This window comes from Labeo rohita, chromosome 8, assembly GCF_022985175.1.
Source record: "Labeo rohita strain BAU-BD-2019 chromosome 8, IGBB_LRoh.1.0, whole genome shotgun sequence".
Taxonomy (NCBI): domain Eukaryota; kingdom Metazoa; phylum Chordata; class Actinopteri; order Cypriniformes; family Cyprinidae; genus Labeo; species Labeo rohita.
The window spans coordinates 29,872,684-30,016,862 of NC_066876.1; the positions used below are offsets into that span (position 1 = coordinate 29,872,684).

General features: G+C 33.2%; 3 protein-coding genes across 7 annotated transcripts; 1 reads left to right on the forward strand and 2 right to left on the reverse strand.

The window, feature by feature from the left end:
* Positions 1-16,821: 16,821 nt before the first annotated feature.
* On the reverse strand, positions 16,822-83,455 carry gripap1 (GRIP1 associated protein 1). 3 transcript variants are annotated; one of them, XM_051116604.1, is made up of 29 exons: positions 83,219-83,455; positions 82,363-82,429; positions 80,835-80,896; positions 79,776-79,802; positions 79,506-79,613; positions 79,122-79,278; positions 76,739-76,875; positions 75,489-75,537; positions 75,207-75,277; positions 74,785-74,832; positions 74,662-74,693; positions 71,555-71,602; positions 68,706-68,805; positions 68,341-68,418; positions 63,930-64,022; positions 62,030-62,164; positions 61,609-61,704; positions 59,747-59,959; positions 59,481-59,594; positions 58,975-59,052; positions 56,959-57,054; positions 55,694-55,750; positions 52,626-52,725; positions 47,901-47,921; positions 46,794-46,927; positions 44,628-44,744; positions 42,782-42,875; positions 28,067-28,236; positions 16,822-19,757 (listed from the first exon to the last, which is right to left on the reverse strand). In XM_051116604.1, the coding sequence occupies exons 1-29, from the start codon at positions 83,258-83,260 to the stop codon at positions 19,677-19,679; spliced, it is 2,625 nt and encodes an 874-aa protein (XP_050972561.1). In that variant the 5' UTR covers positions 83,261-83,455; the 3' UTR covers positions 16,822-19,676. The 3 variants fall into 3 exon arrangements, with proteins under 3 accessions (XP_050972561.1, XP_050972563.1, XP_050972562.1); XM_051116606.1 differs by lacking the exon at positions 63,930-64,022; XM_051116605.1 differs by lacking the exon at positions 47,901-47,921.
* Positions 83,456-83,823: 368 nt separating this feature from the next.
* Positions 83,824-90,285, reverse strand: mon1ba (MON1 secretory trafficking family member Ba). Its single transcript, XM_051117653.1, has 4 exons — positions 89,804-90,285; positions 87,029-87,815; positions 85,791-85,938; positions 83,824-84,861 (listed from the first exon to the last, which is right to left on the reverse strand). Exons 1-4 carry the CDS (start codon positions 90,153-90,155, stop codon positions 84,643-84,645), a joined length of 1,506 nt encoding a protein of 501 aa, XP_050973610.1. The 5' UTR covers positions 90,156-90,285; the 3' UTR covers positions 83,824-84,642.
* A 2,125-nt stretch (positions 90,286-92,410) lies between these two features.
* ptpn18 (protein tyrosine phosphatase non-receptor type 18) lies at positions 92,411-118,531 on the forward strand. Of its 3 annotated transcripts, XM_051117468.1 has the most exons (17): positions 92,412-92,710; positions 97,022-97,130; positions 99,605-99,681; positions 99,851-99,946; positions 100,064-100,102; positions 100,179-100,247; positions 100,467-100,529; positions 102,556-102,698; positions 103,089-103,155; positions 103,717-103,794; positions 104,014-104,091; positions 106,560-106,651; positions 108,484-108,797; positions 111,871-111,902; positions 112,324-112,357; positions 114,707-114,796; positions 118,158-118,531. In XM_051117468.1, the coding sequence occupies exons 1-17, from the start codon at positions 92,612-92,614 to the stop codon at positions 118,229-118,231; spliced, it is 1,554 nt and encodes a 517-aa protein (XP_050973425.1). In that variant the 5' UTR covers positions 92,412-92,611; the 3' UTR covers positions 118,232-118,531. The 3 variants fall into 3 exon arrangements, with proteins under 3 accessions (XP_050973427.1, XP_050973426.1, XP_050973425.1); XM_051117470.1 differs by lacking the exon at positions 112,324-112,357 and having other exon boundaries at positions 92,411-92,710; XM_051117469.1 differs by lacking the exons at positions 111,871-111,902; positions 112,324-112,357 and having other exon boundaries at positions 92,411-92,710.
* The last annotated feature ends 25,648 nt before the right edge of the window (positions 118,532-144,179 follow it).

Below are 144,179 nucleotides of genomic sequence, written 5' to 3' on the forward strand. Positions count from 1 at the left end.
TTAAAATAAAAAAAAAATCATTAAAGACAAAAATAAAATAGAATAGAAATAATGCAAATTTACATTAGAAAGGCTGAAATTCAAAACAAAAAAATATTTCTATTCAAATAAAAAAAGACAAAAATTCAAGGCTTAGAAATAGAATAGAAATATTATTAATTCAAATTAAAAATACTGAAATTCAAAGCATAAAAAATCATTTCTATTCAAATTAAAAAGACTAAAATTCAAGGCATAAAATAGTACAGAAATCCAAAGCATAAACATACGTCACTTAATTAATTTTTTATTTAAATAAATTATTTTATCCTTTGAATTTTTCATTTTTATTTTAATTGCGTTAGATAATTTAAAAAGACTGAAATCCAAAGCATAATCCTATTCAAATTAAAAAGGCTAAAATTCAAGGCATAAACATAAAATAGAATAAATATTAATTTAAATTAAAAAGACAAATTCAAAGATTAAAACTTCATTTCAATTCAAATTAAAAAGGATAAAATACAAAAATAATATTAAAATTCAAAAGAATAAAAATAATTAAATACTATCTAAAAATAAAAGGAAGGAAATTCATAAAAGAAATTTAAAGCATAAAAATTCTATTCAGTTTAATTCCATTAATTTCTTCTCCAATTAAAAAGGCTAAAATCCTAGGCATAAAATAAAACAGAACAGAAATAAAATTAATTTAAATTAAAAATGAACCTGAAATTCAAAGCATAAAAATAAGGAAATGTAAAAAATTCAAAGCATAAAAAATGCAATTCAATTCAATTACATTAATATATTTATTTATATACATATTTATTGTTTTGCCATGGTCATTTGAATACCACAATACCAGTGAAATGGTAATGGTATGGTGATACCTGACATTTTGGTACTGCGGAACCAATGACGTTTGGTTACTCCACAGCTTTAGAAATAAAATATAGCGTATAACTCATTTTGTTGTTCTTCTGTTGTGGCAAACTTGGTCCTCATTCACTTTAATTATATGGAAAAGAGCACTGCAACATCCAGTCTGACGTCTCTGTGCGTCTCCCACAGAATAAACTAAATCACGAGGAAGAGTAAATGATGACAGAATCTTCATTTTCAGATGAACTATCCCTTCAACGTCCTGTTCGCCACAGCATCACAGAAGGGTTTTTTCAGTACTCGCAGTCTCATTAAAAAATGATGCCGGCGTAATTATGAACCTCTGGCGAACATGTTTAGCTCGACTCCGAGAGGGAAATGAACTACAGTACGATAATGAACGTCTGGAAGGGAGCTGATCTCGGGAAAAGACTAGCATGCGCTGTGTAGTTTAATACTTTAATGGGAGCGCAGAGATGAGAAGCAGACACGGTCCTCTCGTACAGATGTCCCATGTTGTTAGCTTCCTTTGTAAAGCTGAGAGGAGAAGCTATTTATAGAGGGCAGCAAAAAGGAATCCAGAAACTAGTAAATTTTTTAAACTAGTGACTCAAGACTCCAATCTCTCAGGCCTCTCTCACCTTTCCTTGCCTCTGCTCTTCCTCTCCCATCTCTGTTATGTCTGTCCAAAGGAGACTGGAGACGCCGAGAGTCAGACACGTTTTAAAACGGCATCAGGGTTACGTCACGTCCACATGCTGGAGAACATCACCTCCTAAAGATCACGGGGTAAGTGTTTTGAATTTAAACATACAACAGTGTAAATGGTTAGGTCGCAGTTCAAATCATCAATTACTTACCGTTGTGTCGTAAACATGTATGGGGTTATTTTTTCACTGGAACACAAAAGATTTTTTAAGCTTGATAGACATTGTCTATGAATTGCTGAATATTACTTCAAAAATAAACTAAATAAAATTACATTTTAAAAATGTAAAAATAAATATCAAAGCATTTAAATAACCAAGTTATATAAAATTAAATAAAAATGTAATTAAATGACAAATTAGATTTTGAAAAAAAAAAAATGTAAAAATAAATTAATTAAATTAAAATTAAAAAAGCATTCAAATAATTAAATTAAATACAATTAAATAAAAGTAAAAATGAAAGTAAAATAAGATCAATTAAAACGGAAAACTAAACATTCAAATAATCAAATTAAATCAAATTAAATAAAAATTACATTAAACTAGTAAATGCAATTAAAAAGAAAATGTAAATAAAAAAAAAATCAAAGCATTCAAATAAATCAAATTAAATACAATTAAATAAAAGTAAAATGTTAAAATTAAAAATGGAAATCTAAACATTAAAATAATCAAATTAAATAAAATGTAATAAAAATTACATTATATTAAATTATTAAATTCAATTCAACTAATGTAAAAAAAAATCAAAGCATTTAAATAATGAAATTATATACAGTTAATAAAAGTAACAAGTTCAATTAAAACGGAAATGTAAAAAAAAAAAAAGCATTCAAATTTGTTAAATACAAAAATGTAATTTGTCAAAAATGTAATGTTAAATAAAAAGTTAAATAAATTCAATTTAAAAGGAAATGTAAAAAAAGCATTCAAATAATCAAATTAAATAAAAAAATTACATTACATTACATTACATTACATTATTAAATTCAACTAAAAAGAAATGTAAAAAAACCCCTAAGCATTCAAATTATCAAATACAATTCATTTAAACAAAAATTAAATTGAATTTTAAATTAAATTAAAGCTTAAATGAAAAAAAAGCATTCAAATAATCAAATTGAATGCAGTAAAATTCAATTCATTTTAAATGTAAAAAAAAAAAAAAATTAAATTTGAATTTTAAATAAAAATTACAAGTTTTATTAAATGAAATTTAACTAAATAAATGTAAAAAAAACCCTAAGCATTCAAATTCAAATAATTTCAAAAATTAAATTGAATTTTGAATACAGTAAAATAAAAAGTAAAGTAAGTTCAATTTAAATAGAAATGTAAAAAAAAATCTAAGCATTTAAATTCAAATTAAATAAAAATTACATTACATTAGTTTTATTAAATGAAATTTAACTAAAAAGACATGTAAAAAAACCTAAGTATTCAAATAATCAAATTAAATTAAATTGAATTTTAAATTAAGTTAAAACCTAAATGTAAAACATCAAAGCATTCGAATAATCAAATTAAATTGAATTTTACATTAAATGAAAACTTAAATATAAACATAAAAATCAAAGCATTCAAATAATAAAAAAATATATTAAATTACATTTTAAACTAAATTAGAATTTCAAAAATTCAATTCAAAGACCAAAATTCAAAAACACAATTAATTTAATTAAAATAACTTTAAAAAATGACTTAAAGCATGAAAAATTAAGTTCATGGTCTATGAACTGCTGATCTTTAGAACAAAAAAAAACACTTTAAACTTTACAATAAATAAATAATATAATTATTAAATACATTAAAACAGACATAAAAATAAAATAAATATTTAACCTTTATTTTATGCACTAACATTCAAAAGTTTGGGGATAGTAAGTTTTTTTGTTTTGTTTTGTAAGGAATTAAATTGATCAAAAGTGACAAGTGACAGCAAAGAGTTTTAGATAATTATTTTTATATATATAAAAATATATATTTAAAATAACTGTTGCTCTTTTGAACTTTATTTGGCAAAGAATAAAATGTTTCCACAAAAATATTACGCATTACGCATGTAGTTATTTAGTAAATCTAATTAACTACAAGTGTAGGTAGAGTTTTTTCACCAGATAATATAGATTTCAATCAGAAATCATCAGGTTGTATAACATTACACAACACGTAATGAAAGATGACCATGATGAGGAAGATGTCAAAAACAAATGTTGAATCGAGTGACATTTTGTCACATTGGGCCGTCCTGCTGTGACACATTCTCCAGCAACAGCTTGTGACAGATCTGTCCACACACACCAGCAGATCTGAGCTGGCACAACACGCACTCTTATTTTTTGCGCATTCAGTGTGAAAGTCGGGCTCCGTTTCACTCTGATGTCACGTTCAACATTTCTCATCTGTTGACAAGAAATAATCGAGTTATATTTCGTTGTGACAGGCTGAGGACAAGCGAATGATTGCCTCCATTTTTCTTCATCAATCCACTGATACCGTCTGTTTGCGTTGTATTACACATCTGCTCACGGACAATAAGTGCTGAAGACGTCAGACAAGACCTCCGAGACCTTCGGCCGGCGTCTTGAAGATGAAGAATGTCAGTTTTGAGGCACTAGAGCATCATTAAACAATACTACAAATGTAAAATAATGACTGTTTACAGTACTTTTTTTTTTTTCTGAACCGTTCCCTGTCTGGCTTTGGTCAGAGCAAACCATTCAAAACAAAACAAAACAAAACAAAACAAAACAAAACAAAACAAAACAAAACAAAAACACACAAAACAAAACAAAAAAAATACAATAAAATGAAATAAAAAGCAAATGAAAAAATAATAAAACAATGAAATAGGATGATATACAATAAAAATACACTGAAATAAAATAAAATATTAGGAAACAGAATGAAATACTGTTAAAATACAATAAAATGAAATACAATGAAATGAAATAAAAAGCAAATGAAAAAAATAAAACAATGAAATAAAATCATATATAATGAAATAAAATGAAACACAATAAAATGAAATGAAATACAATAAAATAAAATACAGGTAAATGAAAAAAATAAAACAATGAAAAAAGATGAAATACAATGAAATGTAATACAATAAACTAGAATAGAATGAAATACAGTGAAATACTATAAAACACACTACCAAAATACAATAAAATTAAATATAATGAAATATAATAAATTACAATGAAATTAAATAAAATAGAATTAAATAAAATGAAAATAAAATACAAATGAAATACAAATGAAATGAAAAAATACAATAAAATGACAATAGAATGAAAAAAGATAAAATACAATCAATTGCAATAATATATAAAATAAAATATACAATAAAATACAGTGAAATTAAATAAAATACAATAAAATGAAATGCAATAAAATGACAATAGAATGAAAAAAGATAAAATACAATAAATTGCAATAAAATAAAATACAATAAATTAAAATGAAATACAATAAACTACAATGAAATTAAATACAGTACAATTAAATACAGTAAACTACAATTAAAATTAAATAAAATAGAATTAAAATGAAAATAAAAATGAAATGAAATACAATGAAAGGAAAAAATACAATAAAATGACAATAGAATGAAAAAAGATAAAATACAATAAATTGCAATAAAATACAATAAATTAAAATGAAATACAATAAACTACAATGTAATAAAATGAAACTAAATAGAACTGAAATACAATACAATAAAATTAAATTAAATTAAAAAAATAATGAATTATCTAACTAGATTATATGACTATAAAATATATAACTAAAATAAAATTAAATTACAATAAAATAAGCATATCCATTTTTTTCCTAAAGGACTATTTTAAAAAGTTTACTTACTATATTAGCAGCAGCAAATTCATGTACATGTAAATGTACATGCATTTTATATGATTACAATTATTAATGCAGTCCCAGTACAAATTGATTCAGCAAACTTTTTTTTTCAAACGTTTAAAGTATTACATGCAATGCATTATCACATTGTAATAAATTAAACTGATAAAAGCAACAAAAATGCATTTTTGTGACTACCCTGACAATATAGTGCACACAGAACACTGTCCATTCAGGATCCTAACTTTATACGAAACAATAAGCGCTTGATCAAAGCGGTAATCAATGTAGCTAATGCGCTGAAATTTCCTTCTCACAGCAGAACTCTAAAAATAATCTCTCAGTCATGAAGTATTAACCCTCGAGTGGCCACATAGGCAGTGGAACGGCACAGCGTGTGTGAGGGCGAGACGGTCGGGGACATTTGAGCTTATGCAGCACAAACCGAAACACATCAGTCCTGGACGGCACGAGGGGAATCGCATACGCTGCAGGCCATTTCATTCCTTCTCTGAGTTTCCTTTATGGAAACCATCTCCAAACAGCCAACACAACACTACACTACAGTTCTCTGCTGCTGTTTATCATCAAATATGGATGAAAAGACGTTGTGAAGCTCGTGTTGGTCAGACAGTCTTTCCATATGTCAGTCTGCTCTTTTTAAGGCAGGTACACAGTCACAGGTTATTTTAAAGGGCCCTATCATGAAAAAAGGTTTAGCTTTCAAAGTCCATTCAGAACCAAGGATAAAATAAAAAATAAATAAATCCTTGGAGAACGAAAGGGTGATTTTAAGTTCATTTTTCAACAGAAATCTTAAAGATAGTGTTTCAATAACAGCCTGTTTCATTTTAAAAGGGAACATTTTATGAAAAATTACCCATATTTACTTTTTAAACAGTAAAAAAAAACCCTGATGAAAATAGGACAAACGTAAATCAAAACATGAACAATTTGGAAAAAAAATGACAATATATAGTATAATGAAAAAATATTATAACAGGCAACATTTAATTAAAAATTAACCATATTTACTTTTTAAACAGAAATTGTTGTTCTTAATGCAAAAAAATACAATGAAATAACATAAAATAAAAATGAAATCAAATAAAATACAATAACATAAAACAAAAATAACAAAGGAAATAAAATGAAATAAAACTAAATACAACTCAAATAAAATACAGTGACAAAATTAAATCAAATAAGACTAAATACAATTAAATAAAATTGAATACAATAAAAATTCTTGTTCTCAACGCAAAAATACAATGAAAATCAAAATAATGAAATGAAATAAAATACAATTTTAAAAATTAAATATGATAAAATAAAATGAAATAGAACAGAAATAAACAAAGACTTGTCCTTTATGCAAAAAAAAGTTAAAAATACAATGAAATAAAATAAAATACAATAAAATAAAACAAAATAAAAAGGAAATAAAACTAAATACAATTCAAATAAAATACAATGAAATAAAATTACAGTAAATAAAACAAAATACAACGAAATAAAATTAAATACTATAAAAATTCTTGTTCTTAACGCAAAAAATACAATGGAATAAAGTTCAATAAAATACAATAAAATAAAATGAAATAAAAATAAAATACAATTCAAATAAAACAAAAAATGACAAAATAAAAATACAAAAAATACACTGAAATAAATAAATATGGAATACATTAAAATAAAATGAAATAAAATACAATGAAAAAAAAAGCGATAAAATAAAACAATACAATAAAAAAATAAAATCAAATCAACTACAAAATCTTCAACAGAAACCTTAAAGATAGCAATAAAAGCCTGTATAATTTGAATGAAACATTTAATGAAAAATTAACCATATTTACTTTTTAAACAAGAAAAATGAATGAAAAAAAAATGATGAAAATATGACAAACGTTTACAAACGTAAATCAAGACATGCACAAAAACAACTTAAATATATTTATTTATAATATATATCCTGAATCAAAACATGCAGAAAAAACACTTGGACAAGAAAAAAAAAATCTATATAAAATTATATATTTTAATATATTATAAGATATGTTATAACATGTGTGTGAGTGTACGTACTATAATTCATATCTATATTTGTAGCATATATATTATATAATGTTTTTATAATGCTTAAAGAATACAAATATTTTTGCCAAAGGCTTCAGCCTACAAATCGTGTCAAAAATGTGTGAAATGTTGTTTTACCATCACATCAATTCCAGATGGATAAAATCAAGTCCCATCCAACATTCTTGCTTCATTAAATATCCTGTTCAGAAGTACATCACATGATGGAAGTGAAATGTAGTTGTGAATGACTTCAAGGGTCGGAGTGGGTGGAAAACAGTCATGTAAAACAAAATGATGACTGTTTTTGGTGCAAAAACCTTGACTGACATTATAAGTGGCCTTCAGGGAAAAAAATAACTGCTTCAAAGCTAGAAATGTGTAAGACGTTCTTGGCAAGAGTTAGTATATCAGAAGAAGAAATATGAAGAATTACTCACAAGTTCTGAATGAGTGAGGCAGCAGTGAAGGACTGAGCTGCAATGAGAAATGAGATGCAGTTAGTTGATGGTGCATTGAAGGCCGCTATCTAAATCTTACATGGAGACGGTGTCTGCGGCAGTGTAATTATGAAAGTTTAACACCGGGCACCTCAGCATGCTGCCTTTAATTAAAAACAGATTTCAAAGGTTGTTGGAGTGTCAGTTCAATTAGCCTTAACATCTGAATTTGTCGATTTCTTTCACCAGCTGAACTCTGGTGAAACTTGAGTTCACCTTAAGACACTTTCATTCCCGGTGGTGGAAAAAAAAGAAAAGAGAAAAAAATAATACACACCAAAGGATGTGAGAACTTCTCTTCATAAAAGTCCATTCTTCATTAACGGAGTAGTCTCATTAGGATTACTTCATATTCATAACCTTATGTTTAGGCAAAGTAATTTAATGAGTCCGCAAGGGGTGTTTTGACCCCTGGGGAAAACAGATGCGTTATTCCTATCACAACGCAACATCAACTCAAAAACAGCCAAAACAATGAGCATTTGCTTGAGGGACACTCATTTATAAATGATGTTGTTCTTCATTGACAATAGAGCACAAAAATGGACCACGGCACTTTCCATAAACAGACCATAAAACAGGGTCAGGAATGATTAAAAGAAAATGCATCATTTTAACACTGGGTTCATAAAAGGTGGTGCTTAAACTTCAGAAATTTTCATCATCAACAGAAAATGACATTTTGCATAAGAGGTTTTCTTTTCTATTCATTTGCAACATTTTTTGAAAAAAAATGTATATAAAAAAAATAAACATATATATATGTATGTATATGTATATGTATATGTATGTATATATATATATATATATATATATATATATATATATATATATATATATATATATATATATATATATAAATACTGAAAATATAAAAAAATAAACAAAAAAACATACACATATATGGAAAATATTAAAAAATATTAATATACATATATATATATATATATATATATATATATATATATATATATATATATATATATATACATATATATATATATATATATATATACATATATATGTATATATATATATATATATATATGAAAAAGTTTATATAAAGATGAAGAGTCATTTTGTGCCACTATAGTGCCATTAAACAGTATTGCAAATGAAAAATTATGATTGTTTCTGTACATTTTTTTAAACAGTTCCCTGTCTGTCTTTGTTGTGATTAAAAATAAATGAATAAATAAATAATAAAAAAAAGAAAATACAATATAATACAATACAATAAAATGAAACAATAATAAAATACAATGAAATAAAATGAAATACATTAAATCACAATGAGATAAAATACAATAAAAAAATTAAATACTATATATATATATATATATATAGAAACTTAATCGATTAATCGAATAGAAGTATAATCGATTAATTGTTATTAATCACATCCAAAATAAACGTTTGTGTTTAAATAATGTGTGTGTACTGTGTATATAAATACATACACATGTATATATATTTAAGAAAAATATATTGTTTATATATGTTAAATATTTATATACAATATAAATTATATGAATATAAATATATACACATGTAAATGCATGTAAATATTTTCAAAATAAATACTGTATGTGTGTATATGTACATATACATAATAAATATACACATACACTACCGTTCAAAAGTTTGGGGTCAGTAAGACTTGTAATAGTCTTTAAAGAAGTCTCTTATGCTCATCAAGGCTGCATTTATTTGATTAAAAATATAGAAAAAAAACAGTAATATTGCAAAATGTTTTTACAATATAAAATAATGTTTTTTATTTTAACATACTTTAAAATAGAATTTATTCCTGTGATGAAAAGCTGAATTTTTATCAGCTGTTACTCCAGTCTTAAGTGTCACATGATCCTTCAGAAATCATTCTAATATGCGGATTTATTATTAGAATGATCAATGTTGGATAATATCAACAGTTGTGCTGCCAAATATTTTTTGGAACCTGTGATTTTTTTTTTTCAGGATTCTTTTATGAATAACAAGTTTAAAAAGTACAGTGTTTATTCAAAATATAAATATTTTATAACAATGTATATTATTTATTATTAACTTTTAATAAACTTTTAATTATTAACTTAATACATCCTTGGTGAATAAAAGTATTAATTTCTTAAAAAAAAAAAAAAAGAAACAATAAAAATGTACTGACCCCAAACTTTTGAACGGTAGTGTATATTATGTAACAAATTTTTATTTTGGATGCGATTAATCTTGATTAATTGTTTTACAGCACTAGAAAATTTGTATTTTATTTCAGTCGTTGATTTTAATTCAAATAATGAACTTTTTTTTTAATAGATTTAATTTTAGTTTCTGTTTTAGTTAACTATGATAACTCTGGTCTAAATATTTATCTGAACACAAACCATGATTTGTGTGATTTTAAGTTTTGCATTAAACATTTAATAAAGGACAATTTATAAATTAAAAATAATTAATTACACAGCCATTGGCTGATCTCTGGTTAAAATCTTCATTTTAAAGGTGTATAAAGACATTTGATTTGTTTCAAGCTAGCAAATTCTTTAAAAAAAAAAATAATAAGTGTCCTGCATTTCTTGTGTTCTGGTGCAGTTCCGGCCAACCGTTCCCTTACAACACATCAAGGCAACTGGGATCCGCAGCGTTTCGCAATATTTACGTAACCCGTTTAACCAGCCCCTGTTTGCTGCTCATATTTAATATTTAATACGCCTCACCTCAAGTGAATCTTTAATGGCCTGTCCTACTTCAACCCGAGTATTTATTTTTTTTTCTGCGTATCTGTCAAGGATATCAACACAGAGTCCCAATGCGGGGTCAACATCCAGGGTCGAATCATCTGGGCTTTAAATACGTCAGAGCGATACGACACCTGGAACCTTTCTAGAGGACGAAGGCAATGAGATCTGTTTGCTTTCTAACTATGGAAATGCGCAGGCAAAATATTTGGAGAACACTGGAGTACAGTACAACTCTTTCTGGGCAGATTAAATGCTCCGATCGATATCCTCAAACGCAAATATAGAAACAAAAACTTGCAAGGAACGCAAAATGATTTCTGAGAGCCTCGTTTCAAATTCGTCCTTCGTTCTTTGCAGTTTGGACACTCGAAATGGCTTAACCTTGAGTTTGATCTTTATTAACTCCAGGTTACATCCTAAACCAAATTTCAAGCAGAAACAAATGTTTAACCAGTGTTTCAAGCCATTTAAAACCCTCAGTAGGTTGACTGTTGGAAAACTACTTACCAAAAGCATTATGGGAGCATCCGAATGGGTGTTTTCTCCAAAACCCTTGGGAGTAATTCTCCAACCTTTTCCATCTGACAACCCTAGCGTTCAATTTCTACAACTCCGACGTCAATACAAGGCTTCGTGGCTAAATTACTGCAGCAAAACACACAAAAGCAAACAGCAGAGTTACAACAGTGATTTCGATCTTTCTAAGGTTTCGAATTTACGGGTGCCCGACCCTCCATAGACACAAACAATAAGCAAAAGCAAAGACAATTACGTGAAAGCAGTTCCAATCAATGCAGAATATCCCTAGTCTTCAATGATAAACCAGTGAAAATGGAGTCCGACAGAAGAATTTGGAGGCCACAGGAGAGCTTTAACCATGACGTACTGTTATGTTCTGAGGTGTAGGTGTGCTGACTACAAATCGATGCTTTAATCATTTCATTTAAGGCACTGAAGAGCCCCTCGGCCACGTTTAATCTGCAACTTAAACTAATGAGCAAGCATTGAAGTGATTCAGTCCTACTATTTTTCCGTCTTGAATAATTCCTTTCTTTATTAGGTATTGATTTGATATCAGTCAGTCCATTAATGACCTGTTTAGCCCCCGTGAGTGTCAAATGTAAATTCAGTGACCTGGCTTTCATCGCAGTTTATGCTGTTAAATAAAATTAAGCACTTCATAATTAAGTTTAAGATTCCTGTTTTTGGCATAGAAAGAGTTGTATCTCATTTGCATTGATTTCGTAAGGGATAATCCAATGGTAGCTGTACATTAAATAATTTTAATGCACTACATGGAAGCAAATAACTACCCAGCGTGAAGTGGTTTATTTAAACAAACTAGTTAGAATTAGATTCACTAAAGCTCTAGCGCAAGCTTGCTTTTTACATCTTTTTTGTCAGCCACATTTAAAATTAGGTTTATTTAAGGGCTGTCAAGCGATTAATCGCATACAATGTGTTTGAATGTGCCTAATATATACTCCTGAACAAAATCTTAAGACCAGGGGAAACATTACAAATATTAGCATTTTGCGCTGGTGGATCGTAACCAGGTTGTACTGCTTCAAAATGGCAAAAGAAGAAACAGGAGCAAGAGCCAAAAAATAGAGAGCATGCAATTTATAAGCTGAAGAAACTCAAACCGGCTGTATATCAGCTGATCAAAAGTTTAAGACCATTGGCCACAACAGTGCTAAAAGTGTCAAAAAAGAACTCCATAGTGAGTAGCCCCATCATTTTTGTTGATTACTTAAAACATTCATTTTGGCATGCTTGATTCGACTGTTTCCAGGAGGCTGGTGGGAATGTGTGTCCATGTGGTGAAGATGGCCTCACGAAGGGCATCCACAGTCTGGAACTGATGTAATTTTTTAAACTTCCTTTGCCATCCATCCCCAAACATTCTCAATGCAATTTAGATCAGGGAAACACACAGGAAGGTCCAAAAGAGCAATGTTATTCTCCTTCGTCAGGTGGGTGTTGTGAACTGCAGCATTGTCCTGTTGAAAGACCCAATCATTACCGCACAGATGAGGGCCCTCAGTCAAGAAGGATGCCCACTGCAACATGTCCACATAGCCAGCGGCCGTTTGACGCCCCTGCACAACCTGAAGCTCCATTTTCCCATTGAAGGCTAAAGCACCCAGATCACGATGGAGCCTCCTCCACTGTGCTGCGTAGAAAACATCTCTAGTGGGATCTCCAGGTCATGCCAGTAACGTTAGAAGTCATCAGGACCGTCCAGCTTAAAAAAATTTTCGTCAGAGAATAAAACTTTCTTCCATCTTTCAATTACCCATGTTTGGTGGTCCCTTGCAAATTCCAAACGGGCAAGTTTGTGGCGTGGGGGGAGATGTGGCCTTTGAAGACGTTTCTTGTTCTTGAAGCCCTTCTCTTGCAGATGCTGTCTTGTGGTTTTTGGGCTGCACTCAGCATCAGTAAGGGCCTTCTGCCCCCATTTGGGTTGAGGATCAGTCTGTGTCTTCATGGACAGCCCGTCGGATCCTCCGGCTAAATACAGGTGAATTTTCTTTGGGCCTACCACTTGACTCTTTTGTCCCATAACTGTCAGGATCTTTTGAGAAATGTAAAATGGCTGTCTTACTGCGTCCAATCTCAGCAACGATGGCGCGTTGTGCGAGGCGTTGCGCATGCAGCTCAACAATCCTAATTATGATAAATCATTTGACAGCCCTAGTTTATTACAAAAACTTTTATAAATAATGCATTCTAAAAGTATTCTTAATGCATTACGTATACCTTGTAATGCATCTTATAATGCATTACATGATCTGAAATTACTGTTATAATACATTATAGTGTTCATCATTGTTATACCATTAAATATAATGCATTAAAACTAGTGCTGTCAAACAATTAATAGCATCCAAAATAAACGTTTTTGTTTACATAATATATGTGTGTGTGCTGTGTATGTTTTAGGGCTGTCAAACGATTAATCACATCCAAAATAAAAGTTTGAGTTTGCCTAATATATGTGTGTGTACTGTGTGTAATTATTATGTATATATTTAAGAAATGTTAACAAGTATATGTATTTATTATTATTTTTATATTTTATACATATATTATACATTTATATTATACATAAATAAAAATATTTTGTACATATTCAACTATTTTCAGATCATCAAAGCTCAGTAAATATTAGTCGCAGACACACATATTTACTTTAAAATTCACCAAGCTGATTACTCAATTATACTCCCACAGATCATGTTTTCATGCCATTTTAAGTCTTATTTTGATGTAACAAAGTGGTTATATGTAAATGTGAGTTGTTTACTTACTTTTTTTAATTAGTCTTCCCATTAACGCCATTATATTGCTCATTCAGACTAATTCACGAACGAGAAACACATAAACACAAAAGGCGGGATTTATCGCATGAATCAATCATAACCGAACATAACTAGTCATATCCAGTCATATCGCGATGGAGAAACTGCCTCTTCTCATGTGATTTTAACCCCATTCATTCTCAATTACCCCCCACCAAACCCACCGCACACTTTAGGGGGTCTGTTAAAACTCAATATGCTCATAGGAGGCTGTTGGACAATATTTCTTTAGAAAAACGAGTGTTTTACACACTTTTTAATGTTTTATCTTGTAATATTGGCATTGTTTTATATATATATATATATATATATATATATATATATATATATATATATATATATATATATATATATATATATATATATATATGTCACATGGTGTAGCCACTATTAAGAGGAAATGAGTCATATGATAATTATCCTACTCTAATCAGCTTCCATAAAATAGAGTTTCATGACAGATGATGAATTTTTATGGACAGTAAATTCTCTCAATTTACCAACTATTGGCTGGCGTGGTAACGCTGTGACCCCCACCTCTGTGAAATGGAGCATATCATAAACTGAAACCCACTTTAAAATGCCCCTCATGTGTTATCCAATTGTCTTTTTAATGAGGGCCTTTGGTCGTTATAAGGATGAAACCCAATGCAGAGCAGTGAAGCCCTTCAGCATGTAGTGTTGATTAGGGATCACATTCACTGAACAGTGACGAAGACAAAGATGACAGCGGTATTTGAACGGCTCCAATTAAACTCTGCTCAATGATTCGTGTCATTTGTTTACACGGTTCTTACAGGCATCACTGATAGTGCGGTAAACACCGCTTGTGCTCCGAGGAGAGATTAACGAATCTATTAAACTAACACTTTGCTTGTGTGCATGTGTGTTTAGCCCACTGACCTGGGGAGGAACCAGCATTTATCGTTTATAACCTTTGACTATCTTCTGTGGAAACAAAAAAAAAAAAACAGGAGAATAAAAAAAAAAAACAATGATAGTCAATAGAGTCTAAAGTTGTTTTAGATCCTATTGACTCTCATTGAATAAAAGCAGTTCTATATACAGTTGAAGTCAAAAGTTTACATACACCTTGCAGAATCTGCGACATGTTAATTATTTGACCAAAATAAGAGGAATCATACAAAATGCATGTAATTTTTTTATTTAGTACTGACCTATACAAGATATCCCACATAAAGACATTTACATATAGTCCACAAGAGAAAATAATAGTTTATAAAAATGACCCTGTTCAAAAGTTTATATACACTTGGTTCTTAATATTGTGTTGTTACCTGAATGATCCACAGCTGTTCAGAAAAATCCTTCAGGTCCCACAAATTCTTTGGGTTTTCAGCGTTTTTGTGTATTTGATCCCTTTCCAACAATGACTGTATGATTTTGAGATCCATCTTTTCACACTGAGGACAACTGAGGGACTCGTATGCAACTATTACAGAAGGTTCAAACACTCACTGATGCTCCCGAAGGAAAATATTGCATTAAAAAGCCTGGGGGTAAAAACTTTTTGATGTTGAAGATCAGGGTAAATTTCATTCATTTTGTCTTCTGGGGAACATGCAAATATCTTCTGAAGCTTTTGAAGGGCAGTACTAAACGAAAATGCAAAATGTACACATCCTAATTACGTTCAAAAGTTTTCACCCACCGGCTCTTAATTCTTTGCGTTTCCTTCCGAAGCATCAGTGAATGTTTGAACCTTCTGTAATAGTTGCATATGAGTCCCTCAGTTGTCCTCAGTGTGAAAAGACGGATCTCAAAATCATAGAGTCATTATTAGAAAAGGATTAAAATAGACAAAAATGCTGAAAAACCCAAGAATCTGTGGGACTTTTTTTTCGAGGAACAGTGTGCAGTTTAACTGTTCAGGACAAAAAAGGGACTCACGAAAAAATATTACTAAACAAACAGCTGTGAATCATTCAGGTACCAACACTGTATTAAGAATCATGTATGTAAACTTTTGAACAGGGTCATTTTTATAAATTCAACTATTATTTTCTATTGTGGACGTATATGTAAACATCTTTTGTGAGAAATATCTTATTCAGATCAGTACTAAATAGAAAATAGCATGCATTTTGTATAATCCCTCTTATTTTGGTCAAATAATTAACATTTTGCAGATTCTGCAAGGTGTATGTAAACTTTTGACTTCAACTATATCTTTGTTCCACAGAAGAAAATAAGTCATACAGGTTTGAACAAAACATGACAGTTGGAACAAAAGTTGTCTTTAACTACACTCTTACAAATAAAGGTTCTTTAATGGCATTAATGGTTCTATGAAATATCTTTAACATCCATGGAACTTTTTTGATTGTACGAAAGGTCCTTTACAGTGAAAAAAAGGTTCTTTTAAGAATTGGTCACAGAAATATTCTTCTATGGCATCACCAAAACTCCTTTTTGGAACCTTTATTTTTAAGAATGTATCAATCAAATGTAACACTTCCTTTAAATAAAACCACTTCATTTCAAGAAAGGAAAACCTTTGCGATGTATGATTTGTGGTCCCTTTAGCTCTGCTGGTCACAGCAACACCAAGGTCGTTGTTTTAATTCTCAGGTAACACCTGTGCTGAAAAAAAAGTAGCATACAATAAAAAGCATCTGTCAAATGCATAAAATGTACATTGTAAACCAAGCATAGAAAGTCTGACACTCAGATGTTGTTTTTCCAGCCATTCCTTTATTATCACTGCAAGTTATGGAAGTCTGAACATGACAATGAAATGCACATAAATAAATATTAGCTGTCGAGATGTAGTGGGAGATCGGATATTAATAATAGAATCTGCTTACATGTAGTTAGTGATGATTAAAAGATGATCTTAATTAAAGAAGAGCTCGTTTGGCAGATAATAGATAGGTAGAGAAAAAGGCAAAAAAAGATACAATTCTGAGCTTCAAAGGCAGACATCCTTCATTCCTTTTGAGTGAAATCATCCAAGTGAATCGATGTCACTTTCCTCATTTGTGGAAATAAAAGATTGTTTTCCTACGTCGGTATGGAAGAAACAGAAGGAATATGGAAAAGCATTCAGTCAGGATTCCCTTAAGAAGCCAGAGACAGGGATTTGACAGGCATTTAACGCACCATGTACGAACGCCACGCTCATTGAAATGGAAACGAACCGTTGTCGTAATAAAGCTTAAAGCATTGCAAAGATCTGAAATAGTATGCTAATCGTTCACATATCACAAATCATAAAATGTAATTTTGCCAATATATCTCTACAGAACCGTTGACGAATAAGGTGGCCTAAAACATGTTGTGCAATCAGTAGGAACTAAACAGACTGGTCAATATTCATTGCCTCTAAAGTGATCAATAGAGAACAGTTGGAGTCAAAAGTTTACATACACCTTGGAGAATCTGCAAAATGTTAATTATTTGACCAAAATTGGAGGGATCATACAAAATGCATGTTATTTTTTATTTAGTAGTGACCTGAATAAGATATTTACATACAGTAAAAGGCCTTCACATATAGTCCACAAGAGACAATAATAGCTGAATTTATAAAATTACCCCGTTTAAAAGTTTACATACACTTGATTCTTAATGATCCACAGCTGCTATGAGTCCCTTGTTTGTCCTGGATAGTTAAACTGCCCGCTGTTATTGAGAAAAACCCTTCGGGTCTAACAAATTCTTTGGTTTTTCAGCATTTTTGTGTATTTGAAGCCTTTCCAACAATCACTGTATGATTTTGAGATCCATCTTTTCGCACTGAGGACAACTCAGGGACTCATATGCAACTATTACAGAAGGTTCAAACGCTCACTGAAAATGCAGCATTAAGAGCCGGGGGGTGAAAACTTTTGAACAGAATGAAGATGTGTCCATTTTTCTTATTTTGCCTGAATATCATTTTTTCTTCATTCAGTACTGCCCTTCGGAAGCTACAGAAAATGTTTCCCAGAAGACAAAATAAGTTTAATTTACCTTTATCTTTAAATTCCAAAAGTTTTCACCCCCCAGCTCTTAATTCATTGTGCTTCCTTCTGAAGCATCAGTTGCATATGAGTCCCTCAACCAAAGGATCTGTGGGACCTGAAGGATTTTACTGAAGAACAACAGGCAGTTTAACTGTTCAGGACAAACAAGGAACTCGTGAACAACTACACCGCTGTGGATCAAACAGGTAACAATGGGGTTATTTTTATAATTTCAACTATTATTTTCTCTTTTTATTTCATCTTTTATGTGAAACATCTTATTCAGGTCAGTACTAAATAAAAAATTATATGCATTTTGCATGATCCCTCTTATTTTGGTCAAATAATTAACATTTTGCAGAATTTGCAAGGTGTATGTAAACTTACGTTTTCAACTGTATATGCCATTTTAAATTTGACGTGAATGGAAATAAGACTGATATTCCGCCCATTTTCATTTGCGTAAAAGAAATATGGTGTCTTCTCTGATTAAGCTATAGTTCGTTGGTTAAACGACTGGAAAACTCAAGACACAATAGATGGTGCTTGACATCAATGCAAGCAATTGCACAAAAAAAACCCCCAAAAAAACATGAAGTGTCTCACATGACCCAACGATTAAATTAACTTTATGCTCTCCGAATAAAACATTTCTGTGTGCATCAGAATTTAAAAAGTTCACAAAAGCTGAATGCATAAAAGCGTAATCATTCACAAAACGACAGGGCTTCGACGTGCACGAAACAAACTGGGGTTAGACACTAAAACAGGCGGCTAGCCTCTCATTGGAGTCAAGTGCGCACTGTGAGAAACTGGTCCGTTCCCCAACAGCGCCGTCAGTTCTCAGACAGACAGAGAGGTGTCAAATTGAGTCGTTAAGCTGCGGAGAGATTGCTGCTTAACGAGGGGAGTCCAGGGAGCCGCTTTCCTTCACGGGAACATTTTGCGAGCCCCACAAGAAATGCTCCGATAATTATCGCAGCAATTAAATGCACGCTCTTCCCGGAAAAAAACATCCTGAATTTTTTATATAATGAACTGCAGAGCTTAAAATTTTAGTTATTTTCTTTCACGAGCAGCATAGAGATGTAGATATTATATTTGGATTTTCTGGCACGAATAAATACACCCCATTCTACGCCACACATCAAGTGTCTTTAGCGAATCAAATATACAAAACAGGCAATACAACAGTGATAGCAGTTTGAGGACGCCAACGTTAGACACACGCTTTCCTGAACGGGGGAATTAGTGGTAGGTAGAAATGGTCCCGTTTGGACCACGAGGCCATGCCACTGTCCCAAGCACTCGGTTCACGGATGTCAAGCAGCCAGGGTTTGCTCGACGGACCCTACTTTCCCGTCACAGACAAACAAACATATAAAGTGTTACATTACATTCAGTAGTATGTAAATCACAGATGGACTTGATCTGTTTCGACCTTCTGTGCTCCTGGTACATCTGAGATTGCTGGAGGTCTTTGTACGAGATGGATGTAGTTTCCTCCTGGTAGCCGTGAAGAGATGAGAGAAAGAGAAAGAGAAGGGTACTGAATCATCGGGTGGACGGACGGCGTCCAGTTTTACCCTGTGGCTTTGGAGTTTTCAGCAGGGGTGCCGTCTTTACTCAAACGCACGATCTCCTGAGACAAAACTTCTAGATCCTGCAAGACAAAACAAGGATTTAAATTTTAGAGTTTTACTATTGAAAATGTGTGGTTGTTGCATACTGTAAATGTTTATACGGTTCTGCCGACCTCTTAAGCTTTACGCATTAGTTTGAAAGCGACCCAGAATGTGTGGAGAAAGGTACGAAGGACCCATTAGGCAGTCAGGCCTGAGCTCAAATGCAATCTCACATCATATTATACTCTCATGCTCTCACAAACTAACACACTCTCACACACACAACAGCAGAGGCAGCGTTGCATGCACCGTGTGCTCACTCTAAAGCAAAAAAGCCATCAAATATTCAGTGGGCTGTTTGTTTCTGGGCTGGTGGCCCCAACTGCCAGTAAATATTCATGAGGCGTTTGTTCGCTGGATTAGAGAAAGACGTCGAAAGTCCACAACAGTAGATGGTGGCCATATTGGTTTGTAGTTATGGCTTCTCTAAGAGGTATGGCTTTCCCACTGATGGTGAAAAAAGTGTGCCAAAATAAAAATATTAAATGAAAAATATTATATTAAAATGTTTAAGATATATAAAATTAAAAATAATATTCTGATTAAGAAGAAACACAGTTTGAATTATTTTTAAACTATGCTTTTTATTTTTAACTATTTTAATTATGCACAACCTCGCCAATTCTATTTAACAATATGCAAAAGATAAATAAATAAATAAACATTAAAATAGAGAAAATAAAAATAGCAACTGTGAAATAATTTGGACACACTATAGTAGCATTTGCTGCACTGCTTTATATAAATTTAAATAAAAAATTCAGAAATCATTCTAATATGCTGATTTATAATCAATGTTTGGATTTTTGGGACCCGTGATACTTTTTTTCAGGATTCTTTGATAAATAAAAAGTTAAAAAGAATAGTGTCCATTCAAAACAGAAATATTGTGTTACAATATACAGTACTATTCAAAAATTTGGGGTCAGATTTTTTCCCTTTTTTTAATTAAAAAAAAGTAATACTTTTATTCAACAAGGATATGTTAAACGGATAAAAAGTGATAGTAAAGACATATGGTTAGAAACAAAATTCTATTTTGAATAAATGGTTCAAAACCAAGTTAATGATTTTAACTTTGTATTCATCAAAGAATCATGAAAAGTATCACAGGTTTCAAAAAAGCAGCACAACAGTTTTAACATTGATAATAAATGAAGGAACATGACACTGACATTTTTTTTAATTATTAGGTAATTACTAATTGCATAAACTGATTAGTCTTGTTGTGAAGGGAACGCGCCTCCCGATCTACATATATCCGTCTATGTTCGTGCAAATCATTCATGATCCAGCTTCACTTACAGCAGAAGTGAGTAAAAGGTTTTTTTTTTTTTTTTTTTTTTTTCATTAATCTTTGTGATAGCCTTTCCTAATAACGTGCTAGTTAGCAACAGGCTCGTCACTCCACAGAGAGAAGAGAGGGGCGGGGCGAGCAGAGCTCATTTGCATTTAAAGCAGCCTCGACCAAAACAGTATGATTTTTGCAGAGCTGATTTTGGCAAGGTAAAAGAGGTGTTACTTACACTTCCATTGAGAAATTTTAACCAAAGTATGTTATAGACTTTTCATTACCCCCCCCCTAAAGAATCATACCAACTTGTGAAAAAATGGGCATCCGATGACCCCTTTAGGACACAGTCTTAACATGGTAGCTAGGGTTATGCAACTTGACCTAGAGGACATATGAACAGTATCTAGACTTGTAAAGTGGCATCAGTGTCATAAATAAGCACTTTACAAAGGCTTTGACGGCATGATAAGCAGGGTCACATTAAGACCTCACTGGGTCCCGGGGCTATGACTTACTGCAGGACCTTCCAACACAACAATGATATATATATCTTTGCCTTGCTGCTTATTGTCCTTGAACTTTGTTAGCGCTGCTATATATATATATAGCATTTTTATCCTATTTACAGTGATTTATTTCTAATGTTTGACACAAATCGTAACAGCATCTAGGCTGCTTTATAGGAATAGTTCACACTAATTTTATTGTTGTTCTAAACCTGTATGGGCTTCCTTCTGCTGTTGAAAAAATAAATAAAAACTGTTGGAACAATACTGGTAAACGAGCAATTGCTGGACCCCCTTTCACAGTATGAAAAAAAAAAAAAAAAAAAAACACTATTTGAGTCGATGGGGGACCAGAACAAAGAGATTCATACAGGTTTAGAGCAACTTGAGGGTGAGTACATGATGAAAATATTTTTATTAAAGGGGTAAACTGCAGGCTAAAATCGTTTTAACGCGCGCATTTGCCAAAATTTATTTTGCCTTGCTACTTATTGTCCTTGAACAGTTAAATTTGTTAGCGTTGCTTAAACCACAATGCTTAAAATGCATTTAAATGAAAAGTTAGCCCACATCATGATGCGCAAAATTATTTACATATTTCTACCGGACTATCTCTGAAACCCATAAGCGAACATACGTTGTTCAAACACAAAGCAATAGGCTAATACATCCAGCAAGTTTATAATCAAACTAACCTAAAATCTGTGGGAACGATGACGCTGTGTTTTTATCTGCTCCATGTGCCCGGTTCACTTGCTATTCCACAACTTTCACACCATCATCAGTTTTAGTAAGATAAAATAGGGATTTGATTAACTCTCCTCATCCCCTCTCCTCATTTTTTTAGATAGCCCCCTTTGTTTTTAGAAAAGCTGACATCTTTACTTATCGAAGATAAATTCTATTGCATACCATTTCCAGATTATGCCAGAACGAAGTGAAAAGAGGTGAATGCGGGCATTAGGCACAGCGTTCACCTGAGATACGTGCACAGGGCGTTCAAAAGCAAATTAAAACACGACGTTTTAATCTCTAATGGTAATGCATAGAATTTACGGGAAAACTCCTAAAAGCGCTAATATGTAGGGGGAGTGGTGGGGCTTTGGCGATAGGCGCAACCGATGGCCAGTCAATCTCCACAGCCAATCAAGGGCCCCCTCCTTGCTCGGGCCCCAGGGCTTCAGCCCAGCTTAGCCCAATGGTTAATGATAATAAGCACCATGAGAAACAGAGAGACGGACATACAGAGCGAGGAAAATATTATGTTTTCGAGCACGTCTTGAACCGCTGTAGATCAACTCATTGGCTTTTAAGCAGCTCCAGATTTTTCTCATCTCGTCTGCAAGAAAAATGAACACTTAATCGCTTGTTAACGAGCTAAACACATCATGGCCGTCTATGCTGCAGGATTGTTTTCTACTGCGTTTTTGTATCGAACACCATCCACAACAACACAAGCTGCAGCATTCAAACACGTTTAAGTGCATGTAATCCAAAGCATAAAGATGACTAAAAATTCAATTATCATCATGATATATATTGCTAAGGCTTTCAGCTATGAAGCACCACTACAAAATAACTACATTTAGCAATAATAATCAAATAAAACAATTCCTCTTCCAACTACAGCCGAGTCTGAGTGTTTACAGGTGTGTGCATATTACAGCTTCAACCAAACAGATATTAAAGCATCAAACAAGTGCTAAAGTTGACCAGACTTGATTCTTCTTTGTGAATCAATTTAGAAAGGTTTGTGTTGCAGGAAACTTTCTGTTCTTAGTTATGGCCAGGCTTTGCAGAGAGATCGTCACCCCATCTTGGTCTTAGTTTGCATCGTTTGTCTCTGCCAAGGTTACGGCAGGGTGTTTTTGTAACCTACAACTCCCCCTGGGCACCAGCACACACACACACAAGATGCACTCCGCCAACATCCAGACTGTCTCCGGGCCTCACATCGGCTCAAACGCCCCCTCAGTAAGGATTTTATTCACATTCACAAAACAGAGCACCGTGCATCACACATTGGTGCATTAATAAAGAATGTAACGAATGCAAAGTGGCAGGTGTGCATATAACGTCTCCGAACGTGGCTCATCCAATCAAATGCATAATGTATTACTGTTGCAAGTCTTTTGTTTTTAACTCGAGACTTATATAACGTCAAGCTGCTGTTTTTGCACCGATTCCAGACTTATTCATTTGATATGAATAGTCTTCTGGTTTGCATCCATCCAGTTCCATTTAAACAGAGAGGAATGAAATGAAGCACCTTTCATTTGTTATTTATTTAAATCAGTAGATTAGGCAAAAATAGATGTTACTGCATAATTATGTAATCTTTAAGACATTTTTAAGTTTTTAGCCAAATATAAGCGCATTGTGATGTATTTTCAGCATCATTACTCCAGTCTTCATTGTCACATGATCCTTCAGAAATCATATGCCGATTTGTTGCTCAAGAAACATTTTTTATTATAAATGTCTTGGTTTTTGCTTCTTAATATTTTGTGGAAACCATGATGAATTTCAACTGAAAAGTCTAGTTTGAGATTAAAAAAAATAATAATTAATTATATTTTCATTCATCATTCATGCATTGACTTGGTCAAAATAGTCCGTAAAAACATTTCAAATTTTCATAATTTATGATTTAAGTAAATGCTGTTCTTTTGAACTTTCTATATATCAAAAAAACAAAACAAAACAAAAAAAAAAACGTGCCGCAGTTTTCAGGAAAATATTAAGCATTTCTGAAGGATCATGTGTCATGTGAGTAATGATGCTAAAAATTTAGCTTTGAGTTACAGGAATACATTTTATTTAAAAATATATTCTAATAGAAAACAGTTTGTAATAAAAGTAATAATATTTCACAATATTACTGTTTTTACTGTATTTTTTAATCAAATAAATGTGGCTTGGTGAGCATAAAAGTCTAGAATATTATAGCACATATTTACAGTTTTTAAATATAATTCAAACCAACACATGGCTTTTATATATTTCTATTAAAACTTCAACCTTAAATTTCAGAAGGAATATAAAACTCTATAAAATAAAAATATTAAATTAGAAAATATAAAAGAAAATAAAATTATTGAATATTGAAACAATTCATTTAAAATTACCATTTTACTGTATTTTTTTTTATTAAATAAATGAAGCCTTGGTAAGCATAAGAGACTGTTATTATAGTCTCATTTTTATATATTTCTTTTAAACTTTAATCTTAAATTTCAGAATATAAGTATATAAATTAAATATATTAAATGAGAAAACATAAAACAAATAATAAGTCTTAAATATATTTTAAAAACATGATTAAAATAAAACAAAATTTAATTAAAAGAATTAAATTGTAAAATATTGAAACAATTCATTTAAATGGTAATATTTCACAATATTAGCATTTTAATGTATTTTTTTAGTAAATAAATGCATCCTTGGTGAGCATAAGAGACTATATTATTATAATTTCATTTTTATATATTTCTATTAAACTTGTCTGTAAAATAAAAGTCTGTAAAATAAAAATATTAAATTAGAAAATATAAAATATATAATAGAAACAAAATGAAATAAAATAAAACAAAATTAAGATCAAATATAAAACAAAATTAAAAAAAAAGATTAAAATGAGAGGAATTAAATTTTAAAATATTGAAACAATGAATTTAGATTTTACTAATACTTCCCAATATTACACACATAATGATATATAATATGTTATTATATTCTCATTTTTGAATAATTTTATTTCTATTCTTCAGTGTCACATGATCCTTCAGAAATCATATGCTGATTTGTTGCTCAAGAAACATTTCTTCTTATAAATGTTAAAAAAAACGTATTACGCATCACGAAAATAATAAGCAGCAAAATGTTTTAACATTGACAATAACAAGAACCCTTATTAATGAATGGGCACTAATGACTAATAATAACTATGGTCAATAATAATTGAGCAGCAAATCATCATATCTGAACGCTTTCTGAAGGATCATGTAACACTGAAGACTGGAGTAATGATGCTGAAAATTCAGCTTTGCATCACAAGAATAAATTACATTTTAAAATAAATCAAATAGAAAACAGTTCCTTTAAATTGTAATAATATTTCACAATATTGCTGTTTTTACTGAATTTTTTAAATCAAATAAACGCAGCTTGGTGAGCACAGAATAGCACATATTTATAGTTTTTAATACAATTCAAAGCAACACATGGCTTCACTACAGGAACAAAGCCCCCATTAACGATGTGCGGCTCTGGAAATATCAAGAGGGGTGTGAGAGGTTAATTGTCATTAGTCAATCTGTGTGATGCTGTAATCCCATCAAACGCATCACTCTGCAGGCTGCGTGACGTGCACTTTCTATTCCTGCTCCTAGAAGCGTTTTAGCATTAACAACACGCCCACCCTCTGGTTGCTGATGAATAAGACCTCTCAGTGGAGTCTCAAGTCTCAGGACCATATGACAGCAAGCCACCTACACACACACACAAACACACACACTTCACAAACGCACGATCACACAGTCTGTCGATCACGCTGTCACAGCAACTGCAGTCACCTTTTTCTTTAGCAGGTGGAAAACTCATGGTCACTTCACCTCTACTCACCTGAATGAGTCATTGCTCAACACGGTTCAGCTCTTTATTTCCCATGAAGCATCAAATGCAAGTCTCATTTTTTTCCAAATGAAAGGTACGCCAAGGAACTTGGCTATTGCTAATAAGAGTCACTTTAAATCTGCACATTTTTTGCACTAGCACTGATTTTTAGAATTAGTCGATATCTGCAGAATTAATTTAAAAATGTGTAAAATGGAGCATTGCAACAAAATATTTCAATTTGATCTTGTGCTTTAACAGCATTCGCTTTTTTAAAATGGTAGATATGAAATTTATTTTTTTAAACTTTAACCTGACATTTCAAAAGAAATCTTGAGTTTATAAAACAAAAAGCATAACTTAATTTTATAAAATTAATAAAAATAAAATAAAATTGAATATTGAAACAATTCATTTACATTGTAACAGTATATTGCAATATTATCATTTTACTCTATTTGTAATCAAATAAATGTCTTGGTGAGCATAAGAGACTATTATTATATTCTCATTTTTATTAAACTAATTAAACTAATTTCTATTAAACTTAAATTTCAGAATATAAAAGTCTATACAATAAAAACATTAAATTAGAAAATATAAAACATAATAAGAATCTGTATAAAATAAATTAAGATAAAACATATATAAAAAAAATAAACTAATCATTTAAATTGTAATATTATTTCACAATATTAGCATTTTACTGTATTTTTAATCAAATAAATGTCTTGGTGAGCATAACAGACTATATTATTATAGTTTCATTTTTACATATTTCCATTAAACTTTAACCTTAAATTTCAGAAAGAACATACATGTCTACAAAAAAATAAATAAATAAATAAATTAGAAAATCTAAAATATATAATAGAAACAAAATAACAAAATAAACTAAAATAAAACTATTCAATAAAATTAAAACAAAATAAATAAAAATGAAAGGAATTACATTTTTAAATATTGAAACAATTCCTTCAAATTGTAACATTCCACAATATTAGTGTTTTACTGTATTAATGCATTAATAAATGCAGCCTTGCTGAGCACAAGAGACTATATTATTATAGTTTCATTTTTATATTTCTATTCAACTTTAACCTTAAATTTCAGAAGGAATATAAAATTCTATAAAATAAAAATATAAAGTTAGAAAATATAAAATATATAATAGAAACAAAACAAAGCAACATCAATTAAATAAAATAAAACAAAAACATTAGAGGAATTACATTTTTAAATATTGAAACAATTCATTTAAATTGTAATAATATTTAACAACATTACCATTTTACTGATTTTTTTAAATAAATGCAGCCCTGGTGATCATAAGAGACTATTATTATAGCCTCATTTTTATATATGTCTATTAAACTTCAACCTTAAATTTCACAAGAAATATAAAAGTCTGTAAAACAAAAACATTAAATAAGAAAAAATAAAATATATAATAGAAACCAAAAAAAAAAAAAAAAAAAAAAATATTAATATAATATATAAATATATATTATAAATATAAAATAAAACAAAAAAATAAAAATGAGAGGAATTCAATTTTAAAATATTGAAACGATTCATTTAAACTGTAATAATATTTCACATTCAGTTTTACTGAATATTTTATCAAATAAATGCAGCCTTGGTGAGCATAAGAGAGTATATTATTACAGTCTTATTTTTATATATTATATATATATATATATATATTTTATATAGCCAGCCAGCCTCTTTTTTTCCCCTTGTGATGTTCAAATTCAGATTCAGACTCTGTGCGGGACTAAAATAGTCTTTCAAAAGAAGGTTTTATAGCTAACCTTTGATCATAAAAGCTTGTCTTTCCCACCCCAAATGGCTGGCCTTCCCTCTCTTTTACCTTCTGTAGGTGCATGTTCTTTGTCAGTTGCTCTTCCAGCATGTTCTGCAGCTTTTTGTTCATCTCGCGCAGGTTCTCGTCTCCAGGTTTTACCAAGTCCCTCAGCACAGAACTCAAACCTCCACGTTCACCCTGAGCACCATGGGCCACCGCACCTCCTCCGGATACATCTGAGAGGAAAAAAAGAGGGGAAAAGGTGCCGTTTTAGAGATGGCAAACATTCGATCACTCCAGCTTGTGCTTTTTAACCATGTTTACCCCAGTAGTGCCTCAACACCCATGAATAAAGATGATCTCTATCAGGGGGCCATTAGTGTCTGCTGAGTGAATACAGAGTGCTTGCGTTTGGAGGAAAGCATTTCGAACGGCTCTCGCCTCGCACGGCATAACATTTACGAGCACCTCGAGTGCAATCATCTGCAGGTTTGACGAAAAGCCGCGTACGTCTTAGAGATGGCAAATAAACAACGGCGCACGTTCACAAGAGCCGCCGAGAATGACTTCTAGCTTTCAGGAAATTCAAACCCAGGTTAAGGCAGAGAGACTGACGCTGAGGACGGAGTCAAATTAAAGGCAGCACTGACAAGGTCTGTCGACAGGGTTCATGACAGTAACACGCAACCACGGAAGTGACCGTAAGCAGGGGACATCGGTATGGGGTTGTAACTGGACAAGGTGGTGTGTTAAAAAATGAAAGATGTTGCTTAATTGATGATTAATAGAGGCGAGTGAGCGCAAGATACTGGGTTGCGCCTAAAGCCGGCCTACTGAGATGTTGTCCGGTTCCTGGTGAACTGTCAGATAGTTTAGTGGAGTTTTTTCCTCTCAGGGAGGACAGGGAATCGAGCCGGCCAGCCTCTGCGTGTCAAGGGCAAAAGCAATAAGTTCGATCGGGAGGCTTCTTTCTCGGTTTTCACTTCATCTGGGTGAGTGGAGACATTCAAGGTCAGCTCAGCAGCGTGTCCCTAAACGGTGCTGTCAAATAACCTCTTACACCTGTGGTCTGATGATGGAGCACATGGGAAATGTGCCACTTCCTGCGGCTGTTTAAATGCAGTTTGCAATAAAAGTCTGCGTGAAGGGAAATACATGTTTTATGATGTTAAAAAAAAAAAAAAAAAAAAGAACACTGGGTTACAGTAAGTGTTACTAAATGAAAACATTATTGTTAACTGAAATAAAAACTAAAACTAATTTAACAAATTAAATAAATTAAATGAATGAATAAATAAATAAAGGAAAAACTGAAAATGAAATGATATTCATTTATATGCTATCAGATATTATATGATATCAGAACACACTAACTAAAATTAAAACAAATACTAAAATTAAACCCTACATTTCTTAAGAAACAAATATACTTTAATAATAAAATATTAAAAATTAATTGAATAATGAATGAATGAATGAACAAACAAACAAATAAATAAAAGGAAAAACTGACAATAAAATACATTTTATGACTCCAAACGTAACATAGTTAGCGTAACTAAAATTTAAACAAATACTAAAAATGAATAAACCATAAATATCTTAAGAAACAAATATACTTTTAGAATAAAATATTAAAAATTTAATGAATAACTGAATGAATGAACGAATGACTGAATGAACGAATGAATAAATGAAGGAACGAATGAACAAATAAATAAATAAAAAAATAAATAAAAAGGAAAAACTGACAATAAAATACATTATGACTCCAAAACAAACATAAAATGAAAATGTAAAAATGAATAAAATTTTTTGGGGACAGATTATATTGTAAAGAAACTTAACTCAGTTATTTATATGATATCAGTTAACACACTCACTAAAATTAAAACAAACACTAAAACTAAGTAAACTACAAATATCTTAAGAAACAAATAGACTTTTAGAATAAAATATAAAAAAAATTAATGAATAATTGAATGAATGATCGAATGAATGAACAAATGAACAAATGATTGAATAAATGAACGGATAAATAAACGAATAAACAAACAAATAAATAAAAAGGAAAAACTGACAATAAAATACATTTTATGACTCAAAAACTAACATAAAATGAAAATGTAAAAATGAATTTAATTTTTGGGGGACAGATTATATTGTAAAGAAATTTAACTTAGTTATTTATATGATATCAGTTAAAGGGGTCATCGGATGCCCATTTTCCACAAGTTGATATGATTCTTTAGGGTCTAAATGAAAAGTCTATAATATACTTCGATTAAAAATTCTCAATGGTAGTGTAAAACAACACCCTTTTTACCTTGCCAAAATCATCTCTGCAAAAATCATCTTATTCTGGTCGAGGTTGCTTGAAATGTTAATGAGCTCTGCTCACCCCGCCCCTCTCTTCTCTCTGTGGAGTGACGAGCCTGTTTACTTTAGCCGCATTTAGCCGCCAAACTTACTAACTAGCACATGATTAGGAAAGGCGATCGCAAAGATTCATAAAAAACCCTTATACTCACTTCTGCTGTAAGTGAAGCTGGATCACGAATAATTCGCGCGAACATAGACGGATATATGTAGATCGGGAGGTGCATTCCCTTCACAAACAAACGTAATCTACTGCATCTTCAGCAGGTCAGATGTCGGGAGTAAATGACGACCACTACGTTCATTATTACATCCAGCAACACAACACCTCAATCGCTCAATCGGAGATATTCTTGTCTAACTTACATCCCTGCTCTGGCATCGAAACAAAAGAGGGCGGACTGTTACAGCTGATCTGAGGTAAGACGCTCATGTCAATCAACTATTGCGGGAGCGGCCTCTGTGTGTGTGACGCCACAACGACAGGCATCTGAGAATGGCTCGATTTGAAAAAGGGGTTATTATTTTTACAGATTAATTAAAAACCACTGCATGGATTTTTATCATTATAGGGTAGATTTGTACATACACTGCCAACACACATTAATGTTCAAACAACATGTAAATGTGAACTTAGCACCCGATGACCCCTTTAACATACTAACTAAAATTAAAACAAATACTAAAAATAAATAAACTACAAATATCTCAAGAAACAAATAGACTTTTAGAATTTTTTAAATATTAAAAATTAAATGAATACATAAATGAATTAAATCGAATGAATGAACAAATGAATGAACAAACAAACATAAATAAATAAATAAGAAAAACTGAAAATAAAATACATTTTATGACTCCAAATGACTAGCATAATATGAACATGTAAAAATGAATTAAATTTTTTGGGGACAGATTATATTGTAAAAACTTAACGCAGCTATTATTATGATATCAGTTAACACACTAACTTACTAAAATTACAAATACTAAAACTAAAACTATAAATATCTGAAGAATATACTAAAACATAAAAAAGTGAAATTAATTGATTGATTGACTGATTGATTGATTGATTGAAAGACAGACAGACAGCTAAAAATACATGAATACCAAAATACATTTTATGACTCCAAAACATACTAAAACTAAAACTACAAATATCTTAACAAATATGATTTTAGAATAAAATATTAAAATTTGAATGAATACATGAACAAATTAATCTTTTGTGATCTTTAATTTTTTGTGATAAAACATATTGAAAAAAAAAAAAAAAAAAACAGTTATTTATATGATATCAGTTAACATACCAACTTACTAAAATAATTAAAAAAAAAAAAAAAAGAAAAAAAACAAAAACTACTAATATCTGAAGAAACAAACATACTTTTAGAATAAAATATATATATAGAAAATCTTTTCTTAAACAGCATTTACTTTTGTGTTTAAATTAAGCTTCCAATAAAATCTCTGTGAAGGCAAATATATTTTTTTATTATGTAAAAAAAAGACACTGGGCTAAATGAAAACTTCTTTGTTAACTGAAATAAAAATAAAACTAATTTAACCCTAAAAATATTAATTAATTTAAACATTTAAAAAGAAGGAAAAACTGAATAAAATACATTTTATAACTCCAAAAACTAACTTTTTTTAATCATTTGGGGACAGAATATACTGTAAAGAAATGTAACACAGCTATTTATATGATATCAGTTAATACACTTAATGAAATGAAAACAAATACTAAAACTATAAATACCTGAAGAAACAAATATACTTAATAAAATAATAAAAATGTATCTTTTTCTTATAAGCATTTTCTTTTCAACATGGTACAAATACTAAGTAGGTACAAAAATAACTTTTTTTAAAAAGAAATATAAAGTCTATAAAATAAAAAAAATTATAAGAAAATAAGAAATTAAATGTATGCTATATGGTAAGTGGTTCGGACAGGAGCAGAATTTTGTTGAATAAACAAACTGAAACTAAGAAATACAGTAATAATCCAAACTGAAGAAGGAAAAAAAAAACAAAAACAAAAAAAAAACTAAAGATAAAAATCGACAAATACATTTAAAAAAAATTGTTTCATTTCCCTGGCTATAGCTGCCACTTTAGTAGGAAAGAGAACCGTATCCATTTCAGGAACAATATTATGCATATCAAGTGATGCACAGTAACCTGGATTTTTAAAACATTAAGTTACTCAAGCGACTGTGACCTGTTCTCATGACAGGCCATGTCACAGTTAGCTGAGGAGCTTAATGCATTGTTACATCACAGTATATCAAACTAAGCACTAGCAATCTCACGCCTCTTTAACCTTATTAGATTGGCGCAAGAATAGCGTATATGTGTGGCTAAGAGAAGAGCCTCACACGTGTTCGACACTAGTGCCGCACACGAGCATTGCTGGTCGCGGTGAGTGGATGCCATAGCTCACAGCCACGAAAATGAAGTAGAACGTGACACACCGTTGCTAATTGAGATGTTAACTTCACCCCCCAGAGGCCTGTTCAACCTTTGAATGCATGGCTTTAAGCGTTGAAGGCCATGAATGACATTTGCCTCGCCCCTGAAGCCTGACAGTAAACACCACAAGGTGTAAAGCGCACTCTTTGCTCTTTATCTGGACTAGAAGATAATTAACCTTGTCAGCTTAAAACAGACGCATAAATTGAACTCTATGGTGGTGAATATTTGTATCTTTAATACTTCAAATGGATACAGTATTGCTGTGTTTTATGTAGGGCCCTGTGATTTCTGCGATGTGGAAAATGCAGAATTTAATGTAAAAAGTGGAATGTCATGGAATTTGTCAAATTTTGTATGGATAAATCAAAAGTAGCTCAATACACTTAGATCAAAACGCGATATGGAGTAGTATCTGTGGATATTAAGCAACAAAATACTATAAATATGAACCTGCATGTTCTGCATGTCTCTCTCTGACTGAATGAATGGTGCAGATGCAAAGTTTCGTTTACTGCCGCCGCAATATACGAGTACATGAACAATCTCTAGAACTCTAGACACTTCAAGAGCATTTTGCTGTTTCTATTGTCATATATACAAATAGAAACCTAAAGGTAAAATTGATTAAAATTAATAAGAAACAATTAATAAGAGATGCTTTTGATTATTAAAATTGAATGAAACTATTAAAATAAGGGGTCGACCAAATATCGGTGCTGACATTTTATGGTTATCGGTATCGGTCATTTTCAAAAAAGTGTTTTTAAAAGTGTTTGTCAGAGCCCTTGTTATTCTTAATTTTGACATTAATTTTCATTTTTTGCACCAGATGTATATATCAGTTCAAAATATCGGGGCATTGGCCCTGACACATCGGTCGACCCCTAATTAAAATGGAATCCATTAAATGAATGGAATACTAAATTTGATAAAACTGAAATAGAGAAGAAAAATGTAAAGTTTAAAATGTAAATGTAAAAAATGAAAAATGTAATTTTTGTTAAACTTCTAAATAAATTGCTGTTGAATATTGAAAGTTTCATGATTTCAGTTAATTAGACAATCTTTGATTAATGCAATTTTAACCATCAAAACTGAGTCTAGAAAAATTAAAATAGGAGAAAAAAAAAAAAAAAAAAAAAAAAAAAAAACAAAACAACAACGAATACAGAAAAATTGAAATGAAAAAAAAAGCAATTTGTGAAAAGAAATAAAAAGGATTTCATAGAACCCTAGTTACGGTTAACAAAAACGTACAACTTAATAACTAGTTGAAAACATATTAGAATAAAAATAGTAAGATTAATAAAATTTCAATAATGTAAGAGAAACTGCACTTAACTTTAAGATACATATTTTCATGACACCGAACCCAACTAAAATGGTTATTAATTAATACAATTTAATTGAACCAATAAAACAGTTAAGAAAAATTAAAAAGAAAAAAAAAAAGGATTCCAGAAAAATTAAAATGCAAAAACAGAATTTAGGAAAGAATAAAATGGAAATTGGAAAAAAAAAAAAATTCATAGGGCCCTAGTTATTAATAACGAAAACGTATAACTTAAAATGGAATCCATTTGACTGAATTTGATCAATAAAACTGAATTAGAGAAAAATTAAAAGGGCTTAATATATTAAATTTGTGTTACACTGTTAATAAATTGCTGTTAAATATTGAAAGTTTAATGATTTCAAATAATTAGACAAGATTTTTAATTAATAAAATTTAATTTCACCATTAAAACAGAATTTGGAAACAAAAAACGTATACCTTAAAAACTAATTGAAAACTAGAATATAACTTAACATTACTAGGAGAAACTGAAATTAATTATGAAATACATATTTTCATGACTTAGAACCCAACTAAAATAAAGACCACAAATTATTTTTATGATTTTATACATAGTATCTTATAAAACTAGAGTTAGTGCAAAAACTTAACATACTACAACAAAAACTAAATAAACAAATTAGAGAATTCAAAAATTAATAAATGGTAAAAAATAAAAACTAAATTGAAATGACAAATTACCAAAATTAAAAAAATAAATAAATAAATAAAAAACATTAACTATAATAACTTTAATGTGACCATAATGGAAAGGAGTGTGTGTGATTTTTTCAATTCCATGTTGTAGTACTGAACTTTTTTTTCCCCCAAACTTGTATCCTTTTCCAATGTCCACTGATTGACACAGCAGCCAAACATCCCATTACAACCAATGCATTACTTCATTAGAATTCTATTAACATCTACAGAAGGGAAATCACAAGCTTCATCTTGGGATGTTGCCTCGTCTCCTTTCACCACAGCGTAATTCCCTCCCAGTACGAATAACTCACACTGATGTTAATGCATCCGACTCTTTAGGGAACAAGACGAGCGAATCCTTCAATGGCTACATCAATGTTTGTGCTAATGACATTGCAAATGGAAAAACGCACACCTGTCTGTAACCAGTATTTCTTCCATATTGATCAATGTCATTAATTCTAATGTGCTGGAGCGTTGGGGCGAGCACTCTATGGAGACACTTTGATAAATCCACAAAGGAGATTTACAAAGAGGACTCCCTAGGCCTAATGGCTGGAAAATGTTGGGCCGATGACTTTCAAAGGTGTGGAATGGCGCCAGCCGCCCTCGCAGACAGAGCTCCGCTTCAGGACCAGCAGGGCATGTGAACCTAAGAAGCCAAGTCACGGAAGCAAACGAAGATGTTGGATGGAAGGTACACTGAGAGCACGCAGATGTTCCTGACTCACGACTCAGGGGATCCCTGATCACACGCTCGACTGGACTACGTCAGAACAGTGCTGAGGTCACAACCTGCAGAAAATGAAGTGGGACTTGACAGGGTTGTGCAACAGTAAGAACTGAATGAAATCAAGATAAAGAATTGCAATTCTGAATGTAGGAAAGTAGAATTAGAATTACCTGAAATTCAAAGAAAGCTATAGTCAGAATTGAACAGAATTGGATAAGAAATATTTAAAGGCTGAAACCATTTTGGAAAGAGCTTTAAAGGGCACCTTTTATGCCCCTTTTTTACAATATGTAATAAATCTCAGGTGTCCCCAGAAATGTGTCTGAAGTTTCAGCTCAAAATACCCCACAGATCATTTATTATATCATTTTGAAAATGGCCATTTTAGTCGGCGCCGATAGCCTTGTGGGCAGCGCGCCGACATATAGCACTGTTGTGCTCCGGGCGTCCTGTGTTGAAATCCCAACTCGAGGACCTTTCCCGATCCCACCCCCCATCTCTCTCCCATATCACTTCCTGTCCTTTCTGATCTGTCCTGACCATAATAAAGGCAAAATGGCAAAAAAATAAATCTTTAAAATAAAAAAAAAAGAAAATGCCCCTCGTCATCCAAGATGTTCATGTCTGTCTTCAGTTGTGAAGAAATTATGGTTCGTGAGGAAAACATTTCGAGATTTTTCTCCATATAATGGACTTCATTGGTGCCCCGATTTTAAACTTCCAAAATGTAGTTTAAATGCAGCTTCAAAGGGCTCTAAACGATCCCAGCCAAGGAAGAAGGGTCTTATCTAGCGAAACGATCTGTCTTTTTTTTTGGAAAATAAAAATTTGTATACTTTTTAAGCACAAAAGCTTGTGTAGCACAGGCTCTGGGATGCTCGATATAGCATTTCTTTGGTTACCCCTGTAAACAAAGCAGCACTGCACTTAAACACTACTACAATATGCATTATACAGAGGCAAGATGAAAGGAAAACACCATCTAAACTTTTAGACAGTCAGTTCCCAACCCCCACTCCCAATTATATCATGATTCGTTTATCATCTCAACTGACTTGAAGGGTCACATTTTCCTAAATTTTCAACCAGCTCACGGTGCATAGTTACATCCCTACGAAGGATAGACACATAGAGTTAGAGAGACAAATATATAGACTGAACGACACAGAGTGACTGATCAATAGAATATCTTTGAATTGCAACTTCCTGTGGAGTGTTGGCAATTTAATTAAAATTCTAACTCATGAATTCTTCAACTCTGAATTCTAGCATTTATAAGTGGATTAAGAGCAAAAAGTGCTTACTGCATGTGAGAAGAAAAAGATAAGTGAACATTGTGATGTTACAGTGGAATATCACACCAACCAGAGCTTGGCCTTGAAGAATGTCCTCCTCAGGCTTCGAAGCACCAATGCAAGTTTCAAGATAACAGCAAGCACACAATTACCATGTGAATCCCACAGAAGCGCTGGCCACTTCTTACCAAGCCTCATTGGGAATCTCCTCAGGTCGGTGCAGGAGTCAGCACTCCTGAATCAGTCAAACTGGCAGATCCCGCACGGCGGCTGCAACCTCTCGGCCATCTCTCACTGGAGACAAGGCACTTAACTGAAACCTCTGCCAGGGGGTGAACAGACAACTTCATCTCAACAACAAGGATCCTTCTTGTTTGCAGTCATGTGTTATTCCCAGTTACAGATGTGACGTCTTCTTTCAAGGGATCTGTGCGGATATCGATGATATTTGTTCTTGCAACCTCGAAAAGTACAGTGCCCATTAGCACCCACTCCCGGTGGTGTAATTCGTAAAGCGAACCAAATTTGCTTGTAGAGGGAAGAAAAATAATTCTGTTGTGATTCACATTCGCTCCCATTATCTCAGTGGGTTCTGGAGCTATAGGGCACACGATAAGGATAGTTTCTTCCTTAAATGATGCAGCAGGAAAAAGCCGGAGTACACTGAAAGGTTAGCTTACTTCACGCATCAGTAGAGGCCTAAAACAGGGTACAGCAATGGTTTCCAGACTGCTGCGGTGTCTCACCCCAACTGACTTCTTCTAGCAGCACAAGGCTGTGCACACATGACTGCGGCATGTTGCTGAATGACTGATTAGTGGAGGCTGCACAAATACACCATCCTACAGCTGTCTTACATCACACACATGCAGAGCTCCACCGGAAAACATTCATATATAATTGCCTACCGCTGCTTAACGGTTGACATTTTCAGCATTTGTCTTAACGAATACAGGATGATCCTGGAGTTGCATTGCCGGGAGCATGTGCCCTGAAACACCACAGAGACATTTCCACAGTTGTGGGACTGATCTGCACAATGTCAGAGGCTAAACGTTTAGGAAAACTGTTGTGCATTTTACAATCCACAGAATCTTCTATGCAATCCCCACTTTAAAGGGGAGAATGTTGCAGAAAGGTCTGGCAAATGAAGGGTCAACAGTACCCCCAAACTGGCATACATATATCTTTACGTGTTAGGAGTCAACCGATATGTGTTTTTTCAGGGCTGATACCGATTATTACAGACCAAGTAGACAGATAACCGATATTTTGAACCGATATATACGTCTGGTGTAAAAACGAAAATATTAAAATGAAGAATAATAAGGACTCTGACTTTCTTTAAATAGTTTTAAATTATTTTATCAGTTTCGAAAATGACCGATACCGATAACCATAATGCTTATATCAGCACCGATAATCAGTCGACCCCTATTATGCATACTATGTATTTATGTATTTTACGAGCCATTTCCTGACTTGCCATTTCCTCAACAAAGTGGCGACTAGGGGTGGGCAATATGGAAAAAAATTAATATCAGAATTTTTTGACACTACGATATTTCTCCAAAAGCAGATTGTGGAGACATTTTTGTCATCCATGATCAAAAAATGTCATATCGCACACCCCTACTGGCGACTGAAACATTCATGTATATTTGCCCAAAAGTTGCAATTTTCAGGATTTGTCTTAACGAATACAGAATTATCCTGGGGTTGCATGTGCATGAAATACAGCAGAGGCATTTCCATGTTTGCGGAACTGATTTACACAATGTCGCAAGCCAAACATCTGGGAAAAGCACGTTACATACAACCCCCACTTTGAAGTGAGGAATACCGTAGAAACTTCTGGCAAGTGAAGGGTCAACAGTACACCCACGATGGCATACATCTGGCTTATCCGGGTTGCTTCCTGACTTGCCATTTCCTCAACAAATTGGCGACAACGGAAACCGCTACTGACTCAAAAGGCTACGTCTGAGATAAAATGTCGCACCGTTTCATTTGTTATATCACTGGCGTGAATTTACGGCGAGCCGCACTGGGCTAAGTATAAAGTAGGAGGGAGGGGAGAGAGGACGGAGGAGAGGAGACAAGAGGGGTGCTCAGTCTTTCTGCTGCATTATTGAGGATGAGTGTTGGGTTCACTGAGGCATGTCGGCATTCTGAATCATTTACATCCTGCTAATGTCAGCTCTCATCTAGTGCTGCTACGTTCTGCATCCTTTCTTCATTTTTCTACGGAATCTCCACCTCCCTATTTTTACATCTCCCCAGGTCTATCCTCAGTTATTGTAGGAGGTAAAGGATTGTTTCCAATGCTATTCAGAAAGACCCTCCTAGTTAGACTTAAACCAGATGGATACAGACTTGCTGCTACTTTAAAGATCACACTGGACTGCTATAAATAGTATCAACACAAAAAAACAAAAAAAAACATACCAAACATTCTTCTCAATCTTCACCTCTACGGGTATTCTGTAATGGGCACAAAAGTGTCTTTACATGAACATGCCTGTTTTGTAAACTCTCCCGACACCCCAAAGCAGCAGAGATCTTAAACTTTTATAGCACAGTATTTACAATTAGACAACACCAGCCTTAATGGAATCTAGTCTGCCATTAAATGTTAAATCAGTCAGTCATGAAATTAAAACAGGAGAACACATGGGGGGGGACAGGAAGATGCAACATTACCACCTCCACTCTGTTCGCAGGGAAACACAAGAGAAGCCTTGCTTTAAATGAGGCAAAACCAGTTTGAAATGATAATCACTGTCTCTTTATGTTGTTGCAGGATGCAGATAAGCAAACGCTGTTTTTACGTATCAGGGGGTCAACCGACAGGTGTTTTTCAGGGCCGATGCGATACAGTTATTACAGATCAAGTAAACCGGCAACCGATATTTTGAACTAGGGAATCTGCCGATAATGGATTTAAATGTACATATCGCCATTGGCATGGTATGAAAAATTATGCCGATAAGAGGAATAATTCACATGTGCTCAGGGTGTGCTAGCGTTTAGATCATGTCAGTAGTGTGGCTCAATGAAGCAAAGTTTTGCCTGAATGATGATTTGATTCACTGTTTTAGATTGCTTCATTTAATCTGAGAATGCACATACAGAATGACGTGATCGGTGTGTGATAGAGTAAACGGTAATGGCACGTGGAGTGGCCCATTTGGTAAGGAGTTTAAATTCCGTAGAGGGCGCTATTGGCCTACTTGTAATAAAATGAAAGAAAAATACACAAATACCATTTAGACTGTTTCAGATTAAATAAAGCAGTAAATTATGTTATAAAATCGTGAGTATGTGAAGGTCAGAAGCTATAGCTAACATGAAATAAAAATGTAAAGACAAACATGACACTTGTACATTAAATACTTTTATACATACTGACAATGTATAATGTTAAATTTTTTTAAACAAATTGTGAACATTTTTAGAATTTTTGCAACTCTTTTGCGTTAGACCGTCTACTAATGTTTAATCTTAAAATAAAATATTAAGGTTACCACTGCATTTTTCAGAAAAAAAAAAAAAAAAAAAAAACGATTGATATAGTTTATTTATAGTTATTTTCAAAGCTTCAATATACTGTCATTATAAAAGAACTTCATTATGGTTTATTCAATTCTAACAAATAAGTTAAAAACTATCCAAAATTTGCTTATAATTTCCACACATGAGAGACTTGGTGTTGTTTCCAAACAAAACAAAATACTTCGGTATTGGCTATCGGCCAGAATGAGTTGAAAAATATTGGTATGTCGGATATCGGCAATATCGTGCAACCCCATTTTGAACCGATATATGACTGGTGTAAAAATTAAAATTTATGTAAAAATTAAGAATAACAAGGGCTCTGACAAAAACGTCCTTTAAATGCTTTTAAATTGTTTTTTTAATCAGCAAATCAGTTTTGAAAATGACCGACACCGATAACCATAAAAATGCTTATATCGACCAGACCAATAACCCCTATAATGTATGCTATGCATTTATATACGTGTATTTGAGATTGACGAGTAACTCAATTAAGATTCTGCCTATGTAGTTAAGAACTCTTCATAGCTGTGATGTCACAACCTCAAGCTAATTAAGAAATGACCTACCTACATTCATGTTTATTTATTATTTAGCTACTTTGCTCGGGCTGCTGAAAAACAGTATGAACTACTCAGGTTATTCAATCAGACTTCATTTACATATGTAAGTCTTAAAGGTGAAACAACAGCCCATTTAATTGAAAAAGGTCATGGAGAAGGTGGAAATCGGTCATGTGACACTGCAGTACTGCAGTACCTTGACAAACATCATAATGGACTGCAGAAGAGTGGATACTAACAGTTTACAATAAGCTCAATGTTAATTTATAAACATTTTATAATTCATGTTTGTTCACAATACACTGGCTAATGTTAATGTATACAACTTGAAATGTTAAAATGTATTAGTATATATAAAAAACAACATTAAGATACCTCATGATACCTAATGCATTAAGTATTGTTAACAAATAAAAAAAAAAAAAAAACTTTTTACAAGTGTTTACACCTTAAATATACAAATATAAAACTTTATATAAGTCTAACTTCTGCATAAATCTAAAGTTTCTGTTGGTGAACTAAGGATGGGTTTCCAGTTTGAGGCTCTATGGCAGTTGAAAAGCACCAGTGCTATTTTCTCAGGAGACTGCAATGTTTTTTTACAAGATCTTTGTGAGTTTGAGTGCAGAATTCCAGTGCTTTAGACCAAACTTCTGTGAGAGAATCCCTGCCAATATTATTGAGTTTGACTGTTTGCATGCACGCAAGCAAACCAAGCTGTCAAAAGCTGCTCCTGACGCTTCCAAATTCTAAAAACGGGTCATGATGTGTCAGGAGTGTATTCAGACCACTGAAAAATGACTTTTACTGGAATTTCACAAAGACAGAGTGCTAGAGAGAGTTCATAGAAAGAGTTTATAGATGACTTTCTGTGCACTGTGCAATCTATGACAACAAAGACTAATTTAAGGGAACATTCATTCCATTCAGTGAAGTTATTGTCTTAAAATTGTTTAAAAACAGAAAAAAACAACTTAGTACTATCACCTGTTTCAGAAAGAGAAAAACAAACCTTTGCTCTGCCTCAACAGATCTTGTACTAAATCCAGGTATTTGTGTTGAGAAATATACTCCAAGACTGTATTTATGAAAAGATGCTTCCTCATATCTTGCCATTGCATTTAGCACTGTCACATTCAGCTGCCAGAACACAATTAACTATTGATTAATCATGAATACAAAATGAACTCAGTAATGATATTCTCACCAAATGATTTTATAAATCACTAAAGAAAAACTACTGCAACTAGAAAGAGACTCAATCTGTTTTTGGAGTCAATGTGTATGTTCACTTAAAGTATAGACAGACAGATAACAAGGGATTCTTTCATTCTAATCTATCAAAAGCAACACTCAATGTCCCTTACATTATTATTTTCAGCTGCAAAGTGCTTTTTCAAAGAACATCTAAGAACTGTACAGTGGCACCAAAATAGCAGCATTATAAATAGGACTAATAAAACATTTACCGGGTGATTATGCAAGTATGAGTGCATATATAAATATAGAACCAAAAACACACTGTACAATAAAAGAAGAAAATTATAACATTTCTCTGTATCAGTTTAAACAGTCTTCGAATAGTGTAGGGTCTTTTTCCACACAGACAAGCACAGTAAGTATCAGCTATCACCTGATTTCATCTGTAAACCTTCACATCATGTGCTTTCAGAAAACAAGCACGTCTGAGGCCGTGTACAATGACAAAGAGCGAGAGAGAAAGCCGCTTACCTCTTCGGCTGTCCATGACGTACGTCTCAATAATGGCACTCTTTTTACAGATGTCATCAGCCATTGAGGCGCAGCTGACCTCCAAGTGTTTCACCTGAATGGAGAGCACAAAGATACGATCTGCAATAAACTGCCACACACCACAATCACACAAAAGTGTGATAAACCTGATATGGAAACACAAAGGTGTGGACACTATGATCACTGCCACTGTAATTGGCTTTAGCTTTGGAAAATGCTCTTTAAATTCAGTCAATATCACAGGACATTCATTTATCACTGGTCAACCAAACTTTTAAACCAAACATTAAAGACTAACGTTTCAGAAGTTTGGAGTCTTTATTTTTTAATGGTTTTGAAAGAACTCTCTGCTGCTCATCAAAGCTTCATTTACTTGATTAAAAATACAGTAAAAACAGTAAAATTGTGAAATATTATTACAATTTAATATTATTACGATTTTTTTTTTGGGTGGGTGGGGGGGGGGCGTTTTCTGCATTTTTTTTTAGATAGGACAACGAATGGTGCAAACAGTTTGAAAATAAAGACGCTAAATAAAAGATTTACATTGCAGTTGATGAATAAAAGTATTTACTCCTTTAAAATAAAAAAAAGTCAGACTGTGACCAAACTTGAAAATAAATACCAAATAAAATAAATAATAAAAATAAATAAAATAAATGTGACCAAATAAATAAATAAAGTTTAATTTTTTTTATTATAGTGCTTTTTTATTATAGTGTAACAAAATATACAATAAACAATACATCACACCTCGTAGTGCATATAAAAATAAATACATAATTTATTATAAATTATAGAAATATATTATATTAATAACTCATTTAAATTAATTTAATGTTAATTTAACCTTTAACTGTCACTCTCATTTTAGAACACAGACATAAAAATGCACTATCCAGACTTATATTTTTATAATTCATGAACGAAAATATTTTGTAATATGATTTTAATGTACATTTTCTGTGGTAATGCAATGTCAGATTTTAAAATGCCTTTCAAAGGATGAATTTTGAGATTTTAAGTTTTGAACTAATATATAATTTCTTATGATTTCTAAAACGTAATAGGGGAAAAGGCAATGAAGAAAGTCTTTTGTGACAAAAAGTGATTTGTGACCCTGGACCACAAAACCAGACATAAGTAGCACAGGTATATTTGTAGCAATAGCCAAAAATACATTGCATGGGTCAAAATTATTGATTTTTTTTTAGGTCATTAGGATATAAAGTGAAGATCATGTTCCATGAAGATATTTTGTAAATTTCCTACCGTAAATATATCAAAACAGAATTTTTGTTTAATAATATGCATTGCTGAGAACTTCATTTGGACAACTTTAAAGGCGATTTTCTCACTATTTAGATTTTTTGTACACTCAGATTCCAGATTTTCAAATAGTTGTATCCAAATATTGTTCTAACCTAACAAACCATACATCAATGGAAAGCTGGTGTTGTGGTCCAGGGTCACATTTATGAAATAACACGTTTAATGTGACTGGCACTGAAATGTCTGAGCTAACAGTATTACGTCTCTTTGAAGCAGAAAGGGTGATGTAACTTGTCAAAGCCCCAACTACATATTTCCATTCCAATAGTTACTAACCAAGACCAATCGATTAAAATGTGAAAACATCAATAGCTGCATGCATATTTCATGATTCAAAGACACAATTCAGCACTTACAGCCCCCTATGGAGCACACAGCAGAACTGCCCGGGAGAAGGCTTGGTGCAGTACTGCAAACCTGGGCTGTTCCACGAGAGTTCAACCTCTCCTAGTAACATGAGACTATAATGATAGGTTAAAACATCATACAGTACCTTCTCCTCCAGCATCCACTTCTCCTGCTGGACCTCGGCGAGTCTCTGGAAGAGCTCACTGACCTCGTCGTCCGAAAGGTCAGCAGGACGCTGGGACTGAGGGCTGCTGGTGTTGGACTGTGGAAAGAGAAACAAAACTTCACTGAAAAACATCTTTTTTACTTAAAGATATGCTGAAAAGACCAGCTTAGACCAGTGTGAATATTTCAGCTGCTGTTGTCCACACAATCGAAGACTAAAACAACATTCACTGTAAGTTCTTGTAATATGTTCCACAGAAGATACAAAGTCAGTAGTGTTTTTATGTCATCTAAAAATATAAAATATCATTTTGGATAATTGAAATAAAGCTGATTTTCAGTGCAGGATGTCATACTGCTCAGGCCCCACCCACAACCGCTTATGGACTGTCCCGTATTAGCATATTACCACCCTCAACCAGTTATACACTGTCCTCTATTTTCTCTGTGCTCGAGCAGCTGTAGCAACGTCTTGTAAACAGTGGTTTAGTTTTGTTTTTGACTGTAATGCGCAACTGAATACGCAAAAAAACAGAAGAGGGGGTGGGGTGAGCAGAGCTCATTATCATTTAAAGAGACATGAACCAAAATGTTTTTGACACAATAAAAAGGGTGTTTTACACAAACATTGAGGAATTTTAACAAAAGTATGTTGCAGACATTTCACTAAGACCCTAAAGATTCAAAACAACTTCAAAAAAAATAAGCATCCGATGTCCCTTTTAAAACTTACACAGAAATTAGTAATAATGACAAAACAAAATGAAACAAATTTAAGTATGAAAGCTAAAAGTAGCATTAATATACTGAAAGTATTATATTCGCAATGTGTTTGGAAAATGTCAGAATCGATGCTGAACAATTTCTCGATTTGCGTTGTCCCATCCCTAATTATTCATTATTTCGATTCGTCAAATGGCTGATTCATTCAGGAATGAAGTAAATGGTTCTCTTTATGAATAGGCCTTTGAATCATTGATTCACACACATCATTCAAAACGTGGATTCATTCAGAAAATAAACACTGCTGTGTTGGTCGGAGACACACAACAATTCTGCTATGACTTTAAAGGTAATATGTTCTCTGCAAAACTAAAAACACGTAATATTGTGTTTAAAATATAACACAATATCAACTTCTTATTTACTGAACTGTTGTATAAAATCACATTTAAGCTTGTGATAGATCAAGAGTTGTTGCCCTGCATAATATTTGTCAACAGTCAACTGTATGAAATATAAGATGATGTACAAGTCAGGGGGCGGGCCCAGCTAAAACCGATCAAAAACTAAAAATAAAAGCTTATTAAAAATATCAATAAATACTTCAATAGTTTACAAATAATACTAAAATAACACTAACAGTCTTGCAGGTTTAGAACAAGATTAGGGTAAGTATGTTCATTGTAGAACATTTTATTTACATTTTCATTTTTGAATGAACTATCCCTTTAAAACTGTCTGTAATCTAACAGTGTCTTTCAACGTCACATGAAAGTCATAGGAAGGAATTCCATCAGCCATATGTGCGTGGTGGTCCTATTTTGTCACTTAGTTTGTTTCAGGGCATTTCAAGGAGCTGGAAACGATCCAATCAAATGAAAGTCGACTCATCCCAGAGACTCTCGCCGTCCCCTGTGTGTACTATTTCCATCCCATGAGTCTCATTTTCCCTCTAGCTTAAAAAAAATGAACTTCCCTTACTGAAGGTTGATGACATTTCACCTTAAACATATCTCAGACATGCCTGTTATGCATTATATTTCAAACTGATGCCATAAAATGGGAGCCTGCGTTTTAATATATGGAAATTTATGATTGAGGCATCATTCATGATTTACAAGTTGCACTGTGAATTTTTAAACTTCCTACATCTAGCAATCAGCAATAATTATTAAATGTACTTCAAAGTTTCTTCATCACCAAACCAAACTCGCGTCCCTCAAGATAGTCCAGCATGTCACAACAACCATTATTCTCTCCCCTGTTTCTTCACAGGCACAGTATATTTATGGAATTTACACTGTTCGGGAGTTTATTAATAGCTTCTGGAGAACGGAAAAGCTCCTGGGAGCCGTAGAAAAAGAAGCGTCAACTGCGGCGACAGTTTTTGCAAGGGTCGTTGGCCCTCAGTGGGCGGCTCTACCTTACTGGTGCTGGGAGCCGAAGCCCCGTCTTTCATGATCTCTCTGTAGCTGAAGGAGGAGATGCTACTGCTGTCGCCCGTCTGCTGCGTACGGCTCGGTGAACTGATCTCAGACAACACCAGCTCCTCCAGACCTGCAAGTACATACATGAAGCAAAAACAGGAATATTTTAAGAGAATAAATCACTAAGCGCTGTAGGTGAGCTAGAAAATGACAATGGGTTAAGACAACTTAACTCAGTATGTTTAAGCATACTACTTTGCTGTCAGAACAAGCATTTATGCAGAATGGAAACACCAGCATAATTTTCACACATGTACTGACATAAAAGCATAAGAAATAAGTTATGCACTGAGAAAAACTGGTCACAAGTACACTAAACAGCAGACGCATATGACAGTTTGACAAGACACTTTAAACTATGTTAAGGAGTTATTTTAAAGCACTTAAAGCGATAGTTCACCCAAAAATAAAAATTCTGTCATTAATTACTCACCCTCATGTCATTCCAAACTCATAAGAACTTTATCTTCAGAACACAAATTAAGATATTTTTGATAAAATCCGAGAGCTTTCAACAATTTCCTCTCTTCCGTGTCAGTCTCCACCACCATGTCACCAAAAATATCTTACTTTGTGTTCTGAAGATGAACGAAAGTCTTGAGGGTTTGGAACAACATGAGGGTGAGTAATTAATGACAGAATTTAATATTAGGCACATCTCATGTTTAGGACAACTTTTATTGTGCTTATTTCCTGCAGCAGCTCACTCTACGTCCTTTATTATGTTCCAGAAGCTTTTACAGCATCAAAGCATGTTGACATGAACGGTATTGTCTCATTTAATATCTTGTTAGAAAATACAGTCGATATTTCAGCCAGTCAAACTTGATAGAAAATAGCAGTTTACAGAAACGGGCAACTGCTATTATAATCAACATCTAGTCAATGCAAGGCAATTATTAGTAGGCAGCAATATCAGGTCACTACAGTCTACAGAGAATAAGTACGTAGGTCAACAAACAGGTAAACACTACTGAGTAATCTACACTAGCACTAAGCATGCTAATATACAGGCCATTTAGCAGAACGTCATCCATTAATACCTGCACTCACAGTCAGAGAGTCTACAAGGTAAACAGATCACAAAAGTTAGACGCCATCGATTTTGTGTAACACTTAGTTGCATTGAATACACTAACGTTCAAAAGTTCAGGGTCAGTAAAATTAAAACTTCTATTCAGCAAGGACAAATTAAATGGATCATAAATGTCAGGAAAAGACATTTAGAATATTCAAATAAATGCTGTTGATTTTGTGGTTTCCACAAAAATATTGAACAGCACTGTTTTCAACATTGATTGTGAGAAATGTTTCTTAATCAGCATATTAGAATGATTTCTAAAGGATCATGTGACACTAAAGATTAGAGTAATGATGCTGAAATCTCTGCTTTGCATCACAGGAATAAATTACATTTTAAAATATGTTCAAACAGAAAACAGTTTTTTGTTTATTGTAATAACATTTCACATTTATATTGATTTTACTGCACTTTTTAATCAAATAAATGCAGCCTTGGTGAACATAAGAAACTTCTTTCAAAAACATTTAAAAATTAAGGCCGCAAGCAGTGTTGAAAGGGCCCTCGCACCCGGGCTCTCCACCACCCTTTGGAAAACAGGAAAACAGCGAATGGTGGGTAATATGCATTTAAAGGAACACTCCACTTTTTTTTGAAAATAGGCTCATTTTCCAACTTCCCTAGTGTTAAACAGTTGAGTTTTACCGTGTTCGAATCCATTCAGCCGATCTCCGGGTCTGGCGGTAGCACTTTTAGCATAGCTTAGCATAGATCATTGAACCTGATTAGAACGTTGACCAAAGAGTTTCAATATTTTTCCTATTTAAAACTTGACTCTTCTGTAGTTACATCGTGTACCAAGACTGACAGAAAATGAAAAGTTGCGATTTTCTAGGCTGATATGGCTAGGAACTCTACTCTCATTCAGGTATAATAATCAAGGAATTTTGCTGCCGTACCATGGGTGCAGCAGGCACAATGATATTACGCAGCGCCTGTTGCACCCATGATACAGCAGCAAAGTTTCTTGATGCATATCAGCTTAGAAAATCACAACTTTTCATTTTCCATCGGTCTTAGTACACAATGTAACTACAGAAGAGTCAAGCTTTAAATAGGAAAAATATCGAAACTCTTTGGTCATTTTTGAACGAGATGCCACCGGTCTAATCAGATTCAATGATCAATGCTAAGCTATGCTAAAAGTGCTACCGCCAGACCCTGAGATCGGCTGAATGGATTTGAAAACGGTAAAACTCAACAGTTTAACAGTTTAGGGGAGTTGGAAAATGAGGCCATTTTCAAAAAAAGTGGAGTGTTCCTTTAAAGTGGTAAATACAGAAGGAATATGTCAAAGTCATTTATATGTGCCAAACAACCTGCTGCCATCTGGTGGCGCTAAGACTATAACCAGTGTTGGGGGTAACGCGTTACAAGTAACGCAAGTTACGTAATATTATTACTTTTTCCAAGTAACTAGTAAAGTAACGCGTTACTTTTTAATTGACAAGAAAATATCTGAGTTATTTTCAAATAAGTAATACCAGTTACTTTTCCCCCCATTTATTGATTAAAAGCTCTCCTGTGCCCATGTTGAGAGAAATCAGGAGTAAGATGTTAGTTCTAGAATAAATATAAACGTGCATTAATTCATCTCACTCACAAAAAACAGATTCAGTATTCCTCAAAATTAATAAAAACATATATGACGAAAATACAAAATATGACGCAAACCTGCAATAATTAAATATGTTAAATAATACAAATATGTATGTTTTTGCTGCCGACCTTCAATGATCCAATTCAACCATACTAATAAGCAAAAATTACTCAAGATAATCTAACATTTGTTCTCCATTTTTTATTGCTGAAGAGTTGATATTTTTTCTTCTGCGGTCTACTGGACATGTGAATTTACTTTTCTCAAAGCCTGAGGCTTTTGGTGTGAAAAGGCTTTTACATTTGCCAAAAATAGAACTTTTTATATTGAAAACAAACAAGCAAGCCCTACCCAGATTTAAAAAGTAACGCAAAAGTAAAGTAACGCATTACTTTCCATAAAAAGTAACTAAGTAACGTAATTAGTTACTTTTTTAGGGAGTAACTCAATATTGTAATGCATTACTTTTAAAAGTAACTTTCCCCAACACTGACTATAACTGCATATTGGCATGTAGATGTCTTTAGGCCAGCACTTTCATCAAACATATGAAGTTTGGTGCAGACTGAACATGGTATGTTTGGGTTAGTGCAAAGCATGACATATCCTGTTGCCAACAGGTGGCGCTATGATTAACTGAATATTGGCCTTTAGATGTGCTCCGACCAGGACTCATACCAAACAAGGTAAGTTTGGTGCAGATTGGACATTGCATGTTTTAGTTAGTGTAAAACAAGTCATTTCCTGTTGCCAGCAGATGGTGTTATGATTATAACGGAACATTGGCCTTTAGACGTGTTCAGGACAGGACTCTTATCGAACGTGTGCATTTTGGTGCAGATCGGACATTGTACATAACACCTATTCTCATGAGGAAACATCAAACTTCGTCAAGCTGCCCCGGAGACACTCTTTAACCAAAACTCAAGGTCTTCGCAATTTAATGTCACAAAGGGGTTTAGATTACACTGGCCAAATTTGGTGTTGATCTGTTTAAATCTCTAGGAGGAGTTTGTTAAAATACAACACCTGAAATTGGCAAAAACTTCAAAGAAAATTCAAAATAATAGACTTCCTGTTGGGTTTCGGACTTCGTACCAGGGGACTTTTTTGTAGATATCGGTGTGTTAAATGTGTTTACCGAATATCGTACATGTATGTGAAACAGCTTGAGGGGCACATGATTGAAATTTTATAGGTGGCGAGATCAACCCATTTTGCCACACCCACTTCTGAAACCCATACAAAATGTAAATTTTCATCACTTTTGGCATGTGTGCAAAGTTTCATGACTTTGAGCATGTTTAGGCCCTCAGAAATGCGATTCATTTGGGAGAAGAAGAGGAAGAATCTGAGCAATTCCAGTAGTGTCCTCGTACCACTGGTGCTCGAGCCCTAAAAATCTTACTGACCCCAAACTTTTGAATGGTAATGCATATATAAGCTCTGTTCCAAAAATGACTAAGTTCCCTACCTGAACTGCATTTTAAGGCAAGGCTGTATCAAAAGAAAAGTTCTGAGATAACTTGGTTTACAGACTGCATAAAACTTGAGGAAAAAAATTCAATAACATGTAATAAATAATATTACTGTTATACTATTCAATACCAAATACTATGCATACAGTATGACATTGTTAGCTTAGCACCATGCTAAATCATGGTCAATTAGAATCAACTGTGGAGTTTCCTTTTCCGTTGGGATGCTGCCTTAGTTTAGCTACTAGGTATTGGAACAGTGCTAAAAATGCTGCTTTTAAAAAATGAAAATTATAAATACAACAACAATAAAGTCTAAATGTATACCCCCCCCCCCCCCCCCCCCCCCACACACACAGATTGGGGCAGTGAACCAAAACACATGCTGAAATCTTTTTGAGAAAGTGTGTGTTTGTGAGTGAGTGAGCGTGGACTTTCAAACCCTCTTGGACATTTGACAAAGATAAAGCTTCCTACTTTAAAATGTCTGATTCTAAACTTTCTGTAGAGCAACCATTAAACATTTAGTATACTTTAAATTATAAATGGCTCAAAAAAGGAGTGCCCTGGCACTGCCAACAACCTACAGAGAGCAAATGCACATATGCATGGATCTGTAGCACATTTTTAGAGGGGCTCCATCAAATATTTACACCCACCTCTCCCTCGTTGTTGTGTGTGGGGTCCGTCCCCACAGGAGTTACAGTTTTTAAGGAACATACAAATGAATGCACCCAAAAAAAGTTTCTATTAGGTTGGGACACCATGTATTGATTTTGCCAGTGTTCGACCATTGGACTTTGAAGTCACCTATGTGGTTTAAACATTAAAATTTGATTATAAACACCACGGGGCAAAGGTATTATGTCTTGTGTTCATGTCCTGTCAAAAGTACAAGTTTCCAAGCAGTGAAACCCTAAGCAGTCAAAACTACTTTATAGACATTTTCTGTGACATCAACGTGTATTGTGAAAAGCACTATACAAATAAAATTTACTTGATGTCATATAAACAGTCAAAGAGCAGCTAAACTCACAATTCATTTGACTTTTTTTCAAATGGTATGTTCAATGAGGAAAAGAAATGGGGCGAGAGAATGCAATTTATCGGATTGTGAAAGTGAGCCAAAAATCTCAATGATATGAAATACCACAGTAATGTGAAAAAAAACTACATTAATGTAATTTGCCTTCTTGGAAAAACTATTTATAGCCAATGAGCCGATGCAGGAAAGTGAACTGCTCAACATCCCACAGGAACCTGATGCAAGAATAAAGCGGATGGGCTCTTTGGAATTCACTTCAGGTGGTAAGAACACGCTTCGGGTTTGTCTCATTTGTAGCGATTTGCAGTGGAGGGCGGAGCCGCCCTCATCTGCTGCCTTATTTATGCACAGCCCCACATATTTACATACCTGCTTTAAATTTTTCATTCACGCCACCCTTGTGCGTTGAAACGGCGACAACTGGGCCTAGTTTAAATCATCTGAGAGGGCGGTTGACAGCTCTAAAAAGCCCTATTCCATGTACCTACAAATGCTTTATATGATGATGAAAGGGTATGTCTCAAAAACTTAAGAATGACATGTAAAGATGAAGAAAATGTTCACCTGTGCGGGTCTTAGTGTTGGTTAGGATTTCCTGCAGCCGCTCCTGGAGTTTATCGGCCCTTTTTCTCTCCAGATGGAGCTGCCTCTTCAAGTCTTTCAGCTGCAGACATAACATGACAAGCATTTTTTTGACATCTGATGGACATTTAGTTGCCTATAAACCAGTATATACAGTGGCCCCAAAAGTATTTAGACACTTAAAGTGATAGTTCACCCAAAAATGAAAATCCTGTCTTTAATTATTCACCCTGACATTGTTCCAAGACCTTTATTCATCTTCAGAACATAATATTAAGATATTTTTGATGAAATACGACAGCTTTCTGATCCTGCATAGACAGCAAGACAACTAACATGTTCAAGGCCCAGAAAGGTAGTAAGAGCATTGTTAAAATAGTCCATGTGACATCAGTGGTTCTACTGTACCTTTATGAAGCTACGAGCAGACTTTCTGTTGCATTGCTGTCTATACAGGATCATACATCTTTCAGATTTCATCAAAAATATCTTAATTTGTGTTCAGAAGACAAAAGTGTTACGGGTTTGGAATTACATGAGGGTGAGTAATTAATAAGAGAATTTTCATTTTTGAGTGAACAATCCATGTAAGTGTGGCTTAACGGGATAGTTCACTCAAAAATGAAAATTCTGTCATCATTTACGTCACTCAAGCTGTTTTAAACCTGTATGAGTTACGCTGAACACAAGATATTTTGAAGAATATGGGTAAACAAACAGCTAATAATCCCTACTGACTTCCACAGTATGGAAAAAAACTACTGTGGAAGTCGATGGGGACAGTCAGCTGTTTGGTTACCATATTTTTCAAAATATCTTCTATTATGTTCAACTTTTATTGGGACGAGCAAGATTGTTTAAGTGAGCAGCTACAGTACTTCAGACTGCGTCGTTGTGCTCCGCCATCTCACAATATTGAAGGAGAACTCCACTTCCAGAACAACAATTCATAAATAATTTACTCACCCTCTTGTCATCCAGAATGGTTGTCGTTCTGTCTTCAGTCGTGAAGAAATTATGGTTTTTGAGAAAAATATTTCAGGATTTTTCTCCATGTAATGGACTTCATTGGTGCCCCGACTTCCAAAAAGTAGTTTAAATGCAGCTTCAAAAGGCTTTGAATGATCCCAGCCAAGGAAGAAGGGTCTTATCTAGCAAAACGATTGGTCATTTTTAAAAAATTTTTGGAAAATAAAAATTAATTTTACTTTTTAAGCACAAAAGCTTGTGTAGCACAGGCTCTGGGATGTGGAAGTGCAAGTAAGAAAGTGCAAGTAAGTCAAACGGTGTTTACAAACAAAAAGGTACAACAATGTCGGACGATGGAGTTTTTCGTCATTCTCTACCTTTTTGAGCCGGAGTACACAGACAATGAACTCAGACATGATTCGTAGTAGTGATGGGAAGTTCGGATCATTTTACCGACCTTTAAGTCTCGTTCAGCAAAATGAACAAATCTTTTTTTGAGTCATTTTGTTCATTTTGTTTATTTTAGCAAAATATAATTAAAATGGCACGTGTTACTTCCCTAACACATCTACTGCTTACACAAACGTTGATACAATTCTTTGTTTACCTGGGTCTTTAGTCTATGATTAGCTCACCTCACCTCTTATCTGACAAGTTTTCGGGTTTGAGTCGTTCAGTCATCACGTGACAGCCCCATAAGATGAACGAACAACTCAAAAAACCCGAAGACTCGAAACAGGTGAACTAATTCCAGTACAGAACCTAAAAGGATGTTGCGCATGCGCGACTGAACGAATCACTCCCCGAGATGACTCGTTCTTCCCGAGTCACATTAAAGATTTGTTTAGAACGACCCATCACTAATTCGCAGCATCGTGGACGCGCATCCCAGAGCCAGTGCTACACAAGCTTTTGTGCTTAAAAAGTATACAAATTTTTATTTAAAAAAAAAATAAGATAAGACCCTTCTTCCTCGGCTTGGATCATTTAGCGCCCTTTAAAGCTGCATTTAAACTGCATTTTGGAAGTTCAAAATCGGGGCACCAATAAAGTCCATTACATGGAGAAAAATCCTGAAATGTTTTCCTCATAAACCATAATTTCTTTACAACTGATGAAAGAAAGACATGAACATCTAGGATGAAAAGGGGGTGAGTAAATTATTTGTAAATTGTTGTGTAAATTGGAAGTGGAGTTCTCCTTTAAAAAATTTATAAATAAATAAACTTTGCATGCCGTAGTTTACACAGGACTGGCAGAGAATGTGCATTGATACACCTTTATTAAATACGTTACGTGGTTTACTGTTTTTGTGGTGTTAAGGGAAAGCAACTCAGCAGCGTGTTCTTAACATCAGAGGAAGACACAGTCATTTCTGCTTGCTGCAATAAATCACAATTTTTTTGCACTAAACAAGTGAATTTTGGCAAGATATATTTTTAGAGATGATGGACAAGATGTCATAGAATAATCATTTAATGAAAACCTAATTTTGACAAAATTTAAAAAAATGACATTCAACCTATTTTTCGAATATTCGACAGGTTTTCCCAGATCGTATCACATATACACACACATATATGCCGACAACATCAACTAATTTTGCCGCAGTAGCACTACAAAAGCCTTTTGTTTTTGTCGAAAGGAGAAAAAAAAAAAAAAAAGGGAAGATATATGAAATTTCATCCATTTTGTGGCCAAAATCGCTTGAAGTAGGAGGGAACTTCCCAGAGGGACTACATTTGTAACCTAATAAACAGTTTGACTAATAAACAACACCATAGAAAAACTATAACCAAAACTTTACTGAGCTTAAGTATGGACAGCTTGAAGCTGGAAACACACACAAACACACACACACTGACAATCAATGAACTGTCAAAGGAGATTCTATTGATGAAACAGCTCCAGCATTAATGAAAGCTGATCGACCCTTGTCAATGGGAGGTCTGGTTTCAGGTTTGTAGGGCAGAGAGGTGTCCTGCCCATCGCCTGGGACTATTTTAATTCACTTTCTGGGAAATGGAGAGAGGGAAAGCCCTGACTCATCTCTTTTTCTCCGGGCTGGATTGCCTACTTACCGCTGAACTACCTTTTTTCTCCAGGATTCTCTGTCCATCCACCGTATCTTTAATTTCCTGAAATAAACACACAACGGTCATTGTAGTTTACAGAATCCATCTTTATTATAAATCTATTGTCAAATTATTACTTTTCAGTTTAGTTTGAAATGTTTCATAGAGTTACAGTTTAGTCGCTTTCATTTTTACATATTTTAGACAATAAAAAGATGGCACATATAAAGAATATAAAACAACACAAATGCATTTACAGTAAAACTTATATTGCAAAAAATAAACATTATGCAATTCTTGTTTTTAATATTTCATATTTATTATTTAAAACCATTTAATTATGGATATATACTACTGCTCAAAAGTTTAGGTTCAGTAAGATAGTCTCATATGCTCAAATCAGCATTTTTTGATCAAAAATAACTTCAAAAACAGTAATATTTAGAAATGTTATTATAATTTAAAATAACTATTTTCCATTTTTAATATATTTTTAAAATGTAACTTATTCCAGTGATGCAAAGCTGAATTTTTAGCATCACTGCTCCAGTCTTCAATGCCACATGATCCTTCATAAATCAATCTAATATAAGAAACCTTTCTTATTATTGAAAAAAGTATACATATATATATATATATATATATATATATATATATATATATATATATACACACATATATATATATATATATATATATATATATATACACACATATATATACACACACATATATATACACACACACACATATACATAATATAAAATTATACAAATCGTTTTACTCAATTGAATGCACCCTTGCTGAATAAAAGTACAAAAAATTTTTTTAAAAAAATCTTGACCCCCAAAAAGTGGTGTAGTGTATGATATAGTCTATGATGCTTTAAATCTTTGTATTAGTATACAGTAAGAATTATGACACAAATAAAATAAAATAAATAAAAAAACATCCTAAAAATATTCAGATCAGATGAGGAAACACCAATTTTGCAGCTCTGCAAACTGAACATCACCCAGGAGCTGCTGGCAGCAGATGCTTACACAAAGAACAATCTCATCCTACTGTTGAGTCATGCCTCGTTCTTGAGTCACATTTGAAATTACTGGTGAGCTCCAGCGATCACACCCCCATAATATCTTCCATCTGAGTCGTGCCTTATTTAGCATCTTAAAAACACATGGTTCTCATCACGCTGAGGAACAAACGCTCCAGCAGAGCCACTAGGAGATCGGCAGAGCGTTACAAAAGAATACATTCTGTTCACACACCTGTTTGAGTTTGCTGATGGTGTTGTTGAGTTCTTCTCTCTCTTTCTGCATCTCCGTCACTTGCTGTCTGACTGCCTCCACCTCTGCAGCTTTACTCTGAGAAACGGTGAGATAATGCATTCATTCATTCAATTGCACTGTGGATGAGTACTGGACAGAATGAACAGGGCTCTACAGTGCGACCATTTCAGTCGCATTTGCGACTGAATACTACTACATGCGACTATGAAAAAATATTTAGGAGCACCAGAGCGGCTGACTCGATCAGCATATGTGTGTTTACGCTGAGGGGAGCTTCAAAGGTTTCCACGCGTTTTTGCAATGTTAAGTAATGCATCACAGACATATCTCACAAATCCTTTCATAAACAAAGTGTAGAGAGATTGTAAATAAAAGATTGATTGTGCAGTGTAGAGAGCTTCACGGATTGAAATGGAACTTTGTGAGATCGCGATCACTTACAAGATAAGTGACAGCTTTTAATGATTTCTAAGAGAGTTTGTAAATGAGATATTGATTTAATACAACAGTTCAATAAACAAGAAGTTAATATTAAGTGACTCGTATTGTCTGACTATAACACTATTGCCGGATTTTGTTTGAAACAAGTCACAACTTAGCCGCTGTACATTTCCATTCAGTTTTGAATGAACGTGCGTTTTTAAAGGAGTCAGTGATTAAATTCTCCATTCATTTCCAGTCACTTGCTTTATTCCTGAATGAGTCAGCCGTTTGAACGAATCAAATGAATAAATGATTCCGTAATTAAATCAGTGACTTGCCGCAACCTACTGGCAGATTTTGTTACATTTTTAAAGTGTCTTTTCAGTTATTTACATCATTTAAAATTTCTATACTCAAAATGTTATGTTTAAAACAATCTCAAAATGAGTTTATGAATTTGATTGCACTCATGCCACCTCTAAGCTTCATTAAACATGAAAATACATGTTAATACTGATTTCATTTGATTGGTAACTAATTCTTATTCTACTTGTTCTTATTCTGTTGTTTTAATTCAAAATTTTTAAAAACATTTGATATAAAAGATGACATACATTCAATAAAGTTAGAAAAATGCCATTACGAAGGTAAAAACATAATTCCCCTGTAAATCACTAAAGAATTCAAATATCACCTCGTAATGGAAAGGATAATTTTTGATCCGATTTTTTGATTATTGGTTAGAACAGTGCTCCTAAAATTTTGACTGTGCTCGTAAATTTAAGTTAGGATCAGAAGAGCTATGGGCACAATTGGCTATTTTTTATTCAATGGCTAAGTTGACTCTTTTTTTTTTCCCCTCTCCAACCATTTTGTGCTTTGTTAAACTAAAACTAAAATACATATAAAAAGTTTCAGCCTGAATAAAACGATTTCCATTGGTTATGTCAGCACAAAAGGAAAGTAAAAAAACACATTCTGTTTTCAAAATCTTTCATCAAAACAACTTCCTCTGCTCCTGAAATAACTCTTCTTTTGTGCTGACATGACCAAGGCTGTGCAGGCATGGTTAAAATAAGATTAAATGGTAATATCATATCCAACTTTATGATCTGGGTGGATTAAATCAAGTCAGGCCAAAGATGGACTAGCCATAATACTTTATTGGTGGCTTAGGTGAGTAGAATCATAAATTAAATGCAATCAAATGTACTCCAGCTACGTTATTGAAAACAAAAGTAATCATAAAAGATTTATTCTTGGGTTTCAATGACATCAATGGGAAATTCTCAACGTTTTAGCACCTATAGGTGGTAAATGCTTCATGCATTTCATACAGTCTCCTAAGCTCATTAAATAAACTTCTATGCCAAGCAATCATCCATCAACTCAATGAGACGTGACAGACTTCTGATGTGTTTCTGAGACTTGAATATGTATGAAGACAACAAATGTGTCATAAAGACAAGAATATAGCTTTACCGCTCATTACTTCATCTGCTTTAGCTGACCGTGGTCTGTTAAGTGCCGTCAAACACCAAATGTGTTTTATGATCACATCCAAAAGTTTACCTCCAGCTGAAGTGAGTGATCTTTCTGTAACCGCTGGATCTCTTCCGCATGGTCCAGTTTGTTCTTTTCCATGGTCTCCTGCTCGCAACACAAACAAATGACAACAATATCAAGTATAAATCACAGAGAGTGACATTTTATAGATTAGTGCAATATTTTTTAGTTTGAAATCTAAAAGTGAGTCCACTAAAATGCTCAGTTTTTACCATTCGACAGTTTTAAAGTCTAGAACTCTAAAGTTTGAAATTTGCACGTTACTTTTATATTTAAAACTTTAAAGTTACAGGCTATAAAACTGTCAAAAGGTAAATACGTTAATAACAATAAATCCACTGTAAATGCTCTTCACCATTTGGCATTTTAAAGTCTGTAACACAGTAACGCCAAAAACAACACTGACATCATGTGGTCAGAATGATACTGATGTAGCCAGATGTAAACAACAAAAGATAGTTTCCATCTCTGGCAGTGTTTTGCAGCGAGAGTCGACTGTAAACACACGGCACCTCTGCTTCCTTGAGTCTGCGCTCAAACCAGCCCTTTGTCCCCTCCATGGACTGAACCTGAGCTTTCAACTCCTCCACATATGGCTGAAGGCCTTCCAGCTCTTTGGTACGAGCCTGACAAAATAAGATACAACTGTGAGGAGAAATTTAGCAGACTGTTTCTGTAAAGTACACTCAATATAGACACAATCCACCTGGAGGAACCTGAGGTTAAGTGCTTTGTTCAATGTTCATGTTTCAACCTACAAGTTCCTTCAGTTGCTTACTCTCTCATCTCGTAGCTGTGAGCGGATCTCCTCTTCTGTGCGGTTCTTCTCCTCGTGGAGGCCGCGGAGCTCCTTCTCATAGCGGGCCCTGATGCTCAGAACTTCCTTCTCATGCTGCAAGCGCACATCGCTGAGCTCCTCTTTGTGCCGAGACTTCTCCTGCGCCGTCTCAATGGCCAGTTCATCCAGCATGACCTTACGCTTATCTGCGGTCTGAGAAAACAAAGACAGCGTTCACTTTTCTGGTATTTACACCACTAGTCAAAAGTTTTTGAACAGTAAGATTTTATGTTTTTTTTAAGAAGCCTGCATTTATTTGATCAAGTGCAGCAAAACAGTAAAATCTTGAAATGTTTTTACTATTTAAAATAACAATTTTCTATTTTAATATATTTTAAAAAGTATTTTATTCCTGTGACCAAAGCTAAATTTTTACCATCATTACTTCAGGCATCAGTGTCACATGATCCTTCAGAAATCATTCTAATATGCTGATCTGCTGCTCAAGAGACATTTATTATTATTATTACCAATATTTCAAACAGTTGAGTACTTTTTTCAGGATTCTTTAATAAACAGAGAAATCAGTATTTATCTGAAATATAATGTTTGTAACATTATACACTATACCATTCAAAAGTTTCAGTATTTTTTAATACTTTTATTTAGCAAGGATTCTTTAAATTGATCAAAAGTGATGATTAAGATTAATTGTATAATGTCACAAAAGATTTCTATGTCAGATAAATGCTGTTCTTCTGAACCTTCTACTCATCAAAAAAATTCTACTCAGCTGTTTTCAACATCATAATAATAAATGTTTTTTGAACAGCAAATCAGAATATTAGAATGATTTCTGAAGGATCATGCAACTGGGGTAACGATGCTAAAATCCAGCTTTTAAATCACAGGAATAAATTACATTTTAAAAATATTTTTTACAAATATTTTAAAATTGTACTGTGATTGCTGTATTTTGGATCAAATAAATGCAGGCTTGGTGAGACAGCAGACTTCTTAAAAAAAAAAAAAAAAAAAAAAAAAAAAAAAAAAAAAAGAAAAATGTTACTGTTCAAAAACGTTTGACTGATAGTGCGGTTTTAAATGTTTTCTTGATTTTTTGTAATCTTCTTTAACAACTTATTTAATTAACTGGCATTTAGACAGATAGAAATGTCCATTTATTACTTTATATAGCAAAGAACGCTAGAGACAAACTTAAATCTGTTGACTTTTCTAAAGTCATGTTTGTCATTATCTTTTTTTAGCTATTTTAGGATAATCAGGATTTTTTTTATTTTCGAGACTCCCCAGATTTCCCCAAATTGCCTTTACTGCAATATGAAAAAGCAACTTTTTTTAAAGATAAAATAGTCATGTCACTGTACTTTTTTGCGCTGAATTTGATTTGAAATATTTAAAAAAAAAAAAAAAGTGTGCTCTATGAGGATGATCATTACCGCTGTAGTAAAAACAGCCTGTTTAATTCAGGTCAAGGTCAGAACAACGGTGTAAAATGATTATTTAAAACTGTAAAAACTGGTTTTGGCGCAAGAAACCTTGACCAACAATACAGAAGATACTAGAGGGAAGAAAAAAATGTTTTAAAGAACTCCAAAGGTGAATGTTCCAGAGCTCGTTTGTGTCCAAATCCGATTGCAGTTTTACATTAATAAAGTCATTATGATGGTCAAAAGATCAGAGTATTAACTGATGGAAGAACGAGCAAGTGAACCCACTCACTAAAGCAGCTTATAAGAAGATAGAGATAGTAAGTGCACCAGACGTCAAACTACTTTCACCTGCTGCAGGGAATTGACTGAAAAGACCAGAAGGTAAAAAGAGGGTTTGTGTGTTGTTACCTTTCTGGCCTCCTCTAACTCTTGCTGCAGCTTGTCCTTCTCCAGACCCAGTTCAGTGAGCTGCTCCAGTAGACGACTATTCGCTCGGTTTGACTCCTGATCAGCAAGAAACAGTCAAATCATTTTTATGAATGATCCAAACACAAATACTAAAATATATGTCTTGCTTAACAATAATATAAACATTAGAAATACTTCTGTAACTGCTTAAGTAATACAAGTAATTTTGGCAACATGTTTTGAAACACTTTTTCAACAGAACGCACTTTCAAAATCTCCAAAACAATCTGACTTTTCTGCTGGGGGCAAGGAAATATAATATTAACAAATAATAATATAGCATAATATGATTCCAATGTCCAATAAATAAAAAATGTTCCAAATGCTTTCACTTTTTTTAATCTAACAGGTACCAAAGTACCTGTAGCTGGGAGTTCAGATCATCTCTCTGCGCCATGAAGCTCTCTTGCTCTGTGCGTCTCTGCTGAAGTTCTGCATTTAGTGCCAGATTTTGCTCTCTCAGCAAATTCAGTTCCTGAGTCTTCACTGTTTGGATCTGTAAAAAACACACAGAGTTTCAGACATACCCCAAAGAACCAAGGACAACTGAATTAAGTCTTATTCAGTCTGAATTCGGTGTATAAGCGAGAAAATGCCAAAAGAAGAATTATTAATTAGTGGAAAACTAGAGACCAGCTGAGAAATGCAACTCAGCATAGTGCTGAATATAGTATAAACATAAATGCACCCATGAGTGCTTTCAAGCTAAATATAAACCTTCATGCATAATGCAGTACACATATGTATGTGTGAACACAGATACAAAAAAATATGGCTAAACAAAAACATACATAGACATACATGTATTAATAATAAAAACTTTTTAAACTTCAATCAGGGTTATAGTGCTGTAGGCGTCCTGCCAGTGCCAAATGAACCTTACGCAGCATTGGAGTGTTCTTAAAATGTGCTTTGGGCTTATATTTAATACACAGTTAAGTTCAATTAAATTATTTATGTGTTTAAATGTATTTAAATATTAATATTTAGGAATTGTGCACAATAGATAATGGGTTCGATTCCCAGGGAGTGCACATGTAATTAATGTAAATGCATATCGTAAGTGCACTGTGAGCAACTCTGGAAAAAGTAAATAAGCATAATGATTTTGGCTGATGAGCAATTTAAATATGCTGTTTCAAATTTCAGTTTTAAGTTATCACACAGCCCTACCTGCATTAAAGGAGTTCACTTCACAAAAAATGTACAGATAATTTACTCACCCCCTTGTCATCAAAGATGTTTAGGTATTTATTTCTTTAATCCCAGCCAAGGAAGAAGGGTCTTATCTAGCGAAACGATTGGTTATTTTCTAAACAAATTGACAATTTATATACTTTTTAACCTCAAACGCTCGTCTTGTCTATTCTCTGTGATGCGCATGCGAACTCTGTGTAATCCGGGTCAATAGAGTTAGATGTCAAAAAACTCCCATCTCATTTTCTTTTCCACCTTCAAAATCATCCTACATCGCTGCAGAAGCACCGACCCAGCGTTTACAAAGTGAACGTGCAAAGAAGATCTTTACCAAAAAAGGGTAAAACAGCGATGTAGGATGATTTTTAAGTTGGAGAAGAAAACGAGATGGGAGAAACTGTATTGACTAGGATTACACAAACTACGCATGTGCATCGCAGAGACGAGACAAGAGAAGCATTTGAGGTTAAAAAGTATATAAATAGTCAATTTGTTTAGAAAATGACAGATCATTTCGCTAGATAAGACCCTTCTTCCTTGGCTGGGATCGTTCAGAGCCCTTTGAAGCTGCATTTAAACTACATTTTAAAAGTTCAAAATCAGGGGCACCATAGAAGTCCATTATATGGAGAAAAATCCTGAAATGTTTCCCTTAAGAAACATAATTTCTTTACGAGTGAAGAAAGAAAGACATTAACATCTTGGATGACAAAATATGTTAGTAAATATGTGATCATAAAATTATACAAAACTTTATAAAAATATATAAAAAATATTTGTATAAACCTCCATGAATTTCCTTTTAGATATTGACACTTTTTCAGAGAAGAAAGTAAAAAATATATATGGCATCAAACTAAATGCTGCGAACTGGAAGCGATTTGTTTATTCCTTCAGTGTTTAGTAGTAATTTGGCAATGGCAATAAAGTGATAAAGTGACATTAGTATGTGTGTTTTAACAGTTACAAACAGCATGTGTGTTAGACCAGACATAGCCATTGAGTGCAGATGATGCAGGAACTGGTGTTGATGAAGGCTGTGATGCTGTATCATGGTCAGGTACCTGTTCTAGGGCTGCTAGATTTGTCCTGAGAGCATCGTTCTCACTCAGCATGCCCTCCACCTGCTCCTGACTGACCGCGCTCTGACACGCTACCTGCAGCTCCGCCCAAACACAAAACCACCCCACAAGACCAGAACAGAAAGAGAGCAAGACAATGGGAAAGAAAGAAGAAAAAGAAGAAAGCAATACCAAATGAAGGAATGAAAGAATAAAGAACAATGAAAGAAAGAACAGAATAAAGCACAATGAATGAACAGAAATGAACCAAAAAGAAAAATTAATGAATGAATGAAATAAAAATAATAAAATATAAAAAAAAAAAAAGTAATAAAAATATAAAAATTAGGAAGAAAAATTACATGAATATAAAAGAAAAAAAAAATACAGAAACGAAAGCAAAAAGAATAAGCATGAAAAAAATAACCAAATAAAATTATAAATAAAAAACAAATGAGGAAAAGAAACATAAAAAAAAACAAATTTTTAAGAAATGCAAAAAAAGAATGAAATAAAGAACAAAAAAAATGAATGAATTAAAAATATTAAATTATTTAAACAAAATATTAAAATAAAGATGAACATTTTGAAGAAAAAAATAAAATATGAATGAAATGAGGAAAAGCAAAACAAAGCAAAATTGTAATTAAAAAAAAGCAAAAAAAAAGAATGAAATGAACACAGAAAAAATATAAATAATTAAAAATAATCAAATGTTCAAAATATAAACAATTTGAAGAAAAGAAAAATAAGAAAAAGATGAAAAGCAACAACAAATTTTAATTAAAATATTACAAAAGAATGAAACAAAGAAAAACAATAAAGTTTAGAATGAATTTAAAAAATGTTCAAAATATGAACATTTTGAAGAAAATAACAAATGAAGACCAAATGAGGATAAACAAAAAAGAAAAATGTTAATAAAAACGCAAAAAGAATGAAACAACAAAGAAAACAAATAAAAACAATAAAAATGATCAAAATATGAACATTTTGAAGAAAAAAAAAACATGAAAGAAAATAAAAAATAAAGAATAAGGAAAAGAAGCAAACAATATTAATAATAAAATGCAAAAATGTAGAATGAATTAAAAATATTAAAATGTTAAACATGAAAAAAATATAAAACAAAATAAAACAAATAAATAACAAATGAGGAAAAGAAGCAAAAAGAAAATACAATTTTAATTTAAAAAATTAAATGAAATAACAGAAAAAAGAACAGAAAAATTTTAAATGAATTAAAAATAATCAAATGTTCAAAAGAAAAAAAATATATATAAAATTTGTGAAAAAAACATACAGATAACAGAAACAAAAAAGGATATAAGGAAAGGAAGATGTACGGAGAAAGACAGAGATGTGATTGATGAATAAAGACATGTCCAGCGGCAACGTGGGGTTGTAGGGGAAGTGTTGGAGAAGATGAACAAGAAGAATAAAGCCCAAGGGGTAGAACGAGACCAACAGATGATAAAGAAAGAACGCCCAAAACAAGTGAAAAGAAGAGAGAAGAAAACAGGCCGAGTTAGAAAATCCACGTCAAACAGTAGAGACCCAGTCAAGCAGCTCTGAATGGAAAAACAGAACAGGGAGGTTCTTCATCCTTATCTGCTTGCTGCTCATTAGAGGCAGCTGCTTAATTAAGATTTGTGACCTCACGGAGGAAGTGAAAGACATTTGTGGTGGCGGGACCTGCAGGCGGGCCGATGGCAGTATAAGAGCGGCCCTTCCCTCGAGGGGCCCCGGCGGAGCGCGTGTGCCCCTAAGCCACCTGCACTGAGCCCCGCTAATCCTTAATTACTCAGTTGATCCGGAGCACCATCATCCATAAACGCTCAATTAAACAGGCTGCTCTCTGGGTAATTATAAACTTCACGAACTTCTCCTTAAGCACAAAGAGTTTGCTATCAGCAGAAACACTGGTACATATTAAAGGGATAGTTCAACCAAAAATTAATATTCGGTTACTGTTTACTCACCCTCATGTTGCTCCAAACCGATTTGACTTAGTTTAACAAACTTAAAACAAAAAGGAGAAATTTTGAAGAATGTTTATGCTTCTCTTTTCAATATACAATGAAAGTGAAATTCCAAAAAAGAAATATTTCAAGTCCTCTGAATTCATCAAAAGCATATGTGAATATGCACAATGTGAATGACATTCAAAAGGGGAAGATTATCAATCATTATCCATCTGACCACTTGAAAGTTATTATTTGATTTGATAATGTAGTACAGACTGTAGTACAATTTACAGTTTTTTCCACCTACATGTGAAAATACTAAATATTATATAAAATTAATGTCATATATAGGCTAGAAAATCTGCAGTACTATAGATAGATACAAGTCTTCTTGATTCTACACAGAGTTACTGTATTCTATTTTGAAATTTGCCTGAGAATCAATAAAACTGTTAATCTCTAAAAAAAAAAAAAAAAAAAAAAAAAGCCTTCTGCTCATCAAGGCTGCGTTTATTTGATTAAAAATACAGAAAAAATCTGTAATATTGTGAAATATTACTGCAATTTAAAATAGTGTTTTTCTATTTTAATATACTTTAAAATAGAATTTATTCCTGTGATACAAAGCTGAATTTTCAGCATCATTACTCCAGTCTTCAGTGTCACATGATCCTTCATAATTATCAATGTTGGAAACAATTGTGCTGCTTAACTGATTGATTGAATAAAACATTGATGAACATTGATGAATAAAATTAGCATTTAATTAAAATAATGAAAATATTTAATTACAATTATTTATAATTTTAAAATTAAAAACATTTATTTCATTAAAATATTTTGTAATACCTTACATTACCGTGTATTACAGTGTCATTTTCTTTCTCTTTCTTTAAAAGAAATTAATACTTTTATTCAGCAAGAATGTTTTAAATTAAATAAAAAGCGATAGTAAAAAATTATATTGTTAGAACAGACTTCCATTTTTAATAAATGCTGTTCTTTTTAACTTTTCATTCATCAAAGAATCCTAAAAAAAATATCAGTTTCCAAAATATATTAAGCAGCACAACTGTTTCCAACACTGAAAATAAACTGGCACATTAAAATGATTTCTGAAGGGTCATGTGACACTAAACACTGCAGTAAAAATTCAGCTTTTCATCACAGAAATAAATTATATTTGAAAGTATTTTAACTATTTTTATTGCAATAATATTAAATATCCTTTAAAAACTTTTTAATTTAATGTATGATTAAAAAAAAAAAAAAAAAAAAAAAAAAAAATCTAAAATTATTCCAAGAGAAAACTTTTTAAAAATGTCCATTAATATATCTGTCTGAATAAAAATGTGGCCAAATATCATTTTAAAATGTTTAAATTAATTAAAAAAAAACAACAACAACTATATATATATATATATATATATATATATATATATATATATATATATATATATATATATATATATATATATATATATATATGATTTTTTTTTAAAAAAAAGGAAAAAAGAAATCCCTACATAAATCAGATCTGTTTAATTTAATATGACTTCAAAAGGTTATAGGTTATTAAAAGGAATATAGTGTGAAAGTCCTATGAAATTGTTTTATGATGCTGTTTTTTTAATTTTTGGAGCTCAATAACATCTGTCTCCATTCACTTTCATTGTATCAAGAAAAACACCCAAGACAAACATCTCCACAAAAGAGTTCCACAAAAGAAAGAGAGTCATACAAGTTTGGAATAAAATAACGGTGAGCAAACGAGAGCAGAGTTTTCCTTTGTGGCTGAAGTGAATAAGTAACTTTAAGACAGAAAAAGCTTTCTAAGCAAAGCTAAACCACATTTTAAAAGCAAAACGGCTAAATAATCACAAAACTGCACCCTGCCATTAAAAAAAAAAAAAAAGTCCTATTTACATTATTTGATTTTTTTTTTTTTTTTTTTTTTTTTTTTTTTTACGTGGAACAATAAAAACGTAATTGTGTTCTGTGCCGATAACAACACCCACATGAGCCTTTTACGGTTTATTTAATTGAATCTGTAGGACCTATTATCATTAAAATCACACTCAATTTATGCAGATTAATTGCCTGCTTTCTTTCATTTATAAACCTGTTAGTAAACAGCGAACCAGCAGATGTGGAAATTGCAGATTAATTCTCTGGAGATGCACTAACGACCATCTGCGATGGAATAAACATTAAAAGAAATGCTAAATGAACAATTTAACCAACTATTCATCTTCTGTATTCATCATATTAGCGCCTTTGGCGATGTTTGGAATGGAACACTAGAATAATCTGCAGTATGTACTGTATATTAAGCTGTATGCAACATTTCAAACGTCGCTGCATGACCACACTACACTTCATGTTTAATTTAGCTATTGCAGAAATGTTCACTTCACCAATTTTTTTTAACCTATCATGTGCACTACCTGATCTTTGAGCGCATGGATGGCCAGCTCATGCTCTTTCTGTTTGCTCTGCAGCTGCTCCTTTAGTTCAGCAACGTTCTGAAATCACACACACAAACCAACAGGCAGGAAGATTCAATGCATTTTTAGCATGACAGTGATGGATGCAGCAGTGTCTCTATGGTCCATTAATCTCTGCAGATGTGCCTCAGCGCCAGAGTCTGATCCTGAAGCACTGACTGCAGTCTTTAGACCACTCCCAAGGGTTTGCAAATGTTTATCATCATACTCCCTTAGTGGCCATCCATCGATCGCCCTCTGATATGTGCAACAAATGGGCTTCAATATTAGGGGAATTTGGCAGGGTGGGCCTGAGCGCATCTCACCTGGTTGGCGGTCATTAAATCTGTCTGCAATTTCTGCACACGAAGGTTTATGGATTTGAGCTCCTCCTCTTTCCTCTGTTGGATCTCATCAATTTTAGTCCTGTGGAAACAAATGCATCATATGCTATGAGGAGTTTGATATGACTAATGTGTCGAAGGGTCTATTCCCAAGCATCATGAAATGTATACTGAAATAAAACCGCCAAATAACAGCTATGTTTTTTTTGTTTAGTGATAGTTGTTCACAAGTCACTTGTTTGCCCTGAACAGTTAAACTGCCTGCTGTTCTTCAGAAAAATCCTTCAGGTCCCACAAATTCTTTGGTTTCTCAACATTTTTGTGTATTGGAACCCTTTCCAACAATGACTGTATGATTCTGAGATCCATCTTTTCACACTGAGGAAAACTGAGGGACTTATATGCAACTATTACAGAAGGTTCAAACACTCACTGATGCTCCAGAAGGAAAAACAATGCATTGGGAGCCAGGGGTGAAAACTTTTGAACAGTATGAAGATGTGTACATTTTTCTTATTTTGCATAAATATCTGTCTTTTTTTTTCCATTTAGTACTGCCCTTCAGAAGCTACATAAGACACTTACATGTTTCCCAGAAGACAAAATAAGTTAAATTTACCCTGATCTTCAAATTCTAAAAGTTTTCACCCCTAGCTCTTAATGCTGTGGATCATTCAGGTTACACAGCATTAAGAACCAAGTGTACGTAAACTTTTTAACAGGGTCATTTTTATAAATTCAACTATTATTTTCTCATACACCATCAAGGGTTTGATGTGACTAATGTGTGGTAGTGTCTATTCCCAAGCATCATGAAATGAATACCGAAATAAAAGCCAAATTTAGCTGGAAAACATTACAAGCAGTGTAAATGACATCATGGGAACACATGTAACCTAGAATTGGGTTCCCACAGTAAAAATGCCATTTTTTGCTTAAAGGTCAAACATGCTTAAAGGTGTAGTTCACCTAAAAATTAAAACTGTCAAAAATATTCACCCCTCAAACCAAATTTAGCATTACATCACTTGCTCACCAATGGATCCTGTGCAGGGTGCCGTCAGAATCGTGTTTTGGCCAGAAATAGTGGTTTAAAATTAAAACACCTTAATGATGGATTTGTTACTTACAAACACTCAGTTTTTTTTACTCCACAAGATGTTAATTGATAGACTGGAGTGGTTGTGATGTTTTTAATCAGCTGTTTGGACTCAAACAAACTCATCTACATCTTAGATGACCTAAGGGTGAGCTGAAGTATTTTTGGATGGACTATTCCAAATATAAATAGGACACAAAACAAGTGCGATTCATTTAGATTTATATTTACATTTATTAATTCTGCAGATGCATTTGTCCAAAGTGGGTCAGTTTAACAAGTGGGACTGTAGCAAACTGCCACTGCCACTGAAAACATTCAGAGGTATTGCACTCTCCTCAATTTAGTGCCCTAAATTCAGAAATTGTCCATCTTCAAAATCCACCAATCAGGTTAATACACTAAAAATGCTGGGGGTTGTTTTTTAACCCAAATGCTGGGTTCAGCTTCCTGGGTAATTTTATTAGGTTGTTTTTAATATTTTTACCCAGGTGCTAGGTTATTTTTTAACCCAAATGCTGGGTTCAACTTGTTGGGTCATTTTATTGGGTTATTTTTAATTTTTTTTTAACCAGGTGCTGCATAGTTTTTCTGTATCCAAGTTACTGGGTCCACCCAACCGCTGGGTTAAGCCTGTCTCTGACGAAACAACCCACCCGCTGAGCTACAGTCAGAGCGTGGGCTTTTTTAATCCTCTACGGTTCTCAGCGCCGCCAATTTGGTGCACTTCTTCAGCGAAATAAAGGTTTGTAAACATTTTATTTCATTTATAACATCTCTACTGTGCTGTAAATTGCATTATTTTATGCAACGCAACATGAGGACAAAATGCCAATCAGCTGCGTCAACAGCATGCAACAACTTTGCATGATGGAAACGCCTTTTGCATAAAAAAATGGATTTAATTCATTATAGTACTGAGTTTAATTTAATTTGATGTTAAAATATGTTCTCTAATGTCAGTACTGTTTGTTTATGGGCATTTTGGAGGCAGTCATGGCATCTTTCAACTACTAGTGAAACGCGAGGCCGCAGTCGGAAGTTCGCAGTTACCCCGACGAACAGCATCCCTTCACCGGCTCAGATTTCGGCGAAACGCAGACACAAGATTTAGCGCTATTTCGGTAAAAAGCGATTACAGAGAAAGATTAATTATACTAAAATTAAAATGCTACTTTTAAATGTTACATTTTTTATGTCTAAAATGCTTGTTAAATGAGTTTACATGTAAGTAATGTTGTAAACTATGCTGTATTCACCCATATAAATTCAATTTGTCTTTTATTTATTTTGTCCATGTGTTCATTTTTTGATTATTGCTGTTGCCTCTAGTAATTCTATGTGGTTTTCAGTTCCAGTCCATTTTAAGACAGCAATATAATCATCTTTAAACAAGTTCACTTGAATAAAATTATCCAGCATATTTGGTAAAAACATTTAACCCAACCAGCTGGGTCAAAATAACCTGTCCAATATTTATCCAGTGCAGAGTTGCCAAATAACCCACCCAAAAGTTTGGTTGTTTTCTTTAGAGTGTAGGTAAGTAGTTTGCTTGCTTTGTTTTTCATTTCAAATGAAATATTACAATATTGTAATTCATCTTCAGGTTCAAGCCTTACAACTCTTCACTAAGAAAATAAATGGGAAATACATTTCCACAACCCAGGCTCCTAAAAAGGCCCTGTTGAGCTTTATCGCAAGATAACTGCTCTGCTGGGTTTGTCTTTCTCACCTGCTGTCATTGTAAAGTGCCTCCTTCTCAACTTGTAGCCTCTGGAAGCTGTAAGAGAAGCATAAAGAGACTTGAATCCTCATTGGCCCTAAAAAAAAAACCCCACACAGCAGTGATAAATAACAGGCAGCATCTCCTGATCAGGGAAAACAGGCCCCGTGTTGACCAGAGGGATGCGGATCAGAGGCAGTCTGTGCTGATACAGCAGTCTACAGCGAGTGCCAGCACAACAAGTTCACGTTCAGACTCATTACACTGACACGGAGACTGCCGCTAGGCCACAGCTGAGTTACCACGGCACACTAAGGGGTGATGTAATCAAACGGACAGTTCTGATTGGCTGAGGGCCATGGTACAGAGAAGGAGGACTCAAGTTAAATGGAGGATTGAAAGTCATTTATCTTGCGCTTGAGGAGGTAATGTGCTCAAATGTAACATCGTCCATTAATACTGTCTTTAACGTTCATTTTTCCATATTTCAGCAGGTTTGGTGTGAAATCACTCCATCACTGCCTTACTCAATTAATCTCTGCAAGTTGTAGTCTTGAGCAGGTTTAAAGGTGCGCTCAGTCATTTTTCCCTAGGAGTCCCTGTCTTTAAGTGAAGTGAATTCTGGATCATAAAGAAAATTTTCATACAATGTTGGGAGAAAAGCATACGTACTTCAACAAGATAGTTCACCCGAAATGAAAATTCAGTTATGATTTAAATCACTCTGGTGTTGTTTTAATGACTTATGACCTTTTTTCTTTTTCAGACCACGAAACGATAAAATGTAAAAAAAAAAAAAAAAAAAAAAAAAAAAAAAAAAAAAGTCCTCAGCCTTAAAGAAAAATATTCAAAAATATAGAACAATCCCGTTCGACTCGATTATCCAAGTGCTCTAAGGCCATACGATAGTGTTGACAAACTGAATCGAACTCAAATTTAAATTATTATTTAGCAAAAGTCCCGACCTTGGCCATTCGCCTTCTGTCCAAGACTGTGTATTACCACAGAAGTTCATTTCAGCTCGCTCAGCAAAAGCCCAAAAGCACACCATTTCAAGAAATCAAGGTTAATCAAAATGCTACACACAGCTTCTAGAAAATTAGACACACACTTCTCAGAGGTGAATATCTTTGTTGCTTTCTTCAGCTGTGCACACCAGAGCAATGGCCAAGGTCAGTATTGTTGCTAAATTACAATTGAAACCAAAAATATAATTTTGTGTGTGATATAATCATAGTGTATAAATATAATCATAGTGTGTGATTCAGTTTTGTGTGTGTTTGAGCCTGTTTACAAACCTGTTGTCCAACAAACATATTTACTGACATGCTTTTTCTCCAAATTACCTTCATAACATAGTCAAGTGTTTGAAATAACCTTTTGCGATCAGACGTGGCTTCATATCACAGAATAAGGCAGAATTCATACTATTTTATAGTATTATAAAGGCTATGTCGATTAGCATTGCATTATAATTATAAATATACTTTATACTTATAAAAATACCCATGATTGCTTGAAGAACACAGATAAACCATATATTGTAGCAATCGTATGTTTATTGTCTTCAAGTTTCCTCGGTTAAAATTCCTCTATCTGCGTTTTACTCAGCTAAAGCGATAACTGGATTAGAGATTCCTGAAGCATCGTCAGTACTATTACTTGTACTATAAAGCATATGTGGAGTGTCTGCAGCTTCCGAATGAGAAAGAGCTTTATTGCCAAGTGTGTTTCACACACAAGGAACTCGTCTTAATGTTAGGAGCTTCCAGTACAGAAAGTACAAATAATTTAATTCACATTCCAGTGAATTAAACAGTCATTGCATTACGTGTGTTCTCCGCAATGCCCACAACACCCTATTTTGGGTAAAAATAGGAAAGATAATACTTTTCTCTAAAGAAACAGGATTTCCCTGAATTATCGTCATTGATATCGTTATAGCAGTAAATGCCAGAAATTATCGTGATAAATTTTTAAGCCCATATCGCCCATACCTACTCTAGAACACTTGGAAAATATGGCAAAAAATAAGTCGAGTGGGACCACTCTGTGATACATGTGCTTCTTTTTCTGCTTGAAGCTGGTTGCTATTCATTAACATTATATGGATGGGAGCAAAGATGTGTTTAAATTTCTAATTTCGTAGTCTGAAAAAGAAAGGAGGTCATATGGCATTACAACAACACCAGGGTGAGTAAATAATTACTTAATTCCCAATTTAATTTAACTACCCCAGTAATTTTAAAGTTTTGAACATATACCGTTGAAGTCAAAAGTTTGCATACACCTTGCAGAATCTGCAAAATGTTAATATATTTCACATAAAAGACAGAGAAATAATAGAGAAAATAATAACTGAATTTAGAAAAATGACCCCGTTCAAAAGTTCACATACACTTGATGTTTCATACTGTGTTGTTACCTGAATGATCCACAGCCGTTTTTTTTTTATAGCTGTTCACAAGTTTATAGTTGTCCTGAACAGTCAAAACTTCCTGCTGTTCTTCAGAAAAATCCTTCAGGTCTCAAAAAATCTCTTTGTTTTTTTCAGCATTGTGTACTTGAACCCTTTCCAACAATGACTGTATGATTTTGAGATCCTCTTTTTATACACAGAGGACAACTGAGGGACTCATATGCAACTATTACAGAAGGTTCAAATGTTCACTGATGCTTCAGAAGGAAACACAATGCATTAAGAGCCGGGGGTGAAAACTTTTGAACAGAATGAAGATGTGTACATTTTTCTTATTTTGCATAAAGATAATCTTTTTTTATTTAGTACTGCCCTTCAAAAGCTACAGAAGATACCTACATGTTTCCAAGAAGACAAAATAAGTTAAATTTACCCTGATATTCCCCCGGGTGCTGTGGATCATTCAGATAACAACACAGTATTAAGAAACTTTTGAACGGGTATTTTTTTTCTCTTGTGGACTATATGTAAATGCCTTTTATGTGAAATATCATATTCAGGTCAGTACTAAATAAAAAATATAACGTGCATTTTGTATGATGCCTCTTATTTTGGTAAAATAAATAACATTTTGCAGATTATGTAAACTTTTGACTTCAACTGTACTATGAAAAAATAAAGCATAAAAGCAACTTACCTGTCTTGTTTTTTCTTCAACTTATCGGACAACTAATAAATGAAAAAAATAAAACAACACATTATCACTGGCATTTTTATCTTTGAGTACACATGCTATCTGAAACAAATGCATGATACTTACTTTAGCATTTTCTTCTTGTAGTTTTGTGATTTCTGCCTGCTTGGACATCTGAAAATGAAAATAAATACATTACAACAAGAAAAGCGTTTTGTGTGGGGACTAAAATATAGCAATTAAGAACACAAAAATGTATGATGAAATTAAAAAGTTATTTTTAATAAGCGGCTTTCTTAAATGTTCCATTCTAAAATGATCTATTCACTCTAGAAAACATTTAAAATATTAAAAACTGCAAAATGCCAGTTTCATCATAGATATGAAAGTATTCTCTAGAGCAAGGTGAGAATGAAGGTGTCCAAAATTAGCACCCATGGCGAGGGTAAAAAAAAACACGCTCATCAGCAAAATGAATCCTAGCATTTTGTCCTTTTGTGTGTTTCCTGCTGTCCTGGGTATTCAGAGGGCAAAAATGATGTTTTTACCTCTAGTGTCTGGAGTTGTTCCCTCAGTAAGCATTTCTCCTCCATTTCCATTTGAAGCTTTAATGCCACCTCTGAAACCCAGCGTTTACAGACATTAATGCACACGACCGCTAAAATATCATGAGTTTAAGAAGTATTTAACTGATGCTCAGTCAAAGTCAAACCATTGTGCTGCTATGTGAAGATCCACAACACAACCTTCCCTGTTCTACTCAGTTAACTCTTCAGTGAGTTTGATAAGGTCACAACTTTAAAAGGAAGCCGTCAGAAAGATGTACTCACCACACAGTTCATTATCTCGCTGTTCCGGTTTGACACTTTGCACTTCGGCCTAGAGAAAGCAGGAGACAAAAAAAAAATTATATATATAAATGAAATAAACGAAATGAAGACAATGAAATAAAACTTTAAGGGTTTTAACAGCAGTTTCTACAAAGCAGCTCCACAAATAAAACCCCAGTAAATACAGAAATCAGTGGATGTTGAAGGGAACCACTTTATGACCCTATTTATGTCTTTAATAAATGTTCCTGCACTTGTTGTGAATAATTGACCAGTGCAAGTTGTTCTAAAGAAAATATAGTTTCTTAATCTGTCATCAAACTTTCCCCACCTCTTTAGAATGCCGTGCCAAGTTAAAAAAATAAATAAATAATAAAAAAAAAAAGTTTAACTTGTTTTAAGTGTTTATTTTATTATTATTATTATTTCACTGCCCTGATCCCATGATTTTCCTTTGAAATGTAAAAACACTTTCTGTGCAAACTGTCACTTAAACAACTTTTCTGCTGATTTAAGGCAAGTACATCAGGCTGGGAAATAAAATAATATTAACCACTAACATCATAACCTACTTTTCATCATCCAGTCATGAAGGATAAAATCAAGTCCCATTCTACATTATTTCCCGCTGGATATTCTGTTTCAATTTCAAGAAATTGCACCATATTATGGCATTGGGAATGTTTCAAAAAAAAAAAAAGTGACAAACTATATAAAGAATAACCAATTAGCTGCAGTCCTCATTTTATCTGTAGTCATCGGTAGTCAAACACTAAACTCCACTTCATTGTCCTTATATTCCCTTTACAGAAAAAGCTGATGGTGGTGTCTCTGCTGTGTCTGGCCACAGTTCACCCAGCATCTGTAGGCCCTGCATTAAACATGACCTCTGAGAACTCCAGCCAACTCCTCCTGATAAAGAGTGCACCACTGCGTAGCTGAATAATTAATTTACTCTGAAACTCTACTGTTAGGATACTCTGACTGGGTAAACTAACTTGTTTACTTGGACAGAAACTGTATTTTTAGAAAGTTTGTTAAGAATAGCCAGCAGTTCCAAACATGGAAACATATCACACTCAATACTAGTATAAATGGCTTCATCGATTGTCATTTGAGAATTCTGGTTTTCCTGCACATGGTGTTATTACCCCAGCATACATTTCATTGTACTGGTTCTTTCAGTCTAAACCTCCACTGTATGGTACAGCATCCCAACCCTGGTGGGACTGAAACCCATTATCTGTTACCTGATCAACCTGATCATTTCCCAGGGCAGAAAGTTCATCACTGTGACCGCTGGCATCTGACTGGACACCATTAGTGCCGGCCAATCCATCAATGAGCGCTGCTTTTCCATCATTGACATCTGCACAATCTTGAAAAGCTGTATAGATGCACACAAAATACTATAATCAGGCCCAGTTCTTAAAGGGACAGTTCACCCAAAAATGAAAATTCTGCTATGATTTACTCACCCTCAAAGGAGAAGTTCACTTCTAAAACAAAAATGTACAGATAATTTACTCAGCCCCTCGTCATCCAAGATGTTCATGTCGTTCTTTCTTAAATCGTAAAGATATTATGTTTTTTGAGGCAAACATTTTAGGATTTTTCTCCGTATAGTGGACTTCAATGATTCCAAAATGCAGTTTAAAATACGACTTCAAACGATCCCAAATGTGGTTGTAAACGATCCCAACCGAGGAAGAAGGGTCTTATCTAGCAAAACGATCGGTTATTTTCATTTAAAAAAAATACAATTTAAATACTTTTTAATCTCAAATGCTCATCTTGTCTTGCTCTCCCTGAACTCTGTGTATTCTGTCTCAAGACAGTTAGGGTAAGTCGAAAAACTCTGATCGTGTTTTCTCCCTCAACTTCTCCTTTAAGGGGCTTCCTTAAACGATCCCTTAAAAAGAAGGATCTCATCTAGCAAAACGATCGGTTATTTTCTAAAAAATATTTACAATTTTTTAACCTCAAATGCACGTCTTGTCTAGCTCTGCGTAACCTTTGTGCATTCCGGTTCATGACAGTTAGGGTATGTCGAAAAACTCCAATCTCATTTTCTCCTCCAATTTCAAAATCGCTCTATATTGCTGCACCCAGTGTTTACAAAGTGAACACGCAAGGAGGGTCAAACACCCTTTACAAAAAAAGCAGACAAAACAGCATTGTAGGATGATTTTGAAGCTGGAGGAGAAAATGAGATGGAAGTGTTTCAACATACCCTAACTGTCGTGAACCAAAATGCAGAGTTCACGCAGAGCTAGACAAGATGAGCATTTAAGGTGAAAAAGTATATAAATCTGCAATATTTTTTTTTTTTTTAGAGAAAATAACAGTTGTTTCACTATATAAGACCCTTCTTCATCAGCTAAGATCGTTTAGAGCCATTTGTAGCTGCATTTAAACTGCATTCTGGAAGTTCGAACTCGCAGGCACCATAGAAGTCCACTATATGGAGAACATTCCTGAAAATTTCTTTACGACTGAAGAATGAAAGACACGAACATCTTGGATGACAAGGGGGGTGAGTAAATTATCTGTAAATTTTGGTTCTGGAAATGAACTTCTCCTTCAAGCCATCCATGGCTTTCTTATTTCAGATGAATATTAATAGAATTATATTAAAAATGTCCTGGCTCTTCCAAGCTTAATAATGGCAGTAAATGGCTGTTGAGTTTTTAAAGTCCAGTAAAGTGCGTCCATCCATCATAAAAGTGCTACACATGGTTCCGGGGGGTTAATAAAGCACTTCTGCAGCTAACCGATGGATTTGTGTGAGGAAAATACGAATGTCATAAGACGCAGGCAAATGTGTAAGTGCAGTGGAGTGAGCAAAACAAAACACCAGTCACAAATTAGAAGCCAAGCGATTCATCGCAATGAATCGCATACAAAATAAAAGTTTGAGTTTGCCAATGTGTGTGTACTGTGTGTAATTATTATGTATATATAAATACACACAAATTACTGTATATATTTAAGAGAAATATGTTATGTACCAATTTTTTTAATTTATATATGATATAAATTATACAAAAATTATAATAAATACATATACTTGTAAATATTTCTTATATTATATATAAATATATACATGAAAGTGTTCGTATTTATATATACATAATAATTACGCATAGTACACACACATATATTAGGCAAACTCAAACTTTTATTTTGTATGCGATTAATCGTTTGACAGCCCTAATTTCTCACTGGAGCCTACATAACGTCTTCGTCCTCATCATCAGATAGAGATGATGGTTTATAAAATGTTAAATATGGATAGTTCTACTGCACAAATGCATCAATTAGCTTCAGAAAGCCTTTATTAACCTTCCAGAGTTGTGTGGAGAACTTTTTATGATGGATGGATGCACATTATTGGACTTCAAAATCTCAACAGCCATTCACTGCCATTATAAATCTTAGAAGAGGCAGTACATTTAATATAACATTGATTGTATTCGTCTGAATTAAGAAAGTTACATACACCTATGATGAACTGAGGATGAGCAAATCATGGGGTAATTTTCATTTTTGGGTGAACTATTCCTTTAAATCTTATCCTAAATTGTTTATGAGGAAAAATAGAAGAGGACTGTATGCATGAGTTCCTCTCACCTTTCAATTTCTTCTGCAGGGCAGAGTTTTCAGCCTGTAGACGCAGGACCTCAGCATTCTCTGGACCAGAGGTGGGGTTGGAGATGGGTCCTTCCAACCCCTGACCCTCCCTCAGTCTCCGATTCTCTAATTCTAACTGCTCAATCTGGGAACATAACTGCACCAACACACAACAACCCATCAGAAAATGAAAAAAAAAAAACAACATGTAAAAATGGCATAAAGATGACTGTCATCTGTGATGTGCTACTTTTGAAAAAATACAAAAATGTTTAAAGAAATTAATACTTTTATTTACCAAGAATGCATTAAATCAATCAAACAGAATGGGTTCACATGCTTATAGTCATGACAGGGGTTAAATATTGTATTTGTGCTCAGCACCTTGGACAGCTCTTGCATGAGGGTGCTGTTCTGTAGTCTGAAGTCATCTTCCTGACTATGTAACTTGCCCTGAAGCATTTTATTCTCACTGAGTAAGGCATCTACCTCCTGAAAATGAGAGAATAATACAGCACGGTTACCAGACAGACATTTTCCCAAACCACTCAAGATCTTATATCACATTTGCATTCATAGCAAAAAAAAATAAATAAATACAAAAATAAATAAATAAATAAAAAAAACAAATAATGATATTATAAGAAATCTCACCTGTGCTTTCTTGCTCTTGTTCAAAGCCTGAGGATGAAAACGAAAAAGAAAACATTACCTAAAATTAACTGTTAACTAAAATAGTTCCTAAAACACCACCAAGAGATTTTGTTTCTTCACCATCCTCTGCAGTGAATGGGTGCCGTCCGAGTGAGAGTCCAAACAGCTGATAAAAACATCACAGTAGTCCACAAGTAATCAACATGACTCTGATCTGCTTACTCCTCACATTAAAATCCACTGTTTTCACTTGTAGATGGTGCTTGACCTGTGCATATTTATCTCCTGATTCAGACAGAGAAAGCAATATTACGGCTAGAGCACTTGTAGCAACGGTTTAAAGTTAAAAACATCTTAATGATGGATTTGTTTCTTACAAACACACAGCTTTTCACTTCACAAGAAGTTAATTGAAGGATTTGAGTTGTGTGGATTACTTTTGGATTATTGTTATGTTTTTATCAGCCGTTTGGACTCATTCTGACTGCACACATTCTCTGCAGAGGATCCACTGGTGAGCAAATGATGTAATGATAAATCTCTCCAAATCGAACAACAAACAAACAACTCATCTGCATCCTAGATGGCCTGTAGGTGAATACATTTTCAGCAAAAGTTCATTTTTGGTTAAACTATTCCTTTAAAGATGAAGTATGCAAAACTAGCATGACCAAACTGAACTGCAAAAATGAACATGTATACACCACTTTTGCAAACAGCTTCAATTTCACAATTCATACAGACTTATCACTCATGTTTGGCAATGCTGAGTCACAGACACAATGCATCGTGTTACATTTTGATCATTACGTTTACAGCACTTACAACATGACTAGTGCAATACTAGTTAATTTGTGTTGCAACGCATACAAACTGTACAGAAAAAGATACACTAGGGAGGGAAAAAAAACTGGAACAGACCAGAACAGTCAATTACTTCCAGCCCATTAAAACAGAAGGCAACAAAACAGCACACAAAGCAAATTCACAAGGCCTGCAGTAAAGCTTGACCTCTATCTCATGGCAATGACCTGCTGAAAAACCAAGGAGAGCCACTACCTTCTGTGCTTTGACATAGTCTTTTTCTAGGTTCGAGGTCTTCTGACGGACACTGTTGAGCTCTGTAACAGAGAAATAAATAAAGTTACTAGAATCAAGCTAAACTCACTTTAATCAAAGATACACAAATTCATGCATTTATCACTTTTGACAGACAGCCACACAAGCAGAAACTGCTAATGCATTTTGTTTATAATTAGCAGGACTGTATAATATACTATAAACAAGTCAACATAATAGTCTGCATACTTGAAATAAGAGTTTTCTCAGTAAGTTCACTGATAACCAGGGTAGGACTGCCAAGTCATGCGTCATGTCTTAAGTCATGTCTTAAGATACTGTGTTGCTTAATACAACATCTACCTTTACTAACCAATAAGGAGATTACAAAATTGTGAACAAGAAGTAGCCTATAGCTGAAAAGTTTTAAGTATTATTATTATTATTTTAATTATATTATCATCATCATCATCATCATCATCAATATTTAAAACAGTTTAGTACATTTTTTTTTCAGGATTCTTTTCAGGGTCCAAAGATCAGCATTTATCTGAAATAAAAAAGCTTTTGTAACATTATACACTATACCATTCAAAAGAAAAAAAAATTTGTTTTGTTTTGGGAAAGAAATGATAGAAATTAATGCTTTTATTTAACAAGGATGCTTTAAATTGATCAAAAGTGATTATAAAGACATTTATAATGTTACAAAAGATTTCTATTTCAGATTAACACTGTTCTTCTGAACTTTCTATTAATCAAACAAACCTGAAAAAATTCTATTCAGCTGTTTTTAACATATCAGAACAGCAAATCAGAATATTAGAATGATTTCTGAAGGATCATGTGACTGGAATAATGATGCTAAAAATTCAGCTTTGAAATCACAGAAATAAATTACAATAATAAATAATAAAGTTCACTGATCACATGGTCACATGACGTGCAATTAAATAAATATTAGAATTTTTTTTTTTTTAAGTTTTGTTTTGAAATCACGTGTTTTCATTTTACACACTTTAGGATTGGGGTGTATGAGCAAAACATGAACTCACTGATGTATTTTAAGCTTCTGTAAATATTTAGCTTCATACAATAGGTCACATTTTCACACCAAGTTCAATATTTAACTTCATACATGCCCAATGATGCTTGAACTAGACTAAGATCTGATTACACACAACTAGTGCAACCGGCCCCAGGCCCTCAGACAACTCGGTTTTGACTGACAGAATTAGAACATCTATCTTTATATATCTCCCCCCAATGCGTGTTCAATTATTAAACCATTTAATAAATTTGATTGTGCTCTCAGCTACCGATAAGAGGATTACTCTTACAATTTTTTGACATAATTTAATCTACACAATTCAAAAGATTCTATATCCAAAATGTAACGTTCAGTGGAAAAGGTGAAATAAGACATCCGATTTCTAAACAAAAGATCACAGTCTGCCATGTTGATGATGCAAACAAGTTGGCCAGTGTTTTGAATAAGTAAAGGTTTAGGTTTACATTCTTCACTCACCCGCTGTATTTTTCCGCAGCTCATCAGATAGTTGGTAGTTCTGGGTTCTCAGCTCCAAGAGCTGAGCCTGTTGAAACACATTTAAAAAGAAATTAATAAAGCAAAATATAGTATATGAGGTATATTTGAGGTAACAAGATATTTAACATACATATTGATTATTGTAAATGACCACCTAAACAACACATAAAAGCATCATACAGTCTCTTTTTTCGTTTATGTGTTAAAACATAAATATACAATGCATTAAGAGTTTATTTACGTCATGGAAACATTTAATTAAAGAGTCTAGTTGCTATGAAACTAAATATTAAATGTTTCTGGAGTTGTAAACAAGATGATGCTAGAGCAAAACAACAGCGATATGATATTTAAAAAGCCTAACATTTATTCAAAACACGTCTGAAGAGCTAATAAAAATATTGGACAAACCATTTAGTTGTGTATAAAAGCAATAACATCAGCTGTTTGGTGTGCTAACGGTGCTAATGCCCAGTAATTATAGGTTAGCGTGCTAACAGGCTAAACACATCTTTATTATACGTCACAAACGCGTCAAAAACGACTATATTAAATGTCAATTCAACACACAGTCATTTTGTTAGCTAAACGATTACACACACTAAATACAAATATCGTATTTGTCTTTTAAAATAATTTGTCGGTCTCATAACGGTTAGCTTGCAGGCTAACGGCTTTAGCTAGCAGAGCCCTATTCCCATCAGACGGACATCAACTTTAACCACTAAACAGATCCGTTTGCACACATTCCCACCCGAAATCACTTCTAAACTTGTTAGTGATCTCGTATGTGCTTTACAGCTTACAATCCAAGCCCAAAGAAAGAGATTTGTACCTGCATACGGTGGAACTCCTCTTCTGACAGTGCTTGCGCCATCTTCACTACAGCAAAACACTGCTGGACAGAATAGAAACTGTCTCTATCTGCTATTACTGTGTTTACTGTCAGCCTTGTATTAACAAATTAACAGTCATTCTGATAAAATGACGATTACAGATGTAGCTGTCCGATGTCGCCCATTTAAGCGCTTTGGCTTGCTGACAGAAACCCCACCATGAGTAATATCTGCACCTGTCCTGTAGATGCCGCAATAACACAATATATCCACTACTGTAGTTGTTTTGACAGATGACATGGGCTGTGGCTCAAAAACCGAGTGAGCTGACTACTTAGACGGCACCTGTGGGTTCCTATGCTCATTTGTCAAAAAATTTGTAGTATAGCATTCACTTATATTTGTGAATTGAGCCTACAGGAATGATTTTATGCTTTTTTGTCACCAAGAACAATCCACAGTGACAAAAATAACGATTAATATCACATATGTATTACTAGCAGTAGACATTTGTCTAGTGCTCAAACGTGACCTAGTTTTATTAAAAAAAAAATAAAGATCTAAAATCCCAAACAACTTTTTAACATTTTGTGTGACAGACATTTTTATTCTTGAAAAGGATGAAGAAAATCATAAACAAATTATTAAAGCTGTAGGAACAGAAAAAAGGAACACATGATACTCTGATAAGGTTTATAAGTCAATGAACTTCACTGTATCTGTAGAATAAACATCAGTAACTCTGGAAACATCTGACTGTCACATGAGTTAGCCATTTTTACAAATAGCTACCAGTCAGTACTTCTGTGATTTGATTTAAAGTGGCATGCATGAAAATTTTATAAGCAGGTATATATAAACAAAACAAGCATAGCAACATATAAAAAGTACTAATGAAAACTGTTCTATATTTCTATTTAAAATAAATGCTTTCCACTGTATATACATAGCACAAGTTTTTCAACACTGATAATAAAAAATGTTTCTTGAGCAGTTAATCAGCATGTTACAATGATTTCTAAAGGACCATATGACATTGAAGACTCACAAATAAATTAAATATTAAAATATATTAACATAGAAAACATCTATTTTAAATTGTAATAATATTTCACACTATTACTGTTTTTACTGTATTTCTGATCAAATAAATGCAGCCTTGGTGAGACTTTTTATTTAAAAGCCTGACATCACAAATTATGCTATTAGCAGAACAATGTGTGAAAAGCTGAACTGAAAAATTAACATGAATTTGAGAACTTCATCTGCATTAACGAAACACGCCACCTACGAACTCACGCAAACAGTGCATACATTATTTTTAATGCAGCCACATTTCCCATTTCACTCAAACACACTGAATTTATCATTAAACATGGCAGTAAAACAGCATCTTATGTGTTGGGTGGTAGGCTACCCAAAATTACAAGAGAGACAGAAGGCCAGTGTCTGATGTGCTCAATCTATCTGATCTCCCTCTGTCTGTGGAGCTCCCGGTAGTGGAGTATTTTAGGAGGTGACAAATAAAGAGACGCTCCTCTTCCTTTTTGATCCATCTCAATAGTTTAGTGAGTTCACTAATAGCTGATTTCTTAGTGACAAGTGGAGTGAAGCAGGCGTACATCTCAAACTTGCTAGTGACCTACAGAACAAGAGAGAAAATTTAGGACACACTATCATTAAAAGATGTTTTTGAAAGTCTCTTATGCTTACCAAGGCTGCATTTACAGTTAAGGTCAAAAGTCTACATACATCTTGCAGAATCTGCAAAATGTTATCTGTTTTACCAAAAGAGGAAGGATCATACAAAATGCATGTTATTTTTTATTTAGTACTGCCCACAGCTGTGTTTTCTGTTTTGTGATAGTTGTTGACGAGTCCCTTGTTTGTCCTGAACAGTTAAACTGCCCGCTCTAGTCCAACAAATTCTTTGGTTTTTCAGCATTTTGTGTATTTGAACCCTTTTTGGGTTTTGACATCCATCTTTTCACACTGAGGACTACTGAGGGACTATTACAGAAGGTTCGAACACTCACTGATGCTTCAGAAGGAAACATGATGCATTAAGAGCCGGAGAGTGAAAACTTTTGGAATTTAAAGATCAGGGTACATTTAACTTATTTGTCTTTTGGGAAACACATAGATATCTTCTTTAGCTTCTGAAGGGCAGTACTAAATGAAAAAAAAAATATGATATTTAGGCAAAATAAGAAAAATGTACACATCTAGATTCTGTTCAAAAGTTTTCACACCCCAGTGCTTAATGCATCTTTTTTCCTTCTGGAGCATCATTGAGCATTTGAATCTTCTGTAATAGTTGCATACAAGTCCCTCAGTTGTCCTCAGTGTGAAAAGATGGATCCCAAAATCATACAGTCATTATTGGAAAGGGTTCAAAGTAACATGCATTTTATATGATCCCTCTTATTTCAGTATAATGATTAACATTTGGCAGATTCTGCAAGGTGTGTGTAAACCTTTGACCTCAACTGTATATAATCAAAAATAAACCCAGAACATCCTGAACTACTGAAGTACTGAACTACTATCTTGATTCTTTTAAAAACATACCCAGGCCAGCAGAGTTTCTTTGCCTGCAGAATGGTAGATGAGTTTAAGCGGCCGTGAGGTACTGTGGATACGATTGTGCATGTTGCGATACAGATCCAGCAGGCGTATCCTCTCTTCCTGGCTTCTGTATGCCACCTCCATCTCTGGGCTGAACAAAGGCATCATATAGTGTGCTTATAGTGTGTATCATTGATTACAACACAGCCATTATTCACATGTGACTTACATTATTACAGTGGCAGAGATGTGTCTAACATAGACAGACTGTCAATGCAAACCAAATGATGAAAATAAAACTCAGTTTCTGTCAATTTAAGACAGACGCAGTTTAAACCGCAGACTGTTTCCACATATCATGTGGTCTCTGATGCGCCCATCTAATCATTCAGTTGGCCTTATTTGCTTGCATTTTTGCATAAAAGGCACAGTGACAGTGTCCACACAGGGTCTGAAACATTTCAGCCATGTGATTAGGCAAATCAAGTGCTTACTGTTGCAGAATTCATGGCAAAGTGGTCTAATCTTTCACAGAATGTGGAAATCCTGGCTTATAGGCCATCATTTATCAGGATTTGAGAGCCATCTGGTGTTTCTGATGACAAGAAGAACCATTGATTCAGAAAAATGAGTCAAAATGCTCCATTTTCTCATGTTTTAATGATTTTTAAGTGACTCATTTTAGCTTGAAGTCAACTTTAAAGTTCATTCACAACCCATTTTACATTTTCTTTGCCATTTTTGGCATTTCTTTGTAACTAATTTACTAGAATTTTCTAAGTGAAAATTGTTTTTTATACGTTTTTTTTTTTTTTTTAGAATACAACAATGCAAGAATATTTAATGAGGAGAAAATGTAGGACAGGACTTGTTTGTATGATGAAAAGTGGGTGTTTTACATATAAGAACAATGTCAGATTTAAATACTTCCTACTTTTGAAAAGATTTTTGACCAGGAACCTGCTCTCACGGTCATTTTTGCCATAGTCTTTAATTAATTCATGTTAACTGGCATAAAAATACATTTAGAATTAATTATAATTAAACTGCTATTGTAAACATTATATTTACTATCCATGAGGCCTAGGTGTCGTCAACTGAAGAGTAAAATAACTTCAGAGGCATTTTTTGACTTTGGATGATGAATTGTGCACAATAAGACGTGAACATGTATTAGGAAAGTAAACAGGGTCTATTTTAATTTCATACTGACATTATATTAAGCTCTATAAGCTACTCACCTTGTGAACTGAGGAAGCTGGTGGTCTAGCATTTTTGAGGGCTTGTACAGGAAGTGCTTAAGATTAGCTACACCAATATCATCAACACAGTACAACTGAGTGTTTGCCACCCACTGCAAGGCATTCTGGGATGTGAAAGCTTCCTCAATTTTCCTTTTGCACTCTGCCATGGCATAAAACGCTTCTTTATCTGTAGACAGAAGAACGAGGCATACAGTACATTCAGGAGGGTCTAGATACGCCACATAAGCATAAAAGTAGCCGTCGTGATTGAACAGAGGCAGGCAGATGGGAGTCCATATCTCTCCAGCCTGAAAAGCAGAGGAGGCCCTGATCAGGTTAAAGAGGAGATGAAGGTCACTGGGTTTTAGTCTAGCGTCCTCCAAGACTGTCTTCTCCTGAACAATGGAGACAAGTCGGTTATTGGCAATGAGAAATGAGAAGACCAGATTTGGGGTGACGGCTTTCTGTAGGATTTGACTGAGGGCGTCTCTGGAAGAGGATGGCAGAGGCAGGCATTGGACAGCAGACAGCATGAAGCTGGGATCAGAATCCATGGCGTCGAGAAGGCCGTCCAGAACCTTCTCCGAGCCAAACAGCAGACGCCGCAGGTCGAAGTTCTTCCGGCGCTCAAATATGCGGGTTATGCTGGCCTGCGTGAGCATGCTGACTATCTGATGATAAACATGGAGGAGCTCGCTGCGCAGCTGCTGCTCAGATTGGTGAGTGGCAGAGACAGATACAAACACCAGAGGACCCTTCTGCAAAAAGACCACCGTGTGATCATCTGAGGGAAACAGAGGGAAAAAAACAGAGTATTAGCAGTTGTCTGTCATTACTGTGTAAAATGCTTATTAAAAATCTCAAAATGTATAGGTGACGTAAGTGTTTGTGATACATTTAATTTCATGACAATGATATATCTTAATATAGTTAGTTTTATTTTATTTTATTATTGTTATTAACACAGGCGTAGAATTTAGTAGAGACGCTAGGGACATGTCCCTACCAATACTCAGCAACTACTAAATTGTCCCTAGCAATAATTTTGATCAAACTGTTAAATATATGTATGTAACTGTTGTTGTTGTAATTTGAAGAGACATGTTAAAAGGACACACATACATGCACAGTTCAGTTGAATGATAAAGCTTTAACCCTCTTTAACTTTATGTTATGCTGTTTTGTGTTCATCTGCTTCTCCTGTTTGCTCTTTTTACATTGACTATCACTCTATATAGACTAATGCAATCAGATACAATAATAATTTCTCAATTTATTTGTCACCAACTGAACTGCAGTGGTCAAACTAACTAAAATATAGTTAATTAAAATAAAAACTAAATCAAAATCCAAACCTCTCTGATTGATTAAAACTAGTGACTTTCAGTTCAAGTGACTCAAAAGCAAACACCAGATCAAAAGAGCCATTCATTTTTGAATTTCGACATTGAGTTTAAAAAGCAAATATTGTGAAAAAGAGCTTTTCATTTTGTCGCAAAATGATTCACAGTTTCGAAGCGCTCTAATTGGATCACGAATCATTTGATTCAGATCGGGACTTCAAAGTACGTAGCGCAAATAATTTTTAAGAACGTGAATTATTTAATTTGATTTAGACCGGAACTTCGGAAAAGGTTTGTGAATCTTTTGATTCAGATCAGAACTTCGGAGTGGGTTCGCGAATCATGTGATTCAGATTGGGACTTCAGAGTGGGATTGCAAATGATTTGCTTTAGATCTGGATTTCGGAGCGGGTTCACAAATCATTTGATTCTGATCAGGACTTCGGAGCATGTTCGAGAATCATTTGATTTAGATCAGGATTTCGGAGTGGGTTTGTGAATCATTTGATTTGATTTAGATCTAAACTTTGAAGTAGGTTTGACAATCTTTTGATTCAAATCGGGACTTTGGAGTCAGATTGCGAATCATTTGATTTAGATCAGGACTTCGGAGCGGGTTCACCAATCATTTTTATTAAGATCGGGACTTCGAAGCGGGTTTGCAAATCATTCCGTTTCAAATTCCTGATCTAAAATGCTGTTTTTTTTAATTGCTATTCAGATCTGGACTAAGGAGCACAGATTCAGATCGGGACTTATTCGGGTTCGTGAATCATTTGATTTGGAACAGGAAGATCAGGAGCATGAATCGCAAATCCTTAGATCAGAACTCTGCATATTATGAATCATTTGATTCAGATCGGGACTTCGGAGCACGTATCATGAATCATTTGATTTAGATCGGAACTTCTTCGGAGTGAGTTTGCGAATCTTTCGATTCAGATCACAACCTTGAAGCGGGTTCGTGAATCATTTCGTGAATTGAATCTAAAATGATGGCTTGCGAATCATTATTCAGATCAGGATTATGGAGCACTGATCGGGAATCATTTGATTTAGATCAGAATTTTGGAGCAGGTTTGTGAATCTTTTGATTCAGATTGGGACTTGGGAGCACTTATCGGCAATATTTTTTTCTCATTTCTTTTATTAAACAGTACAAAACATCAAAAAAGAAAATGTACACATATGCAAATATTTATAAAAAAAAATTATAAAAATGTATGTTTAGCTAAATTTAAACATATAAACAGATGTATAGAAGCCAATCTTTATTAATCCACGGTTCAAAAGAAATTAAAACTAAGGAAAACTAAGAAATTAAACCAAACTAAGATTTTTATGCCAAGCTAAAGAACCTCTGAAGAACCTTTATTTTTAAAAGACAACTATCAGCCCTTAAAACCTAGATGAAGATGGTGGATCTCACCTGAAAAAATAGACTGAATCATATTGCCTCCAGCTTGGACGAAGGAGACCAGTGCCATCATGACACCCATGGTGGAAGAGAGGGCTTCCTCGTTGCCATAGCGTGAGTAGATAGGCTTACCTGCCTCGCTCAGCACAAACACATGCTTCCTGTGTTGCCTCCAATTCTCTGACATTATATCTTCATTTCTGTAGGACAGACCTGGGACATCTACAGCAGAAACTGCCAAGCAGTCCTTTACCTCTCCATTGAGGTTTGCCTGGGCCAGGCCAGATGGAAAGTTACCAGTCTCCTCTGTTAAGGTGTCCTCAGGTTGAAACTCCCAGCTTCCTCTATTCTCACTCCTGTGCATGTTGTCTCTTTCTCATTTCCCTCAAAGCAAGAATCTTCTGGACTTGGTGTTGTTGTTTTTTTTAGTCTTAAATGGTGCAAACACTTGTTCTATTGATGTCGCACAATGGATCTCTGTGGCTCTCCATTACTCAGTATAGAATCCCAGAGGTATCACATGATGCCTGGGGATCAGAGAGCGGTTAAAACTGTGTAATAGGATGTACATGATGTTTCTTCTCTTGCTGAAAGAATTATTTCTAACTGGTCTGTAGCAGTGCTGAATTAGAGGAGGTTAAAGTGGGACATGAAACTGACTGAATGCTAAAGCAGTGTCAAAATACTGTGCAAAAAAAAAAGAAAGGCCATCCAGGTTTACAATAAGGAGTATTTATGAACCGTCAGATCTGTTGATCATATAGAGCAGTGGTTCTCAATCCTGGTCCTGGGGGTCCACTGCTCCAATACTGCTCATACGTATCTTTACTACCTATTAACTGTAGTTTGTCAAAATATTAAGCTTACTTACTAAGTCATTCTACATATGATTTAGCACCTTCATATGTTTTTTTCATGGTTCAAACAGCATAAACTAGAAGAACAATGTATTAAGTTGTACATTAACTGTGCAATCCATTCTGGTGTTTACATCCGAGTATCGCCAATATGGCTGCACATCCGGGTAGCTGACCAAATTGTGACGTAAGTGCAAACTCTCAATGTATTTTCCCTGCTGAAAAAAACAAAACAAAAATTCATCACAGAAAATTCTAATGGTTTCCACTGAATACCATTAAAAACATTACAAACCATCAACTTTTAACCATTAAAACCAATAAAAAATGATTTTCTGTAGTGTGTTTTGGGAAATATTCCATTAGGATTTATTGGTTTTAACCATAGACTATAAAACAATATGGACGTAGTGTCCGTGACGTCATCCGTAGGTTTCTGAAGAGCATTTTTGAAGCTCTTAGTGGGTGGGAGTTGGCCGTTGTCATCTTGCAATCGCGTCACCGCACGTCACTCCCTGGATAACCGAAAATGGGCAAAGAGGCGGGGCGTGGGTGGAACTGGTTGCTGAAACCACACCCGCCTAGCGCGATGGTGGTGACAGCAGTGGCAATCCGCCTGTCACTCAAGTTGTCACGCCCTAAATTATGCAGAATTTAAGGCTTAATATAATTGAAACGGATAAGTTATAAAAAAAATTCACCCCCCTCACAGTTGACATGAAGGGCACAATTAGCTATATAGACCAAAACCACTTTTTGTACCAGGTTGTAAACATATCTTTTTTCAAGTTGGGCATTTTAACATGGGGAGTGTATGGGATTGACTCCCTTTTGCAGCCAGTCTCTAGCGGTCAGTCGATGAATTGCAGTTTTAGTCACTTCTGTATTGGCTTCAAGGGGAGACCGGGAGGTTGCCGCTTGGTTTTAACAAGCCACCAATAGAAGGTGACCAATTACCAGTACAGACCAACAGGGTCCAGTCTCCATTAAAACCAATACAAGTCCCATTATAACCAGTAAAATCATTACAAAGTTTGTGATGGTGTCTATTTTTTTCAGCAGGGTTGATATCTCTCCATGGCAAGAAACTAAAATAAAAGCTGATGATCCACATACATCCACATATACCCAGAGACATGCATATGAAAAATGTACTATAGTAAACATAATACCAGAATATCATTACTGCTGTGACTGAATCTTTTGCATAAGCAAAATTAATTAAACTGTTAAAAATATTTTACTTAATCTCATAATTAATGACTGATTGACAATGGTTGTTAATTCTCATAGGCCTTTTATGTGTATATTTTTGCAGAAACTGTGGTTGACTTTCTGCAGGGCAAGCTGGTTTGAGTTTTTACGATTTATAACAGAAAGAGGATCAGTAAAGTGCAACGTTTTCACCATGTGAGAAGTTTCTTCTTGGTACTTACAAGTTTGGAAATCTTAATTGTGACATTGTTCGCTGGACATATTTGTCTTTCTTTTTCACCGTCCGATAAAGACAGGAATGTAGCATTAATGCAGCATTATGAAGCGCAAATTATGTGCATTGTTTACTGTTAATCGACAATTTATCTGTAGCGGTTTCAGCTGCCGCAAAGGCTGACGGGAAAAGTAGTTTATGCTCACAAGACTAGCTTCATAAATCAGCTGAGCTGAATGAACTACAGCGTCGTTTCTCTCTGTACCGCTACAGGTAAGGTTCTGGCAGCGGATTGGCTGGAATGTTAAAGGAGGCGTGGCGACGGTTGATGATTGACACGCCGCCGTACATGAAGGTAACCGACAGAACATCAGCGGGAGAAACTTCCCTGTATCAGTTTTGCTGCCTGGATAACTTTACAAAGACGGAAACAGAGCAGTTGTGCTGTCAAACGATCGTATATTAACAGCTAAGATTATACAGGGAGTCGTTTATCAAAAAATGACAGAGTAAGATGCTGGAGAGAGTGATTATATGGTAATGGAAGCGCACCTGTTGAGGTTCGTGGAGCGGGTCCGTTGTCTGTCCGACCATGACAGCGGTGGAGACCAGCTCATCTCCACCGAGTTCAACGTAAGTCTTTTTAGTTCAATATATAGTTGACAGATATAGTATTTTATACATAATATATATCCTTTTCATGTGCACCTTTGTGTAGAAATTACTTGTCAGGTCATGTCAGTTCAAATAAGATGACACACAATACCATAGTATTACCATGTTTTTGAAACCTGTCATGATATGATATTACTCAAAGTACCGTGGACGAAAAACCACACGTTGCTTGTAACGTGTGAATTGTGCAGTCTGTCTTGGTGCTGCTGTAATAACATGTCTTTGGATTCTACTTTGATATTCCTTGGACTCTTACACAAAATGATGTGCTGATATCATGGTACAGTAATGGTAATACAATACTTTGGTATGTAAGTGCACTGTTTTATTAGAATGCCATAGTTTTAACACAGTACAAACAAAAACATAGGCTAGTATTACTATGGTACCTTGGAGTTTTATGTAAATACCGTGATATGTGATCCTGGACTACAAAACCAGTCATAAGTGGCATGGGTATAATGTAGCAATAACCAATAATACATTGCATGGGTCAAAATTATCGATTTTTCTTTTATGCCAAAAATCATTAGGATATTAAGTAAACATCATGTTCCATGAAGATATTTTGTAAATTTTCCACTGTAAATATATCATAAACTTAATTTTTGATTAGTAATATGCATTGCTAGAATCTTTATTTGGGCAACTTTAACCCTTTGACTGTCACCGTCCCCTCTGTGGGACGCCTAAGTTTACTTCACTATATTACAGATAAATCCTAATCTAATCATGACAAACTATACATCGTTGGAAAGGTCTAAGACTCCTAAACAGATATTTTACTATTTTTGTGTTACAAATTATGTAGGAAAAGTAATAGTTTAATATATGTCAAGAGTGCAACTTAAAAAATATCTACATCATAACATGAGTTCTGACCTTTGTCACAAAAGACTTTCTTCGTCGACTTTTTCCCTATCACGTTTTAGAAATCATAAGAAATCATATATCAGTTCAAAACTTAAAATCTCAAAATTCATCCTTTGAAAGGCATTTTAAAATCAGACATTGTATTACCGTGGAAAATGTCGGGCTGTCAACGATTAATCGCATACAAAATAAAAGTTTGAGTTTGCCTAATATATGTGTGTGTACTGTGTATAATTATTATGTATATATAAATACAAACACATTCATGTATATATTTAAGAAATATTTTCAAGCATATATATTTATTATAATTTTTATAATTTTATATTACATATAAATAAAATCATTTTGTATATTAATAACATATTTCTCATATATATACACATTAATTTGTGTATATTTATATATACATAATAATTACACACTGTACACACATATATTAGGCAAACTTAAACTTTTATTTTGTATGCGATTAATCGCAATTAATCGTTGACAGCCCTAGGAAAATGTACATCAAAATTTTATTATAAAATGTTTTCATTCGTGAATTATAAAAAGTCTGGATAGTGCATTTTATGTCTGTTTTAAAAAATGGCAGTGACAGTTAAAGGGTTAAAGGCGATTTTATATATATAGGCGATTATTTATTTATTTTTTTTATTTATTTATTTTTTTTTGCGCTGTCAGATTCCAGATTTTCAAATAGTTGTATCTCTACCAAACATTGTCCTGTCCTTACAAAGCATACATCAATGGAAATCTTGTTTATTCAGCTTTCAGATGTTGCATAAATCTCAATTTCAAAAAAACTGACCCTTATGACTGGTTTTGTGGTCCATGGTCACATATATGAATAGAGTTAAAATGTGTCATGACATTACCATAGTTTTTAAGACGCGGTAACATGGTAATGGCATGTTTTTTTTCGTGATGGCAGTTTTATGGTGTTCTTTGAAGTATCTTGGACTGTCATGTAAATACTGTGATATTTGATTATGCTAATCAAAGTTCTGTGGAACTGGGATCATATAGGCCTACTGTGGTACTGTCTTACCATGGTACTATGACAGTACATTTTTGTGTATATAAAGACATATGATAAATATATCAAAGGACACTTCCAGCTACATGAATGTGCATAATGCATCTTTCAGTTACAAATTTTATAAGTGAGAAAATTTTGACCATAACTTTTCGCAAGCTGCTAATTTGCGTGTGTCTTTGCAAATGAGTTTGTTACTGCAATCAAAAACACTTCACTGATTTGCATGAGCACCAGTAAACAGAGGTGAAAGATCTCACTGCTGATTCCATTTTCATTTTTGACGCTTAAACTCAGCAAACAGGAAACGTTCTCGGAACATTCTTAGAGTGTTTAAAATTCCTCTCAAAGATATGAACAAGTGTTTTTTCCAGTAACGTTAAAAGACTGCACATTCAAAGTTATGTGGTCTAATGCTCGTATAATAAAGTAATAAAATGTTTTTAAAAAATTAAAATGGGATGTTTTTCATAACTTTCAGAAATCAGAAATAAACTTGGGTAGTTTATTACTTGTAGGGCTGTTTAACGATTAATCACAATTAATCACATCCAAAATAAACCTTTTTGTTTACATAATATAGGTGTGTGTACTGTGTATATTTATTATGTATATATAAATACACATACATGCATGTATACATTTAAGAATAATATGTTGTGTATATATATTAGAAATATTTATATATAATACCAATTATATGAATATAAATATATTTTCAAAATGTATACTGTATGTGTTTGTATTTATACATACATAATAAATATACACAGTATACACACAGATTATGTAAACAAGAACTTATTTTTGATGCGATTAATCACAATTAATCGTTTAACAGCACTAATTACTAGAGCTGCAAAACGATTAGTCGCGATTGATCAATTTAAAATAAAGGTTTGTGTTTACATACTATATGTGTGTGTACTGTGTATATTTCTTACATAAATATACACAGTACACACACATATAATATGTAAACAAACTTTTATTTTTAAATGATTAATTGCGACTAATCGTTTTGCAGCTGTACTAATTACATATTGGGCAGTGTAATTACATTACTGTAGTAATTACTCTCTAAAAATTATTGCATTACTTACTACTAATTACTTTCTAAATCCCATATCAATACAAACGATACAAAGGTAGTAATGAAACTGCTTTTTTTCAAATAAATAATATCAAATTGCATAATTTATTATGCATTCTAATTTATTTATTAGCCAGTATTTAAAGGGACAAGGTTACAATAAAATCATGTATTTTGACATTAAGTGTAGAATTTTGATGTTTTATCCACTGTTGTTTTATATAGAATTGTTCTATAGTCTATACAATATTTAATGCAGTTGCATCAGAAGTAACTGTAATTAAATGACAAAAACAGAGTAATCCCTTACTTTACTTGCTCAGTGGAAAAGTAATTAAACTTCAGCAATAAATTACTTAATAATGCGTTGCACCAAAAAATCTGATCTTAACTTAATGGAAACATTAGTGAAACTTTTTGTTGGACGGATGTGAGAGCCAGAGCATCATATATACAGCCAACCCAACATTTTACAGAAGTATCTGTTGCTTTTTTACTCATTCGGCTACATTAGTAAAAGTAAGAGGGCATTTGTGACCAGAACGATCTACAGTTCCTCATTTAGTTTCTCAGTTATTAACTGCAGGCAGCATTCAGAAACAGAAGATGAAGCCTCTGTGGAAAAAAAAAAAAATGCTTGAGACTGTAGTGCTTGTGGCGAATGGGGCAGAAATTAGTTGTGATGCTCTGTGGCTTCATTGGCGGAGACCTAACCGAGAGCATCGTGTTTAAAATAGCGCATATGTGCTTGTCTGTTCTGCTTTTAGAGAATGAAAGTAAAACAGACAGCAGTTCAAGTCATCAGAACGTGTCTGTCTCTGTTTACAGATATTTATAACTGCTTGTTTGTGTGAGAATAACTGAATGCTTTCCTGTTCCACAAACACGCTAACAACATCAATGAGTCAAAAGTATACCTTGAACGCAGTACAAATCACTTTGCGTTAAAAAGCATCTACTAAATGCATATATGTAAACTGTCATAATGGAGGGTTTAGTTTGTCTAGTCATGGTTGAAAAAATGTTGTTTATTGAGATTTGATCTTGAGTGTTTCATAAACCACATCCGCCCTTAAATAACATGGCTTTTGTGACCTATAAGGAATGCAACATGGCATAACAATGCAAACAAGCAAAAGGACACCACCTTGTGGTCAGATAGTGCAATGCACCAATTTGGTCATGGGGATTTGGTCATGTGTTTAAAAAAATACTAAACTTTTTTTGATCTGTTACCTGTGTTTTCTCTTTCTTCTTTCAGTTGATACGACAGACAAGTGCCTCACTGAAAGAGGATTATGGCCTGACCACTGCGACAGGGGAAATCAAAGAAAATGTGAAGAAAAACCGTTATAGGGATATTCTGCCCTGTATGTATTCTTATCAGTAAAGGTTAAGGTTTCTTTATTCTTTTATTCTGTAACTGAATTCTATCTATTTACAGCTGAGGTCAAAATTTTACACACAACTTGCAGAATCTGCAAAATGTTAATTATTTTTCCAAAATAAGAGGGAAGTCACAGAAGAGGAGCAGCGTCAAATGTCCAAAATCTAAAACCCAAGTTAGTACGGTGCATAGATCCAAAAAAAACATGCAGCAAGCAAACAATTAATATCCACACACGGTTATTTGCTAGGCTACGGTCATTTGTACCTCTTAAAAAAATCTTTATTAAATGCTGCATTAGAAGTCATAAAAATACGTGCAAAAAGTGCAATAAATGTGCAACGGTGCAAAACGTTTTCGAGACAAAGCTCTTTAAAGTTGAATTCATAAAAACTGAATTTATAAAAATGACCCTGTTCAAAAGTTTACATACACTTCCTAACACTGTTACCTGAATGATCCATAGCTGTGTGTGTGTGTGTTTTTTTTTTCAGTGATTTAGTTGTTCATGAGTCCCTTGTTTATCCTGAACAGTTAAACTGCCCGCTGTTCTTCAGAAATATCCTCCAGTTCTCACAAATTCTTTGTTTTTTCATCACTTTTGTGTATTTGAACCCTTTGCAGCAACGACTGTATGATTTTGAGATCCATCTTTACACACTGAGGGCAACTGAGGGACTCATATGCAACTATTACAGAAGGTTCAAACGCTCACTGATGCTCCAGAAGGAAACAAAATGCATTAAGAGCTGGAGGGTGAAAACTTTTTGAATTTGAAGATCAGGGTAAATTAAATTTATTTTGTTTTCTGGGAAACATGTAAGTATCTTCTGTAGCTTCTAAAGGGCAGTCTACACTTCTGGATCTTAATGCATTGTTTTTTCCTTCTGAAGCATCAGTGAGCGTTTGAACCTTCTGTAATAGTTGCATTTGAGTCCCTCAGTTGTCCACAGTATAAAAAGATGGATCTCAAAATCATACAGTCATTGTTGGAAAGGGTTCAAATACACAAAAATTGCTGAAAATCTAAGAATTTGTGGGACCTGAAGGATTTTTCTGTAGAATAGCTGTTCAGGACAAACAAGGGACTCATGAACAACTATCACTAAACAAAAAAATACAAGCGTATGTAAACTTTTGAATGGTCATTTTCTTAAATTCAACTATTCTTTTTTTCTTGTGGACAATATGTAAACGTCTTTTATGTGGAATATGTTATTCTGGTCAGTACTACATAAAAAATAACATGCATTTTGAATGATCTATCTATCTATCTATCTATATGTTTGCTTGCTAACAGGACGGCATGACAAAATTACTCCTGCAAAAGAAATATATGATAATATGAAATATAAGGCCTATAGTTTCACTGGTTCCTCAACAAACTATATCACATTTTATTGTTAGATTTATATATAGATATTCATTAAACATAACTTTTTTTTTTAACAAATTGCAAAATTATATTATGTTTTAAAGGGATGGTTTACCCAAAAATTCTGTCAATTCTGTCATTAGCCGTTCCAAACCCATAAGACCTTTGTTCTTCTTCGAAACACAAATTAAGATATTTTTGTTAAAATCCGAGACCTTTTTGACTATGCATAGACAGCATGCAACTACCACATTCAAGGCCCAGAAAGGCACGTCGAAGACTGACAGGGAAGAGAAAAAATTGTTGAATAAAGTCATTTTTGTTTCTTTGTGCACAAAAAGTATTGGAGTATTTTTGTAAAAAATTTCAAGATCCACTGACATCACATGGACTATTTTAACGATTTTCTTCCTTCCTTTTGGGCCTTGAAAATGTCAGTTGCATCGCTGTCTATGCACGGTTAGAAAGCTCTCGGATTTCATCAAAAATATCTTAATTTGTGTTCCAAAGATGAACGTAGGTCTTATGGGTTTGGAGCGACGTGAGAGTGAGTAATTAATGACAAAATTTTCATTTTTGGTCAACTATCTCTTTAAGCAATAATAACTGGAAATTGTACCACTCTGTGACAGATATAACTTCATATCTTTTGCGGAAAAACAATGGCATATGGTGTTTCATATATTATTTGCAACCCATTCTTACTGACGCTTCTAAGACTAACATTTCTTGGTTTGGAATATTGCATACTTTGATATCTTGATTTTCACATCTGACAGTAAGCTCAGATCTCATCAGCTTTGAAATATCTGTGACTCACAGTTTCTCTCCGCGTGACACAGAATAGTGCAATGATGTTATTTTACATGATTCTGTCACATCATTTTCAGTTTACTGTCACATCTGTCAAAACATGCCTCCTATAGTTACAGAACTATGTTTTTTAGCATTGCAATGCCAATAACATGTCATTATATTTCATAATTGAGTTTCCACAATGTGTTGCCTGATAAACGAGTTACAATGATGAAAGGAAAAATATGCAAATCCCTTTGGTATTTTTCTGTTTTTATGTATTCCAGATGATCAGACCAGAGTCTGTCTAGCTCCAACCACATCTGAATATGAGTCTGATTATATTAATGCCAACTTCATCAAGGTACTGTAGCATTTTAACTTCTCATTAAGGGGGCGTCATGCACTTCCTTTTTTTTTGTGCACGCAAGATAATATGTGAGCAAACAATCTTAGAATCTTAGTGGTGCAGTTTTTTCCTGATATTTTTAAAGCATAGATGTATAAAATAATTTTTGATCTATTTTTTCTAGGGAGCTGCTAAGAACAAGATGTATATCGCCACCCAGGGCCCTTTGAGCAGTACTGTGGTTGATTTCTGGCGTATGATTTGGCAACACAATGTTAAAGTAAGCTGTTTAAACACATTTATTTTCTTCTATAGTTATGCATTATTTCTTCATTGAATTACCTCTTCTGTTTTCACTTCATGAATCAATTTAGCTTTTTGTGTTCTTTTTTGTTAGGTCATAATCATGGCTTGTAGAGAGTTTGAGATGGGAAAGGTAATCTTTACTTGTCCTTTATTGTTCTGTTTAATATGCCTGTCATTTTCTTGGCATTTACCTCTCTGTTCTTTAGAAAAAATGTGAAGTCTACTGGGTGTCGACCACAGACACATCTAATTTTGGTCCCTTTACTGTCTCAACTGTAAGTGTTTTCTGTACTCCTCAACAATAAACATTGTTCGCAATTCAGCAGCTAGGTCTAAGACAGGATATTAATCTTACACAATAGTTGCTTTTGATGTTATCTTCATGCCGTGAAAGTTTTTCAGTGGTTTGATGCAAAGTGTAGCTGTGCAGTTGCAAGGCCCCACAAGAGGAAGTTCTCCTAATTACTGTCTTTTTACTTTTTTTTTTTTTTTAGGCTGAGGAGTCACAACCAAATGAGGAAGTCATTGTTCGGACATTGGTGGTAAAATATTGTGATGTAAGTGGTGTCTCCAGTGTGTCATCAGTAGAATATGAATTAGACCTGACATAATGACATTTGGTTGTTTTGAATATATATATCAAATATTAGATCAAGTAAGCACAGAATCAACTTTGCACTGCTGCCCACGATTTAGCGAAAGCCAATGTTTTGGAAAGTGCTATACCACTTTTTTCTGCCATCTACTGGCAGAAATCAATATATATATATTGATTTCTTATGCTCACTAAAAATTTTTCTAAAATTTCTAAAATGCAGTAATATTGTTAAACAATTAATGACAAAGCTGAATTTTCAGCATCATTACTCCTGTCTTCAGTGTCATATAGTCTTTCAGAAATGGACTGGCAAAAGCCTTCACACAGTAACCCAGATCAGTGATACGAGACACCGTAAACTCTAAAGAAGGTACAATAGGGTAAAACGGGGCTAAAGGCCCCAGGGTAAAAGGTCCCTTTGATATTATTTTCCTCTAAACCACTAGATGGCAGAAAAAAGTGGCGTAGCACTTTCCAAAACATTGGCTTTTGCTAAATCGTGGACAGCAGTGCAAAGTTGATTCTGTGCTTACTTGGTCTAATATTTGATGTTTTTAAAAATGTTGTAGATTTAAAGGAGAAGTCCACTTCCAGAACAAATATTTACAGATAATGTACTCACCCCCTTGTCATTCAAGATGTTCATGTCTTTCTTTCTTCAGTCATAAAGAAATTATGTTTTTTGAGGAAAACATTTCACAATTTTTCTCCATATAGTGGACTGATATGGTGCCCAGAGTTTGAACTTCCAAAATGCAGTTTAAATGCGGCTTCAAACGATCCCAGATGCACCTTTAATATGACTGTATGTACGTATGTATGTGTGTATACTGCCGTTCAAACATTGGAGTTAGAGATCAGTAAGACTTGTAATGTTTTTTAAAGAAGTCTCTTATGCTCAATAAAATGCTGCATTTATTTAATTAAAAATATTGAAAAAACAGTATTGCAAAATGACAAAATAAAATAATGATTTCTATTTTAATGTATTTTAAAATATAATTTATTCCTGTGATGCAAAGCTGAATTTTCATCAGCCATTACTACAGTCTTCATTGTCACATGATCCTTCAGAAATCATTCTAATATACTGATTTATTATCAGAATATATTTTGTCAGTGCTGCCGTATAAATTTTTGGAACCTCTGATACTTTTTTGCAGGATTCTTTGATGCATAAAAAGCTAAAAAGAACAGCATTTACTCAAAATATAAATGTTTTCTAATATTTTAAGTCTTTGCTATCACTTTTTATCAATTTAACACATCCACCCCAACATTTTAAACGGTAGTTTATATTGTTTGAAAAGATTTCTATTTTTTTTTTTTTAAATGCTGTCTATTTCAACTTTTTATTCATCAAAGAACCCTGAACAAAAATATTACAAGTTCCAAAAACTGTTTACAACATTGATAATAAATCAGCATATTAGAATGATTTCTGAAGGAAACACTTCAGAATGACACTAAAGACTGGAGTAATGATGCTGAAAATTCAGCTTTACGTCACAGGATTAAATTCTGTTTTAAAGTATATTAAAATAGAAAACAATTTTTTTAAATTGCAATAATATTTCATAATATTACTGTTTTTTTCTGTAGTTTTAATCAATTAAGCACAGCCTTGATGAGCAGAGACAAACATTAAAAAAACATTAAAAATCGTACTGATCCCAAACTTTTGAATGGCAGTGTATGTGGTGAGCAGTTTACATTTATATATATTTATATATATATTTGCGGTGAAGCGTTCCTGTAATAGTGTTTCTATTTGTGTTTTTAAGCTAAATCTGACAAACCACAAGATTGCAGTGTGCTTCATTTTGAGTGTAAAACACTGTTTACTCTGACACGGTTCCAAACGAGGAATTGGCATTACCATCTCCGTGTGTGACGTTTCCCATTTTAGCTCATTTCAAGCATTGTAATTTGGTGGAGAAACTGTAATCCAGTGAGGGGTCAACACTTGCCTTCTTTCCACACAGGAAACTCGTAAAGTGTCTCATTTCCAGTATACTGCCTGGCCGGACCACGGAATTCCAGACATGGCGGATGGCATTCTGGGAATGATGGAGCTGGCTCGCCAAAAACAGGGCAACCAGACGGACCCTGTAGTGATCCACTGCAGGTCTGTATCACACACACTGCCGTCTCTGTGTTTTTCTGTGCCTCTGACAAATGACCCATCTGCCCATGAAAATTCATCAGGTCGAGTCGGTCCGTGTTGTTAGGGTGCAGCAGGGGCCGGCCTGTGTTCCTCTGGTTCCATGCATTTTAATGGCACCATTTAAATGAAGTGAGACATGTTAAATATTCAGCACCTGATGTGGCGCTGGAAAAGCCAGTTAACTTCCAGACTTCAGCACAGATTCACTCATTACCCTCTCTTTATATACATGAGAGAGGCTCTGTCCGACAATATGGCCCGTAATTCCCCCCGTGACCCTCTGAACCGAGGCTCGGGAGGGAATGGATCATATCACGATATGGAAATGTGACGGCTTCGCTCTCTTTACAGTGCCGGCTGCGGTAGAACGGGGGTCATCTGTGCTGTCGACTATGTCAATGATCTACTGCTGACAGAGGTATTAACACCATAACTGACACAAAATTATATGCAAAATGCTTCAGGGTGAAGCATGTCATTTTTAAAGTTAAATTAGGCAACAAAATGTGTCATATGTGACCCTGGACCACAAAACCAGTCGTAAGTAGCACCAGATATATTTGGATATTTTTTGCACAGATTTTTCACAGATGTCTTTTATGCCAAAACTCATTAGGATATTAAGTAAAGATCATGTTCCATGAAAATATTTTGTAAATTTACTACCATAAATATATGAAATCCTAATTTTTGATTAGTAGTATGCATTGCTTAAGAACTTCATTTGGACAGCTTTAAGGACATTTTTTTTTTCAATATTTAGATTTTTTGTACCCTCAGATTCCAGATATTCCAAATATTGTTCTATGATGACAAACTTTACATCAATAGAAAGCTTATTTATTTAGACAATGAATCAATCTCAGTTTCCAAAAATTGACCCTTATGAGTGGTTTTGTGGTCCAGGGTCACACATATACTAATGTAATGCACACACATACACATTTAACATGTGAAACACATTTTGCTTTATTTTCAGCAAATACGGGAGGATTTTAATATCTTGGACCTGGTGTTAGAGCTCAGACGACAGAGACCTTCAGCTGTGCAAACCAAGGTAACATCAGAACATGATTTTTTGCATGCCACATATAATGGAAATTATCTGTAGAATGGATTCTTGAACTATAATTGATCCCTCTTCTCTTTAAAGTAAATTATCAAAGCTTGTATGTTTTTATCAAATGGATTAGGGCCCATTTAGCTCCGTCTGTCATATTTCACAATGGCATGTGATTTATGATGTCAAGTGCTATGTTTTTGTGAATCTCCTCAGGAGCAGTATGCATTTGTCTTTCATACGGTTGCTCAGATGTTTCAGAAGGTCTTGGAAATGAAAAACAAGAATTCAGAGGTAAGACATACACCACCATTCAAAAGTTTGAGGTCAATAAAAAAAATTTTATTTAAAAAACAACAGCTTTTATTCAGCAAGGACGCTTTAAATTGATTGAAATTGGCAGTAAGAACATTTATGATGTTGTAACACATTTCTGTTTCAAATGAGTGCTGTTCTTTTGAACGTTCTATTCATCAAAGAATTCTGAAAAATGTATCACAGTTTCCACAAAAAAATATTATGCAGCTGTTTTCAACACTGATAATAATAGAAAATGTATTTTGATCAGTAAATCAACATATTATAATGTTTTTCTGAAGGATCATGTGACACTGAAGAATGGAGTAATAATGCTGAAAATTCTTATTTGCATCACAGGCATAAATTACACATATTCTAAATAGAAAAAAATCTTTCACAATATTATTGCTTTTACCACTTCTTTAAAGTAAATGCAATCCAAGAGATAACCAAAAAAATCTTACAGTCCCCAAATTTTTTGAATGATAGTGTACAGTGATTAAATCAAATTTAAAGGTACAGTATGTAATATTGACAGCTAGTGGTTGAAATACTATTGGTTGAACTAGCAAGTAGGCATAATCACACAGACCAAAACACAACAAACATTCCAACACGGATTGCACATTTTAAAAATGGAATAACTGGCTGTTGCATTGTTTTTTGGAGTATGCAAACAAGTATGCAAACTTAGCATGTTTCCTAAATACCTGTGAATACCAGTTAAAAGTTTTTGATCAGTAAAAAATGTTTAAAGAATTCTATTCTGCTCACCAAGCCTGTTTATTTGATCCAGAATACAGCAAAATGTATTTTTCTATTTAAAATAACTGTTTTCTGTTTGAATATATTTTAAAATTTAATTTATTCCTATTATCAAAGCTAAATTTTCAGCATGATTACTTCAGTCTTCAGTGTCACATGATTCTTCAGAAATAATAATAATAATAATTATTATTATTATTATTATTGTTGTTGTTGTTGTTATTATTATCAATATTTAAAACAGTTGATTGCATTTTTTTTCCCAGGATTCTTTGATGAATAGAAAGATCCAAAGATCAGCATTTATCTGAAATAAAAGCCTTTGTAACAGTTTACACTATACAGTTCAAACTTGAGTCTGAATAATGTTTTTGGAAAGAAATTACAGAAATTAATTATTTTATTTATTTTTATTTATTTTATTCTTTAAATTGAGTTATGATAAAGACATTTGTAATGTTACAAAAGATTTCTATTTCAGATAAATGCTGTTCTTCTGAACTTGCTATTCATCAAAGAAACCTAAAAAAAAATTCCACTCAGCTGTTTTCAACATAATAATAATAAAAATGTTTTTTGAGCAGCAAAGCTGAATATTTTAATGATTTCTGAATGGTCTGGAGTAATGATGCTAAAAATTCAGCTTTGAAATCACAAGAATAAATTGCATTTTAAAATATATTCGAATAGAAAATAGAAAATTATTTAAAATATATTTCCAAGTTTTACTGTTTTTCTGTATTTCGTATTAAATAAATGCAGGCTTGGTGAGCAGAAGAAACTTATTTTAAAAAACATTAAAAATAGTTAAAACATTTTTAGCATCATTTATTTACTGTCATGTAATTCCAAACTTGTTTTTTTTTTTTTTAAACACAAAAGGAAATATTTGTTTGCTCCACTCATTTCCATACCAAAAGTCCTGCTGTCAAGCTCCAAACTTCAGCAAAACATGCAATAAAAGCAGTCTATATGACTTGTACTATATATTATGCACTATTATATCCATATATAAGCCATCTAATGTCATATGACAGCTTTTAGTGAGGAACACCCTAAAATGTAAGCTATTCATTGATCATCTTCCTCTCTGCCATAGCGCTGAAATTTACATTCAAATACATTCCTCTCATTGCGAGCTCTCATAGGCTTGGAATATAGCCCATGACTTATTGGACTACTTTTTTATGATGCCATGATGGTGTTTTTTGCCCGTGTAGGGCCTCCACAGCTTCTGCCTCTCTTCACTTTTATTTAAGGCATCTAACAGAATTATGACATTGTTGGGTTACTAGCGATTACTTAATGCTGGGTGACGTACTAATTTTCCATTGCTTGTCGAATGTTTAGATGGTGGATAATCTTTGTGACAAAATAAGAACAGTTTCCATTGGTTGACATCTCAGATGGGAATAGTATTTATATACCTCTGGTGTTGTTTAAAATACATTTACTCTGCCACTACATCTTTTGTTTTTATATCACATCATGTTTTACTTCCTCAAGACTTTGAGCCGTGAGCTTTAGAAAAGCAGTTTAGCAGGAAACACACTCGCTGTGTGCTTCCTCTATGCAAATATACAGGCATCCTTCAACAGTTGAACACAGCTTCTCTATGTAGCTGCTTTCCCTCCCTGTCTGTTCGTATTTCACAGTTTGTTTGTTTTTTTTCCTGTATTTTATATTGGAAACTCAAGACTTCAGCCTCTCTGTACATCAATGCGGTTCCACCGAGGGCTTCACAGAAATCAGGAACGTTAGGCAGCATCAGCGTACCCCCTAAAACACGGTAAGACCGCAAAGACCCTCATTTCCACGTTTCTAACCCTGTTTGCGGATGTCTGTGATTAAAAGCAGTGGTGGCGACACAGCCAGAGCCCAATTTGAGATCGACAACTGCGCAAATCTGCTAACTACAGCGCTGTGCGTCACGCAGGTGGACTCAGCCAAGACGCTCGCAAGCTGTTATTGTCGGTTCTGTCTCGCACACCACAGGGAGCAATTTGAACTTTTCTCATCTAACACATAACTAGAGTTAATGTGAGTTAAAATCTTGAGTCATCGACGTATAGCTGGATATGTATTTCCCTCCACAGGCACTTGTTCATGCTGACATTTCTGCTTTGCATACAGATGAATATGACTTTTGTAATGATGATTGATCTAAAGATGTGAATATTTTACGGCTAATGCTCAGATTATACAGAGCAAACAAGCAATTTAATCATTTAGAAGTCGCCATGTTCTGCCATTGCAGTTCCCCTTGGGTCAGTAGCATTTTTCATAAGAAACGCTGAATGGAAATGTGACAGACAGTCATTAGACGTTGCTGCACATTTGGTCTCACAATGCACCAATGTAGTCAAGCCGCCCAGAGCGAAATGTGGAAGATAAACTTTCTATTTTCTGTGAATGAGCTACTGTGCAGCCTCACATCACTCTGTAATCTAATACAAATGACATTGTCACAGATACCCATTGGCTTAAAAACTAGCAATGTAATTGACATGCATATCTTGATCATATGTTTCTGAGATATGCATTTTTGTACTACGCACCAATGTAAAATAATATGAATGATTTTATATCTAGATTCTTGTGTTTTCTGCGAATGCTTGTCAGTTTTTACACTACCAGTCAAAAGATTTTTAATGTTTAAAGTCTCTTCTGTTAAGCAAGCCTGCATTTATTTGATGCAAAGTACAGTAAAACAGTACAATTTAGAAAAGTTTTACTATTTAAAATAACTGTTTTCTATTTGAATATTTTAAAATGTGATTTATTACTTTGATTTTTAAAGCTACATTTTTAGCATCATTACTCCAGTTTGCTGATTTGCTGTTCAAAACACATTTAGTAATATTATTATTATTATGTTGAAAACAACTGAGTAGAATTCTCTTTTAGATTTCTTTGATGAATAGGAAATTCAGAAGAACAGCTTTTATCTGAAATAGAAATCTTTTGTTATGTAATAAATGTCTTTATCATCACTTTTGATCAGTTTAAAGCATAATAAAGCTAAATAAAATATTAATTTCTGTAATTTACTTCCCTCCCCACAAAAAAAAGTATACTAATTGTAATTACAAAAGTTACAAAAGCTTTTTATTTCAGATAAATACTGATCTTTGGATCTTTCGATTCACCAAAAAAATAAAAAGTGTACTCTACTGTTTTAAATATTGATCATTTGAACTTGAACAAACCATCAGAATACTAGAATGATTTCTGAAGGATCATGTGACACTGAAGACTGGAGTAATGATGCTGAAAATTTTGCTTTGATCGCAGGAATAAATCACGTTTTAAAAAATATTCAAATTTAAAGCAGTTATTTTAAATAGTAAAAATATTTTACAATATTACTGCTTTTGCTGTATTTTGGATCAAATAAATGCAGGCTTGGTGAGCAGAAAAGAATTCTTTAGAAACATTAGAAATCTTACTGTTCAAAAACTTTTGACTGGTAGTGTATATACATCTTTAAAATCATTTAAAAATCTTTCAAATATATTTTATGCTGGATGGAATATGCAGAATAATTTGCTTACATAAAACATACAAGAAAAATGATTTTATTCCTAGCTTACATATGTATTTGTCTGTCTTTGGTTTCAGAAATCAACCTCTCAAGTCCAGGCTTTCTCATCCTCTTCCTCAGATCAGGATGAACGACACTTATGCAGTCATCAACAAGTCCAAACAGCCTCCCTTATCTGCCCCTCACTCCATCACTGTCCATCACTATGACAATGCTGATTTAGAGAAAAGCAATAACAATGCTGTATACAGTACAGTCAAACCTAAAACTAGGCCCATGTCAGTCCTGCCCTCTCCCACCTCACTGGGTTATGACAGATCAACCACAGCCAATCAGAGAGGAGGACTGGCACCCAAAAAGATGGACAATGAGGGTTATGAGCTATTGCCAGGTAAGGGACATTTTGATTGGCCCCTATATATTTTTTTTTAAATGGCAGATGATGCATTTTAAAAAGTGAGTTAACTATAAGTAACCACTTAACAACCACCCTGATTCAGTTTTGATTTAGTATTATTTATTTGCTATTCTAGTATTTATTAATATTTAGAATTAGCTTTTATTTTTCTAATTATGTGTTTTCATTTAATTTTAGTTTTTTTTGTCAGTTAAAAAAATTATTTAGCTTTAATTTATTTTTACATTTTCAACATTTTTAACATTCCGTATATAGTTTTAGTACTTTTAATACATGTTTGATTTCAGCTTCTCATCAAGGTAACATTTCATTTTAATTTTCCAAGTTCCAAGTTTTTCATCTAATATTAAAATATTTATTTTTGACGTTATTTAAATCCTATATTTTTTATATATTTAGCTTTAGTTAACAACAGCACTGCACTGTGTAGGGTTGCATAAAAAGCAATAAAAAAAAAAACTTTTAGTACTTTTAGTAAATATTAAAAAGTACTTTTAATATGTATTTGCTTACTTAATTATTTCAGCTTCTCATCAAGGCTACATTTTTAATTAATAAAGTTACCAGCTTTTTATTTAAGTTTTTCATCTAATATTTCTTAAATTTAGCTTTACTATTTTACTGTTACTACTTTACTATTTATTAATATTTTGAATTAGCTTGTATTTTTATATTTTGTTTTTATTTGCATTTTAGTTTCTTTTTTTTTTTTTTATCTTTTTAAATCTAAGTTTTAGTACTTTACTTTAGTACTAATACTTATTTGATTCCAGCTTTTATTAAGGCAACATTTTAATTTTCCAAGGTTTTTTTTCTAAAATGTATGTTTATTTTTAGCATTATTTAGATGAACAATACATAGCATACAATCATAACATGGGAGCATAAAAACATTCATTGGCCTTTTTTCCCACTCAATTTGTTTTTTTAAATGGCAGATAATACAGTGATTAAAAATTCAGTGGCCAGCAAGTACTCATTTAACAACCACCCTGATCCAGTGTTGGTTTAGTATTATTTATTTATTTACTATTATAGTCTTTATTAATATTTTGAATTAGCTTGTGTTTTTAGATTTTGTTTTTATTTGAATTTTAGTTTTGGTAACACTATATTTTAAGGTGTCATAATACAGAGTAATTACCTAATTAAGTACATAGTAGTAGCCGTTGTACTTACATGAAAAAAAAAGGAATGACCATGTAACTATGCTATGGAACAGCCTGTAAATTACAGTTTGTAATTATGTAGATGTAATAGGCAGCTACTGTAACGTATATGTAACAGACAGAGTGTCGTGAAGCACACTTAAGTACAGTCTGTTACATGGCTACGTATGTAAAGTATTACCTTAAAATAAAGTGTTACCCTTTTAATACTTATTTGATTCCAGCTTCTTATTAAGGCAACATTTCTAATTTTCCAAGTGTTTTTTTTAAGTTTTCATGTAATTATATATATATATATATATATATATATATATATGCAAAAGCCACTAAATCCATCTGACGTATTTCTTTAAAATGAGCATTTCTTTCTGGCTACTTTGTATAGGTTTCTATGTAAGTACTAGTACTTCTGATTGGGCTGCGGCTGGAATTTAGCGAGTTTGAAGTAAAAGTATTTGATGGACGTATAATATGTGTCAGGAGCATTCACTCAGTATCATTATCTCATTTTTGACGGAGATGGCTTTTAGCTGGTTTTGCATCTGAACTCTTCATACATACATACATACATACATACATACATATATATATATATATATATATATATATATATATATATATATATATATATATATATATAAACATTTATACGAAACATTTTTTTTAAAAGCTTTAGTTACATCGCTGCACTGTGGAGGGTTTTTTATTTATTTTTTTCAATAATAATTTTTTTTAAATGGCAGATGATACAATGATTAAAATTCAGTAGCCAGCAAGTTACCAGCATTATTTATTTGCTATTATAGTATTTATTAATATTTTGAATTAGCTTGTATTTTTATATTTTCAGTTTTTGTCTTTTTTTTAATTATTATTTTTAGTTTTATATTTAAATTTTCAACATTTTCAACATTCATTTGTAATTTTCCAAGTTTTTAAAAATGTCTTTCACCTAATATTTATTTTTGGCATTATTTAAATTAACAAAAATTTTTAAAAAATAAATTTAGCTTTAGGTAACGACAACTTCCTGTGGAGGGTTGCATAAAATGCTTACACTAGTATTACAGGTTCCTTTTATACTGGTCATAACGTTTTTTTTAAGTCAGTTACATAAAAACTTGGTCTAATTTGAATCCAGAAATAAGTCTGATTACCTCCTGGCTAACTGAACCCTGCTAGGCTAAAGTCTGCTGAAAAGAAAATAAAAGTAGACGCAAACTGCAAACTCATTACTTCGGCTGCACACTAAAAGGAAGATCATTTTAGTCAGTGGGAACTTGCTTGTTTTAGGATAGTGAAGTTCTGGAAACTTCTGCTTGCTGCTTTCACTGTTCTCTCATGACTCTGTTCCGTTCTTCATTCTTCTCTTTCATGTGATCACCAGGGTATTCAGAGACTCTCGTTTGGTGTTTATCTGTTAAAGGTTCAGTTATTTGAAGCTTGCATTTCCACATCTCTTATGGAATTTAAATTCCCTTTTTGTTTTATCCGCTGTTGAACTTTTAAAGTCATTTTAATGCCACTGGTATGCCACCAAATGAAAATAGTCAGCAGCATACAGTGCATATGAAATAGTAAGCTAGTTGTCTTTTTTAAACACAGCCAGTGTTTTCAATTGTTCAACCAACAGATAGCCCCGCCTCCAAATTCATGCCATTTGTTTGAGGCAAAAGGTTAATGTTTTATATAGCACCGATGTGTTTACACACCAGTTGCATATTAAAACTGGGATAAGAGGAAGTATTTGAGAACAAAAAAGACAAAAACAAATTGCATACTTCATTTAAAAGAGCAAACAAAATATAAAATAAATAAGTATTGCACATTTTAATAATAATTTCTAAAGAAGTCTTTTTTTTTTTTTTCCCTCTCAGGGGAGTTGAGGTCCATGAATAGAGATTTGCAGGTAAATGATCTGTCAGTAATAAGATGTTTGCAGTAATTTTTGCTTGGTTTTCTTGTTAACATATTAGATGTTAAATAAAAGTGCTAAGTATATATTAATCGTATATGACGCACTTATATGCAGTTAATTTAAGTCTGTTCACTTGTAGATGTGTCATATTACTTTCTTGTCTGTGTTTCACACTCACATTCATCTTCTTCCTGTGATGGGAGGGTCCTAGCAGAGATCACACTCACAAATTAACAAGCTTTATCACACATTTACAGGCAGTACGTTTAGTCAAAAATAACTGATTGAATATTTGCAGTGAATATGATGTCTATTTGACTGACGATCGCAGGCTTTTTAACCCCGATAATCACAGATTAAGATCTGCAAAGAATATCATTAAAACTAATTAAATTAAATATGTTTTCCTCAGCCGCACAGTTCGCTTTCACGATCCCCAAGTGCAAGTAAGTGTCCAGTAATTTGTTTTATTTACTTTACTATGCAAGTTGATCTGGAATTTTTGGTGAATTTACACATTATTTATCAGTATTATTTATTTTTTATAAAATAAAAAGAGCATGTTTAAATGATTTATTCCACAAAAAAATCAAATAAATAAATGCTTATGCTAAATGGGGGGATTGGCATACAAATCGTTTTTCTGTAATTATGATGTATGATTCTCTAACACGTGATTTATAAACTATTAACTGAGAGTCTACATTGATTATTTGTACTTTTAAAAATGTATTAGTCACACCACATGCATTTTAAAATGTACTAGTGAAGGCAAAAATAATATTAAAGTATATATTTTTTTAAGTTTAAAAAACTTAGAATAACAAAGCATGTAACTTTTTGGCTCATTTAATTTATTTACAAAGTATATTTTTGTATTTATTATATATTTTGTCATTATAAGCTATTTATTATTATATTATGAAATTTTCTAAAGTCTTTTCTGCAATCTCATGCCATAAAATGGGTTATTTTTAATGTGCTGGGTCATGGTAATATTTTAAATGCACTACAAGCTGCATAAATAATATGGAAGTCTACACTTATTTAATTTATTTACAAATTATATTTTTTTATTTAATATATATTTTGTTACTATAAGCTATTTACTATTATATTATTTATTATTTAAGTCTTTTTTTGCAATCTCAAGCCATAAAATGGGTTATTTTTAATGTGCTGGGTCATGTGAATATTTTAAATGCAAGACAATCTGCATAAATAATACGAAAGTCTAATCTCATTTAATTTATTTACGAATTATATTTTTTATGTATTATATATTTTGTTATTATAAGTTACTTATTATTATATTATTTATTATTTAAAGTCTTTTCTGCAATCTCATGCCATAATTTTTTTTTTTTTTTTTTTTTTGTGCCGGGTCATGTGAATATTTTGAATGCAAGACAAGCTGCATAAATAATATGAAAGTCTAAACTCATTTAATGTATTTACAAATTATATTTTTGTTGTATATTTTGTTATTATGAGCCATTTATTATTATTATTATGTTATTTATTATTTTAAGTCTTTTCTGCAATCTCGTGCCATAAAATGGGTTATTTTTAATGTGCCAGATCATGGTAATATTTTAAATGCAAGACAAGCTGCATAAATAATATGAAAGTCTCACCTACAGTTACAGTACTAAAGTGCAAAAGTCTTAGGCCACTAGTATTTTCACCAGCTAAAAAATGGTTTAAAGTAAGTTATTTCTATCTTTTGCTGTAGTGTGTCAGTAGGAAACATTCTGTTTGCCATTAATTGTAATAATCTAGTGAGATTTTTGTTTGTACAAGGAGTCTGACAACAGCCAGTGCTCCACACAGACATCTGATCTCACCATCATCCAGTCTGTCTCTGGAATGACATGAAGAAACAGAAAAACTGAGACAGACAAAATCCAGAAGAACTGTGGCAACATCTCCAAGATGTTTCAAGTAACCTACCTGCAAAGCTACCTGAAAAATGCACAAGTGCACCTAGGGCAAAAGCTGCTTTAAACGCAAAGGATGGTCACATCAAATGCTGATTTATTTTAGTTAATAGAATAGGATGCTGTTTTCGACAGCATCCTCATTTTATGTGCCTAACTGCCTAAAAATTTTAACAGAACTGTAGCTTTGTAGGTGTAGGTCTCTTAAAGCATCTTGGAGATGTTGCCACAGTTCTTCTGGATTTAGTCTGTCTCCGTTTTTGCTGTTTCTTAAGACAGACTGGATTGAATGATGGAGAGATCAGATCTCTGTTTGCACAAGGAGTCTGACAACAGCCTGTGCTCCATACCAAAGTCTCACTGGATTATTATAATTAATGGCAAAATGAATGTTTAGAAATGTAAACTGATATTTCCTACTGACACACTACAGCAACAGACTGACTTTAACTGACTTTAAACCATTTTTTAGCTGATGAAAATACTAGTGGCCTAAGACTTTTGCACAGTACTGTATATAAACCTAAAAGTATCATGCATAAAATAGTTAACAAAACTATTAAGTTTGAGAGCATCTGCCAAATTTTAACCCACCGTGTTGATGTTGACTTTATATTATGTCCATAAAGCACCTATAAATGCATTCAGACAGTTTCATACAGTCCACAAAGAGTGCGTGTGTGTGTTAGTGATGCAGGAGTTGCTTCAGTTCCCCGGAGGCTCCTTATCGAACGAATGAGTGTGAAATACTATCTAGCAGTAAACAGGAAGAAGTGTTAGATCAGTGCTGGTTTCACTCTCATACTCTGAGTTTGGTTTTTAAGCTGCTAAACGTTGTTAAACATGTTTTTGCAGCTGAGAGCCAATCGTCTACAGATGATGATTATGAATATGTGTCTAGTGTCGTCAAGGACACCAGCAGCCCATTTGCCCCGGGCAGCCTGGGTGAGTAACGCCATATGCACACTAAATCTTAATTCTGTACACAACAAGAGTACCGAGCAGATAAACATTTAGGTTTGGATGGGTTTTTGATGAGTCTTTGGACAAAACTGCGTGCTGTTACAATTTCAAGTTTGTCTAGAAGCTGAACGGCTGCCTAAATCAATCTTATTGTGCATATGTGAACTGCTAACTTGTCATTTAGTAAATGAAAATAAATAAACTGCTGCCTTACAACAGATGAACAAATCTAACTGAGCTTTTTAGACCACACACACACTTACAACCACAAAAAAGCATCAACAGTGTGGTTTCCAGGCCTCAAGAGCGCCCATATCCGGCAAAGGCAAACATCACTTCTATTGCTCATATTTAGGGTAGGCAACAAATCTGTATTAAAGTCCTTCGCAAAGACCCGCCCCCACTTTGTTACTGTTGCCATAGCGCTCTCGCAACACACGTCATGTTCTCAAACAGTGAAAAATGCATTGCGAAGCAAAGAGGAAACTGACAAGACAGAGCAGGTTACTTTAGGTATGAAACAAAGTCTCAGCTTTCAACTGTTGTAATTTTTTAAGAAATTCAAAGAATAAGTACCGTTCTGTGGCTCTTTGATGTGTTGTGACAGATCGCTGTAGCGCCTCAGTTCTCTTCCACTTTAGTTATCAACAGCGGAAATAAGCCTTTGGGCAAGACTTCCAGTTCATTAGCAGCTATAGGGAAATAGTAAAAATAATATCAATGTGCAGTGAATGGTAAAACTGTTTGTACTGTAAACCAGTGTGTTCATTTCCATCTCGTTTTAGTGCTATGTTAACAAATGTAAAAAAAAAATCCAAGATTACGAGATTGAAGTCATAATATTTTGAGAAAAAAAGTCAAAATTACAAGAATAAAGTCGCAGCAGTACAAGAATGAAGTCAAAATGTTTCTCAAATAAAGTCAAAATTATGAGAATGAAGTCGCAGCAATACGAGAATAAATTCGAAATACTTTGAAAATAAAGTTGAAATTATGAGAATAAAGTTGAAATGTTTTGAGAATAAAGTCCAAATAATGAGAATAAAGACAAAATATTTCAAGAATAAAGTTAAAATGTTTTGAGAATAAAATCAAATTGACAAGAATAAAATTATGAGAATAAAGTTGAAATATCAAAATATTTCAAGAATAAAATTATGAGAATAATATCAAAATATTTTGAGAATAAAGTCAAAATTACGAGAATTAAGAATTTATTTACTCTCAGTTTATTCTCAAAATATTACGACTTTATTCTCGTAATTTTGACTTTTTCCGAAAATTACTAGGCCTTTAATCTTGTAATCTTATTTTTTAACGTGGTACTCAAACACCATCATAGTTCATAAGATAGGAGATTAAATAATATGGTAAGACAGACCAATTTGCAATATCAAGCAGCAAAGTACAGCTAAAAATAGCTGGACGCCAATGAAACTGGAGGCCGGAACCAATAAAATTTACAAATGGCCGCACCCGCTATTATGGAAAACATAAGGTGGATAGCATGAAATAAACACGAATAAACATCAGAAAGTATCTGTTTCAACTGTGGAAAGATGCCAGTACATACTACTTTTCAAAATTGTGAGACTTTGAAATGTCATTTATTAGATAATAACTAACAAATATCTAAATCTTTGTTCCATAGAAGAAAGTACGTCTTAGAGGTTTTAAATGATTTGAGGATGAGTAAATAATTACAGAAAGTGTATTTTTAAATAAAGTGACACCCTGGCAGCGCATAGAAACACTCAGAACATCATAACATCACATAGAAATGACTTGGCAACCAGGTTATGAACAATGCAACTTAAAGGAGAAGTCCACTTCCAGAACAACAGTTCACAGATAATTTACTCACCCACTTGTCATCCAAGATGTTCATGTCTTTCTGTCTTCAGTCATAAAGAAATTATGGTTTTTGAGGAAAACATTTCAAGATGGACTTCAGTGGTGCCCTGATTTTGAACTTCCAAAATGTAGTTTAAATGCAGCTTCAAAGGGCTCTAAATGATCCCAGCCGAGGAAGAAGGGTCTTGTCTAGTGAAACGATCTGTCATTTTTTTTTGGAAAATAAAAATTTGTATACTTTTTAAGCACAAAAGCTCATGTAGCACAGGCTCTGGGATGCGCGTTCACAAACTATTAAATCATGTTGAAAGGTCACACGGAACGTAGGTGGAACTACAGACCCAGTGTTTACAAAGTGAACGCACAAAGACTAAGAAAGTGCAAGTAAGTCAAACGCTGTTTACAAACAAAATGGTACAACGATGTCGGACCATTTTGAAGTTGTAGGAGAAAATAAGATGACGTTTTTTGCCATACTCTACCTTTTTCAGTACACAGACGATGAACTTAGATGTGAGTCATAGTAGTGATGAGAAGTTCGGATTATTTTACCGACTCGGACCTTTGAGTCTCGTTCAGCAAAATGAACGAATCTTTTTTTCAAGTCATTTCGTTTATTTCGTTCATTTAAGCAAAATATAATTCAAATGTTACGTATTACTTCCCTAACACATCTACTGCTTATACAAACGTTGATCACACTACAAACAAGAAAAAACTTTAATGCTATAAGAAACAGTTAAGATGAATTCTTTGTTTACCTGGGTCTTTAGTCTATGATTAACTCACCTCACCTCTTATCTGACAAGTTTTCGGGTCTGAGTCGTTCGTTCATCACGTGACAGCCCCATAAGATAAATGAACGACTCGAAAAACCCAAAGACTCGAAACAGGTGAACTAATTCCACTACAAAACCTAATTGAATGTTGCGCATGCGCGACTGAACGAATCACTCCCCGAGACGACTCGTTCTTCCCGAGTCACATTAAAGATTTGTTCAAAATGAACGAATCGTTCAAGAACACACATCCCAGAGCCTGTGCTACACAAGTTTTTGTGCTTAAAAAGTATACAAATTTTTATTTTTCAAAAAAAATTACCAATCATTTTACTAGATAAGACCCTTCTTCCTTGGCTGGGATCGTTTAGAGCCCTTTGAAGCTGCATTTAAACTACATTTAGGAAGTTCAAAATCGGGATACCATATCAGTCCATTATATGAAGAAAAATCCTGAAATGTTTTCCTCAAAAACCATAATTTCTTTACGACTGAAGACAGAAAGACTTGAACATCTTGGATTACAAGGGGGTGAGTAAATTATTTGTAAATTGTTGTTCTGGAAGTGGACTTCTCCTTTAAAAAAAAAAAGAAAAGAAAATAATTAGTGGACATGTATGCAATCCTGATCCATATGAATTCATCTGGACAATGTTTCTCAGTTGCACCTGGTCATTTTAAGCATTATCTGTGTTTGTCTTGCTCTTCAGGTTTCAACTGTCGTATAAAGAAACCCAAAGGCCCTCGAGATCCACCGGCCGAATGGAGTCGTGCAGAAAGATGAAACTGCAACAGGTTTTAGGTTTTATAAAAAATTAACCCAACCTAGTGTAGCCTGTTCCAGTAAATGCACAGCTATTTTTACACTGGGTAATGAAGCGTTATTTATTTCCTTCAGAGGTAGTTTTGTTTCTTTTACTGTTTTACATACTGAAGCAATTTATGATTATGTACAGTAGTGTAGTTTACTGATGTGTTTGTGTGGCAAAAAATATAAAAATGAAAAATGCAAGTGAATGCTGATGTAAGAATGCATGCGATAAAGGGGTCATTTAAGGGGTCATTTTGTAATCTTTTTTTTTTTACCTAATAGATGTTTACCACGTAAATGTGAGTCATGATCTTTTCTAATATATATTCATCTGACATCAGCAAATTGCTGTTTAGTTTCACTAAAATGTTTCTTTTGGACTTCTCCAAATGTTTTCATAGTGTATTAAACCGTTTTATTTCAAATCATCAGGCAACATGTGAATTCTCATAACACAACCCCGTTTAAGTCAAAAGCTGGTGTGTGGCTGATGTGATATGATGTGTTTGTCAGTAGAGGGCAGTGTTGAGGTGTGATTTCTCTTCATGTTATTCCCCAGAAAGACACATCGCTCAGGTCATAAAATAAAGTCATTTACAGACAATATAACTTGTGCATAATTATTGATGCTACCACTCATCTCTGAATGTGCCTTTTTAATATTTTGCCCTAAGAACTTCTTATTACATGACTTTGTGTGCTGTTTAAGTGTTTTAAATTCCCTTTCTAAATCCAGTGCGGACTAGCTGTTCAATCTTAGCGCTCATTCCGGTGATAAAGCCATAAAACTTGCCCTCTAAACTCCAGTGCGATTTTATTTCCCTCATGAAAATCAATGGAATCTTAAGTTGTGCTTAAAGGAGGGAGCACGTTTTCCCAGATGCTCAGCCTGTTGGCAGCGTTCCTGGATGCGTGTTTTTGATGATGAATCATTCTTGCAGGATGGTAACAGCAATATCATGCAGAAATTCTGTGAGATGTTTTCTACTGCTCTTTACACCAGATCAAACATGCATCGCCTGGTTAAAACTGGCTGCTTTATTGTGGATGAGGCGTGAAGACTTGAAGTCACATGATGATAGAAGGTTTGATGATTTCTTATAAACAGGATAGTTCGGGTCCTGGATGCTGATTGGTCAATATAGCATTACAGTTGTGATAAACGATGTGATTGGTTGAATTTGTATGGAATGTGTAACAATCCTGAAGGGTGTGATGGAAGATGCTACTTCTGTTTAACCATTTTTAATAATTTAACATTTTTTTTCTCACAATTATGAATATAATCATGAATTTTGTGTTCGATATAGTTCAATATGTTCAATTAACTTAGTTTTATATAATAACATTATTAATAGTAATAATTAGTACTATTATTATTAATCATATATTAATACAGTAGTAATATCATGTTATATATTACATAAAATAACTTATTTTTTATATCACAATAATTTTATGAATAGTAATAATTATTTTATTATTTTATTTTTATTATTTTATTATTAATACATCAATAATAATATTTATGTTATATTTATAAATATAATATATAGATATATTTATATATGTATATATGTATATCTGTCTGTCATAATAATATGAATAGTAATAATAAATATATTTGTTATTTTATTTTATTAACTTTTTATATCATAATACTATTAATAGTAATAATTATTTCTGTTATTATTAATCATATATTAATAAAGTGTGTGTGTGTATCATTATATTTTAATACAATATATATAATATACAATATAAGTTTTTTATATCATATTATTAAAAGTAATAATATTACTTTTGTTATTAATACATTAGTAAACATATATTTATTGCAATTGAATTATATATATATATATATATATATAATTTAATATAATTTAATACAATTTATTAACTTATTTTTATATTATTTAATGCAATATAATAACTTTTTATATCATATTATTAATGGTAATAATTATATATATAATTACTATTTATTAACTTATTTTTATATAATATTAATATTAATGATTATTACTTATTATTATTTTTAATACAATTGTAATATTTCTTATAATATGTGAACTTAATTTTATCATAATAACATTAAAAAGTAATAATAATAATTATTTTATTTTTATTATTTATTTTATTATTAATACATTTATAATAGTATTTGTTATATTCTTTATAATATATAACGTGATATATTTACTGTATATATATCTATATCTATCTATTATAATGATGATACAATATATTGCATTATTTTTTATATCATTATAATATTAATAGTAATAATTATTACTATTATTATGAATCACATATTAATACAGTAGTAATAATATCTATTTAAATATATAACAGAATGAAAAAGAATACTATTACTATGTTATTACAATTTCTTTTTTAACTATTAAATTATTGTGAACTACTTAACAGGTCTTTGATCATTGCTGTGATTGTAGGAGAGCTGTCCAAAACAAAAACAACATGATTATTATATCAAAAAAATCCCTGTAGATGTGTTTTTAGCCTGAGGGAGTTTTTCTCTGAAGGTGTTGCAGTCAACAGAGACTCCATTTTTAGTCATGCAGTGAATATTTTGACTCCAGCCTTGCTCCAACTCTCTCTCTCTGTGTGTGTGTGTGTGTGTGTGTTTATGAGTGTGATGAGACAGAGAAGAGCCCGATAGAGGAGTCTGAGGATACACAGACGGATGGAAACTCATAGGGAAAAAATAACAATGAAACAGCAACAGACAGACAGAGAAGGAGAGGCTGTTTGCTAGTGTTCTGCTAATGGCTGCTCTGTTAGCAGTAAAGCCTGTAGGGTAAGTATGTGTGTGTGTGTGTGTGTGTGTGTTGGTCTCCTCTGAGCTCCTCTGGCTGGGTAATCCCATTCAGCACATGCTAATGTGAAACCAGATTCTAATGACCTTCTGCCATGGCTTTTCAACCCAGGCCTGGAGCAATCTCACAGCAACATCTCATAGATACTCTCTCCAAGAACGCCCCCACAGTAGCACACAAGCATCCCAGTGAACAAACCATCTTACCATAAAATCTCTCTTATCTACACCATCGCTGCAGAGCGCCTCAGACGTTATGGTTTGAGTGAATTATTATTGTAATTTTACAGTACAATCACAGTTTCTGGCAGCATCCCAATTTGCATTGTATCAATTCTATATAGTGGACGGTCAAGCCAATTGAGCTTGTTTGAATTCAGTCTAGTGTGTAAGATTAGGAGTAGTGTGTATTTTTAGCTCCAACTTTTTTAAGCTACATTTTTGTCTATCTTTTCTCATGATGTAGATTAACGTTTGAAAGTTAGGGGTCTGTAAGATTTTTTTTAATAGCAGTCTCATATTTATTTGATTTAAAATACAGCAAAAATGAGAAATATTGTGAAATATTATTACAATTTAAAATAACAGTTTTCTATTTTAATATATTTTGAAATGTAATTTATTTATTTATTTTTTTTTACTTTTTTTCAGGATTCTTTAAATAGAAAGTTCAGAAGAACAGAATTTATTTGAAATTGTAATATTATAGAAAATTATTAATTTCTTTTAAAAAATTCTGTTGACCCAACATATGGATTTTTAAACATATGTAGGTATTTATTTATTTATTTATTGGCAACATTATCTGGTAAAATAAAATAAAAAATGTTGAATAAATCAACAACAAATAAAACTTAAAAAAAAATATATATATATATATATATATATATATTAAGTTTTATTTGTTGTTGATTTATTCAACATTTATATATATATATATATATATATATATATACATATATTATAATATATATATATATTAGAAGTAAATAATTACATTTTATATATTTTATATATATTGCTTAATAAATTTATATTATAATTAAAATATAATTATTATAATTATAATATGTTTTGACTTTATTGTAATTTTGACTTTATTCTCAAAATATTTTGAATATTTCAAAATATTTTAAGAATAAAGTAAAAATTACGAGAATTAAGAATTTATTTATTATCAATTTATTCTCAAAATATTTTCAACTTTATTCTCAAAATATTTAGACTTTATTCTTGTAATTTCTAACTTATTTATGTAATTTACATTTTATTCTCGTAATTTTTAATTTATTTATGTAATTATTTATTTATTTATTCTTGTGGCTATAGTTTGCAATAATTTTTATCTGGTAAAATAAAATAGATATTAAAAATATATATATATAATAAAATCTATTGTGTATATATATAATTTATATATATATATATATATAATTTATATATATATATTATTATTATAAATATAATACAATAATTATAATAACATATTTATATATAAATATATTTATATTATAATATATTTTGCCTATATATTTTTATTTGTAAATTGCTTAAATATACTCTTCATATATATATATATATATATATATATTTCTCAATATTTATCTTAATTGTATTTAAATTTATAATTAATATAAATTTTAAAAATTATAATTTTAAATAATTATAATAATATATAATATAATTTTAAATAATTAAAAATTAGTATAAAAATGTATAATTTATATGTAGATGTATAAGTCAAAGTAATTCATTAATTGTAATTAATTATTATTTATTGTATTTGTTATTATACATTTATATATTTTTTACATTTATATTTTTTTAATATATTTTTTCAACAACAAATAACACTCTCTCTCTCTCTCTCTCTCTATATATATATATATATACACACACACATATATATATGTGTGTTTTTAACGTTTATTCCGGTGCAATACTTTGTCTGTGTTATTTAATCTGGTAAAGGTCATAAATATGTAGATTTTAGCCTTTTAACCCCTTTTTACTCTGCATGTGAACACCTTTAATGACAGTGTGGCGGCTTATTCCGTATCTGATATGTCCGTTTACAATTCGATTCTTATAATGAGCTGCTTTTTGAAAGTTTTCTGTGTTTGCTGTACATTTAAATGTACTTAAACCCCAGAATATTCCTTTAAGTGTTCATTACTGTGATTTGACCCTGCTGTCACAGTCAGCGCATCCAGAACAGTTGGTACATTTACCAGCTCCCATGAAGGCACGTCAGTTAACACCCTGTGAGGTTCTTTCATTGTTGTTTCAAGATGGCTTCACTGTCATCTGTTAGATTATTAATCGGAGTGCGGCTGTAGAAAGCGTTTAGTGTCCTCCGGTCTCTTCGTGACCTCGGGATCATAAGCGTCCCATTCAGTAAGTGTCCGCAGTGAGAAAACGGTCAGTTCTGAGGGAAGACAAAGACGGCGAGTGAGCGAGAGAGAGAGAGGAGAGGAGAGGCCGTGGCGGCCCTCGGGCTGGTTTGGATCCAGCAGACAAGGGAGGCCTGTGTTCACTAGAGCACATGGATATTGATCTGCTCCCTGCCGTCTCACCGCCCATCTGTTTGGGTGAAGACTGCGATACCTCCATACTACAACTCCCGCCTGCCGTCTCCATGGAGACTAATCCATTTATCCCGCTGAATTACAGTATCGGACAACTTTTTTTTCTGCTTGGTAGCCATTTTGTGATTGTCAATTTGGTTTTTAACTTTGACTCTTATTGATTAGTCCGTGCTCACATACATTTAGAAATGCTTTCATCAGAAGTGACTTCAGGAGTGCAGTAGTGCAAGAATATACATATACGTGTTTAACATAAATATACAAGTGATCAAAAATGAGCTCAACAAATATGCATTTATTACATAGCCTCCATTTAGTCTAAATATAGAATACATTTTAATCTCAATTGAAATATTGTTCACAGGGAATGAACATTATTTTTATTACTCTAGCTAATAAAATAGAGAGAGAGAGAGAGAGATTATGCAGGTAAAATAAATCAATAAATATTTTTTTTGTTATTGTTATTAAAAAAAATGCATTTATTTAATAAATAAAGATAAAAGTTTCTGTCCTTGTGATATTGCTTAAATATAGTCTTTATATGTTTTAATATTATTTAAAAAAAAATAATATTTGTGTTAATCAGACAATATGTAAATGTACAATTAATTTAAAACAACTTATTCGTTTTTAAATTAAAAATGGTGGTATGCAGGTAAAATAAATAAACAACAAATAAAATAAATAATAATAAATGTTTATTGAAGAAAAATAAAATATAAATAAATAAATTAAGTAATTATAAAATAAAAAATATTATATATGTAAAAAAATTAAAAAAATAAAAAATAAATATATAATTGTTGTTATTATTATATAATAAAATATTCAATTATTGTATAATAAAAAATTATACATAATATATATATATATATATATATATATTAATAAATAATAAAGAAACTCAATAATTATATATATATATATATATATATATATATATATTTTTTTAAATACATATATATATTTATATATGTGTGTGTGTATATATATATATATATATATATATAAGTTATTAATATTAATATATTATATTTTTTCTGACGCTGAAAACTGGAATCACAGAAATAAATTACCTTTTATATTTAGAAAATACAATAATAAATACAGTAAAGCTCAAATTAATTATAATTTTTTTCTGTATTTGTCTTACTTGTATTTATTATAAAAATGTAAGACATATAAAATGTATGATTAATTCAAAGTAATTAAGAATAATAATTAATACATTTGTTATAACTAAGTAAACTAAAATATAAATAAGTAATAAATAAATTCAATAATTATAAAATAAATAAAAAAATATAAATTATAAAAAACAAATTATTAATATTTTATATTAATTAATATATATATATATATATATATATATATAGAATATTTTTTCAGTATTTGTCTTAATTGTATTCATTATAAAAATGTAAGACATATAAAATGTATAATTAATTCAAAGTAATTAATTAATTTCAGTTTATTTCATTTTAATTTCATTTTAATTACATTTTTTTCTTTAGGAAAACCCATGCATTTTACGGCAAAATAGCATTATAGTTTGTTTCATTAGCTACAGTATGAAATGAAATGACATAATTTACATTAACAGGCTTGATTGAGCAGAAGCAGCAGCAGGCGTCGTTGCACTTGCAAAGCAAAGCTACCATGTACTTTGTAAAACAGCCTTTATTTCACCACAGCAGTGAGAATCATGTTTTCTATTTTATGCCCCTTCAATAAATATTGATAAATGGAGTTGAGCAAGTCTCATTTAACCTCTCCTTAACGCCGTATAAGCCTAATTCTGCCCTTTATTGTGCACATGCTGTGTCCATTCACTTCATTCCTGGTGACTGAGCTCGCCGAGGTACTGGAGGGTTTGGGGAGAGGGAGGGAAACGGGTCAACCGCGGGCTTTTTGATGACTTCTTTTGGACTCAGATTAGAGAGCGCCGCTTCAGGGGGGTGCATTTTTCCAGAAGTTCGAGGGCCAAGACTGAAAGAGGGAGAGAAGCAGAACCGAAGCGAGGGAGAGAGGGAGACGGAGATGAAGGGTGCAGGTTTGGAGAGGAGACGACATTTTTGCTGTAAGACAGGCAGAGAGGAGGTTCGGGCTGGTTTTGATTAAGAACCTCGCAGGATTTAAGGCCCAGTAGTTCGGCTCTGACGCATAGAAGCGAAAGTTCAATAAATGTAATGAAACCCAGATAATGAATGGACTCGTAGGCATCTGTCATAAAGCTCCAGCGCTGCAAAGCTACATATGACAATCTCATCGCTCAACATACATGCACCGTGTGGCTTTTTCAGGCTTTTTAGAATTCCTGATGTATTCCAGGACTAAAAATAAGGCTTTACAGCAGCGCGGGAGAATCCCGTGCAGGCACTTCCTGTTTAATTATGGCCGCCTTTGTCTTAATTGCCTTGTCGGATTTCTCTGACATCATTTGCTTTTGTGTCTGACTCACTCAAATTTCCGCTCGCCGGGCCAGAATATTGCTTCATTTACCACAGGTCGGGATGTGTTTTACTGTCTACATATTCATTACTGTTCATATCCTTTTGTGGTGTTCGCTGCACGAAACTCTTCTAGAATGAATCACCGGTCTAATTTGATGCTACAAATGGACTGCATAACACTCATTCAGATCATTCACGAATGCTTATAGTGCATAAAAATACTGGGAACTTGTGTCACTAGCTTCTGCAACGTCTGGCTGTTCACACTTCAAAGTTGATCTAAACAAGTATGGAAACTATCCAAAAAAGCAGTGAAAACTCCATCTCTATTTTCAACCATGTGTCCTCTTAAGGTGAAGAAAATCTGAGGTTGCGATCTAAATCAAAAGGTTCACAAACCTGCTCCAAAGTTCTGATCTAAATCAAATGATTCATGATATGCACTCCGAAGTTCCATTCGGACTCAAATGATTCGTAAACCTGCTCAAAGTTCCGATCTAAATCAAATTATTCACGATACACATTTCGAAACGCCGATCTGAACCAAAAGATTTGCGAACCTGCATCGAAGTACCAACCTGAATCAAATGATTCGTGAAACATGTGCCGAAGTTCTGATCTGAATCAAAAGATTTGTGAACCCACATCAAAGTCCTGACCTAACTCAAACGATTTGCGATATGTGCTCTGAAGCCCCAATCTGAATCAAATAATTTGCAAACCCGCATTGAAATCCCAACCTGAATCAAATGATTCGTAACACATGCTCCGAAGCCCCGATCTGAATTAAATGATTCGCAAATCTGCAACGAAGCCCCGACCTGAATCAAATGATTTGCATGCCCGCATCGAAGTCCCGATGGGAATCAAATGATTTGTGATGTGCGCTTCAAAGTTCTAATTTGAATCAAAAGAATTCGAATCCGTTTGCAAATCCTGACCTGAAAAAAAATGGCTATACATGCTCTGAAGCCCTGATCTGAATCAAATGATTTGTGAATCTGCATCAAAGTCCCGACCTGAATCAGATGATTCACAATACATGCTCAGAAGTTCCATTCTGAATCAGATGATTCACAAACCTGCTCAAAGTTCCGATTTAAATCAAATTATTCACGATACACACTTCGAAACGCAGATCTGAATCAAAAGATTTGCGAATCTGCATCGAAGTCCCAACCTGAATCAAATGATTTGTGAACCTGCATCGAAGTACCAACCTGACCCAAATGATTTGTGAAACATGTGCTGAAGTTCCGATCTGAATCAAAAGATTTGTGAACCCACATCAAAGTCCTGACCTAACTCAAATGATTTGCAATATGTGCTCAGAAGCCCCGATCTGAATCAAATAATTTGCAAACCTGCATTGAAGTATCAACCTGAAGCAAATGATTCGTAATACATGCTACGAAGTCCCGATCTGAATCAAATGATTCGCAAATCTGCAACGAAGTCCCAACCTGAATCAAATGATTTGCATACCCGCATCAAAGTCCTGATCTAAATCAAATAATTTGTGATATGCACTTCAAAGTTCTAATCTGAATCAAAAGAATCTGAATCCGTTTGCAAGTCCTGACCTGAAAAAAAATGGCTATACATGCTCTGAAGCCCTGAACTGAATCAAATGATTTGTGAATCGGCATTAAAGTCCCGACCTGAATCAAATGATTCACGATACGTGCTCAGAAGTTCCGTTCTGAATCAAATGATTCGCAAACCTGCATCGAAGTCCTGACTTAAATCAAATGATTCACGATACATGTTCCCAAGCCCCAATCTGAATCGAATGATTTGCGAACCCGCTCAAAGTTCCAATCTAAAGCAGATGATTCATGATATATGAAGTCTCAATCTAAATCAAATGATTCACAATACACGTTCCGAAGCCACAATCTGAATCTAAATATTCGCGAACCTGCATTGAAGTCCTGATCCTTATCAAATGATTCGCGATACATGGTACGAAGCCCCGATCTGAATCAAAAGATTTGCGTCCCCACATCGAAGTCCCAAACTAATTCAAATGATTTGTGATACGTGTGCCGAAGTTCTGATCTGACCCCACATCGAAGTGAATCAAATGATTCATGATACACGCTCCCAAACCCCAATCTAAATCAAATGATTTGCGATACATGGAGTTCCGATCTAAATCAAATGATTCTCGTTACATACTCCAAAGTTCCGATCTAAATAAAATGATTTGCGAATCCGCATCGAATTCCTGACCTGAATCAAATGATTTGCATACGCACTCCGAAGTTCTGATCTGAATTAAATGATTTGCGAACCTGCTCTGAAGTTTCGATCTAAATCAAATGATTTGAGAACCCGCTCCAGTCCTGATCTGAATCAAATGCTTTTTAAATTCATTACAAGCGATGTCGCAATTTGAAAATGTATGGCTCTTTTGATCTGGTGCTATACATGCTCTGAAGCCCTGATCTGAATCAAATGATTCATGATATGTGCTCAGAAGTTCCATTCTAAATCAAATGATTCGCAAACCTGCATCGAAGTCCTGACTTGAATCAAATGATTCACGATACGTGCTACCAAGCCCCAATCTGAATCGAATGATTTGTAAACCCACATCAAATCAAATGATTTGCGATATATGCTATGAAGACCCAATCTGAATCAAAGGATTTGCAAACCTGCATCGAAGTCCCAACCTGAATCAAATGATTTGCGATATGTGTGCTGAAGTTCTGATCTGAATTAAAATATTTGCGATCATGTATTGAAGTCCTGATCTGAATCAAATGATTTGCGAATCCACATCAAAGTCTTGACCTAAATCAAATGATTCATGATACGTGCTCCGTAGTTCCAATCTGAATCAAAGCATTTGTGAATCTGCATCAAAGTCCTGACCTGAGTCAAATTATGTGCTGTACGCACACCGAAGCCCAGATCTGAATTAAATAATTCACAGTACGTGCTCCGAAGTTCTGATCTGAATCAAATGATTCGCAAACCTGCATCAAAGTCCTGATTTGAATCAAATGATCGGTGATATGTGCTCCGAAGTTTAGATCTGAATCAAATGATTCGCAAGCCTGCATCAAAGTCCCAACCTGAATCAAATGATTTGCGATACACGTTCCAAAGTTCTGATCTGAATCAAATGATTCGCAAACGCACATCAAGGTCCCGACCTGAACCAAATGATTCACGATACATGCTCCCAAATCCCAATCTGAATCAAATGATTTGCAATAACGCGAAGTTCTGATCTAAATCAAATGATTCTTGATACATGCTCCAAAGTTCCGATCCAAATAAAATGATTAGTGAATCTGCATCAAATTCCTGACCTGAATCAAATGATTTGCATACACACTCCGAAGTTCTGATCTGAATTAAAAGATTTGCGAACGTGCTCTGAAGTTTCGATCTAAATCAAATCATTTGTGAACCCACTCCAGTCCTGATCTGAGTCAAATGCTTTTTAAATTCATTACAAGCGATGCCGATATTCGAAAATGTATGGCTCTTTTGATCTGGTGCTTGCTAATGAATCACTTGAACTGAATGATCGAAATCATTCAAGTTTTAATCAGTTGTAACGGTTGGCATATTGATCAACCTTGTAGCTTCATTAACCGTATTTTTTAACAGTTTACCCAGTTGTTGCATTTCAGCTGGTGACAGGTCAATAGGAAATCAGTGTAATTAACACATATATTTAATTGTTTGAACAAAATTATTGCTAGGGACAATTTAATAGATAAATTAGTGAATATTGGTAGGGACATGTCCCTAGCGTCCCTACACTCTTAATTTCAAAAAAATTAAATATTCTGCCTAAATATAGTCTTTTACATCAATTTTAAATATATATTATTTTAAAAACGAAATTTATACATATAATAGTAATTGTATGTATTTTGTAAATATTAAATACGCACTCACAAAATAAAATCTTTATTTATTATTTTACAATACATGCAAAATAAACAATTTTGTAATTTCCTGTCCATGTGATACTACATAACTACAGTTGTGCATGTCAACATTTGTCTTAATCATGTCTATTTTATTTCTCCCAAGGAATTTGAGGAGAACCAAGTGAGACAAAACACTTAAAAGAGACATAATTGAGAGCTCCCTTAAGTGTCCTTAGGTAACAAAGCACAACCCCTGAGCAGTAACATCTCCTCTGGGAAGCGTTCTGCATGTACAGTTTGTTTTTCTAATACATGTTAATGGAAATCTGTGCAAGGAATAGTTTATTAAAGTGTCATATTTTCAGCATGTTTAAAATGAAATGCATCTCTCACGCTGTTTCCTCACGCAGGGCTGAAGTGTGTGCCTGCTCCGAGCGAGAGTTACGCTTCTATGAGGGGCTGTAGAGAGAGTATTCAGACCTGTGGTTAACTACAGATTATACTCCCCCAGGGACTGTGAGCTGCATACTGCGCAGCCAACCTACCCGTCTGTCTCTCTCTCGCGCAGAGGGAGGGCGGCCGGTGGTGAGCGTGAGCGCGGCGTGGCGTGGGCTGAGCTCTGGGTGTTGGCTGAATGGGTGGAAGAGAGACCACAGGCATGAGAGTGTGTGTGTGTGTGTGTGTGTGTTTCTGGGAACAGCAGCTGGTGTTGATGCTGAGATCTCTAAACTCATTCGGTTCTTGTCTTACTGTTCGGGGCCCGGGGGAAAGCGGTGTGATGAATACTGGCAACACACTCGACAAAAATCACACACTGTTAACCGTCAATATCGTTACCCCTGTGTTCAAGCACGAATTGTGTGATGTAGCACGAAATGAGCTGAAAGGTGATGTCATTTTTGTCTTGTTAAAATGCTTTCTCTAAGTTGATAAATGGTATTGCCTGATAAAAGCGATTATCTGCACTATCGCCAATCGGCCAGTTGTTTAAAGGTGCCGTAATTTTCTTTTGACTGTATTCAAGCCCAAAGTGTATGTCTATTTTTGTAACTGTGCCCAATTTTTGTAACATGCTATGAAATGGAGTATACTTCAAAAGGCTGTGCATTTGACTGTTTGCGTACGCTAGTGTAAGCATACAAAAATGAAGTATACTTTGGGCTTATATAATAAAAAACCATAATATGTTTGCAGATACAGTTAAAGTCAAAAGTTTACATACATCTTGCACAAAATGCATGTTATTTTTTATTTAGTACTGACCTGAAGAAGATATTTCACATAAAAGACATTTACATATAGTCCACAAGATAAAATAATGGTTACATTTATAAAAATGACCCTGTTCTAAAGTTTACAAAGTTGAAAACTTTTTGAATTTAAAGATCAGGGCTTTTTTTTTGACTTCTAGGGAACATGTAAGTATCTTCTGTAGATTCTGAAGGGCAGTACTAAAAGGAAAAAATATGATATTTAGGCAATATAAGAAAAATGTACACATCTGCAATCTGTTCAAAAGTTTTCACCCCCCGGCTCTTAATTTTTTTTTTTTTTTTTTTAAACATCAGTGAGTGTTTGAACCTTCTGTAATAGTTGCATATGAGTCCCTCAGTTGTCCTCAATGTGAAAAGATGGATGCCAAAATCATACAGTCATTGTTGGAAAAGGTTAAAATACACAAAAATGCTGTAAAAACAAATAATTTGTGGTACCTGAAGGATTTTTTTTGAGGAACAGCAGCCAGTTTAACTGTTCAGGACAAACAAGGGACTCATGAACAATTATCACTAAACAAAAAAAACAGCTGTGGATCATTCAGGTAACAACACTATTTTAAGAATCAAGTGTATGTAAACTTTTGAACAGGGTCATTTTTATAAATTCAACTATTATTTTCTTTTGTGGACTATACGTCAATTTCTTTTTATGTGAAATATCTTATTCAGGTCAGTACTAAATAAAAAATAACATGCATGGTGTATGTAAACTTTTGACTTGATTCCGCCCACTTCCAATGTACCAAACTTCAACACCTAGGGTTGCCAGTTGGTGGAAAACACAGTGTAATCCATTAAACCAGGTCAGAGAACACAGATTCTACCCAACCTAAAAAGCTATGGCATCCATAGAAAACGGATAAATCAGCTCATCAACTTACGGTATAAGGCTTGTTGCCCTCCACTGTTAGTTGCGCTTGTTCCTGTTGCTTGTCCCCAACTTGGCAACCAACGTGAATGTCAAGACTGAGGAGGAGAGGGCAGAAGTAACAGCAATAACAAAATACCTGAGATCGCAATAACCGCATTAAAAAGTGTTTGTGTGAGGGGGATATGAGATAACCGCAACTTTAGTTTAAAAGAGTACAAAGATATTTTTATCTGTCTTCACTTCTGGAGAAAAATAGTGCAGACACTGAATAAAGATGTAACATTATCCACTGAACCTGCTCCAAAGTCCCAATCTAAATCAAATGAAATGCGAATCCGCACAAGTCACGACCTAAATCAAATGATTCGCACTCTGCACTCTGAACTTCCGATCTGAATAAAAAAATTTGCAAACCCACTCTGAAGTTCTGATCTAAATCAAATGATTTGCGATACATGCTCAAAGTCCCAATCTGAACGAAATGATTTGTGATACGTGCTTCAAAGTCCCAATCTGAATCAGAAGATTGACGAACCGGCTCCGATCTAAATCAAATGATTCACAATAGGTATTCCAAACTTTAGATCTGAATCAAAAATTTTGCAAACCCACTCTGAAGTTCTGATCTAAATCAAATGATTCACAAACCCGCTCCAAATCCCGATCTGAATCAAAAGATTTACGAACCGGCTCCGAAGTTCCGATCTCAGATTCTACCCAAACTAAAAAGCCTTGGCATTCATAGAAAAAACTCTATGATCAGAGGCTTATTAAAACAAGGACAAATCAACTCAAAAAATGACCTTAATATGTTTGCAGGTAATTATGAAACATGCAAAGTTCACATACTTGCTTTACAGCCAGCCAGGGAGAAACAACTCTCTCCAATATTTTGAATTTGTACCCATTTTAACTGCTAGCTGCACCTTTATGAAAACCAAAATATTAGTGTAGGCAGATGTCATTATGAATAATCGGCTGTCAGTGTCAGTTAAGAAGCATAGTATCGGTGCATCCCTCATCTCAATTATTCATAATATACAGAGAGAACAATATATAAAACAGCCTGACACGCCAGCACTAAATCGACCAATGGTCGATGGAGTTTGGGGCGGGCCTAAATATCAGATGGTGTGACCAATAACTAATGGAAGAACTGGTTTTGAATTATCCAAAGCAGCAAAAATGACACACTTCATCAGCTTGGGACAGAATGCTAGTGCAACAGGCATTTAGTAGAGACAAACCTAGTGTGAGTCGCTCAGTAATTTATCTTAAATTAAATGTAGCTTTTTCTAAAGGAAATGTGCTGCAAGGGGTTGCCAGGGGCAGGGTTGCCAGGTTTTCACAACAAAACCCACCCAAAAACTACAACAAAAACTAGCCTAAAACTAGCCCAATTGCATTTTGGAGGGGGTCCCCTGGTAAAAATCTAGTAAAATCTAGTAGCCTAATTCCGCAGGAAAACTGAGGACTTGGCAACACTGGCCAGGGCGTTTCTAGGTGGTTACTTTGATGTACTGTTTACTCGGGTCTTCTGGGTAGTTGCTTATGGCCCAAGTCAAAGCAACACACTCTTATACGCAGAATAACATCATATTCATATTATATTGTTTTTCCAGGTAAAATATCTAATCATCTTTTTAAAAAAGTATACATTGGACCTGATAAGCAATACATAAGAAAATAAGAAAATTGACTTAATGTAAGATATGTTCACTGAACACAAGCCTTAATATCTCATGCAGTCTTGTTTATCAGGTAAATGCATCTTGATTTAAGGATATTCCAGTGTTTTATGTGAAAACAAGACATCATATCATGTATTATATTACAGTCTCTATAGATACGGCTCAGCTTTCTCCTTCAATGTAATATTTTTTATTCTCCTGATTTATCATCATCCAAGCATGAATTGTGAATATGATCGCTTAGATAAGCAATAAGTAACATGGTTTGAGGTTTCATTCATGTCTGTAGCACAAACAATGCATGCTATAGTTTAATAATTCAAGTTCAAGATTTGTTTATATCGATAATTATGAGTGACAGTGAATGCTTTAGTGAAAACCACTAATAAAAAGCTTTTAACTGTCTTAGGCCTTTCAGCAATCATTCAGTCAGCTCCAGAAGCAGCTTGTTTGAATGCAGACTGGAGGGAAGGGATGCCAGGCCCTGGCACTGCCAGCTCTCACTTTCTCTGGTACAGATGTCCACGTCTCCAGGAACAGGCATCTGTACTCATCCACACTGATAAACGTGCAAACGATTTGTGTATTCCATGTTCACACTTGCACAGTCTCCTGGTTATGTGACAAAGTGTGACTGGAACAGGCTGATCTGGAAGATAGAAAAGTTGAGTTCAAAACAAGATGATTAATTGCATCTTCTTAGAGCCATGACCTTCTCTGAAAATGCTTTTACATGGAAACAAATACACATTTTCTATAAGTGTGTGAATGTATGTGTATATATATATATATACATACATACACACACACACAGAGAGAGACACACGTTGGTACTGGTGGTTTACGGGGGCTCTCCATAGGTGTAATGGTTTTTATATTGTACAAACTGTATTTTCTATTACCCTACACTAAACCTACCCCTCACAGAGACTGTGCATTTTTAGATTTTCAAAAAAAAAAAAAGCTTTTTTTTTTCAAGTCTATTGAATTACAGGAACATAGTCAGTGTCCTCATAAACCTCCTTCACATTGTACCTCATTCAAGTGATTCATACTCCTCATTCCGAAGTTCTGATCTGAATAAAAAAATTCACAAACCCGTTCAGAAGTTCCAATCTAAATCAAATGACTTGCAATATGTGCTCTGAGTCCTGCACTGAACCAAATGATTCATGACGTGCAACGCTCCAATTTATTCAAATGATTCACAAGCCTGCTCCAAAGTCCCATTCTAAATCAAATGATTTGTGATACATGCTTCAAAGTCACAATCTGCATCAAAAGATTCACAAACCGGCTCTGAAGTTCCGATCAAAATCAAAAGATTCACTATAGGCCTTCCAATGACCCGATCTAAATCAAATGATTTGCGATGTGCAAAGTTACGATTTAATCAAATGATTTGTGAACCTGCTCCGAAGTCCCAATCTAAATCAAATTATTTGCAATATGTGCTTCGAAAGTCCTGATCTGAATCAAAAGATTCAAACAAAGCTCAGAAGTTCCGATCTAAATCAAATGATTCACTTTAGGGCTTTCAAAGTCCCGATGTAAATCAAACGATTCGCAAACCGCCGTAAGTCCCGTTCTGAATTAAATGATTTGTGATCCGCGCTTCGAAGTTCCAATCTGAATCGAATGATTCACAATACGTGCTCCAAAGTTCCAATCTCAGTCAAAAAAAATTGCGAACATGCCTCAAAGTTCAGGCCTAAATCAGATAATTCACTATACACGCTCCGAGTCCCGATCTGAACCAAATGATTCATGAACCCGCATAAGTCACGTTCTGAATCAAATGATTTGTGATACACGCTTCGAAGTTCTGATCTGAATCAAACCATTCGCGATAAACACTCCAAATTCCTGATCTGAATCTAATGATTTGCAATATGTGCTCCAAAGTCCTGATCTGAATCAAATGATCCGTGATATGTGCTCCAAAGTCCCGATCTGAATCAAAAAATTCGAACAAAGCTCCGAAGTTCCGATCTAAATCAAATGATTCACGAACCTGCATAAGTCCCGTTCTAAATCAAAAGATTCAAACAAAGCTCCGAAGTTCCGATCTAAATCAAATGATTTGCGAACCTGCATAAGTCCCATTCTGAATCAAATGATTTGTGATCCGTGCTTTGAAATTCTGATCTAAATCTAATGATTCGCGAACCTGCATAAGCCCCATTCTGAATTAAATGATTTGTGATCCGTCCTTCGAAATTCCGATCTGAATCAAATGATTTGTGATCCGTGCTTCGAAATTCCGATCTGAATCAAATGATTTGTGAACCTGCATGAGTCCCGTTCTAAATCAAAAGATTCAAACAAAGCTCTGAAGTTCCGATCTAAATCAAATGATTCGCGAACCTGCATAAGTCCCATTCTGAATCAAATGATTTGTGATCCGTGCTTCAAAATTCCGATCTGAATCAAATGATTTGTGAACCTGCATGAGTCCCGTTCTAAATCAAAAGATTCAAACAAAGCTCTGAAGTTCCAATCTAAATCAAATGATTCGCGAACCTGCATAAGTCCCATTCTGAATCAAATGATTTGTGATCCGTGCTTCAAAATTCCGATCTGAATCAAATGATTTGTAAACCTGCATAAGTCCCGTTCTAAATCAAAAGATTCAAACAAAGCTCCAAAGTTCCGAGCTAAATCAAATGATTCGCGAACCTGCATAAGTCCCATTCTGAATCAAATGATTTGTGATCCGTGCTTTGAAATTCTGATCTAAATCTAATGATTCGCGAACCTGCATAAGCCTCATTCTGAATCAAATGATTTGTGATCCGTGCTTCGAAATTCCGATCTGAATCAAATGATTTGTGATCCGTGCTTCGAAATTCCGATCTGATTCGAATGATTTGCGATACATGCTCCAAAGTCCCGATCTGTATTAAATGATTCGCAAACCCACATAAGTCCCGACCTGAATCAAATGATTCGCATTTTGCGCTCCCCCCAAAAAATTGCTCCAAATCAAAAAATTTGTGAACCCACTGCAAAGTCCTGATCTAAATCAAATGGTTTGCGATGCATGCTCCAAGTCCTGATCTTAACCAAATGATTTGTGATGTGTGAAGTTCAGATTTAATCAAGTGATTTGTGAACGTGCTCCAAAGTCCCAGTCTGAATCAAATGATTCACAAACCGGTTCTGAAGTTCTGATCTGAATCTAATGATTCACAAACCTGCATAAGTCACGACCTGAATCAACTGATTCGCGCTCTGAAAACTGAATGCTCTCCGAAAAATTTCTCAGAGCATGTGTCACGAATCAAATGATTTGTGATACGTGCTCTGAAGTTCCGATTTGAATCAAAAGATTCACGAACCAGGTAATATCAATGGTGTGACCTATTTCAGATGCGACCAAAATTACAACAACAGTGGTTACTTACACACATATTTAATTGTTTGATCAAAATTATTGCTAGGGACAATTTAGGCACATATCCGTACATGTCCGTATAGTACAGGAATATTTTTTCTAATCATTTTTAAAAAGTTGTACAACAACTGTTTATAGATAGAATTTTTGAAACTACAAAAAGCCCTTAGTTAGGTCAAGTCAAGTAGCCTATGCAGTCAAAACTTTTTCTTGATTAGAAGATGTTTTCTTGTTCAGCCTACGATAATTGAAAAAGCTTTATTTGTGAGACTGTAAGTTCTGATGTGCTGTTGTATGTGTCTGCTCTGATTTCGCTGTAAGTGTTGGAATCGATAGCTGGAGTGTGTTCTGCTGACACTGTGTACACTGTGCAGTGCGTTCCGCTGATTTTCGCTGCGCTGCACTTCCCAATATTTATTTGGCACTCTCGCTGTTGCACACACACCACCTGTGACATTGTTAGATTTAGTGATGGTGGCTGACGTATCATTTCTCTCCGTGTCACATGGGCCGATTTCCCATACTCCCCCACGACGGCCCTCTTAACTGTGTGATTATTCATTTTCACTCTGTTGAATATAGACTTCCACGTTGTTGCTAGGTGACAGGTAATTTTCAGCATGTGTTTTAATTAACAAGGGCACAGGAAAACCCACATAAAACAGTTGTTCCAATTCTGTGACAAGAAGGATATTATGTCTCTGCTTTCAGCTAATATCTGTCTCGTAGCAGGTGGGCAAGTTATAGAAAAGCAGACGTGCGACGTGAGTTGAATTCTAGGAGCGCAGCGTCTAATTTACAGGCGAAATGCACTTTTTTGGGTCAAAATAGACTAGTTTTCAGATTTTTTTTTTTCTCTTGCAAAATGCACTCTGATTGTATAGATGGTAGTATTATGATGTTTTTATACATGAGCGTTTGACATGACATTTCAAACTCCATCTAAAACATTTTTCTAATTTGTCCGCAATTATTATGCCTGCAGGTTTTGCAAGCTCATGTTAATTAATTAAAAGACCACATGGAATAATTGTTCTTTTAAAAAATTCATTTGTCACACCGCAGGCTATTTGAGTCAACCACAAAAAATCAAAAAGGTGATTAAAATGCTGAAAAGAAAGCGCCACATACACACTTTTTAAAAACCAAGGAATAAATTTAATCTATTTTTTAATTCATTAATAATATCTGATAATGGAAAACTTGGAAAAAGACATTTGGAAACAACTTTAATTTAGAAATTGCTAGCAAATTTCACATTTAATTACAAAGAAATAGCACTGAATTAAACATGAAACATTTTTCTAATTTCTTTCTTACATTATTTGTAAGTTTAAGAATACATTTTGCAAGAAAAAATATTACTACTTTAGTTTTTCTGTATCACATTTCATGTTTAATTCAATGTGTTATTTGCTGTTTCTTTGTAATTTGTGAAATTTACTAGTCATTTCTGAATCAAGATTGTTTTTGTCTCTACTGAAAACAGGTGTAGGATTTGTTTTGAAACTCAGAAATTGCTAAAACAAAAGTTCTTAATACAAAGAAATCACTAACACATTGAATTTAACATAAAATGTTTAAGTAGAAAGACTGAAATTGTATTGTCAAATGTGCTCTGATATTTATTTATATATGTTTTAGTATAAAATATTAAACACATTCATAACCTGTGTAATTTAAATAACACTCAAATGGATAAAGGATATTAGCATCATAGTAGTGTTGAAAAAAACATAGTATTGCCATAGTATTTTGTGCCAAATCCATGGTAATGTGTGGTACGTGCGTTAAATACTTGGCTAATGATCATGATCACTATTGAAACGTGGATTTGCGATTTTCTCTTCCCAATATTCAGTTGAATACTGAGCTCCAGTAATTCCCACAGGACTACCCCACTGACAACAATGCTGTGCAACCTGCTGTTGGGGTACTGTACAAAAAGAATTGTTGCTTGGCAACTGTTTGAGCTCCACTTTGAAGTTTTACAAATGTTTTCCGCAGGATGGCAAAAAGCCATGAAATGCCACATGAAAACTACAGCATAATAAAACAGCAAAAACACGCCGTCCAACAAAATGTCTGACTGCACCAGGGTTATTATCTAAACGAAACCAAAACCATATGAACATTTTTTTTTGTTGTTGCTTCAGATAAAATAAATGTTTGTTGAAATAAAATAAAATTGAAAATTAAAAATTAAACTTACTTTATTTCAGCTAGTTCCCAATGTAACATTTCTTATTTTCATTTAGTTTAACTAGAAGTACTAAAATAAATACCAATATAAATAAATAAATAAACTATAAACTAATAAATAAAAAAATAATGCAAACCAAAATCATATGAAAACAATTGTTTAGTTTAACTAGAAGTATTACTAAAATTAATAACTAAGAATAATCAAAATCTATATCACACACACACACACACACACATAACTAGTGAATAAAATGAATGTAAACCATATTTTAAAAATAATAAAAACACATTACAAAATTACTAAAACTTTATTTTATTTTTAGCTATATATCTATTCATATATATTATGAAGATATTACATTCCTTTAGTTTAACTTGAAATGTTAAAATAACTACAACTATAAAATAAATCTAAAAAAATAAAAAAACAAGAACTTTATAGACATATTAAAAAAATAAAAATAAAAATAACAAAAACACACAACAAAATTACCAAAACTTTAACTATTTATTTTGTTCCAGCTAGTTCCTAAGGTAATTTTCATTTAGTTTAAATAGAAGTACTAAAATAAATACAAATATGAAATAAAACTAATAAATAAAAAATGAATGAAAACCATATTTTAAAAATGAAATCTAATAAAAATAACAGAAATACACAAAATGACTAAAACTATTTATTTAATTTCAGCTAGTTCCCAAGGTAACTAATTTCATTTAGTCTAAATAGAAGTACTAAATTAAATACAAATATAAATAAATAAATAAACTATAAACTAATAAATAAATAAATAAAAATGAATGCTAATAAATCATATGAAAAAATTTAGTTTAACTAGAAGTATTACTAAAATAATTAAAATTAATAACTAAGAATAATCAAAATCTATAACACACACACACACACACACACACATATCTAGTGAATAAAATGAATGAAAACCATATTTTGAAAAATAAAAATAATAAAAATAGCAAAAACACACTACAAAATTACTAAAACTTAATTTTATTTTTTAACTATATCTATTCATATATTATATATTATGAAAATATTACATTCATTTAGTTTAACTTGAAATATTAAATAACTACAACTATAAAATAAATCTAATAAATAAAAAACAATAACTTTATAGACATATGAAAAAAAAAAAAAAAAAAAAAAAAAAAAAAAAACACACAACAAAACTGCTAAAACCTTAACTATTTATTTTGTTCCAGCTAGTTCCTAAGGTAACATTTCCTTTTTTCATTTAGTTTTATTTGAAGTACTAAAATAAATAAAAATTTCAATAAAACTATTAAGAAAAACAATAAAAAATAAATAACAAATAAAAATAACAAAACTTTAACTATTTATTAAGAAAAAAAATAAAAAATAAATAAAAATAAAAATAACAAAACTTTAACTATTTATTTTATTTCAGCTAGTTCCTCAGGTAACCTTTCTTATTTTCATTTAGTTTAATTTGAAGTACTAAAATAAATAAAAATCTAAAATAAAAAACAATTTAAAAAAATAAAACTAATAAAAATAACAAAACTTTAACTATTTATTTTATTTCAGCTAGTTCCCAGTGTAACATTTCTTATTTTCATTTATTTTAACTAGAAGTACTAAAATAAATACAAATACAAAGTAAAACTAATAAACAAAAAATGAATAAAAGCCATATTTAAAAAAAAAAATTAATAATAACAAAAATACACAACAAAATTATTACAATTTTAACTCTTTTTTTTCAGCTAGTTCCCAATGTACCATTTATTATTTTCATTTAGTTTAACTTGAAGTACTTAAATAAATAAAAATGTAAAAAACAAATGAAAATAACAAAAATACATAAATAAACCTTTAACTAAAATGTAAGTAAAACAGGAAATATAAAAATAAAATCTAATTCAACAAAATATAATAAAACCTAGTTTTACAAAAAAGTATAATAGCATATTAATGATACTAAAATAACACTGCTGCATATCTTACGCATTATTATTATTAGCTAACAAACCCAAACACTTATGTATTAATTTTAAAAGTGTAACTTACAATGTTTAAGCTAAAATTAATTGTTTTTAGGGAGAGTTGTGTTAGTTTTCTAGATGATCAGTCTGACCATTTTCATCTGGTGGATGATAAAATATGAATGAAAAACAGACATGGCAGTTGCTTTTTTTTGACCAGTTTGCAACAGCTTTGTAACACGTTAGCAACCTTCTAGCAACCAGCAACAACAACAGAAAGCATTTTTGCTCAGACAAACACTGTTGTTATTTATATGAGTCAATGTAAGAATCTAATTTCCACTGTAAAAGTCTCTCTTTAATTATCTGTGGCAGGTCGTCTTCTGTTTACACATATGGCAGAAGGAAATAACTTTCAAGTGAGCGTGCGGCGCTAGATGAAACGGGTGAAATAAAGCGCTTTACGGCGACAGGGGCAAATGAAGGACTACTGCTGGTGCTTTAATAAGATCCCTCATCACAATCCAGCCAGTTCCTTCCCGGCCTCTCGGGGAGGGGAGCCTTTTGCGGTTCGGACCCTCCAAAGTGCACACGTAATTTGACTAACAGCTGCAGTGGCTTATAGAGGCCAGATGTGCAATGGAAGAGAGGGGAGAAAAGGCAAATGGAGCGGTTCGGGGTGAAAAGCAGGCCCTGTCAGGGGGCCCGAGTGCCCGGCAGTAAAATGAGAGAGCGCTATTGTCATGCATGCTGCTCGCTTTTTATGGTGACTTCTGCAAATTACAAGGATGTAGGCATCAATTTTCACTTGGGGCTTCGCCGCGGACGGGTGTGTGTTCCAAAAACTTCACGCCATTTACACTTGCTTTATGAGCTCCAGCGAAAAACTTTCTGCTGCTGAGATTTGTGCTGAGTTTTCCAGTCATTCAGGGCGTCCGCTTAAGTGGTAAAAGTGGAAAGCACTTCAACAAGAGAGAGATCTTTTAAAGAGAGACAGTATAAATTAAGTAAAAGGGGATGGTGTTTAAACATGACATCTGAATTCGAACCAAAAATAAACTATCTAAAAATGGACTAAATGTGTATTATCATAGCAGTTAGACTATACATACAGAGTAGAAAACCTGTTATCTTAAAGTCAACCTAAACTGGCATTTGCAACCCATTTTAGACCAGTATTTTATTAGTCATTTTTATGTCTATGTATTTTTGTTTCATTTATTTACTTACATTTTTATTTAAGTTTTAATTATTTTGGCACATTAATCTAAATGAAAACATTTTTTGGCAACTAAAATAAATTATTTTCAAGTTTTTTAATACTTTAAGAGAAAGAGAGAATTTAAAAAATATATAGTATCACTGAGATATCATTTTATATTTATATATATATTTTTTTATTTTAATTTTAGGTAAAGTTTTAGTATTTTTGCAGTGTGTTTTATTTTAAATCTATTAGTTATTTTTATGCCTGTACATTTTTAAGTTTTATTTTTACGTTTTATTTACATTTTTTATTTTTATTTAAATTCTTTTCATTTTTATTTCAGTTTTAGCTTTAGTTATTTTGGCACATCAAGCTAAATGAAAACATTGTTTTGGCAACTAAAATAAATTAAGTTCAAATTTTTTAATATTTTAAAAAATGATACAGTATCACTGAGGTACTCTTCTATATATTTAAAAAAATACAAATTGAATTTTTTTCTTTATTTTCATTTTAATTTTAGTTAAATTTAGTTAGTTAAATTTTGCAGTGTTTTTTGTCATTTTATTAGTTAATATATTTTTAAATTGCATTTTTGTCATTTTTTTGTTTACATTTTTATTTGAGATACTATTTTATATTTTTATATAGTTATATATATAAATATATATATATTCCGTTTTCCTTTTAATTAGTTTTAGTAATTTTTTAGTGGTGTGTTTTCTTGTAATTTTATTAGTTAATATTTTTGTAAAATATTTTTAAAATATTAAAAAAAATGTAAAATTATATTTTTTACATTTTATTTAATTTTGTATTTACATTTTTTAACATTTTATTTCAGGTTTAGTTTTATTTATTTTGGCACATCAAGTTGCTTTGCTTTGCCTTGCTTGGCAACGAAAAAAAAATAAAAATTGATTTCAAAATTGATCTAGTATCAATGAGATGTTTTATTTTTTTTAAATATCTGAAATTAAATATATAATTTTCCATTTATATTTTAATTTTAGATAAAGTTTTAATAATTTTGTTGTGTGTTTTTTTGTAATTTTATTTGTTAATATATTTTTACATTTTATTTAAACAACAATTTTTCACATTTTTTTTATTAAAATTTCTACAGTTTGTTATTTCAGTTTTAGTTTTAGTTATTTTGGCACATCAAGCTAAATGAAAACATTACTTTGGCAATTTTTTTTTTATATTGATAAAGTGTTACGTTTTTTAATAATACATTTTTTAAAATATTTTATTTTACTTAACATTTTTTTTTAAGTTATTATTTTTTAATTAATTATAATATTCAACACAGGGAAAAAGTAGGTATTACCAGAATTCAGCCTAAAACAAAGCCTAATTAGTTAGTTTGTTAATAGTTGTTAACTAAAAGCCATTTCAGAGGAAGAGCGTGCAGGATAACATGAGACTAGTGATAAAAATCACTTTCTAACCTTGTTTGTTAGGTTGCATGCCATATTTAAATGCATATAGTCTTGCAAGAACCAATAAAAGTGCTTTAA

What these genes read in the sequence shown, in the direction of transcription:
- gripap1 (XM_051116604.1), bottom strand. Translation starts at nt 83,260, where the DNA reads ATGGCGCAAGCACTGTCAGAAGAGGAGTTCCACCGTATGCAG. An exon ending in ATCACTCACTTCAGCTGGAG is followed by an intron (nt 57,055 to 58,974) that starts GTAAACTTTTGG and finishes ACCGTTTCTCAG; the next exon opens with AGTAAAGCTGCAGAGGTGGA. An exon ending in CCATCAGCAAACTCAAACAG is followed by an intron (nt 55,751 to 56,958) that starts GTGTGTGAACAG and finishes TGTTTATTTCAG; the next exon opens with GAAATTAAAGATACGGTGGA.
- mon1ba (XM_051117653.1), bottom strand. Translation starts at nt 90,155, where the DNA reads ATGCACAGGAGTGAGAATAGAGGAAGCTGGGAGTTTCAACCTGAGGAC. An exon ending in GATTCAGTCTATTTTTTCAG is followed by an intron (nt 87,816 to 89,803) that starts GTGAGATCCACC and finishes TGTTTCCCTCAG; the next exon opens with ATGATCACACGGTGGTCTTT. An exon ending in CAGCTTCCTCAGTTCACAAG is followed by an intron (nt 85,939 to 87,028) that starts GTGAGTAGCTTA and finishes GCCTTTGTTCAG; the next exon opens with CCCAGAGATGGAGGTGGCAT.
- ptpn18 (XM_051117468.1), top strand. Translation starts at nt 92,612, where the DNA reads ATGGTAATGGAAGCGCACCTGTTGAGGTTCGTGGAGCGGGTCCGTTGT. An exon ending in CCTGTAGTGATCCACTGCAG is followed by an intron (nt 102,699 to 103,088) that starts GTCTGTATCACA and finishes CTCTCTTTACAG; the next exon opens with TGCCGGCTGCGGTAGAACGG. An exon ending in CCATGAATAGAGATTTGCAG is followed by an intron (nt 111,903 to 112,323) that starts GTAAATGATCTG and finishes TGTTTTCCTCAG; the next exon opens with CCGCACAGTTCGCTTTCACG.